The 123,715-nt window shown below is 31.1% G+C and overlaps 59 protein-coding genes across 59 annotated transcripts; 40 read left to right on the forward strand and 19 right to left on the reverse strand. All coding sequences in view use genetic code 12, as the record gives it.

The window, feature by feature from the left end:
* Positions 1 to 2,624: 2,624 nt before the first annotated feature.
* On the forward strand, positions 2,625 to 8,191 carry RJT21DRAFT_140766 (DEAD/DEAH box helicase; the record flags this gene model as incomplete). The annotated part of the gene is made up of 2 exons (XM_064883380.1): positions 2,625 to 7,513; positions 8,084 to 8,191. The coding sequence occupies 2 exons, from the start codon at positions 2,625 to 2,627 to the stop codon at positions 8,127 to 8,129; spliced, it is 4,935 nt and encodes a 1,644-aa protein (XP_064737023.1). The 3' UTR covers positions 8,130 to 8,191.
* Positions 8,192 to 9,688: 1,497 nt separating this feature from the next.
* On the forward strand, positions 9,689 to 12,186 carry RJT21DRAFT_44666 (uncharacterized protein). Its single transcript, XM_064884602.1, has 2 exons — positions 9,689 to 11,530; positions 11,558 to 12,186. The coding sequence occupies exons 1-2, from the start codon at positions 9,814 to 9,816 to the stop codon at positions 11,746 to 11,748; spliced, it is 1,908 nt and encodes a 635-aa protein (XP_064737024.1). The 5' UTR covers positions 9,689 to 9,813; the 3' UTR covers positions 11,749 to 12,186.
* A 279-nt stretch (positions 12,187 to 12,465) lies between these two features.
* Positions 12,466 to 13,311, reverse strand: RJT21DRAFT_107605 (aquaporin; the record flags this gene model as incomplete). Its single annotated transcript, XM_064879855.1, has 1 exon — positions 12,466 to 13,311. One exon carries the CDS (start codon positions 13,309 to 13,311, stop codon positions 12,466 to 12,468), a length of 846 nt encoding a protein of 281 aa, XP_064737025.1.
* A 1,900-nt stretch (positions 13,312 to 15,211) lies between these two features.
* RJT21DRAFT_44671 (uncharacterized protein) lies at positions 15,212 to 17,686 on the reverse strand. Its single transcript, XM_064884603.1, has one exon. The coding sequence runs from the start codon at positions 17,471 to 17,473 to the stop codon at positions 15,623 to 15,625; it is 1,851 nt and encodes a 616-aa protein (XP_064737026.1). The 5' UTR covers positions 17,474 to 17,686; the 3' UTR covers positions 15,212 to 15,622.
* A 30-nt stretch (positions 17,687 to 17,716) lies between these two features.
* Positions 17,717 to 19,577, forward strand: RJT21DRAFT_121465 (uncharacterized protein). The gene has a single exon (XM_064882105.1). It carries the CDS (start codon positions 17,753 to 17,755, stop codon positions 19,373 to 19,375), a length of 1,623 nt encoding a protein of 540 aa, XP_064737027.1. The 5' UTR covers positions 17,717 to 17,752; the 3' UTR covers positions 19,376 to 19,577.
* Positions 19,496 to 21,382, forward strand: ARP4 (Arp4p). Its single transcript, XM_064884608.1, has one exon. It carries the CDS (start codon positions 19,617 to 19,619, stop codon positions 21,060 to 21,062), a length of 1,446 nt encoding a protein of 481 aa, XP_064737028.1. The 5' UTR covers positions 19,496 to 19,616; the 3' UTR covers positions 21,063 to 21,382.
* Positions 21,383 to 23,877, forward strand: GLC3 (1,4-alpha-glucan branching enzyme). The gene has a single exon (XM_064884604.1). It carries the CDS (start codon positions 21,703 to 21,705, stop codon positions 23,809 to 23,811), a length of 2,109 nt encoding a protein of 702 aa, XP_064737029.1. The 5' UTR covers positions 21,383 to 21,702; the 3' UTR covers positions 23,812 to 23,877.
* RJT21DRAFT_44687 (uncharacterized protein) lies at positions 23,877 to 26,102 on the reverse strand. The gene has a single exon (XM_064884607.1). It carries the CDS (start codon positions 25,968 to 25,970, stop codon positions 23,943 to 23,945), a length of 2,028 nt encoding a protein of 675 aa, XP_064737030.1. The 5' UTR covers positions 25,971 to 26,102; the 3' UTR covers positions 23,877 to 23,942.
* Position 26,103: 1 nt separating this feature from the next.
* On the forward strand, positions 26,104 to 28,191 carry YKU80 (ATP-dependent DNA helicase). Its single transcript, XM_064884605.1, has one exon. The coding sequence runs from the start codon at positions 26,264 to 26,266 to the stop codon at positions 28,181 to 28,183; it is 1,920 nt and encodes a 639-aa protein (XP_064737031.1). The 5' UTR covers positions 26,104 to 26,263; the 3' UTR covers positions 28,184 to 28,191.
* Positions 28,192 to 29,425, reverse strand: MTG1 (putative GTPase). Its single transcript, XM_064884606.1, has one exon. The coding sequence runs from the start codon at positions 29,301 to 29,303 to the stop codon at positions 28,200 to 28,202; it is 1,104 nt and encodes a 367-aa protein (XP_064737032.1). The 5' UTR covers positions 29,304 to 29,425; the 3' UTR covers positions 28,192 to 28,199.
* Positions 29,426 to 29,480: 55 nt separating this feature from the next.
* Positions 29,481 to 30,338, forward strand: KTI12 (Kti12p; the record flags this gene model as incomplete). The annotated part of the gene is made up of 1 exon (XM_064885530.1): positions 29,481 to 30,338. One exon carries the CDS (start codon positions 29,481 to 29,483, stop codon positions 30,336 to 30,338), a length of 858 nt encoding a protein of 285 aa, XP_064737033.1.
* A 31-nt stretch (positions 30,339 to 30,369) lies between these two features.
* RJT21DRAFT_87088 (rRNA-processing protein) lies at positions 30,370 to 31,107 on the reverse strand (the record flags this gene model as incomplete). The annotated part of the gene is made up of 1 exon (XM_064885510.1): positions 30,370 to 31,107. The coding sequence occupies one exon, from the start codon at positions 31,105 to 31,107 to the stop codon at positions 30,370 to 30,372; it is 738 nt and encodes a 245-aa protein (XP_064737034.1).
* Positions 31,108 to 31,595: 488 nt separating this feature from the next.
* On the forward strand, positions 31,596 to 33,471 carry RJT21DRAFT_121469 (uncharacterized protein). Its single transcript, XM_064882106.1, has one exon. The coding sequence runs from the start codon at positions 31,701 to 31,703 to the stop codon at positions 33,417 to 33,419; it is 1,719 nt and encodes a 572-aa protein (XP_064737035.1). The 5' UTR covers positions 31,596 to 31,700; the 3' UTR covers positions 33,420 to 33,471.
* A 47-nt stretch (positions 33,472 to 33,518) lies between these two features.
* RJT21DRAFT_127459 (uncharacterized protein) lies at positions 33,519 to 34,638 on the forward strand (the record flags this gene model as incomplete). Its single annotated transcript, XM_064882893.1, has 2 exons — positions 33,519 to 34,586; positions 34,625 to 34,638. Exons 1-2 carry the CDS (start codon positions 33,560 to 33,562, stop codon positions 34,636 to 34,638), a joined length of 1,041 nt encoding a protein of 346 aa, XP_064737036.1. The 5' UTR covers positions 33,519 to 33,559.
* A 13-nt stretch (positions 34,639 to 34,651) lies between these two features.
* Positions 34,652 to 36,148, reverse strand: RJT21DRAFT_44693 (uncharacterized protein). The gene has a single exon (XM_064884609.1). It carries the CDS (start codon positions 36,087 to 36,089, stop codon positions 34,659 to 34,661), a length of 1,431 nt encoding a protein of 476 aa, XP_064737037.1. The 5' UTR covers positions 36,090 to 36,148; the 3' UTR covers positions 34,652 to 34,658.
* Positions 36,149 to 36,183: 35 nt separating this feature from the next.
* On the forward strand, positions 36,184 to 37,885 carry RJT21DRAFT_121472 (uncharacterized protein). The gene is made up of 3 exons (XM_064882107.1): positions 36,184 to 36,880; positions 36,945 to 36,982; positions 37,070 to 37,885. The coding sequence occupies exons 1-3, from the start codon at positions 36,246 to 36,248 to the stop codon at positions 37,753 to 37,755; spliced, it is 1,359 nt and encodes a 452-aa protein (XP_064737038.1). The 5' UTR covers positions 36,184 to 36,245; the 3' UTR covers positions 37,756 to 37,885.
* Positions 37,886 to 38,310: 425 nt separating this feature from the next.
* On the forward strand, positions 38,311 to 39,249 carry IME2 (protein kinase; the record flags this gene model as incomplete). The annotated part of the gene is made up of 1 exon (XM_064885492.1): positions 38,311 to 39,249. A coding segment is annotated over one exon (939 nt), but the record flags the coding sequence as incomplete, so codon positions are not given.
* Positions 39,250 to 39,931: 682 nt separating this feature from the next.
* RJT21DRAFT_44717 (uncharacterized protein) lies at positions 39,932 to 41,121 on the forward strand. Its single transcript, XM_064884610.1, has one exon. The coding sequence runs from the start codon at positions 40,091 to 40,093 to the stop codon at positions 41,054 to 41,056; it is 966 nt and encodes a 321-aa protein (XP_064737040.1). The 5' UTR covers positions 39,932 to 40,090; the 3' UTR covers positions 41,057 to 41,121.
* A 1-nt stretch (position 41,122) lies between these two features.
* Positions 41,123 to 42,612, forward strand: RJT21DRAFT_44718 (uncharacterized protein). Its single transcript, XM_064884611.1, has one exon. The coding sequence runs from the start codon at positions 41,468 to 41,470 to the stop codon at positions 42,464 to 42,466; it is 999 nt and encodes a 332-aa protein (XP_064737041.1). The 5' UTR covers positions 41,123 to 41,467; the 3' UTR covers positions 42,467 to 42,612.
* RJT21DRAFT_44719 (uncharacterized protein) lies at positions 42,613 to 44,381 on the forward strand. Its single transcript, XM_064884612.1, has one exon. The coding sequence runs from the start codon at positions 42,758 to 42,760 to the stop codon at positions 44,279 to 44,281; it is 1,524 nt and encodes a 507-aa protein (XP_064737042.1). The 5' UTR covers positions 42,613 to 42,757; the 3' UTR covers positions 44,282 to 44,381.
* Positions 44,382 to 45,115: 734 nt separating this feature from the next.
* Positions 45,116 to 45,799, forward strand: RJT21DRAFT_114972 (uncharacterized protein; the record flags this gene model as incomplete). The annotated part of the gene is made up of 1 exon (XM_064880303.1): positions 45,116 to 45,799. The coding sequence occupies one exon, from the start codon at positions 45,116 to 45,118 to the stop codon at positions 45,797 to 45,799; it is 684 nt and encodes a 227-aa protein (XP_064737043.1).
* Positions 45,800 to 45,992: 193 nt separating this feature from the next.
* Positions 45,993 to 47,357, forward strand: RJT21DRAFT_44721 (zinc-binding alcohol dehydrogenase family protein). The gene has a single exon (XM_064884613.1). It carries the CDS (start codon positions 46,186 to 46,188, stop codon positions 47,287 to 47,289), a length of 1,104 nt encoding a protein of 367 aa, XP_064737044.1. The 5' UTR covers positions 45,993 to 46,185; the 3' UTR covers positions 47,290 to 47,357.
* Positions 47,358 to 48,527: 1,170 nt separating this feature from the next.
* RJT21DRAFT_121478 (zinc-binding alcohol dehydrogenase family protein) lies at positions 48,528 to 49,902 on the forward strand. Its single transcript, XM_064882108.1, has one exon. The coding sequence runs from the start codon at positions 48,709 to 48,711 to the stop codon at positions 49,813 to 49,815; it is 1,107 nt and encodes a 368-aa protein (XP_064737045.1). The 5' UTR covers positions 48,528 to 48,708; the 3' UTR covers positions 49,816 to 49,902.
* Positions 49,903 to 50,700: 798 nt separating this feature from the next.
* On the forward strand, positions 50,701 to 53,918 carry RJT21DRAFT_121479 (uncharacterized protein). Its single transcript, XM_064882109.1, has one exon. The coding sequence runs from the start codon at positions 51,078 to 51,080 to the stop codon at positions 53,727 to 53,729; it is 2,652 nt and encodes an 883-aa protein (XP_064737046.1). The 5' UTR covers positions 50,701 to 51,077; the 3' UTR covers positions 53,730 to 53,918.
* A 78-nt stretch (positions 53,919 to 53,996) lies between these two features.
* Positions 53,997 to 55,794, forward strand: RJT21DRAFT_44730 (uncharacterized protein). The gene has a single exon (XM_064884615.1). The coding sequence runs from the start codon at positions 54,051 to 54,053 to the stop codon at positions 55,761 to 55,763; it is 1,713 nt and encodes a 570-aa protein (XP_064737047.1). The 5' UTR covers positions 53,997 to 54,050; the 3' UTR covers positions 55,764 to 55,794.
* Positions 55,795 to 57,990, reverse strand: RJT21DRAFT_44729 (uncharacterized protein). The gene has a single exon (XM_064884614.1). The coding sequence runs from the start codon at positions 57,965 to 57,967 to the stop codon at positions 55,826 to 55,828; it is 2,142 nt and encodes a 713-aa protein (XP_064737048.1). The 5' UTR covers positions 57,968 to 57,990; the 3' UTR covers positions 55,795 to 55,825.
* Positions 57,991 to 58,184: 194 nt separating this feature from the next.
* Positions 58,185 to 59,934, forward strand: RJT21DRAFT_121481 (cysteine protease). The gene has a single exon (XM_064882110.1). It carries the CDS (start codon positions 58,248 to 58,250, stop codon positions 59,766 to 59,768), a length of 1,521 nt encoding a protein of 506 aa, XP_064737049.1. The 5' UTR covers positions 58,185 to 58,247; the 3' UTR covers positions 59,769 to 59,934.
* Positions 59,935 to 60,645, forward strand: SSU72 (RNA polymerase II subunit A C-terminal domain phosphatase). The gene has a single exon (XM_064882111.1). It carries the CDS (start codon positions 59,956 to 59,958, stop codon positions 60,610 to 60,612), a length of 657 nt encoding a protein of 218 aa, XP_064737050.1. The 5' UTR covers positions 59,935 to 59,955; the 3' UTR covers positions 60,613 to 60,645.
* A 177-nt stretch (positions 60,646 to 60,822) lies between these two features.
* RJT21DRAFT_121483 (ribonuclease P/MRP protein subunit) lies at positions 60,823 to 63,659 on the forward strand. The gene has a single exon (XM_064882112.1). The coding sequence runs from the start codon at positions 60,853 to 60,855 to the stop codon at positions 63,223 to 63,225; it is 2,373 nt and encodes a 790-aa protein (XP_064737051.1). The 5' UTR covers positions 60,823 to 60,852; the 3' UTR covers positions 63,226 to 63,659.
* Positions 63,660 to 64,871, reverse strand: RJT21DRAFT_121484 (uncharacterized protein). Its single transcript, XM_064882113.1, has one exon. It carries the CDS (start codon positions 64,786 to 64,788, stop codon positions 63,718 to 63,720), a length of 1,071 nt encoding a protein of 356 aa, XP_064737052.1. The 5' UTR covers positions 64,789 to 64,871; the 3' UTR covers positions 63,660 to 63,717.
* Positions 64,872 to 64,964: 93 nt separating this feature from the next.
* Positions 64,965 to 66,855, reverse strand: DPS1-1 (aspartate--tRNA ligase). Its single transcript, XM_064884619.1, has one exon. It carries the CDS (start codon positions 66,754 to 66,756, stop codon positions 65,038 to 65,040), a length of 1,719 nt encoding a protein of 572 aa, XP_064737053.1. The 5' UTR covers positions 66,757 to 66,855; the 3' UTR covers positions 64,965 to 65,037.
* RJT21DRAFT_44757 (tRNA methyltransferase) lies at positions 66,856 to 67,862 on the reverse strand. Its single transcript, XM_064884618.1, has one exon. The coding sequence runs from the start codon at positions 67,774 to 67,776 to the stop codon at positions 66,955 to 66,957; it is 822 nt and encodes a 273-aa protein (XP_064737054.1). The 5' UTR covers positions 67,777 to 67,862; the 3' UTR covers positions 66,856 to 66,954.
* SYS3 (Sys3p) lies at positions 67,811 to 71,022 on the reverse strand. Its single transcript, XM_064883381.1, has one exon. The coding sequence runs from the start codon at positions 70,892 to 70,894 to the stop codon at positions 67,949 to 67,951; it is 2,946 nt and encodes a 981-aa protein (XP_064737055.1). The 5' UTR covers positions 70,895 to 71,022; the 3' UTR covers positions 67,811 to 67,948.
* SYN8 (syntaxin) lies at positions 71,023 to 72,122 on the forward strand. The gene has a single exon (XM_064882114.1). The coding sequence runs from the start codon at positions 71,136 to 71,138 to the stop codon at positions 71,979 to 71,981; it is 846 nt and encodes a 281-aa protein (XP_064737056.1). The 5' UTR covers positions 71,023 to 71,135; the 3' UTR covers positions 71,982 to 72,122.
* Positions 72,033 to 72,767, reverse strand: RJT21DRAFT_44744 (uncharacterized protein). The gene has a single exon (XM_064884617.1). It carries the CDS (start codon positions 72,494 to 72,496, stop codon positions 72,074 to 72,076), a length of 423 nt encoding a protein of 140 aa, XP_064737057.1. The 5' UTR covers positions 72,497 to 72,767; the 3' UTR covers positions 72,033 to 72,073.
* A 1-nt stretch (position 72,768) lies between these two features.
* Positions 72,769 to 74,450, reverse strand: RJT21DRAFT_44743 (uncharacterized protein). Its single transcript, XM_064884616.1, has one exon. The coding sequence runs from the start codon at positions 74,108 to 74,110 to the stop codon at positions 72,896 to 72,898; it is 1,215 nt and encodes a 404-aa protein (XP_064737058.1). The 5' UTR covers positions 74,111 to 74,450; the 3' UTR covers positions 72,769 to 72,895.
* A 341-nt stretch (positions 74,451 to 74,791) lies between these two features.
* On the forward strand, positions 74,792 to 76,348 carry RJT21DRAFT_3008 (glutamate--tRNA ligase; the record flags this gene model as incomplete). The annotated part of the gene is made up of 1 exon (XM_064884079.1): positions 74,792 to 76,348. One exon carries the CDS (start codon positions 74,792 to 74,794, stop codon positions 76,346 to 76,348), a length of 1,557 nt encoding a protein of 518 aa, XP_064737059.1.
* Positions 76,349 to 76,383: 35 nt separating this feature from the next.
* On the reverse strand, positions 76,384 to 79,578 carry SMC5 (DNA repair ATPase; the record flags this gene model as incomplete). The annotated part of the gene is made up of 1 exon (XM_064883033.1): positions 76,384 to 79,578. One exon carries the CDS (start codon positions 79,576 to 79,578, stop codon positions 76,384 to 76,386), a length of 3,195 nt encoding a protein of 1,064 aa, XP_064737060.1.
* An 807-nt stretch (positions 79,579 to 80,385) lies between these two features.
* MLC1 (Mlc1p) lies at positions 80,386 to 81,028 on the forward strand. The gene is made up of 2 exons (XM_064882115.1): positions 80,386 to 80,429; positions 80,527 to 81,028. Exons 1-2 carry the CDS (start codon positions 80,427 to 80,429, stop codon positions 80,953 to 80,955), a joined length of 432 nt encoding a protein of 143 aa, XP_064737061.1. The 5' UTR covers positions 80,386 to 80,426; the 3' UTR covers positions 80,956 to 81,028.
* A 246-nt stretch (positions 81,029 to 81,274) lies between these two features.
* On the forward strand, positions 81,275 to 82,082 carry RJT21DRAFT_121491 (uncharacterized protein). The gene has a single exon (XM_064882116.1). It carries the CDS (start codon positions 81,309 to 81,311, stop codon positions 81,897 to 81,899), a length of 591 nt encoding a protein of 196 aa, XP_064737062.1. The 5' UTR covers positions 81,275 to 81,308; the 3' UTR covers positions 81,900 to 82,082.
* RJT21DRAFT_44800 (ribosome dissociation factor) lies at positions 81,931 to 83,501 on the reverse strand. Its single transcript, XM_064884621.1, has one exon. The coding sequence runs from the start codon at positions 83,171 to 83,173 to the stop codon at positions 81,962 to 81,964; it is 1,212 nt and encodes a 403-aa protein (XP_064737063.1). The 5' UTR covers positions 83,174 to 83,501; the 3' UTR covers positions 81,931 to 81,961.
* ARC1 (Arc1p) lies at positions 83,255 to 84,526 on the reverse strand. Its single transcript, XM_064884620.1, has one exon. It carries the CDS (start codon positions 84,458 to 84,460, stop codon positions 83,336 to 83,338), a length of 1,125 nt encoding a protein of 374 aa, XP_064737064.1. The 5' UTR covers positions 84,461 to 84,526; the 3' UTR covers positions 83,255 to 83,335.
* Positions 84,527 to 84,685: 159 nt separating this feature from the next.
* Positions 84,686 to 86,983, forward strand: ZCF11 (Zcf11p). The gene is made up of 2 exons (XM_064879856.1): positions 84,686 to 84,838; positions 84,921 to 86,983. Exons 1-2 carry the CDS (start codon positions 84,773 to 84,775, stop codon positions 86,616 to 86,618), a joined length of 1,764 nt encoding a protein of 587 aa, XP_064737065.1. The 5' UTR covers positions 84,686 to 84,772; the 3' UTR covers positions 86,619 to 86,983.
* HGT18 (Hgt18p) lies at positions 86,830 to 88,577 on the forward strand. The gene has a single exon (XM_064882117.1). The coding sequence runs from the start codon at positions 86,980 to 86,982 to the stop codon at positions 88,468 to 88,470; it is 1,491 nt and encodes a 496-aa protein (XP_064737066.1). The 5' UTR covers positions 86,830 to 86,979; the 3' UTR covers positions 88,471 to 88,577.
* Positions 88,578 to 88,697: 120 nt separating this feature from the next.
* RPL28 (60S ribosomal protein uL15) lies at positions 88,698 to 90,035 on the forward strand. The gene is made up of 2 exons (XM_064884622.1): positions 88,698 to 88,972; positions 89,433 to 90,035. The coding sequence occupies exons 1-2, from the start codon at positions 88,924 to 88,926 to the stop codon at positions 89,831 to 89,833; spliced, it is 450 nt and encodes a 149-aa protein (XP_064737067.1). The 5' UTR covers positions 88,698 to 88,923; the 3' UTR covers positions 89,834 to 90,035.
* A 325-nt stretch (positions 90,036 to 90,360) lies between these two features.
* Positions 90,361 to 91,101, forward strand: RJT21DRAFT_114995 (5'-deoxynucleotidase; the record flags this gene model as incomplete). The annotated part of the gene is made up of 1 exon (XM_064880304.1): positions 90,361 to 91,101. One exon carries the CDS (start codon positions 90,361 to 90,363, stop codon positions 91,099 to 91,101), a length of 741 nt encoding a protein of 246 aa, XP_064737068.1.
* A 111-nt stretch (positions 91,102 to 91,212) lies between these two features.
* Positions 91,213 to 92,252, forward strand: ERV1 (flavin-linked sulfhydryl oxidase). Its single transcript, XM_064882118.1, has 2 exons — positions 91,213 to 91,608; positions 91,666 to 92,252. Exons 1-2 carry the CDS (start codon positions 91,493 to 91,495, stop codon positions 92,162 to 92,164), a joined length of 615 nt encoding a protein of 204 aa, XP_064737069.1. The 5' UTR covers positions 91,213 to 91,492; the 3' UTR covers positions 92,165 to 92,252.
* A 144-nt stretch (positions 92,253 to 92,396) lies between these two features.
* Positions 92,397 to 92,891, forward strand: RJT21DRAFT_114997 (uncharacterized protein; the record flags this gene model as incomplete). Its single annotated transcript, XM_064880305.1, has 1 exon — positions 92,397 to 92,891. The coding sequence occupies one exon, from the start codon at positions 92,397 to 92,399 to the stop codon at positions 92,889 to 92,891; it is 495 nt and encodes a 164-aa protein (XP_064737070.1).
* Positions 92,892 to 93,887: 996 nt separating this feature from the next.
* On the forward strand, positions 93,888 to 95,600 carry RJT21DRAFT_45042 (M48 family metallopeptidase). Its single transcript, XM_064884623.1, has 2 exons — positions 93,888 to 94,064; positions 94,120 to 95,600. The coding sequence occupies exons 1-2, from the start codon at positions 94,050 to 94,052 to the stop codon at positions 95,437 to 95,439; spliced, it is 1,335 nt and encodes a 444-aa protein (XP_064737071.1). The 5' UTR covers positions 93,888 to 94,049; the 3' UTR covers positions 95,440 to 95,600.
* Positions 95,601 to 95,761: 161 nt separating this feature from the next.
* On the forward strand, positions 95,762 to 97,078 carry RJT21DRAFT_114999 (peptidase family M48-domain-containing protein; the record flags this gene model as incomplete). Its single annotated transcript, XM_064880306.1, has 1 exon — positions 95,762 to 97,078. One exon carries the CDS (start codon positions 95,762 to 95,764, stop codon positions 97,076 to 97,078), a length of 1,317 nt encoding a protein of 438 aa, XP_064737072.1.
* A 468-nt stretch (positions 97,079 to 97,546) lies between these two features.
* RIB1 (GTP cyclohydrolase II) lies at positions 97,547 to 98,560 on the forward strand (the record flags this gene model as incomplete). The annotated part of the gene is made up of 1 exon (XM_064885526.1): positions 97,547 to 98,560. One exon carries the CDS (start codon positions 97,547 to 97,549, stop codon positions 98,558 to 98,560), a length of 1,014 nt encoding a protein of 337 aa, XP_064737073.1.
* A 168-nt stretch (positions 98,561 to 98,728) lies between these two features.
* On the forward strand, positions 98,729 to 102,060 carry ASG1 (Asg1p). Its single transcript, XM_064882119.1, has one exon. It carries the CDS (start codon positions 99,071 to 99,073, stop codon positions 101,984 to 101,986), a length of 2,916 nt encoding a protein of 971 aa, XP_064737074.1. The 5' UTR covers positions 98,729 to 99,070; the 3' UTR covers positions 101,987 to 102,060.
* Positions 102,061 to 102,133: 73 nt separating this feature from the next.
* RJT21DRAFT_121502 (exosome non-catalytic core subunit) lies at positions 102,134 to 103,265 on the forward strand. Its single transcript, XM_064882120.1, has one exon. The coding sequence runs from the start codon at positions 102,353 to 102,355 to the stop codon at positions 103,253 to 103,255; it is 903 nt and encodes a 300-aa protein (XP_064737075.1). The 5' UTR covers positions 102,134 to 102,352; the 3' UTR covers positions 103,256 to 103,265.
* A 65-nt stretch (positions 103,266 to 103,330) lies between these two features.
* CHO2 (phosphatidylethanolamine N-methyltransferase) lies at positions 103,331 to 105,946 on the reverse strand (the record flags this gene model as incomplete). The annotated part of the gene is made up of 1 exon (XM_064883034.1): positions 103,331 to 105,946. The coding sequence occupies one exon, from the start codon at positions 105,944 to 105,946 to the stop codon at positions 103,331 to 103,333; it is 2,616 nt and encodes an 871-aa protein (XP_064737076.1).
* Positions 105,947 to 106,724: 778 nt separating this feature from the next.
* Positions 106,725 to 109,386, reverse strand: DBP2 (DEAD-box ATP-dependent RNA helicase). Its single transcript, XM_064882121.1, has 2 exons — positions 108,064 to 109,386; positions 106,725 to 107,202 (listed from the first exon to the last, which is right to left on the reverse strand). The coding sequence occupies exons 1-2, from the start codon at positions 109,367 to 109,369 to the stop codon at positions 106,838 to 106,840; spliced, it is 1,671 nt and encodes a 556-aa protein (XP_064737077.1). The 5' UTR covers positions 109,370 to 109,386; the 3' UTR covers positions 106,725 to 106,837.
* A 564-nt stretch (positions 109,387 to 109,950) lies between these two features.
* On the reverse strand, positions 109,951 to 110,355 carry RPC19 (DNA-directed RNA polymerase core subunit; the record flags this gene model as incomplete). The annotated part of the gene is made up of 1 exon (XM_064884080.1): positions 109,951 to 110,355. One exon carries the CDS (start codon positions 110,353 to 110,355, stop codon positions 109,951 to 109,953), a length of 405 nt encoding a protein of 134 aa, XP_064737078.1.
* A 446-nt stretch (positions 110,356 to 110,801) lies between these two features.
* RJT21DRAFT_3028 (uncharacterized protein) lies at positions 110,802 to 112,820 on the forward strand (the record flags this gene model as incomplete). The annotated part of the gene is made up of 1 exon (XM_064884081.1): positions 110,802 to 112,820. The coding sequence occupies one exon, from the start codon at positions 110,802 to 110,804 to the stop codon at positions 112,818 to 112,820; it is 2,019 nt and encodes a 672-aa protein (XP_064737079.1).
* A 2,120-nt stretch (positions 112,821 to 114,940) lies between these two features.
* On the forward strand, positions 114,941 to 117,895 carry RJT21DRAFT_121508 (uncharacterized protein). The gene has a single exon (XM_064882122.1). The coding sequence runs from the start codon at positions 115,387 to 115,389 to the stop codon at positions 117,676 to 117,678; it is 2,292 nt and encodes a 763-aa protein (XP_064737080.1). The 5' UTR covers positions 114,941 to 115,386; the 3' UTR covers positions 117,679 to 117,895.
* Positions 117,896 to 117,982: 87 nt separating this feature from the next.
* Positions 117,983 to 120,743, forward strand: CEX1 (Cex1p). Its single transcript, XM_064882123.1, has one exon. The coding sequence runs from the start codon at positions 118,020 to 118,022 to the stop codon at positions 120,408 to 120,410; it is 2,391 nt and encodes a 796-aa protein (XP_064737081.1). The 5' UTR covers positions 117,983 to 118,019; the 3' UTR covers positions 120,411 to 120,743.
* Positions 120,744 to 123,715: the final 2,972 nt, after the last annotated feature.

Consider the following 123,715-nt stretch of genomic DNA (forward strand, 5'->3'; position numbering starts at 1 on the left):
CAAATAGCCCTGATACCATTACACTTCAATTTACTTTAATATCACTACGCAATTCCACTTTCACCTCAATTTATAATTTTGCGCTACTACCATATATACTTTCTTAACTGTAGCCTATTTTATTACTGCTTATACTAACATTACTTTAATTAATTCTACTGCTATCTAAATACCGTGCTTATACTTATTTCATACTTGCTATAACATTATCACTAACTTTACCCCATTTTTAGTTTGCTAAGTCTAGTACTAATACTTATAATTTCTACTATATGTAGTAAAACCTACTTCTAACCTACTTCAAGTTCAAATAATAGACCTTATTACTAGTCTTCCAATTAATTCTTGACAACTACATTATATTCTACTATTCTTCAACTTCATATCATTGATGAAATATTATTTTACTTCGACTTGTAAAATAAACGCTACCAACATATATTTTTATTTATCTACATCATATCTCAGTACTACTTATACTAACATGACTTAACTTGTTACTAATTACATCCAAATGCCCTGTATACTTTAAATATATACCTACTTTAACATTACCTTTAACTTTACCACATCTTATACACACCTTATATCTTATACTTTCCATTTCTAATATACTATCTTATCCTAGTCCAAAACACTACTACGTGTCAACTATCGTCATCATTATTACTCATATATATGTAGCATTATCTTAGAGTCTTCTATCACTATAAAATTTCTTGATATCACTTTTAAAATACACGTAAATATACTTATAAAACTTTCACTACCTATACTTAACTTAACTATAATATATCTTATTACCATTTATAAAACCATTATTTGACTTACTTCTAATGATAAATATATTACCAACCTGACCTAAGACACTTTGTTTACACTCTTCAATAACCTTTACTTAAATTGCTTTTATTTATATACAATCTTTAATATCCTTTAACTTTATATAAGTTTAAGAGTTTACTTCTAGACACATTACTCTAACTCAATAAACGCACGGATATACTAATCAACCATTATATCACCCCAAAGCCTCTAGTACACTTAATCTTATAATAATATTACTTACTTCTGTTAACTCTAAATATATTACTGCCAAATCGGCAAATACTTGTAAATTTTTCGATCACAATTTTTGCGCGCTAATTCGACCCTCCCTAATTTTTTGCTTTCTTAAAGTTCGCGCCTACCCAAACCCTCCCTATTTTTTCTCGCTAGCTAAATGCTCCCTAAATTTTTCGACACTCGCTATTTTTTTTACGACATAACTGAGACGCTACAAGCATATTCTACTAAGACTATGCTAGAACCAACTCCACCACTACTAATCCTCAATAACTCATATCCCAACCATAACTAAACACTGCCATTATAAATCAATCTCACTCTTCACTTTTTCAATACACTTACAAAAAATACCCAATGACGCCTGTTTTAAATGTGTTCTTAACTATGTAAAATTTCAATCCAAACACTCTAAATATAGTGCTAATAAGCTCTTCTTTGAACTGTACATGTGTTCTAAACTCAATATACCCTTACCAAAAGATCAGCCTCATACCATTAATAAAAGTGATACTTGTTTTAAATGTGCTCTTAACTATGTTAAATTACCTAAATCCAAACACTCTAAACTTAATGCTAATAAGCTCTTCTTCTAACATTATTTGTATTCTAACGTCAATATAACCTTGCCAAAATATCAGCCTCATACCATTAATAAAAGTGATACTTGACGACTGTTTTAAGCATTCCTTAACTATGAGAACAATACTTTCGCACATACTAGAAAACTTCTAAATACCTGTAACTTCACCCACCTTAATGTGAGTACTACCAAACTGTAGAAATATCTTAACTACATCACCTTATACCATATACTTCATTCTGAGCTCCAAGCAGTTAAGTATAAACTCTATTGCAATCAGCCAGAATATACCTTGTCAATTTCAATCAGTATTTTTTCCCGCCTAGACAAACCCTCCCTAATTTTTCCTCGCCTTCAATTTATTGAGTATTTTCTTTCAACTAGTAAAATCGGACAGTATTTTTTTGCAGCTTTTGCCTTCTCCAGTATTAACTTTTTTCTGTCCAGCCCCCTAATTTTGTCCACCTAGCGAACTACTTGGTTAACTATTTTTGAAAGTAACCATTTGAGCTGTCCTGATCTTACTTCTATTTAATTTACTATTACTACATCAATTTAGAATATTCACAAATACTAATATTTAATTTATAATTATTTAATTTATTATTAAGAGATAACAGTTCGTAAAATAATTCAGATAAGAAAACCTGATCCCTCTATTAATAGTCATAGCGAGTATTATTAATTGTCAATAATATTTTTTGCAATACTTTGATTTAATATATTTTAATAACCGTCTGCACTGTATCATCTAATTAGTAACCTGTTAAGTCTAAATAAATATAATAAGTTAATTTTTATGCACGAACTTAAATCAATGCGTAGTGTGTACCATTTACCTAAATAAGGAAAAAGTTAGAATGAAAATATTTCAAAGCTTTTTCAAAGAAAAATAAAAATTTAACATCAAACCAGATAGATATAACACTAACTAAGATCAGATACGTTTATCATAACCAAAGTTCTTAAACCAACAATGTCTACCACAGATAGTACTGAACGCGATTTTCTTAACCACGGCATTCCATATTATGGAGAAGTCTTCAGCGACGAACACTCTAGCGAAAGTGAAGATGAAGTAGTTGAGTCACTTTATGACCAAGCCACTAATCAAACTCTTGAAACCTTGAACTCTAACGGATACATCTGTACTCCAGGAATTCCTTTTGTCTTTATTCCGAAAGCCAATGAATTCAGAAGTATTCCGAACATGCAGCAGTTCAGAAGACTTATCACTGATATTCCTGGATGGGAGGGTAATGTGGCAGCGAAGTATGAGAGTTTGGAACCCTTCTTTTTAGATGAATCTAAATTGCAGAGAGACATTACTACCAACAGATTGTCTACCAATGTCTCTATTCCGGGTGTCCAACCAATTGACATGTACAATTGTAACTTTTGTGACTCTTCGTTTATTGGGTTAAAGTATTTCAATCGGCATGTCAAGAAATATCATCCTGAAGCCAATCATGAAATGCTAGTCCTGCTGCAGCAGCTGGGTTATCCTGTTAGAATCAGTAGCCGTTTATCATCAATTTTAATTGAAGCAACTACAATTGATATCTATGAGAATTTAACTCAGGAAAATATTTTACTGGACTTGAATAAGGATAAATTCTTATCATTACTTTGTGTTGAAAGGGCAATGAGACTTTACAAGGAAGTTCCAGAAGATGAAGCCGGTAAGAAAAAGCTTACCAGTTTAGTAAGAAGCTTTTTTACAAAGGATCACTTGGACAAGCTTAATGAGTTTCAGAAAAACTTGAATACTACCAAAGTGTTCTTAAAGTCACACTATAGTAGAGGGGCGGTTAATGATTATGTTAAAGCCACTGTGACCTTCCTTCAAGTAAGTTTATTCCATTTAGATATTAAGGTAACTTCGAAAGAGGACTTCGACAAGTTCTGCACTATGTTCTTAAAAGATTATCTTTTAAAAGTTAATGTTGAGAGAACAGTTCTAGACCTTTTTGTTCTTAGTTGTATGCTGCAGAATAATAGTCTTGTCTCGAACTCAGTGAGAAGGACTATGTTCTGCAGCGTATTATTCTTCTCCAAATTAATCATTATACATGAAATTACTAAAGAAGAATTTAAAGCATTCAAACAGGAATTAAAGTCTCCCAACATTGAACATAGTGCAGGTTATTTCAGTCTTAAATGGTTGTTCAATCAACATGATTTAGCTAGTCCTCAGACTCCGATGAATTGTCAACAAGTAGGTTCCAGAACAGATGCTTTTAGAATTAACGGTAAGATTGTCTCATTGCAACTATTGAATGATATGAGAAAAGGTTGCATTACTACAATTAAAGATGAGTTGGTTGATATATTTGGTCCTGATCTCTTCAATGGTGTTAAATATTCAGATATAGTTAAGGAGTATAATAAGAAACTCAGTCTCCGAAAAACATTTAAACGCTATAGCAATTCTGAATTTCAACTATTACTCAAAAAAAATAAAGTCAAAAATGTTCATTCTGCTGTTGCTTTGTTCAAGAGAATACTCAAGATTCAAGAATTACTTTACCTACTTATTATTATTGGGTGCGGAGCACCCTATAGGTCTCCAGAGATTCTCACTATGAGAATCGAGGACCACTCCAACTCACCTAGTAATGTAATTCTTGATGAAGAAAATGTAGTATTCAGAACTACCTACTCCAAAAATTTAGACCGTCACAATACTATAGTTGCTATTACTAAATACTTGAATGTGGAAACCGGACAATATCTCATATTATACTTACATTTGACAAGGCATATATTGTTGGAGCTTAGACTCAAGTTTATTGAGGGTACTAGTTATACAAAAGAACGTACTAATAGACATGTTAATTCAGATATAGACCAAGACTTAGTTCAGGAAATCGAAGAAATAGAGAATGAAGAAGAGGATCTAGATGTAGAAGATCCAATAATCAGGGCCGCTAATAATGTTGAATATATTAAAAGAGAGTATTTTACCAAGTTGTTCATATCACTTAATGGTCGAGCTAAGCCGGACCTTGGATTGAGTGCCATTCGAAACATCACAAAGGCATATGGTGTTGGGTTAAATCAAAGAGAAATGCGTCAAGGGTTACATTCATTGGTTCACTCTTTAGTTGTTGACTTTAATAAAGTTGAACAAATAATCAGTGAAATCAATAGAATGAGCAACCATTCCAATACAACGGCCTTGGTCAATTACGGTTATAATCATGAAAGCAGAAGTAATGTCAGTAACAATTTACTCCAAAGGAAAGTTTGCAATAGATGGTATGAGATGTTGACTAATCATGTAACCCCCGAAGTTAATAGTTCAAACATAATATGGCAAGATGTTAGCATTGCGGATGTAAAAGACGCTTATCTTAAGGTTTTGAATTTTCCAGCTAGAGAAATACAAGTGGTTACTACCTTGGAGGTTCTTAGAAATAACTCTATAGCTATATGTTTAAGAACTTCTGAGGGAAAGACAGCAACATATGGGGTTGCCAGCTATTTGGAAAACTATGTGTTTCCAAGTAGCAAAAGGCAAGTCTCAGTAGTTGTAGTACCCTTTATTTCCTTGAGATTTGATATATTAGAACATCTAAAACGTTACGGAGTTGTACCATTAATTTATGAGGGTACTATTAATTACACCACAGCATATGATATGCTAATAGTACAATTAGAACTATTTAGTAATGAATTGATAGAAACCATTGAAGCTTCCAACCATATGTCAGTACGTCGAATTATATTTGAAGAGGCCCACTTTATGTATCATCAATATAGAGAGAGCAAAAATGAAGAAATTGCTAAATGCAAACGATTTCAAATGCTCTTTGTGTCAGCGACATACCCTAAATCATATGAAAGGGAATTGAACAGTTTGATAAATCCCAAAAGGCTAATTAGATTAGAAAGTCCTTCCATTGTTCGTCCAAATATAATACTTAATAAAACCATTGTCAAAAGAGAAGAAGAAGTTGCTGAAATAATTAAATCAAAAGTATTACAAGTTCCTTTTAGTATTGTTATCTTACCCACTATAAGAAAGGTACAAGAGTATCATAAAGAATTCAAAGAGGCTGGTATTAATTGTGAAATGTTCCATTCCAAGTTAAATTTCGCTGATAAAGAGAGTGTTATAGAAAAGGTATACAATAGTGAATTAAGAGTTGTAATTGCTACTACTGGGTTTACTACCGGATTAGACATAACATCACTTAGATATTTAATTATTGGAGACCAATGCTATGACGCCGAAACTCTCATACAAGCCAGTGGTAGGACTGGTAGAGATGGGCAGGCATCGACAGTTGATTTGATTCTTGTAGCCAATAGAAGTAAAGATGAATTTCAAAAGAAACTCATGTCACCTACATGTTTGTCGGAGGTTCAAAATTGGTCCCAAGAATTGGAAATCAAACTGTGCACAGAACTCAAAGTACTGTTGTGCAGTGTCTGCAGAAGCAATGGTCCAACACAACCGATAGTACCAATTGAAGTAGAAACAGATAGACCAATTGAAGGAGAAACACAAGTTGATAGACCAATGGAAGTAGAAACAGATAGACCAATTGAAGTAGAAACACAAGCTGATAATACAATGGATGAGACAGACACTACTGACTGGTTTGATAATTTGCCTGTCGTCAATCAAGTTCCACCTAGTATGATTAATAGATCACTAAATAAACCAGCTAGCAATAGAATTTTATTTAACATACCTTTAGCTCAATCATCAATAAATGAAGTTGCAGGTAGTCTGTCCAATACAACCAACACATATCAGTCACCTTTGTCAACCTTTGATTCAACAAGACCAATATTGAAAAGAAGAGGAGAAACACAGTCATACCAATCTGCCTCCAAACAACAGCGGATATTAAATAACCAATCAGCAGATGAATCATTATATCTTCAAACAGATGAATCGGTCATTTCAGTACTCCAGAAATATAATGATAATATCTATGTAATGATGGATCCACAACGTTTTAAAAAAGCTAAGTTTGAGGATGAATTAAGAATTGATAATGCCTTAATTTATAATTTCCAACACTACTATTACCGTGGTCTTGGGAATCAGGTGATCTGCTATGGATGTGGACTCAATCACGAAACCCACAATATAGAATGTCCCAACTACAGATTTACTATGGGACTCCTTATTCCATATGTCTTGAGTTCCTCCAAAAAGTTACTTAATTATATTAATCAGGATAATATAGAAAGGGCTATAGAACTAAGAAATATAGTAGTTAATTATGTACATCAGGAGCTGTTTAGAGCCAAAATGAAGAGCTGTGTATTACTAAGATTCAACAAACAGTTGAACTTAACTCATCATAATATCCCTTTTCAAGAATTAAGTCAAGATTTGTATAATCTATTGTATACCCCCAAGCCAAATAATAGGCTTGGGGCTGATACAACTAAAAGGAGAAACTTCCTGACAACACTTAAAGTGATTAATGGTTGGAGGGGAGTAAGTAGTAAGGTAGGATGGCTGATGGACAACAATGTCAAAGAGGAAAAAATGAAACAATTAGAAGATAGATTAAGACAGAAACAAACTAAAGGAGCATGCAAAAGATGCCACTTGATGCATCAAGGTGAATGCATGATGGAACAGTTACTAAGTTTCATTCTTTTGACTGGCTATTACAATATAGACTTGTGTTTTATTACCTTATCTAAGATGTTTAGGAATCAAGAAATAATATGGATACTTCACAGCTACGATGATTTTCTTAAAGTTATATTAAGTGAATATCGAGGGACATATGGGTATATGTACTTCATATATATAATGATCCAACAAGTGAAAGAAGAGGAAACCAGCATAATGCATTACCATTTGGATAAGAAGACTAAAATGGTATTAAAGTAAGTATAAAATTATAGTTATATATGTATGTAAAATTCTTTCTAGTATAAATTTTAACATTACAATATATTTCTAACTAACTTAACTTCACTTCTTCCATTTAGAATCATTACTTTCTCTTAATCATTACTTATACAAGTTAAATATATTTTCTACTATACTCAATAAAAGTTATTGCTAGCTTACTGCTACTTCCAATAGTATATTTTATTACTTTCCCAATTAAAGATTACTATCCATTAGACTCTTGTTCTAATTCATATCACTAATAAACACTACTTTTAGTTAGACTTGTAAAATAAGCGCTACTTACTTCTACATTTTTAACTATATCATATACCACTGATACGTCAGCTAATACTATTGAAGTTATTTCTAATTCCAATTGGGTACCTCCAATATCCTTGAATAACACTTATATTTAAAGTATCATTAAGTTACCTTCAGTATAACCTCTAAAACTATACTTATAATATCTAATAGACATTCTATATTACTCTTTAATTACTTAATTACTATTTCCATATGATGATATTTCTAATTAATTTGTTCTACCTTCCATCCTACAGTTCCTTTACTTTAATTAAAGTCACCTTAAATACAACTATTATGTGACAACAATATCTATATTTATTAAATTCTATTAGCTTTCCGATAGTTAGAACAAGATTACTTATGTTACTACTACATTTAACAACACTCATTAATTACTACTATTTAAACCAATTCTATCTTCAGTGCTAACTTAGCTTGACTTGCTATTGTTAAATTTCTAGTAAATTCTACTACTTAATTCTAAATTGTATTAGTTCTATCTAAATAATTTCAAATTAACATCTAAACTACATTATGTTCCAAACTAACTTCTAAAGCGCATTAAGTTCCAAACTAATGTCTAAATTACATTATGTTCCAAACTAATATCTAAACTACATTATGTTCCAAACTTACTTCTAAAGCGCATTAAGTTCCAAACTAATGTCTAAATTACATTATGTTCCAAACTAATATCTAAACTACATTACGTTCCAATGTTACTACTTTAGCAATTGTACATAGTGCCACTTATCTAACTCTAATTACTATACTTTAAAATATAAATTTAATTTTCTGCTCACTAAAAAATTACAGCTAACAATTTCTACGCACGACCAAAAATTCAAATCTACATTAATCATAAATTTATTACAAACTAGAGAAGAGCATAAAATGTGAACCAAATCATTTATTAAAATAATTATACATATATAACTTATCTAATTACATTCTACATCTTTTGAAATAACTTCCAAAGAAAAAGATGATCTTTCTATATTAAATACAACCCTTAATATACAAAAATACCAAATTTACCAACAATCAACACCAGCAAACTATACCATTAAAACTTAGAGTGCTAAACAAGTGCACCGAGTGACCAAACTCAATAGCTACCTAACCTTACCAAAACCAGCTTAAAAGTCATTGAATTGCCTTGACTGGACAATATTATAGTAATTACTTTAAAACTCTTGATTATTATATTACTGATCCACAAATAGTAATAAATCACCTTAAACAAGTGCACCTAGTGACCAAAAGCAATAGCTACCGAACCTTACCAAAACCAGCTTAAAAGTCATTGAATTGCCTTATCTGGATAATATTACACTAATTACTTTATAACTCTTGACCATTAAACTACTGCTCCACAAATAGTAATAAATCACCTTCTGAAACAAGTGTACCTAGTGACCCAAGTCCATACTAAACGAATCTTATCAAAACCAGCTTAAAAGTCATTGAATTGCAATGGCTGTATAACATTATAGTAATTAATATATTAATCATAATGAGAAATACAATGATGTCTAATTAGTGAATCCGTAACAATTGAAAGTCATACTCAAATGGATCGTGGTGAAACTATAACCAAAATAACATATGTACTTTAAAAACCATTAAAATGTTGCATATCAATAATAGTGTAGTTTACTTATGTTGTTAATAAACATTTACATAGCTCACTTCATAAAAATTTCTGGTCAATCTAAATTATACTAGACTATTTTTTTAGTACGGCATATAAACGACTCAACTTGCACCCTTAACTATGGGAAAATCAAAATGCACCCAAGTTCTGTCCTGCGAGGTGAAAATTGATTTTTTACATAGTAAATCTGCTCTCCTGCACACAGGCTAATATCTATACTAGCTGAAAAATTAAATGATCCCCACTATCTAAATTGTCCTTGATGGATCTCTTCCTATAAGTTCTAAGGGGAGAATAGGATTATCCAAATCGATTATTCCTCATCAAATGTTGACGACTGAGTCTCATTTGGAACAAAAGCATTTCCAACCTATTCAAACAAGTTTGGGTAGTCTTAAGGTATCGGTAGCATATCGTAATCATTACGAATTCGATCTTATTGACAATGAAGAAGTCTTATCATCTGCCTTTCTTACTATGGACTCTGGCCATGGACCCAGAGCCAAGTTTGATATAGATCATATTGATCATATTGATCACAACACAGGAGAACAAGAACAACAAGAAGATGAAGATCGAGAACCAGAAGAACAAGAAGAACAAGAAGAAACTAAAATCAATAAACGACTCTCCATCTCCAGTGCAGTATCCATGTCTGTATCTCCATGTTCCAGTGCAAATCGAGAGATGTTACGAGAGAACTCTCCCGGTACGAAGAAACAACAACGACCATCTATTCAACCATTTAAAGTAGGCTCTATTGGAAATTCTCCACCCCCTATTGGTAGTGGAGGTTCCTCCTTAGAAAGGAAAGTATCTATTACTAGTAATAAGTCTACGTCCAATGCATCATTGGCTGCTACTTTAAGAAATCCAAGAAGTAGTACTTCCTTAAGTCATACAGCCACTATCCCTATCAGTACTGCTACTAATTCTAATGCAGCAGGAATAGGTGGCGTAACTGTAGGCTCAATTCCTCGATCCATCTCGTCATCTCATGGTTCAACTTTACCTCATGATGATACAGGATTTACGGATATAAATTCCAATTCCAATTCCAACACTCCACGATTCTCATCATCCTTTGGATCTAGAGCCAGTAGAAGGTTTTCTAATACAAGTATTAAACAAAGTACCCCTATGGCCAATAGTAATACTGGTGGTGGTGGAGGTGGTGGAACCAGTACTACTATATCTCATGATATATTAGGGACTAGTGCTGGACTGACCAATTCAACAGGAGGAGCTCCATTAAGTGGACTTTATATGGATGATGATATTAATGATTTTGTAAGAATGATTGATAGTACTACAGATCTTCGATTCTCTTCTTCGTCTTATAATGCAACTAATAGTGGAGTAGGGGTAGGAATTCTTGGAGCTATTGGTAGTGGGAGTGGACAATCAGCAAATGCAAGTGATACTTTAAGTAGATTCCAATCACTTAGAAGTCAACATCAGCAATTAGGAGAGAGTGTTCATGCTAGTTTGAATTTACATTCTGCTACTGCTAGTGGAATTGGAATTGGGATGGGTGGTGGAGTTAGTGGATCACGAGGTTCAAGTCGTAAGAGTTCACATTCTATGGCTTCTCCACCAGCATCAATTCCTTCCATTAGTTCTCGATTAAAGGAAAGATCTCCTTCAACAGGAACTCCAAGTGGAACTGGTACAGGATCTGGTGCTGGAACTGGAACAGGAACAGGAGCAGAGACTTCGTATTCTGGATCTCCTATGCTTGTTCCACCTCCAGCACCAATAGCCAATGAGATTAGAAGATCCTTATCGCCAGAGAAGAGATCTGATAGTGGTAATAGTACATTTTTGAAGTCTTCATCATCAGCTACACCGGTTGTTTCAAGAGCTACAGTTCATGCCAATACTAATTTACATCAAGAGACTGACAGTGTTAGAGGTATGGCCACAACTCCATCGGTTTACAAAAAGAGTATTCGGTATGAGAATGTGTTTGATGAAGATGATGACGATGAAGATAACAGTGAATCCGATAATACTAAGACTGAGGAAGTATCTAAACAAGAACATGAAGAGGAACATGAACATGAACAACATGAACAACATGAACAAGATCAACAAAAGGCCCATTCCACCATACAGAAACAGCATGAGGCAGATGATCATCATTTGCATCATCATTTACATCAACACCACCATCATCACCATCACAACTCTCAACCTGATGATTTCGAAGATGATGACTTGCTCTTTACAATGAGTGATATGAATTTAACTAAGAATTAATTAACCAAGTAAAGCAAGAATACACGTGACTTGCAGATACAGATAGATCAAATTATTGATTGCCATGTTATTGTTAATAATTTTATAAGTCTATTGTTCTGGTTATTGTCGAATTTTTTTCATTTTATCGATGTCTATTATGGTTTTTTAGTTTCTATATATAAGTCGGCTCGCTTTGTAGTGATTTTGATTTTGTGGTGCATGTGTCAAATTATACCTAATTGGGAAGGAGTAATACATTAGTCAGATACCCGCTAAAATGGTCTGTATCTTATTGGATAATGCAGACCAGTAGATGGTATGATTAAGGTAATGAACAGAGTTGTATTGGGAGATATTGTAAGCTCCAATATATACTATATACTAAGCTTCTAATATAGTGTGCTTATAGCGTAAGTGTTCGTATATACCTATTGGCTCATAACCACGAGAAAAATCTAGGGTTTTTTTTTTTTAAATTAAATCCTTCGATGACCACCCCCCAAATAAATACCCTCTAAGTGAGAGTCATCACAAACGAAAAATAGTGGAGATCTAATTAGTCACCGACTACGGTTAGTTAATTTTAAAATATTATTAAGGTGGACTCTTCCAAATTTGGACAGGGTCTCGAAATACATACAAAGAATATTAAGAAGTAAATCTTGATATGCAAGTAATTATATATGAACAAGCAACAATTCGATTAAAATTGTTTATGTTGTTAAGTAGAGTAGATTAGTGATCAGCATCTTGACCTGGGTTACAGGTTTCGTAGTTTAAGAGCTTGAAGATCTTCCAGATGGAGAAAGCAATGACGGAACCTAAGATTGGTCCGACCCAGTAAATCCAGTGATAGTCTGGGAACGATCTAGAAGCAACGGCTGGACCAAAAGATCTGGCTGGGTTTAAACCAGCTCCACTGTAGTAAACACAGATCAAATTTCCTAAGAAAAGGGAGATACCAATGGCAAATGGAGCCATAAAAGTAGCCTTATGCTTTTCAACAGCCATTAATAAAACAGTTAAACATAAAATGGCAGTACCAAAGGCTTCAATGAAAACACCTCTTGATCTAGAGCATCTATCACCTAAAGCATTAGCAAAGGCAATTGGACCTGGAGTCATGGCTGAGGCAGCACCAGCAGCAGCCATACCAGCAATGATTTGAGCAACCATCATAATAGCACCTCTGATTGGTGGGATAGCTTGAGCTAAAACTAAAGTTAAAGTAACAGCTGGGTTTAAGTTACCACCAGAAATTCTGAAGAACATGAAAACAGCCATCATAACACCAAATCCGAAACCAAAGGAAATCATAATTAATTGTGGAGGATTAGATCCACCTCCAGCTTTTGAAATGTTTGGGTCTTGGTTGGCAATTTGGGCAATAACGAAAGCAACCCATAAGAAAATAAACGTACCAAAGAATTCACCTAAAAAGGCAATTAAATGGTTTTTTAATGGAGAACCAGTAATGTCAGTATCTAATTTTGGATCATAGCATTCAATAATGGCAGTATCTAATTTTGGATTATAGGATTCAACAGTTTGTTGAGCCTCGTGATCGAATTCAGCAGTCATTATTTATGTATGTGATAAGCGAATGGACTATTCTTCAGTTATAAATACAAACTGATTTAATACTAAAGAATCAAGGTAAAGACAAATTTAAAATTACGAACATGTTGGATGCAACTCAAACGAGGGTTCAACTCTTATTTATATAAATTTTTGTAATATGGACAGGTACGAATTGATGTTCATCCAAATTGCAAAAAAACAAATTAATCAATTTAAGGATGTAAAATAATTCGTTAAAAATAATAGTTTAAAAAATATTCATAAAATAAAAAAGTTAAATTTAGAAACGTTGTTAGTTAGAAAACCCGCGCAAAAGTTTGTTGCATACATATGAGCCAGAAATCTCTTTTGTTACACTCCTGCCCTTATTGTCCATCATTCACTGATCATGGATGGAACTAGAAGTATGCGAGACCCACATACCAAATAATGAAGTAATACATTACGTGAACAATACACTATTCATTCAAATGGTCAAACAATGCATGGATCCCCCACAAGTAATTATACTTGCAATGGTCTAAATGGGTATAGTTGCAAAGAAACATATTGAGTACTCTTAATTGACAACTATTAGAGGTCAATTTCTTTTTATTTTTATTTTGGTTTTCCTTTGTTATACTCTATTAAATGCCGCGTTGTACTATAAAATATTGTATATTGTCTAAGAATTAAAGAGGATAGATTTTAGGGAGAAATGAGAGAGCTTTTATATCTTTCTTACTGGGATTCTGAAACAGTTATGAGACATGCGCTTTGTATTGTGTAATGTATCATACCTATAACACTTATTTTCTGCTGAATGCGTCATGCACCGCGACATCAAATTGCGCGGCTTATCTGACATGCGAATCTCGGTCCAAAAATCCCGAAAGTCCCTCCATTTTCACGTGCGACCTTCGGATGTCGTGCGATATTCAAACTTACACACGACCCCGAAGTCACGACCCCAAAATTACGTCCCCAAAATCACATGTTCTAGATTTCACGTGCTTCGAAAAATTGTCACTATTCACGACCTTTCTCTGATCGGGAATTATTAGCTATTGTAAATATGCTCAATATACCACTTTTGCTCATCCTCACTTAATCAAACTCTACATCAACATTCCTTAGACTAACTACTTACATAACCTATCTTTAATAGTGTTATATTTACAGTTCTAAGAAAATTATCAACATTCTTATTATTTCCAAAATTCGATAAATAACTACCAATATTTCCCTTCAAAAATGAAATATATCAGAAGTACCAAATAAATTATTATGTCACATCATATATAAAATTGATATAGTTAGAAAGATCCTTATGGGTATGATAAGTGGATATAGGTTTCGTTGATGTGCATATATCGTAGAAGCATATTGAATGGCATCCTATATGGAGCTCTCGAATCATTTCTTTTCCGACTGTAACTCCAGTTAAGGTTTCTTCCCAAATAACAATTTGGCACAAGTGCTCTTCTGTTCTGATTCCTTAGAGTCGGCATATCAAGACCGACGGGGGAGATAAAGGCTAACTAATCTTTATAAGCTTGTTGGACTCCGGTCCATTCATTCTGTCTGAAGATTATAACTTTTAGGCTAATCTTTACTAACCCTAGGTTGTATAGGTTTGTCGTTATGACTTCCTTAATATATTTATGATATTTCTATTTAAATGTAACTCATTGTAGTTTGTTGTAAGAGTATAGTTTAAGATTACGAGCTTTTCAAATATAAGCTGTGTTAAAATACGTTATCTTTGTATATATTAATAGTAATAAAACTCAGTTGATCCTATGTTGAAGAATTTATTTGTTTATCGAATCAGTATTCTAAACTATTTTATATAGTATACGTTGGTTTATATAAAGTCAAGAATCCTTTAAATCCCTATGTTTGCTTATTCACTTAGTTGATCTCGTTTAATTTCACTAAGGACGGTATAATTATTCATTTTATTATTAATCAAAAGCTATGTAAATATTTAATACTCCTTATTCTCTTCGATTCTTGCTTTCCTAGGATTATCCTACAATATGCCACTGCTGTATCCAATACTTCAAAGTTTGCTTCGTTTTCAATCGTCAATCTTTTCTATTCATCTACTGATCTACAAGTTTCTGGATTCAAACTTATTCGGGGAAGGAAGACGCTCATATATTGAATGATTGATAATAATTATTGATATTATTGTACATCTCGTGAATATATAAAACATTATGTAAAGCATCCCGTACTTGCCATGTGACTTATATTATATATATATTGTTTAATATCATCATTAGTTAATATAGTTTTATCTATTAAAAAAAAATCTAATCAAAATCTAGTAGACACTGAAATCAACATTCCAAACTTTTATAGATCCATCAAGACCAATACTTGCAAAGGAACCAGTTTTAGCCTCGGGATCATAGTTCAACCATTCAAGACCAGAAATTCCTATTTGATGAGCAAGAGGGAATTTCAATACTTTAGATGGTTTATTAACTGAATATAATAATAATCCAGTATCAAGACCTCCACTTATTATAAATTTAGAATCTGAAGTCCATTTAGCATCAATTACTTTACTACTATGGAAAGCCCAACGAGTTGTTACAACTGTTGAATTAATTACATCATATAAAGTATACTTCCCAGTATTATCAGCAATAGCTCCATATTTACCATCAGGAGAAATTCTTATAATTGCAGGAGGAGATCTTAAAGAAGAATAATTGGTAGTAGATTCAATAAATTTATTATCAATTAAAGTATATTCCTTCAAGGAATTATTACTTAAATTTGTTACTAATACTTTATCTTCACCAATAATACCAATATCAACAGCCGAAAATTCTAAATCTAATTCAATTTCTTTCTCTAATGATAAATTAAAGAGTTCAATTCGATTTTCAAATAATATTAATAATTTTTTACCAATTACTCTTAAAGCCTTTGGTTGTTGAGATAACAGGACACTTTTAGATTCAGAATTATTTTCCCATTGTTTAAGTTTATCATCCCAACCAATAGAATAAATCTTTTGATCTAATTGAATAAAATCGGCAACATAATTACTATGACCATTACCAAATTTAGATGGAATAATATCAAACAGATTTGATAATTGTTTCCATTTAAAAATACTTCCATCAGAACCTCCAGTTAATATAGTATTATCTACATATAATAATGAAGTTAATGCAGTTTGATGACCTAAAGCTATTAATACTGGTCTGGTACTTTCAGTTGTAAAATAATTAATATAACCATTAAATGTTAATGAAATAATATAATCTTTAGTTACAACAACTCCTACTTGCTGATTATCTATATTTGTTTCTGATTCAAATCCTAATTGATTTTCACTTTTTAAAGTTTCAATATTCCAAATCTTTAATGTATTATCAGCTGAAGCTGTAACAAATTTTAAAGAATCTTCAAACCAAGAAACTGCAAATATTCCTCCTTCATGAGCCTTTTCAATTTTATTAATATATTCACCTGTTTTACCATCATAAATAGTAATAATTCTATCTGATCCAACACTAATTAACCATTTCCCATCAGGAGAAAATTTAACACTTCTAATTGCATTTGTATGATAACCACGAATACTTTTATCAAATTTAAATGGAGGACCATTAAAAAATACTAATGCTTTATCTTCACTTACTGTTGCAGCTCTATAAGGTCTTTGAGATTTAATATCAACATCATAAATTGTACTTGAATGACCTTGAATTTCACCAATTGAATTTCCACTATCCCAAGTAAAACAATGACCAAACTTTTCTTTACCTTGACCAACAGCTATAATTCTACTATTATCATTATCCCATGCAATTGATTTAATTGGACCCGAAAGAATTTGAAATTCACTCTTAACTTTTAATTTTTCAATTTCTTTATCTTCATAATTAATTGCTTCCCAAATTTTTACATTACCTGATTCATCACCTGATGCAACATAATTCCCTGATGGAGAAAAAGTTGCACAAGTTGTTGGATGAACATGTTTAATAAATTGTAAAATTGGTTCATTGGATTTTGGATCAACTGATCTAACAATAATTGATTTACCATTAGGATAAACTATTCTATCATGAACTTTATCATAAGAAAGATGAACTGTATTGGCTCTAACTGTGGATGGTTGAGGAGGAATTAATCCAATTGATTGGATCGACATGATTTATTATATTTCTAATAAACTATCTACTGTTAACTATCGTTATAGTTATGATTATGATTATGGCTGAGTCTGTGGATGGAAATTATTAATTGATACTCACTGAAATATTTCGGGATAACTGTGGTCACGTGCAAAGGAACCACCCGCCCGAACTCCTTCACTCCCTCACTTTAACCAATCGTTTTCGCGAACATGAACAAATTTTCGATTTATATATATTAATACTAGTAACAAATTATTTATTTATTGGAATTTAAATATACAAATAATTTGGAAATGTTAAAGGGAAGGGCTTACCAGAGTTTAGCAAAGACCAATGCATTAAGAAGTCGAAATTTCAGTGGAATTTCACGAATTCTTCAAGAAATTAAAACTCCAATTGCACCAAAAGTAGAAAAGGAAAAGGGATTTTCAATTTTTAAATTATTATTTAATGTTACACTTTTTGGTACAGTAGCTTATGGTGGTACATTATATGCTGCAACAAAGAATGAAAAAGTATTGGATTTTGTTATTGATAGGCAATTACCTTATTATGAAGAAATTATTGATTTTATTGAAAAAGGTTCAGTAGAAGATATTAAATCAGGGTTTGAATCTCTTCAATCAAAATTATTTTCAATAAAAGTTCCAACAACTCAAGAAATTACTAAAAGAGGTGAAGATATATATAATGCCACTAAACAAACTATTAAACATCAATCAGGTTTTGATACCACTACTCCTGCTGCTCAACTTCAAAAACCCGTTGAAATTGAAAGTGTTAAAAAGGATATTGAACATTTACCATTAATTAATATAAGTGAAAATGTTGCATCATCAGTTGATATTAGTCTTAAAAATACTATTGATTCTTTTAATACATTAATTCAATCAATTGATGCAAGTCAATTAGGTCCTGCTAAATCTAATTTTATAAAATCTATAAATGATAATATTACTGCATTATCAACTAAATTAAATGCATTAACTAATAAATTTGAAGAAGAATTACAAAATAAACTTAAATCATCTCAAACTGAATTATTATCTTCTTATACTAAAAAGGAATTGGAATTAACTGAAAATTTATTAGATCAATTTAATCATGAAAAGGCTCAATTAGAAAAGAAATTAAATCAACGTTTAAGTCAAGAAGTTCAAGCTACTAAAGAAGCTATTTCTCAAGCAGCTGTAAATGCTGTCTCTATGGTTCGTATTGAACAAACCAAAAGTTTTGAAAAATTAATTGCTGATAGAATTAATGAAGAAAGAAATGGTAAATTAGCTAATTTAGAAAAATTATCGACTAGAATAAATGAATTAGAAAAATTTGCTGAAGGTTTTGAAAATCAATTAGTTGCTAATCATAATAGATTTATTCTTCAACAATCTTTAACAAGATTAAAATCATTATTATTTGCTTCAGAAGCTATTGATAATCCAAAATCAATTAAACCATATGTTGATAATTTAACTTCTGCATCAAAAGTTACTAATGATGAAGTAATAAATTTAGCATTAAAAGAATTAGAACCATTACTTTCAAAAGAATCTAATCAATCTATTTTAACTACTGCACAATTATTAAGTCGTTGGGAACAACTTGCCCCTGAATTAAGATCAGCTTCTTTATTACCACCAAATGCTGGATTATTAGGTCATTTAGCTTCAATTATATTTTCAAAATTATTATTACCAGTTAAAGGTAATAAACCAGATGGTAAAGATATTGAATCTGTCATTGCAAGAGTTGAAAATAGTTTAATTAAAGGTGATTTAGATATTGCTGTTGAAGAAGTAACTAATTTAAAGGGATGGTCAAGAAAATTAGCTGATGATTGGGTAATTGAAGGTAGAAAGAGACTTGAAGCTGAATTATTAATTAACCTTATTGAATCAGAAACCAAATTATTGTAAACTTATTTATCATATATCATATATCATTATAACATTATAAATATTCATCTATTATAGTTCATAGTTGAGTTGTAGTTGTAGTTGTTGTAGGACATTATACATCACGTTCTCGCAGTCACGTTCCATCCACACACTAAAAAAAATAGTGTGTAAACGGATTTGGTTTATAATTTTTTTTTCAGTTGAACGAGTCTTAGTCCAGCAATAAACACTAGTTAAATATAATAATATACAATACAATATGTCATCCACTAATAATAGTACCAATGTGTATGGAGGAGATGAAATAAATGCCGTAGTGTTAGATCCCGGATCATATAATACTAGATTAGGATACGCAGGAGATGATTTTCCTAAAGTAGTTGTATCATCATATTATGGAATTCATGAGAATGGTAATAATAAAAAGAATAATAAGAAATTATTTGGAGAATCAATTGGAGTTCCTCGATCAAATTTCGATATTAAACCAATAATGAAAGATTCAGAAATAATTGATTGGGATGCAGCAACTGAACAATATTCTTATTATTTTAATTCAATATTAAAGATTGATTTTAAAGAACAACCAATTTTAATTACTGAACCAGTATGGACTGATAATAAATATCGTCAAAAATTTGTTGAAACATTTTATGAAACATTTTCATTTCCTGCTTTATATTTAGCAAAAGCTCCAACATGTGTTTCGTTTCAACAAGGTAGACCTAATTGTTTAGTAGTTGATTTAGGTCATGATTCAGTTAGTGTAACTCCAGTTATTGATGGAATATGTTTACTTAAAAATTCAATGAAAACAAATTATGGTGGAAGATTTTTAGATGATCAAATTAAGGATTTAATTAAATCAAAAGAAAATCTTAAAGTTGAAGGAACTTATAAAATTAAAAGTAAAACTCCAGTAATTTATCCTAATGAAGCCAAATATGAATTAAGAGATTTACCAGAAAATATAACAGAATCATTTGATGAATTTCAAAAGAATAAAATATGGCATGAATTTAAAGAAAGTGTATTAGAAGTTCCTGATAGAAAATTAACTACATTAAATCCAAAACAAGCACAATCATTAAAAGAATTTTATTCTCAAGATACTTATAAAAGATTATTTGAATTTCCAACTGGTCAATCATTAGAATTAGGTAGAGAAAGATTTGAATTGGCTGAATCTATATTTGATCCTCAAATTACTAAATTTAATGATGAATCATTATCTAAGAAATATCCTCCAAATAGTGGAGAACTTTCAATTAAGAGTAAATATGATGATTATAGACCATTAAAGAGAATTCGTAAAGCAGAATCTAATCAATCTACTCCTCAACCTGGTAATGAAGAAACTTCTGAATCTAAACTGGAAGTTCGAGGTTTATCTAAATTAATTACTCATACATTATCAAGTATTGATATAGATTTACGAGCTTCAGTTGCTCATAATATTATTGTTACTGGGGGAGTTTCTTTAATACCGCAATTAACTGAACGATTATATAATGAATTATCTAATTCTAATCCTGGATTAAAGATAAGGTTACATGCAGTTGGTAATAGTAGTGAAAGAGTTAATCAAGCTTGGATTGGTGGTAGTGTTCTTGCATCATTAGGTACATTTCATCAAATGTGGGTTAGCAAAGAAGAATATGAAGAAGCTGGACCGGAAAGAATCTTGAATCAAAGATTTAGATAAGATGATATAGAATGTGTAATAATAAACCTGTAACTGTAACAATAACGATCACAATCACAAATATAATATTAATATTAATTAATTAATCTAGGAGAGTTGCAAAATGATAAGACATACCAAGTCGTGTGCCAACCACGATAATAAAGTAGAGCAACTTTAAATAATACATGAAATTATGAATTGAATGATAAATTCATTGTTAAAACCAAAATACTTAGTAAGTATAATGTAATATAAAATTGTAGGTTAGCTAGTATATTCTCAATAGAATTACGTAAATAAAATTGTTACATACGTATAATAGATACCTGTAACTTTTTATGTATCATTCAAATTAAATGGTGGGGATGGTGGTGTGCCTCAATCGCACAAAGATGATGGGCACAAAAATAAAAACCCTTTTGTCGGTGTGGGAATTTTTAGTGGGTAAGATTAGTGCGGGATGTAGCCCAGAAACAGGTGCCTGGCAAATGTGGTAGGGAAGCATTATCCAGCAATTAGTTGATTGTTGAGCATAATTTAAATTGTAGGGATATATTTTAAATATATATATAAATAAATATAAATCTCAATTGTTAATTAATTACTTACTTTTTAATAATCATTAATCATTAATTAGTTACTGATAGTTTTTTTAATAATGAGTGGAACTGATAATAGGAGTCTCATTAAGCCCGCATTAGATATCGATCCATGGTTAGAACCATTTTCTCATCATTTAATTAATCGTCAACTTCAATTTCAAAAATGGTATAAAGATTTAAATAATACTGAAGGATCATTAATTAAATTTGCTTCATCTTATAATACTTATGGTTTACATGCTAATTGGGATAATAATTCAATAATTATTACTCAATATGTTCCTGATGTATTAGAAGTTTCATTAGTGGGAGATTTTAATGATTGGAATTTTAATAGTCATAAATTAATTAAAATTAATGATTTTGGTTTATGGTCATTAACAATTCCTTCAATTAATAATGAATTTGCAATTAAACATGATTCAAGATATAAAATTGCTATTAAAATTCCATCAGGTGAAATAATTTATAGATTAGATCCTTGGCTTAGAAGAGCAACTCCAGCTAAAGAAAATACTTTATATGAAGGTAGATTTTGGAATCCTCCTAAACATGAACAATATGTTTTTAAAAATAATCGAGCAAGATTTAATAATAAAGAAGGTATTAGAATTTATGAAGCTCATGTAGGAATTTCAACTCCTGAACCAAAAGTTGGAACTTATAAGAATTTTACTGAAAATGTTTTACCAATAATTCATAAATTAGGTTATAATACTATTCAATTAATGGCTATTATGGAACATGCTTATTATGCATCTTTTGGTTATCAAGTAACTAATTTTTTTGCAATTTCTTCTCGTTATGGTACACCTGATGATTTAAAAGAATTAATTGATACTGCTCATGGTTTAGGAATTAAAGTTTTATTAGATGTTGTTCATTCTCATAGTTCAAAAAATGTTCAAGATGGTTTAAATATGTTTAATGGAACTGATCATTATTTATTTCATGGTGGAGCTAAAGGTAATCATGATTTATGGGATTCAAGATTATTTAATTATGCCAATCATGAAACTTTAAGATTTTTATTATCTAATTTAAAATTCTTTATTGATGAATATAAATTTGATGGTTTTAGATTTGATGGTGTTACATCAATGTTATATAAACATCATGGTTTAAGTTTTGGATTTAGTGGAGATTATAATGAATATTTTAATCCTGATTGGGTTGAAGATGAAGCAATAACTTATCTTATGCTTGCTCATAAATTATTAGAAGAAATAAATGAAATTGATAATAATGATGATAAATTTATTTCAATTGCTGAAGATGTTAGTGGAATGCCAACACTTTGTTTAAAAATTTCTGAAGGTGGTATAGGATTTGATTATAGACTTTCAATGGCAATTCCTGATATGTGGATTAAAATTCTTAAACATTTATCAGATGAACAATGGGATCTTGCAAATATTGTTCATACTTTAACCAATAGAAGATATAAAGAAAAATGTATTGCATATTGTGAATCTCATGATCAAGCATTAGTTGGAGATAAAACAATTGCCTTTTGGTTAATGGATAAAGAAATGTATACAAATATGTCAGTATTAACTGAAAATACTCCTGTAATTGATAGAGGTATTGCCTTACATAAATTAATTAGATTACTTACTTTTGCCCTTGGAGGTGAAGGATATTTAAATTTTGAAGGTAATGAATTTGGTCATCCTGAATGGTTAGATTTTCCAAGAATTGGTAATAATGAATCTTATCATTATGCTAGAAGACAATTTAATCTTATTGGAGATGATTTATTAAGATATAAATTTTTATTTGAATTTGATAGAGCAATGTTATCATTAGATTCAAAATATGGAGTATTAGATACTCCACAAGCTTATGTTTCATTAAAACATGAAAGTGATAAAGTTCTTATTTTTGAAAGAAATGGTTTATTATTTGCGTTTAATTTTCATCATTCGAATTCATATCCTGATTATAAAGTTGGAATTGAAACTTCAGGTACTTATGTATTAGTTTTATCATCTGATGATAAAGAATTTGGTGGACATCAAAGAGTTGAAGAAACTAATGATAAAGGTATACCATATGAATATTTTACCAACAATGAACGTTGGAATGATAGATCTAATTCTATCCAAATTTATCTCCCATCTAGAACAGCTGTAGTATTACAACTTAAAGACAAAGTCTTCTAGTTCAAATTTTTAAAAAAAATATTTAACTGATTAATTTAATATTAATAATACACATAAAACTATAAAAGCACAAATATAAAATATAAAATATAATTAAAATATAATTCAAATATAAAATATAAAACCTTTGATTATTGACTAGGAAAGATTTTATCATGTAATCGTAAATTACAAGTAAATATCATTCTTTCAATTAATTCTTCTAAACCTTTAAATGCTTCTGAATCATCAAATACATAACGAGCTACTTGTCTAATTGTATGAACATTAACTGGCCAAATTAATAAATTTGCATCATAAGTTTTCATAATTCCAATTATATCTTTAGCTAATTTATAACAATAATTAGATGAATATTTTGATAATTCTTGTATAACCATTGAATTATTTGTATCAGTTTTCAGAACTAATGCTTCATATAAGGCAATTTTTGATAATTTAAGATTTAATCCAATAATTGCTGCAACTTCATCTTTAAAATAAACAATAGGATATATTCTTTCACTTGAAACTGGTCGATAAATTACTGGTTTTAAACCTAATGGAATTGAATTTTCATAATCATCAATTAATGTCTTTAATTTTAACCAATCATGGAATGCTTTATTACTTTCATAATCTTCCTTTGAAATAACATTTACTTGATTATTAAATTCATTAACTTCACTAAAATTTAAAAGTGATTTTTGTAAAAACCACAGTGAACATTCTTTACTTATTAATAATGAAGAAATATCTGATTCTTTATTTTTAATTTGATAGCCTCTATCAAAATTTTCAAAATATAATGGATCTAATGATCTCCAAAAATTTTCAACAGAAAACATACTTGGTAAATGATATTTTAAAGATAAAATTAAATCACTAATAAACATGGCCCAAAAACATGTTTGATGAAAGGGTGATTCTTTAAGTAAACTTTGATTTTGTTGAATATTATGTTTTTGTAAAATAGATGATAAAATACTTGAAGCTCCTTTAACATAAGTACTATCAATTGCCACAAAGAATAATTCATAAATACATAATAAAATTGTACTTAATAAACATCTTGATATAATACCTGTATCACTACTTTCTATACCTGGCATACTTAAATAATGTCTAACAGATTTAATACATTGATGATAATATTTAATTGGAGTTGATGGATCAACTTTATCGGGAGAACTTCTTTGTAACATTAATGAACTTAAACAAAATATTGCATCAATTATCATATTAGTTTCATCATAAAGTGCTAAATATGGTATAACTTTTTTAAATACTTCTTGTGGTAAAAATACATCAATACAAGTTGATACCCTATTAACAAACATATCAAATAATTGACATTCTAATTCTGTTTTCATAGATAATTGAAATGCTGCTGAAGAATTATCTCCAGGAATTTCAATTTTAAGAATTTCTCGAAAATGATTACATAAATCTTCAATTGAAAGTTCTCCTAAAACACTTGGTTGTTTAGGAGATGATGCTTCATTTTTACTTATTTTATTTATTCTTGGTCTTGAATTCTTTTTAGTTTGTGTAGGAGTTTCTGATTTAATTTCTTTCTTTGATTCGATTGGAATTTGATGATTATAAAAGAATTCTGATGGTCGTTCATTTGGTCTTGGAAATGTTCCTTGATTCATTCCAAATCCAAAATTAAAATATGAATTAGAAGCTTGATTATTAAAGAATTGAACATGAGGTTGATTATTTTGAACAAATTGATGAGATTCAATAGGTAATGGAATATTAGGAGGATTCATCATCGTTGTAGTTTCTTGGAAAATAGGTGATATACCCCGTTGTAAAGGAAATTGACTCATTTGAGTTTGACCTTGAAATACTAATGGATCATCTTTATTGAATCTGTCTTGATTCATTGGAATATTTCCAACAGGTACTTGATATTGAGGTATTTGTTGAGGGGCCATAAGTTGAGGTTGATTAGTATAATAAACTTGAGGTAATGAATTGGTATATTGGATATGTTGGGGTAGCTGTTGTTGCTGCTGTTGTTGTTGCTGTTGGGGTAGTTGCTGTTGTTGCTGAATCTGCTGTTGTTGTTGCTGTTGTTGTTGCTGTTGTTGTTGCATGGCTTCGTCAGACACAGGAGTCATCTGACCTTGGACTTGCATAGAATATAGATGATTATAAGGTACAGCCATAGCTACTAACAATAGATAAATTACAAATAATTACACACTAATGATCGTCGTCTAATTGATAAAAAATAGTCTCGTATATAATTATTTAACTATTGTTTTTTGTATAATTCTTACCCCGAGATAAACGACCTTAGGAAATTTTTCATTGTTGATATTCCGAGACGTAATTATAATTACGAGTGGTCTATTTTGGAAAACGCGCTTAATGTTGCGCTTCTAAATTGGTCTAAGTTGAGTCACCATCAATTACCGAATATCAATCATCTATATTTATTTATTTATGTACTAATAATATGGCATCTAAAGAATATACAATCTTTTTAGTAGATTTATCCCCCTCTATGGGATTAAAATATGCCACTAGAAATATTACTGATTTAGAATTTGGATTAATTTACGTATATGATTATCTTGCTAATTTATTATTAAAGAATAGAAAATCAGATAGAATTGCTTTAGCACTTCATAATCCTGGAGATCATTTAAATTTCGAAATCTTATATGATGATGAACAATTTACTTATGAAAAATTCAAACAATTTGCTTCAAAATTGAAAATTACAAGAGATATTCCTGATAATAATGATTTAGTAAAATCTGTTGAATTAGCTTTAGATCAATTTAAACTGAAAATACATTTAAAATTTAAACGTCAATTACATATCATAAGTAATGTTGCATCTACATCATTAAATAATTTAGATGAAATTTCAGAATATTCCCAAATGTGTAGTCAATATAATATTGGAGTTTCAATGAATATTATTGATTTGAATTCACAATTAGACAAGTCAGTTACTAAAATAAAAAATGAAACTGTTTGGCAACAATTATCACATACGTGGCTGAATTTCAAACTAAAGGATACTGAACAGGTTAATAAATCATTACTGGAATTGAAAGTAGTAGGACCTCGTCTGTATTTTCTGGGTCAAATACGGTTTGGAACAGATGTAGAAGCAGATTCAGAATTATCTACAAATTCAGCAATTACCATAGATGTTCAAGCATATCCTGCTGTCAAACCCGAAAATATTATTAAAGGTCATGATTATATTCTTGATCCTGCTAATCATACAGTTCATAAAGTTAAACGAGTAACGAAATATTATATCAAAAAGTATAAAGGTAATGATAATGAAGAAGAAGAAGAAGGAGATGATGATTTAAATGAAGATGATGAAGATGATGCTGATATATTTGAAAAAATACAAGTGGAGGGAGAACATGAACCCGGTTTTAAGTTTTCTCAACGAGATATTATTGTTATAAATAGAGATTTACAAGAAATGTCGAAATTAACGGCTGAACCAGGGATTGATATTTTAGGATTTATTAAGAGTAAAAACTTACCAATAGCTTATTTAACCGGTGCTTCATCATATATTGTTCCATTAGGTGACTCACCGTCTCTGAATTATATTGCATTTAATTCATTAGCAAAATCTTTATTAGATATGGAATCATTAGCTATTGTTAGATTGGTTGTTTCAAGTGGTAAAGAAATAACTTTAAATGCTTTAGTACCCAAATTAGTTGAAATGGGAGATTCTAAGTATTCTTATATATTTATTGTAACTCGTCTTGCCTTTAAAGAAGATGAGAAAATGGGTAGATTTCCAACATTAATAACTGAATCATCACAACAAGAAACTACAAATGATTCAAGAAATTTCCCTTCCAATGAAATTATCCATGATATGGATTCCTTTATTAATTCTAAATCCTTAGATCATGAAGATGAAAAACTATTTACAGATTATATTAGCAATAGAAAAGTGACAGAAAATGTTCATACTAATATTAATAATATTAATATTGATTCAATGTTATTATCAGAATCACCTTCTGCCAAAAAATATTTACATTATTTAAAACGTATCATCTCATCATCAACTAGAAGTGAGTCTTTATTTGACTATTTGAACAATGATAAATTATTTTCAGAATTATCTTCTGATGCCAATCTTTTTAGATTATCCAATATCTTTAATGAATCTCAAACACCTGGTAATTATCTTGATAAAATAACTCATCCAGATAATCAAGTAACTTTGAAATTATTTAAGAAACTTGATACTTCATACTTATTGCAAACTCAAAAACAAAAACGAAGAAAAGTTGCTGCTTCAGCTTTTGAAAGGTTCTTTGATAAAGATACTAAACAAGAAAATTTCGATAGTTTCTTTGATGTTGGAGATATTTTAAATTAAATAAATTACCATATTATTATTTGAATAATCTATTTCTTAAATCATATTCTCTATCTTTAGCTGTTCTTTTCCTATGTTTATCATCAGAATCACTATTACTATTCATGATTTTTTCATGAACTTTCATTTCTTTAGTTCTATTCATTTCTGTCTTAAAGATTTGTTGTAAATCCTTTTCATTATATTCAAGTATAGCTGCTAAATCAAAGAGTCCTCTATATTTTCTATGTTTACCTTGTTTCCAAAGACTTACCCAATGTAATGCCATACCATCTTCATCATAAGTTCCATCAGTTCGTATAACTCCTCTTGTTTTAGCAATATTAAATAATAATTCATCTATTGAATTAGTTGGATGATCTAAATATTCAGAATATTTAGATCCGGTAGGATCTTGTAAATTAAGTAAATAAAGAAGATAATCAGCTTGAATTACTGGATCGATAAATGAATCATGAACACATCCTACTAAACTTAATGCTAACATAGTTTCTGAATCTTTAATGGTAGGAAGAAATACTCCAGGAGTATCATAAACTAATATATTTGGATCTTCTGATAATTTAATAACTTCACTTGTACTTGTTGTAACCCCTGGTTGACCTCCAGTTTTAGCTACTTTTCTAGTTTTACTTGAAATACTTCCTTCTTGTTGAGATGAATAACCAACATATCGTAAATTATTAACTAGAGATGATTTACCTACATTAGGCATTCCTACTATCATAAGTCTTAACCCTAAAGGAGGAGGGAAATCCATTGAATTATATTTCTCCGTAACTAAATTAATTACCTTTTTAGCATCACTCCTTTTATTACAATCAATAAATAAAACCTTTTCATTTAATGATTCATGCCATTTCTTAATAATATCAGTTTTTAATACTGATAAATCATTCTTACTATAAATAACGATTTTTTCTTTATTACCTAATATTTTCCTAAATAAAACATTTATAGTTGATATTGGAGCTCGAGAATCTCGAACTTCTAGTACTAAATCGATTTGAGGTGCTAAATGTCCAAATCTAGTAAGAGCCTTTTGATGATGACCCTTAAAGTTAGCCAAAGGGATATTGTAATTCGGAAATATCCTTCGAGGTACAAATTTCAAACTCATTAAGGTATGTTACTTAGTGCTTATTGCTTATTGCTTAGTGTTTAGTGCTTAGGCAGAGTAGTGGAAAGTCTGAGCTGAGATATCTGAAAAATATAGAAAGAAAATAGAAAATAAACGGAAAATAAAAAAAAAAATTATTCATCTGATTTAGATTGCAAAACGGTAATTTTACTTCAAATGCCACTTATAACGTTTTCGGGATTCCCGTCATCCGGTAAGTCAACATGGGCTAAGAAATTACAAGTGGCTTTAGAAGAAAGAATTTTAAAAGCTCAACAATCCGATGAGGTGGGGAAGAATTATAAAGTAATTTATCATTCCGATGAGACATTAGGTATATCTCATGATGCTTATAAGGATTCAAATCTTGAAAAGCAAGCTAGAGGGAATCAACTTTCAGCTGTTAAAAGAGATCTTTCTCGAACTAATTTTGTTATACTTGATTCTTTAGCTTATATAAAGGGGTTTAGATATCAATTATTTTGTGAAGCGAAAGGTGTAGTTACACCTCATTGTGTTATACATGTATTATGTTCTCGTGAAAAATGTCTTGAATGGAATAATACTTGGGATGAAGAATTAATAAATCAATTATGTATGAGATATGAAGAACCTAATGGTGATAGTCGATGGGATTCTCCTTTATTTACAATAGTTTCTGATGATGAAAATGAAAAATTACCTATAGATGAAATATGGGATGCTCTTGTTTTAAAAAGACCTCCACCTCCAAATGCTGCTACATTAGTTAAACCAACTTCAGGAAATAATTTCCTTCAAGAATTAGATAAACAAACTCAACAAGTACTATCAAAGATTTTACAACATCAACAACTTTCTTCAATTGGAGGAAGAGCCATTATTGATAAAGATCAAAATTTATATGTAGATATGCCAGCGGTGGCAGTTACTACCGGTCAATTACAAAGAATGAGAAGAACATACATAAGTTTAAATAGAATGAGATCGGTTGATATTTCAAGAATAACTCCGTTATTCGTCGAGTATATTAATAGAAGTCTTGAAAATGACTAAATGCATTTGAAATATAAATATATATAAATATCTATCTTTTCCTTTGATTTTTCCATTTAAATTCTACTTTCCCATTAGAGCCAACAACTTTCTTTTTATTACCTTTCTTCATTAATTCTTTAGTTTGTTCCATTCTTGATTCTATTTGTTTTAATTCGGCTTCTCTCTTTAATCTTTGTTGTAAAAGTTTAAATTGCTTAAGTTTCTTGACATCATTTTTCTCTTTTAAAAGTATATCTTGACTCTGTACTAATTTTTTATTGGTTTGTAATTGATCTAATTTTAATCTATTCTCTCGTCTATTTAATAAAGATGAATCAGTCTTGAAATATTCTGCTGCATCAAAATTATTTAAATCTTGTTTAGAATCCACAAATACTGTATGTTTCCCATCAGCTTTAAAATCTAGTGTTTCCTTTTGTTTCTTTATTTTCAGTAATTCATTTAAACGTATGGTTCGAATATAATTTACATCTTGAGTCTTTAATAATTTCACTTCATTTACTGATAACACTTCATTATCTCTTTCAGAAATTATTATACCATTGTTATCAGTACTCTTCTTTGTCATAGCATGATAATATTCATCAGGATTATAAGTTGCTGCTTTAGCTTTTAATGCTTTAAGAGCTGCTTGTTTCTTATGATAATCATTGGCTCTTAATCTATAATCCTTCTTCTTTTCCAATAACCCATACTTGGCTCTCTTTTCAGTTTGAGAACGTTCTCTATGCTGTTTCTTCTGTATATTATGAGTTAATTTCGTCATGCTAGTAGTTGTTTATTGTATAGTTATTCTATTAAATTCATATATTGAAATATTCATCTCTATACTAAGATGAGCTTTACATAAAAAAAATTTGAAGTTCCTGTATATAGTCCAGCACTCTTAATGAATGCAAAATATAAACTTATCAATAATAGAAGTCAATATAAAAGTGTATAGATGGTATACAAATGAAAGGTATGTAAAGATGTTGACGAGAGATGATTGAACTATTACTAAGTTTAATTTTAATTATGAAAATATTCTATTTTATTCATATTTAGCCCCAAATCTGACTAAGTATATATAAATTGAATAAATATTTACAAGATATCTATAGACTTTTAAGAATTAAATCAAACCCATTCATATTTATTTCAAAGACACTTTACTACATACTACGCTACTTACTTATATCAATTCTCTTCAAATAGTTTTAATTGTTAGATAGATTTGATGATTAAGATTATGTTTATTTAAAGTCACGTGATCTCATATGTTTATGTTTGTGTAATTAAATTCTAATTAATTCGAGATGAAAAGACTTTATAGCTGAACTGCAATATTATACTAGTAGTCATAATTCCTAGCATATCATGCTTTCAAGGATTTATAGGAGACAACTTCCAACACTCTTGCACTGCAGAAGGAACTTCCTGTCTGTAGCAAGAATTTTCCAACAACAAGAAGAAACTGAATCAGTACCATGGTTTTTACGTGAAAAAGTTTCATCACCACTTCTGGAGAAAGAAGATATTAAGTTACCTGTAGTTCCAGAAGATGCACCACCATTTATAAATGATATAATTAAACTTATAGGAGAAGAGTATGGACTTGAAGATCTTGAATTATTTGATTTAAGATTTTTACCTGAAGATCATCAATATAGTTCAAAAAATCAACCTCATTCATTCATTCTTATAGGAACTGGGAAATCAGAAAAGCATTTATTTAAAGCTGCCTCTGAATTAAGATTATTTATAAAGCAAACATATAACATTTTACCTCGACTTGAAGGTGTTGTTTCTTCAGGAATAAGTCCTGTTGCTAGAAGAAGATTACTTCGAAGAGGTAGTAAAGGTCCTCCATCTACTGATAATATTTATGGTGTAGCACCTAATAGTTGGGTAGTTTGTGATCCTAAGAAAGGTGAAATAATAATACATATGTTGACAAAAGAGAGAAGAAATGAATTAGAACTTGAAACTCTTTGGTGTGAAGAGAAGGATATGCATAAATATGAAAGAAAAGTTGAATCTGATGATATAGGTGATGATATTTTCATTGGTATAAATCGTCTGAATACATTTTCAAATCAAAGACGTGAATTTTCTACCACAACTAGACTATTGAATTTAAGAAAAACAGTTGATAATTTTAAAAATAGTGATAAATCAAAAGTTTCTGTGGAAGATTTTAAAACTGAATTCGATAATAAATTTCAAACCAATAAAGATCATCAAATGAGAATTGAATTTTATAAACAACTACACATTTTAAATCCAAATTATATTCCTTTAAGTAAAGTAACAGAAGCCATCTATGATAAACATCTGAACTTAAATTTTCAAATTGATCGAGAAAAGGAAATCACTCAAGATATAATATATTTTATGAATTTATTAATGGATTCTCCTGAAGCAAAGGAATTGCTGACTGATTTGATCTTTAATGAATTATCTCAATTCATTGCTAATATTACCCGATTTTCATCTAATTATAATGTTTTATCTCAAAAGGGATTCTTAGTTTTATTATGGCGATTATCTATAAAGCAAGAAAAAGACTTTATAGGACCAAAAATTATAGATGATATATTAGTTGGAAATAAGAAAATTTCCGAATTATCATTTAATTTAAAAGTTGAACAACCTGGTAATAGAGCAAGAGATGTAATGTTTTTAATAAATAAATTTTATAAGGGAGTTATACCTCATCTGTTTAAAGAATTAATATTATTTACTTATGGTAATACATCTAAATGGGATAAATTTTGGGAAGAATGGGATTCATCATTTGGATTTTTAAATACTAATCAAGATACAAATTCAATTAATAAATGGATTCGATTAGTAACTTATTTAGCCATTAGAAATGATAAAACTTCTATGATAGATTTTCTATATAAATATTGGAATAATTCTTCATCTCCCGTTGAATCCTTTATAGAAAGTTATATAACACAAGGATCTAAATTTTCTTCAGAACAAGAAAAATTAGTATTCCAATCCGCTTTACGTCATATCTTAACTCAAGTAGATAGTGAGGCTCAAAACTTTTCTCATGTTCATAGCTTTGTAAATAATTTAAATTAGGCGTGTACGCGTATAATGTATATATATTTTTTTTAATTTTTAATTTTTAATTTTTAATTTTTAATTTTTAATTTTTAATTTTCATTAGTTAGTCAGTTAGTTAGTGAGTAAGTAACTTAACTAGCAACGCATTGCATCCAATGAACAAGTTAGAGGAGGTTCGAAAGAAGATAAAACAATGGGAATATGATTTCAAAGCTAAGAATGATAGACTACCGGGAAAGGAAGATATAAAGCAAGAGAAGAGGATATATAAATTGTATAGTTCTTATCGTACATTAAAGTCACAACCAGTTAAAATTAAATCAGGTGAATCTTCAGTATCAGTATCGACTATAAATAATGAATCTTATAAGAGTCCAATAAAGAATATTACCAATGGGGAATTAGGACCTACTCCACAGGCAAATGGGAAAGTAATGTCTATTTTTGATGTGAAAATGACTCCTCCTGAATCATCACCATTAAAGGATAAACAATCACAATCATTTAGTACATTTAAAACACCTACTAAAAGGAATAAGAATCAGAATAATGATCCATTCAGAGAATCAAATTCAGTATCTCGTCTGTTAACAGCTCAACTTAAAGAAGTTTCAGAATCCAATTTTCCTGTAACACCTATAAAGTTTAATAATAATGCTAGTAATGCATTAATGACACCTCAATATTTAACCACCAGTAAACAAGATGATAAACAACCATTATCAACCCCAATAAAACAAACTACCATATCATTTCAAGTATCCCCCACTCCCATCAAACCATTACGATTTGTTACGAAATTAACTGAAATAGCTAATGAAATTAATGTATATGATAGAGATAAAGACAAAGAAAATGAAAATGAAGATGAAGATGTATTTCTGGATCATTCTGATTTCAGTGATATAGAAAATAGAAAATATAAAAAGAAAAATCCAAAGAGAACTACAAGAAGATGGAAAATGAAACCTCGAGAAGAAATGGAAGTGTCTACTACTAAAATTAAAGATATTCATAAGAAGATTGATCAAATTAAAGAACAAGAGAAACTGTCTTTAACACACTATCTTGAGGATGAAAGTCATTCCGAATCAGATTATGAGTCTGATGCCGATGAAGAAGATATAACTCCATTAAAACGTGAACAACAGGGTTCAACTAAGGGTAAAATCAAACCAACTAGTAATAATTATAAAAGACTTAAGATACAAAAGTCCAAGTGGAAACGATTTAAGAGATAAGTAATATATATTACTATGGTAATGCTATAACTAATTCTTCACTATTTGTAGGATTTTGAAATTGAACTCTTGATTTAGGTAATTCGGTAGAACCCGTAGATACCAGATTAACTCCTACATATACTGGTTTATCCCATTTTTCTTTATCCTTTTCATAATCCCAATATGTCCAATTCGATTTTTCTGCTTGTTGTTTATGTTTTTTAATTCCTTCATGTAATTCTATTAATTCATTTGAATCATTTTCCTTTGGAGTACGATACTTTTCAACCATGGTAACTTTCCCATCTTTAATAACCATTTCTACAGATTTATCACCTCTACCAGTTCTTTCATTTTTCTTTGCTTCTTGATTTTTTAATTCCTTTTGCCATACTTTTAATTGTAATGCTCGTTCCATTGGTGATAACCACATTGTTCCGGAAGCTGTTGGCATATCGAAATCGGCTGCATTATCAATAATCTTAGTTCTTTCAGCTCCAGTAGCTTGAAAGTCAAGTAATGTTTCTAATCTTTCAGTAGCCTTTTGAAGATCAGGATCTATTGAATCAATTGATTCTATTCTATTTAATTCTGCCTCTATCTTTTCTTCTTCCTTTGCCTGTTTCAGCTTTTTAAATTCATCTTCAGCCATTTTAAAGGCTCTTTCTTGAGCTTTCCAAAGATTTTCACCTTTATTTACAGAAACCACAATTTTCTTTGGTTTACTATGAGGTTTAGTTTTAGGATCATCCTTTGTTTCTCCACCATTCCGTTTAAGTAATACATCTCTTTCCAGTTCAAGTGCATTAAGTATACTTTTAGTTTCATCGGAATTTAATAGTGGAGTTCCACAGAATGAACAAGGCTGAAGTCCTTCTTTACTACATATAATCTTCCCACAATTTAAACAATTAGGAGCTAATTCAAATAAAGGATGTCTAGTAGCTAAACAATTACATACTCGTATACCTCCAGTTGATGATATAGTACTCTCTTGTGTAGATTCTATTTCATTTATAGCAGCTTCAATATCCTTAAGATTATTTAGATTTCTAAGTTTCTTATTTTTAGCTGTTTTGGAAGGTGTTGGTACTGGTACAGATACTGGCAGACGTTTATCTAGAAGTTGTGAAGTAGTTACTGAAGATTTATTATGTTTGATATTAGATACTTTAGATTGATCTTGCTTATGAGATGACTTCTCCACTTCTGATGGTTTCCATACAGGTTTAGGAGTGGTTTCAGATTCTTGTTTCAAAGCTATAAACTTTTCAATAAATGATAATGCTTCAGAATTGACTCCAAGGATATCTAGTAAATGGTCCAGAATTAATTTGTCATTACCTAAATTTAATGAATAATTGATAATTTCTCGACATGATTCCGTATCAATCGGTATTAATGATTGAATTGATGATATTCCGAATTCTATAAGTTTAGTATCTTTTTGTCCCAGCGACATTTGGATAGATATAGTTAGTATAGTTTAATTATATGGAGAGTGTAATTTCTAATTTCTCAGTCATATCCTTCCTTAAGAAAAAAACAAAATATAGAGAGCATCTCTCTATGTATGATGACTAACAATTTACAGGACATTTATTGTTTGTGAGATTAAATGTCGTCAAATGAAGATGGAGATGCGTTCAAGAAGAAGTATGCTGAGATTGCTGCTTTGAAAAAGGCACTTGAAGAAAAGAAACAGGCTGAAAAGCAAGCTAGAGGAAGTAGAACAAGATATATCAATAATTATGTACCAGTCCGATCAGCGCCAATTCAAAAGAAATGGCAAAATAAACAGGCTAAATCAATGAGAAGTTCATTTTCAAATGTTACTGCAGTTTTTACTAAAGATGATAAAAATACTGTATCCAATGATGTTTCTCAGGGATATGTAAGTAAAACATCAAAAGGTAGTATGTCCCTTGTAAATACTGCTGTATATCAAAGACAACAACAACAATATCATAAAATTCTACAAGAGAAGGAAGAATTAAAGAAGTTAAAGGAGTCACAGAGGAGTCAACAACTTCTACAGAAAAATGTTTCTAGAAATAAAGTACGAGCTGATAATTGTGATAGGATTAAAATAGAGGGTGTACCATATGCCGTAACTAAAATGGGGAATAGGTTATTACCTCTTGGAATACCGAATTCTGAATTTATGTTAAAGAAACAAATAGTTTGGGCTAATAAAGTATATTCAATTAAGAATGGAGCGAGTTTAAAATGTGTTAGTGGGAAAACTAGAAAGTAAGTACTAATTTTATTAAACATAACATGCCATTTTAATCAATACTAACAGACAATCATTTAGATCACCTACAGAGTTATGTAGATACTTTTCAAGAACAGGTGAGTACTCCTTTTTAAATGATATTTATATAGTGTATTTTACTAACATAAGATGAAATTGTTTATGAATCTTTCAAATCTATTTAGGAATTTGTCAGAAAGGTTCAAAATGTAAATATAGTCATGACAGATCTAAAATCAGAATATGTAATCAATTCATGGTAGAAAATTGTTGGAATAAGAATTGCTTATTATCTCATAATAGTACAGAATTTAATACTCCATTATGTAAGTATTTTTTAGAAAACAAATGTTTCAATCCTAATTGTAAATTTCAACATATAAAACCACCAAGATATGATGAACCTCATACTGAAATATGGATATGTCGACCATTTGCAATTGGAGGTTGGTGTGTTCGAGGTAATAAATGCCCATTTTTACATTTGTTTAATTGTCCTGATTTTGAAGAGCAAGGATTTTGTTTAAGAAACAAATCTTGTGATTTAGCTCATCCAGTAACGAAAAGAATTCAGAGATTAATGTCAAATTCAGAGAGTTTTGATAATGACAATTCAGTAGAAGTTGGACCCGATGATACAGAAGAAAATGAAGAAGAAGAAATTATTAGTAGTTACACAGTTGATCCTGAACTTTTATTATCATATTCAAGTTTAAACGGTAAGTACGATATATATATTGATAAACAAGGAGCTCCAACAGCAACTCCAAATCAGCAATTTATGATCATATTAAGTGATTCTGAATCTGATTCGTCTGAGGACGAAGACCTGGGAGATATAGAAGAAAATTCGGATTTTGTACATATATAGGTTGTAATATACATTCCTATAATGATATCTTATTGTTTAACCTTTTGTAAATCGCGCTAAAAAATGTTGCAAATTTGACAACCGTTTTTACGACCAAATTACAAATAGTCAATAGCATTCAATAACAGGCATTTAGAGAGGATATATAAGTTTAATAATTTGATCTTTCCGGTCTTGTAATTGTATTCTAGTATAATACTATTGACTACACACCGTGTGTAGGGACATAACTTATATTTTTCAAGCTGAATTATCATTACGGTCATATAGAGAGAGTTATATATTGATACACCTGTAGTCAAGAGTTCAATGGGTAAATTAGATGTTAAAGCTCCTAAGCGTTTACCTCAAGAAAAGATTCCAAGTGCAATATATGATTTTGCATTCCCTCCTGGTTGTGCACGAGAAAGGTTCATACCGCTGGATACGACGACTTGTGCAAAACTAATTACTTTGGCAAATCTTCATGAAAGATATCAATATGTGCATGAAATTGGACAAGGGGCGTTTGGGAATGTGTTTTTAGCTATGTCAAAGTTTAATAGAGAAGAGCTTATGAGGAGAAGTATTGATAAAGTTGGTACACTTTTAGATCCCCTAGATGACGCTCAGTTTAATAATACTGGTCTTGTTGCCATTAAAACTTTCAGATATAGAATGAAGAAGTTAAAGTATTTTAAAAACATTAAAGAAGTGGATTTCATTCTTAACATGCCTTCACATCCTTGTCTTCTTCAAATTTATGAAATGATAATTGATGACTATAATTTTGAATTGCATGTTTGTATGGAAAGTATGACCCAAAATTTAAACATATTGATGAGAAATAGAAATTATAAATTCACAAGAAGCACGGTTAAGTGTATATTATCACAATTATTGAGTGCTATTAATCATATACATATTCATGGATATTATCATAGAGATATTAAACCAGATAATATTCTCATTATCCCAACTTGTTATTATTATGGCTCAAATGAAGGTATTCCTCCACATAGACAAAATGATGTATTAGTTGTTAAACTTGGAGATTATGGATTAGCTAGAAGCATATACGATACCAAAATATCTACTGGATATGTTTCTACAAGATGGTATAGAGCTCCAGAGATTTTATTGTATCAGGGTTTTTATTCGCAACCAGTTGATATTTGGGCTTTCGGAGTAATTGCATTAGAATTAGTGAATCATGCACCTTTAATTGCTGGTGGTTCACATTATGATCAAGTTCTCAAGACTATTCAAATCCTTGGATCTCCATTGCCAGAATATTTTCATCCACATTTTCATCGGCCATTAGGAGGATTTTGGAGAGAGGCTGCAAATCTTGCCGAAAAATGCCAATTCCAATTTCCTTTATGTTATGGATCAACGTATACTGAAATAATTAAAGAAAGATACTACGATGAAATAATTCCTGTTGCAAGTGTATGTTTGTTATGGGATCCCTATGCAAGAGCTTCTTCAGAGGCTCTCTGTGGAATGACCTACTTTGAGAACACATTTATCTCAGCTTACGAAAGTGAGAGAAAGAATTCTTTGAGTGATACTCAAAGTAATGGAAGAAATAAACAATTAAATGATAGTAATCCAACTTCACAGAATGCATCTAATGAAGCCTTCTCCAATTTTGAACACAATGATTCTCAGGCAAAAGAAGAAGAAGAAATACTTGATGCTTTCGCTATTCAATCTTTATCTACTCCATCTGCATTTCAAAATATTACTGGAGTTACTACACCAGTTCAAACTCAAAGCTATGACAAGTTTCTTGCCGAAATGCAAGCAGAGGATCAAACCAGAAGAAATATGAATATGAATATTAATATTAATATTAATAATAATGTTGTGATAGCTGATGAAGAATGCGACAAAACTGTACAAGGTTATACATATTATCCAGAACAAAATTACTGCCAAGATTTCTTAGAAGATTCAGCCTTTCCATCATCTGAAATATTTCCCGAGGATCAACATCTAGTTCAAGGAGATGTGGGAATTATTATTCAATGATCAATAATGTATATTTGAATAAAAAATATACACGAAGTATAGTATCGGAATACCATTGTTGTGTCTTATCATCTCCCCACCTTCACATTTCGTCATGTTAGATTAAATTCCCGATGATCTCTACCCCACAACCCACAAAACTGCGGGCCCGCTAAAGCGTCACGAAAAAGGAAACTTCACGTTACTTTTTTTTAGAACTGCATGTGTAGCACTAAATATTTAGCACTATAATTTACATCTTTAACTAATTCAAAATCAACTCTTTAAAATTTATTCTTCTTTAGAAATATTTATGTCTTAATAAGACATATCAATAACAATGTGTATACTAGTAGCGACTACCAAACATCCAGATTATCCCCTTATTCTTCTATCAAATCGAGATGAATATTTCAAAAGGCCCACCAGACCAGCACATTTTAGACCCTTAGATAGTAGTCTGAAGATATTATCGCCAGCAGATTTAGGAAGACTGGAAAATGGTACTTGGATAGGTATAACAACCACTGGGAAAATAGCTGTATTATTGAATTATAGAGAAGACGATAATAAGAATAGTTTTAGTGAGATTTCTCGTGGAATACTCCCATTAGAATACCTATGTGGCAAATCAAGTGATGATGACTGGTTTCATCATATTAAGTTACCAAATGAAGGAAAGATAGATTTATCAAGGATTGGAGGTTTCTCGTTAGTGTTTGGAAAATTAAACATCGATCCTGGTACCACTAAAATTGATCATTTGAATATTATTAGTAATAGGGGTGATCATGGGAAAATATTAGGCACTAATCAAGTACACGGCGAACCCTGTAACGATTTACATGATGATATATATTCTAAGAAAACATTTGGAATTTCAAATTCTTTATATTATAATCCCTGGAGGAAAGTGAAATTAGGAGAAGATATGGTGGATGAACTAATGGAGAGAACTACAACTGAAAGTTTATCAAAACATGAGCTTATTGAAGAATGCTTTAAAATACTTAGTACTGATACATACAATCGGGAAATTTATCAATGTAATGACTTTGACATTAAATTCAAAGAATTAAGAAATTCCATTTTCATTCCTCCTTTAGATACAGGTAAACCAGAGCAGGACTCAAGTAAAACAGTAGGTAGATATTATGGTACCCGTACCCAGACAGTTATAATATTAGATAAACATGGCACAATAGATTATTTTGAACGAAACCTTCACAATTCTGATGATATTGAGACAGATAGGAGCTTCAATCAACATTTCAGTTTTAAGGTCCCTCAACCAAGTAGATATTAGAGAATCTATAAAATATTAAAAGTTATCTTAATCGTTTGTTTTTAGATATATAGTTAATTAATTAATTAATTTCATAAATATTGAGTAAGGCTGGTGTTAACATTGTAGAGGGAAATATCCTATCAATTAAATATTAAGTTAACCGGAGCGGAGTAACCGGGTTAAGTTATATATGGATTTTAAATTAGCTTCTCGATTTCCTGTTTAACTACAAACATGTTATGAATACATATGTAAAGTGTTAAGAAAAAGAATCTTAAAATGTCTAAACCAAAGAAAACATTCTAAAGAAAACGTTCTATATTAATTAAATAATCTTAAATTGTAATTTCATTGTACTCACTAAATTCTCAGCTAAAAAAGACTTTAACGTTGTGTGAAATTTAGAAAGCCTTCATCGAACGTTACCTCATGATGATACAAAAAGTATATACAATACCAGCAGATACAGACATTTACCATAAGCTTCCGCTAGTAGAAGAAAATGTTGGATCATTATTGGTACTACTTCCAGGTAATCCCGGATTAACTAATTTCTACAAATGTTATTTGAATCTAATTCAAGAAGCATTTCCACACTTCGAAATATTATGTCCTAGTAATGCTGGATGTGATCCAGCTTCAATTCAATCATTACAATTATACGGATTAGAAGATCAAATTACTCACAAATATGAAATTATTCGGGATTTGATTCAAAGCTCCAACAAGCAAAATTATGATTTATATTTCCTTTCGCATTCAGTTGGATCATATTTTAATCAAAGAGTAATAAAATATTTACATGAAGATCAACTGCTTTCAGGAAAGTATAGAATAAAATTTGTAGGGTTATTGTTCCCAACAATTAGAAACATTGGTCAATCACAGAATGGAATAATATTTTCTACTTTGTTTAACTATACTCCCTTTGTGAGTTTTGCCATACATGCAAGTCGGGTTCTTTTCAAATTATTTCCGGAACTGTACTTGCGCAAATTTATAAAGACTTATGTAATTCAAAAGCCAGTATTGGATGACTCAGTATCATTCCGAAATTTTGAAAACTCCGTAACAGGAGCTTTAAACATTATTAAAAATCCGGACATAGTCAAACAAGTTTTGAGCCTTGCTAAGGAAGAAATGCGAGATATTACCGAAGAGAATGAGATCAATGATTGGTTTTTTGGCAGGAAATTTGACCCAGAAGCCAAGATTTGGGTTTATTTTGGTGACTCTGATCGTTGGGTCAATCATCAAACTAGAGATTTTTTAGTAAAACGGTATTATGAGAAAAGTAATAAAGAAGTAATATTTGAGATAGCCCATGCCAAGGAGGGTATTACACATAGCTTTTGTGTTGATAAAAGTGTTGAGTTCTCACGAATCACCATCGATATATTAAAAAGTTTCTTCAACGATACGGCGTAATTTGTCAATTAAGTTTTTATGTAGAACTAATTAATTTATGGCTCAAAAAAATGACTACGAGTCATAAGGTAGTGCGCCGTAATAGTTTAAAGGATGATTTTGAATCATTTTGACTCAACGCTGATTCAACATTTTTTTTTTTGCTACTCTTAATTATCATCATCGTATTATTTTAAGTTCTAGTTGGGTTAATTTTAACGGTATAAATAAGGGACAATATTCCTCTTGAGATTTATTTAATTATTTCTCTTAAGATAGGAATCAATTCGAATTTCAATTAGAGAAGAAGTTATGGCTAACGAATTAGAACTGCAAATGTCGCATAAGTTAACTGGTGAGGCTCATACTGACTCACTTCATGATGAGGAACTGTTATTAAGTCCCTTAGAGGAATTAGATAACAAGAAATTGGATAAGATTTATAGAAAGTTGGATTTCAGAATCATTCCTGCTTTATGGTGCTTATACTTCTTGGAATCTTTTGGTTCTAGTGCCTATGGATTAACTTTAACTATGAATGCTGATCAGGGACATTCTTTAGGTCAAAAATTGAAACTTAGTGCCCATGATATTTCTACTGCTTCTGCTTTATACTATGTTGGATATATTCTTTTTGATGTTCCAATGAATTTAGTTATGACTAAAGTCAGTCCTCAATCTTGGTTGGCTAGAATTATTATTACAATTGGATTAGTTTATACTTTATACCATGTCCTTGAAAACAGCCAAGGTCTTATTGCTATCAGATTTATTTCAGGAATGGTTGGTGCTGGTACTTGGCCTGGTATGAGTTACTATGTTTCACTTTGGTATCCAAACGATAGACTGACCAGAAGAATTGGTTATTACTTTACTGCTGCTCAAATTTCAGCTGCTGTTGCTGGTTTAGTCAGTGCTGGATTTCAAAAAATGGATGGAATGAGAGGTTATGCTGGCTGGCAATGGATGTATTTAGTCTATGGTCTTGTCACATTAGCCTGTGGAATACTGTTATTATGGTGGTTACCTGATAGACCATTTAAGACCACGACAGAATCTGATAATAAGTTACATATTTTATACAGAAAATTTTTTACTCCAACTCATCCTCTTAATGAAGAAGAAAAGAAATTACATAGAATGGATTTAGAAGGAAGATATAAGAAACTTTCTTGGGGCTGGAGAGACCTCATTGAAATTATTACTGACTTGAGAATTTGGCCACTCATCATTATGTATTTTGGTGTTGTAGGAACTGGATTTGGTTTAGCTGTTTTCGGTTCAACACTTATTGCTGTTAACAATCCATCCTTAACTTCTATTCAAGTTTCATTACTTTATGCACCAATTTGGTTATTTGATTTAGCTGGTATTTTAATCATGACTCCATTTGCTGATAGACGTAAACTGTTAAGACCATATATTTTTTCATTTGCTACAGCTATCATTATGTGTGGTATGTTTGTTACTACTTACGCTAAAGGTAAATGGAGTAGATATGGAGGTTTATTAATTGCTGGATTCGGATTAGGTCCAACAGTTCCAATTTGTATGTCATGGGCTGCAGAAATTTTCCAACCAACATACGGTGATGTTGGTACTGCCGTTAGTGCTGCATTAGTAAGTGGATTAGGTAATTTAGGATCAGTTGTTTCTACTTATGCCTTATATTCTGGCTGGCCAGCTGATAAAGCAAGATTATACCAATATTCCAATATGATGTTGGTTGTCATGTTAGGAGTTAGTATCATTGCTGCTGGTGTATGTGAATTAATCAAAGATAGAGTCAGACAACCAAAGGAGTCAGCATTACCAAGCTCAGAAGAATCTAATTGATGTGATATACTCAAAACTCCTAATTTTAGGATCTATTTTAGAAGTTCCTTTAATACTTAATTTGAATAAGACTATGTAAATTATATACAGCTTATAATATTTATTTAATATCAATACTTAATTATAATAATGTAGTTGCCGTTTTACATTGTACTTTATTAATTGATCACACCATAAGTGGCTTTAGTCATCTTCCAATTTCTTTTCCGTAAATATTACCTTTAGCTGTTTATGGATTCAGAATTTCTCAAAAGTCATCACTATTAACAAAACAGTTTTTGTTTTTAGGTAATTTCAAAGGGTTCAGATAATCCATTACAGAGCTGACATTTTCCGAAATTGCCCCAACGATTAGATTTGTTAACTGGATAAATATCGATTAATCGTGCTTCGTTGGAGTTGTCTTTGATTTGGTATCGAACTATGAATGAGTTAAAGTATCCTTAACACAGTTGTTCAACATTAAATTCTAGTTTGAGTAATGAGGCTATCGTCAATTCTGAGATTTTAAAACTTTTAAAGATCAAAATTGTTTCTGTATAGTTTTACGCAGAACCCAAGTGGTAAAACATTGGCTTATTGCTGCAAAAAAAGACCGTTAAGAGAATATGCGCATATAATTAACTATCTAGGCCAAGAGCAATTTATATGCAGTACTTTAAAAATAAAGGTATTATTGAATAGGGATTCATCAGAATTTAATAACACCACGTACCCATTCTTAACCATATTGAGCATTCGGAGCCGCACTTTTAAAGTACAGCTAATAGAATGTTCTCTGTGGATGTAAACTTCTGATCAATTGATAAAAACATGAATAATAAATGAGATAGTATGACACGAAAGAATACCACTACCTCCAAGGTAACGAAACGGAGAGCCAAAAGAGTTATTCCAGGAACATCCAAATTAATGATTAATTCAATTGACTGGCCTGGTTCCTCGATAATACTGCTTGATGTAAAGGCATCAAATCCCCAAACAATAAATCAAGATTACCAAATTAATATGAATTCGTTCAAAGAAGATAAAGCAATTAGTACAACTCATTCAATGGTTTTTACATTAGATAATAAGAATCATCTCAATAATCGCCGTCAAGATGTTCCAGGCACTTCAACTATAAAGATGGCAGATAGGAAAACTGCATATATAAATGAGGACACACAACATATCAAATATCCCGAAATGATAGGGAAACGACTATTTCAAATGAATAAAGACCCTAGTTCACAGACTCAGGATAAGTCCCGAAAATCGCTGAATAATAAACCCCATGATCATACGGCACTACATCGAACAGTACCAATTAATAATTTCACATCAACAGTGGGTTCAAATCAAGATGAAAGTGCATCTGACATGAATGTTCGGCCGTTTACTAATCATATGGCAGGTACAGCTTCCAAATATAAACTACGTGATCTGTCAAAAACAGCCGCACCTCCAACACCTGGCACATATACTGTGTTTCATATCAATCAAAATTATATCCACGGTAATACCGATGGTTCATAGGGTTTTGTCAGCAGTTCTGATGAGATTATAATTAATAATAGAAATTTGTTGTATATTTATGTATTTACGTATTTGTGTAGATAGGTTAACTAATGCTATATCGGATATATCGATAGTCGCAACTGGTTGACAAATTATTAATCGAAAAATGCGACATAAAAATGTGTCTTAAAAAAATGACAAAAAGAGCAACATAGTGTTCCTCCAAATTTGATTACAAAGCTGTCAACCGGGTATTGTCCACGAACTCCGAAAGTAAAAGTCACAATATATTTGAAAATTATTTATAAAGTAACTGAACCCATTGAAGTTGTAATCAATTGAATTATCTCTTAAGTATTGAGAATCAATACGAATCAAACTAAATCAAGAAAATCCTAACTAAAATGTCTACTAACAAAATTGCTGTTTCTACTGCGGAAATTGGAAGTTTTACTACTGTATCCAATGGTCCATTCCCAGTCTATAATGATGACCAAATCTTAATTAAGGGTATTGCATATGCTGCTAATCCAACCGATTGGAAACATATTGCAAACAAATGGGGTGCACCTGGTTCAATTGCTGGTTCTGATGCTTCTGGTATTGTCTATGAAGTTGGTAAAGATGTCAAAGGATTTGAAGTTGGAGATTTTGTTTCAACAACTTTACATGGTAATTACAGAAAAGATAGAGGGGGATTTGCTGAATATGTTATTGCTGATCCAGCTACCACTGTCAAATACGATAAATCTAAGTTTTTAACTGAGCCTTTACCTGTTGGAAAAACTCCATCTAGTTTAATTAATACTTTTGAAGGTGCTGCTGCTATTACTTTAAGTTTAGCTACTGTTGGATTATCATACAGTCATTCTTTAAAGATCACTCCTGACCTTAAGGGTAACTCTGAAAAATATATCTTAATTTGGGGAGGAGCCACAGCAACTGCAATTCTTGGTATTCAAGTTGCTAAATTAATTTATGGATTGAAAGTTATCACTACTGCTTCTAAGAAGCATCATGAATTTTTGAAATCATTAGGAGCTGATATCACTTTAGATTATCGTGACTCTGATGTTCTTGAACAAATTAAGAAAGCTGCTGGTGGAAAGATTTATTATGCTTTTGACACTGTTTCTTCCAAGACCACTTACCAACAAGTCTATGATGCTACCGAAGGATCACCAGTCAAGAGTTTTGACAATTTATTGTTCTTAGGTAAGGACGACCTTAAGCTTAGATATGATGACAGTGCCAATGCCAGATTTGGTGCTACCTTGGTTTATTTAGCTAATGGTGAAAGCCAAAGATTAGAAACCGTTATTGAAGCTACTCCAGAATTGTTAGCTGATTATAATAAATTTTGGTTTGAATTATTACCACCACATGTTGGCCAATTAAAGAACCCAGAACTTATAGTTTTAAAGCCAGGATTTGAGTCTGCTAACGAAGCACTCGCTTTATTAAAAGAAGATAAAGTTAGTGGAGGGAAAGTTGTTTTTAGAGGATAAAAGGTTTACTCCTTACTGTGTGATAAAACTTAACAAGACCAAAAACCCCCTTTTTTTCCCAATTTATTATTTTAAAATATTTCTATATAATACAATTATCGTAAATTCATATTTATTTGTTACTTTACTTTGGGGTTATTTATTTACTAGCCCACTTTGTTGTTTTTTCATTTGTTGTGAATATAAAAGGTAATTGTAACCGTTCAGCGTAGTAAAACATACTGAAAAAAAATATCTGATTAAGATTTGGTTGTGGTCACAAACGCAACTGCGACATTTCCGTAGTATTTTTCTTTTCCTATTCATAATTCCGCACCCTTTATACTGGAAATATGCCAAACCACTAAAAAAAACTTATTGTTACCACATTAATTGGATAACGAGACGGTAAAATAAATGATTGCGTTATGAGGGTGGGCTTTTGTATTAATCTAATACGATATATTATGGTATGATTTGAGGAGTAATACATACATACCCCAAAAAAGTGGGTTGTCACTGATGGATTAATGTGTCAGAGTTAGATCCCTGATATGTAAAACCTCAGGAATAAACAAAACGATTGTCCATCTCAACGGATGTACGACACGCAACAAAAAACAGCATATTATTATATTTGTTCATGTATATTTTGCGTAAAAGTAAGTGGAATTGATGGAACCTGAAATCCTTCTGGTGTGTAATTCGTCAATTGATCTCATTGTATGTACGTCTATGCCACTATCAGTATAAGTCAAAAAGGTTCATAGATTTTGCAATCATGGTTAATGTTAATGTGCAGGGGTGCAATGTATAGCAAAACCGGCTGATTTTCATTCACAAACAAAGCATTATTATTGGAACCGCAAAAAATGAAGTTCTGGGGGGCTAATAATTTAACTGAATATGGGGGTGAGGTATACAATCAAGAGGAGTAATAAAATCAAATTAAACAAAAGAAAAAAATGTCCAAAAGATGATTATTAATTATTTTTTAACCGTTAGTTGCGAGAGGACTATACATGCAGGACAAACCCAACTGCCGAAAATTCAAATTTCTCATACATGCATGGTTGCATTCAATTTTCAATACATATTTCGTTTCCTCCAAGGCAAATATTTCATATAGGCGGAGGATTCGTATTATTGAAGCCGAAAGCTATGCCATGTTAGTGAGATGTTGCGTTTGTGCATTTATTTTTTATTAATAATTTTATATTCATTATGCATATACTTATATTTTTTATTATGATGTTTGTTGGCCGATATATATATATATATGTCAAATTCTCTTGTTCTAGAATGTATTTAAATTTACCTACTTCTATCAAAATATTAACAATTTTATTTATTTTTTCGATTTCAATAATTTGAAAAATCGATTGGATTGTTGTCTTTTTTGATTTATAAGTTTAAATCCAATAGTAATTTTATAACATAATGTCTCGTAAAGCAGCTGTCATCTCTGGATCTTTAGAAGAGGGTAAATTGGCTGAAGTCGTTACTATTCCCTTACCAGCTATTAAACCTACTGAAATCTTGGTCAAGTCTGTTGCTTTCGCAGTCAATCCTACAGATTGGAAACATATTGTTTATGGGTTAGGAGCCAAAGGATCTATTGTTGGATCTGATGTTTCTGGTATTGTTGAGGAAGTTGGATCTGAAGTTAAAGATTTTGCCAAAGGTGATATTGTATCTGCATTTATACATGGTAATATTAGTGATAGAACTGGTAATTACACTGAATACGCAATCTTAGATCCTGCAACCGTTGTTAAATATGATTCCAGTAAATTCGATGTTAAGAAAGTTTTGAGTGTTGGTAAGCACGAATCTTCTTATTTGAATACTTTTGAAAGTGCTGCATCTGTTACTTTAGGATTAGTGACTGTTGCCATTTCATTTTCTCATTCATTAAAATTGGATCTTAATAAGGAAAACAATAAAGACAAATATTTATTAATTTGGGGTGGTGCAACTGCTACTGGGGTTTTAGCTATTCAATTAGCTAAATTGATCTTTGGTATTAAAGTTATTACTACATCATCTCCAAAGAATTTCGACTTCTTGAAATCATTAGGAGCTGATTTGACTTTTGATTATAATGATTCTGAAGTCGTTAGTAAGATTAAAGCTGCTGGTTCAGGTAAGATTGAATATGGTTTAGATACTATTGCATTCCCTGAAACTTTCCAATCTGTTTATGATGCTACCGAAGGTGCTGAATTTGTTAAGTTAGATACTTTATTGGGATTGGATGGAAACTCTATTACTACCAAAGCTGGTAGAAAAGTTAGCTATGGTACTACTTTAGCTTATACTGCATTAGGTAAAGATGTTACTTTAGGAACTAAGACCACTAAGGCTACTCCAGAATTATTAAAGGATTATAAGGAATTCTGGACCAATGTATTACCTAAATATATTGGAGAATTGAAATCATCTAATTTGAAAGTATTAGAAGCTGGATTAGAAAGTAGCAATGAAGCCTTAGAATTATTAAGACAAAATAAGGTTAGTGGTGAGAAGGTAGTATTTAGATATTAGGTTTAATAAACTTAATAAGTTTAATAAATTTAAGTAGTCTAATAAGTTTAATTAGTTTAATAGATTTTATTAAGTTTACTATGTACATTAATATATTAAAGTTAAATATTATTAAATATATTAATATTTACAGTTGAATTAATTGGTGCAAAAATTAATTAAGCTCACGTTTTATATAACTTATGTGGTAATTAACAAAAATACGTCAAATTTGGACTTTAACACAAACTACAAACGATGGAAAAGGGTTCAAATCGAAACATTACTCCACAAATGTCAAAGAGTTCTCCTCATTTAGATTTCATCTCTTATCGCTATTAAGCGGTAAATGATCACTACTAATAATATGTATATAACCACAAACAGCCATAGTTAATGGAGCTGATCATTCATTTTGGTTTGTGTAATATTCGCTCGGCTACCTGCAGGACGCCTACCCATTAAGGATTAGAGACGGTCAATGAAATTGGAGTGAATGATTGCAACTGCAACTTTTCAGTAAATGGAGTTAGTAACCCAGGTGGGTATAAGAAGTTAAGTTTATTGCATGCTTATTAGTTACAGAGTTATTTCATTTATGATATTAAACAGTATAGCCTGGTCAAGAACCTGGCTGTGCGGATACTTACTTTTGTGGTTTCTCAGTTTGACACCGTGCGTATAAATAATGTAATGGTACTTCCTAACAGTAATACAAATTATGCTAATGGAGAGATACCCTAACCAGGAAAATATACCGCGCGACGTTACCGGCTACTGGTCCACTAAAAATATCATCATTCAGTCAGTAACTCATCACCAACCTTAATGGTGATAGTCGAAATTCTAATCATTCATTTCTGCTTTTCTTTTTATTTTTCTTTTTTTTTATTTTTTTTTTTTATTTTTCTCCTGTTTATTTTTCACTGAATGATTCTTTGTAATACCGAATCTCTTATAGAGCAGCTAACCAACTTTCAACTTCAGTAGGACACAATTCCTGTGAACCACATACTTAAAACACCTTAGACTTGTCATAACTATCACTCCTCCATAGCCACTCTGTGTCGTATCAAATTCCACGCACTATCACTAACTGCGGCGACCGTTCAGCAATTAAATATAATTAAATTACTAAAAACACTCGAGTACCTTCACCAGTATAACCACCTCCATCATCCACTAGACACCCACCACCATATTATTTCCCATTTCGTATGACTTTCCAATTGTAAGCAATCACAGTCTCCATACAGTCCCAGTCACAGTCCCCATTCCTAACCATGCAGTCGTTAGACTTATCATTTAGATACGATAATGAATCGGATCTATCCTTAATACAACTATGGAAAATCACCAATCCTCAATCCACATGTTCATCTCAGAACAATCATCAAAATTGCATATACTCAAAATATTCCTCTATAGAAAGAATCAATAATAGATCTTGGCGTATTGTCAGTAAAAAGCTTTTGGTTAATAAACCTACTCCTATTACTACATCAGTAACATCCACTACTAATCAACCTACTCCAAATATTAATACAAATAATATTCAACCAGATACTCATCAATATATCCCATTACTGCCTCTTCATACAATAACTGACTTCTCAAAGGATTCCTTATCCGACTTGTTACCTAAACAAAGTCAGTTTATATCATCTCAAAAATATGTATCTTCTGATAATGATAGAAATCTTTTAAATAACCATATAAATAATTCCGCTAGACCATCGTCATTATTCTCATCCCAAAATTCAAAATTAAGTCTTGCATCCCATACTAGAAAATCAACTAATAATTCAACCTTAGAATCTTATACAACTACATCTATATCTGCAAAGCAACCACATTCTGAAAATGACCAATCCAATGTCCTTCAAGTTCCAGTTCAAGTTCATCCTCCTTCATCTAGTTCAGTAAGTCCTTTATTTAAAGATAAACATAACCCTGAACATAGTCATGAAGAGGAACTATATCAAACACGAAGAGAGTCACATTCTCTGACTTCATCTAAATCTCAACATCAACATCAACCTCAACCTCAATCTCATGCGTCTTCTCATAATTCTTCCAAAAATATGTTCTATATTGCCAATTCTCCTTCTCCTCCTCAGAAGAATCAACAAGATGCTGAGCACATCATTAGTTTAAACCAACAACTAAACCCTCAACCACAAAGATCATCTAATCTGTTCCACCCTCAACCTGTAAAAAGGCAAAGCTCATTATTTAGTTCTACCAATCAAATACAAACCAAGTCAATTAATGAGTTGGATTCTCATGATGAAAGTGGATATTCTTCAACTGATATAGATGAAGATGAAGATGAAGATGATATTTATGAAGAAGAGGAAGAAGAGGAAGACGATGATAATGAAAATGAACAACATAATGCAAAAGAGATAAATGAAAAAACACAATTACAATCTAAACCTGAATTCGGTAAACATGATGAAAATAATCATCCAGAATTACCTAAATCAAGTTCCAAAATATTCTTTGATGCTCGTAGAGCAAATTTATTACATGGATTAAAAAGTAATAATCAAAAATCAGAAAAGATCATTATTAATACTAAATCAAAAAGTGCTGGCACTACCGATAATGAGAATGATAGGGAATGGTTATCTGTATCTTCTGAAGATGATCATACTAATAAATCACTTGATGGTCAAAATCATCATGCTTTAGCACCTTTACAATTTAATAAAATTGTTCCTACCATATCTCATGGTTCAAATATTTCTTCAACATCAACTGATATTTTACCTATCGTTGAAGAAAATGTTAATTTAAGTTCTACTAGTCGATTTACTCCTCAAGGTTCTATAAAGAAACCAAGATCATTATTATCGGGTTTATTCTTGAATGAATTAGCAAATGTTTCTCATGATGCTTATAATCTGTATAATAATGATGGAGAGAATTCAAAACCTGTCTTGAAGAGATCCTCAACCACTGGTATAATAACAACGACTCAGCAACAACAACATAATCCACCTCAAAAACTAAAATCAGTTATTGGTTTTACTACAAAGCGTCCAACATTAATACTTAATAAAAGATATACTTCAATGACTGATATACGTCATAGATCATCTAGTCTTCTTCCTGATCAACAAGTTTCTGAGAATCTAGAAATTAATCAAAATCAAATTGATAGAAACGGTGCAGGCACTGGTTCTGATGCTCATAGCGCTACAAGTCATGAAGAGCATCTCTGGTTCAACAGTAAAAATAAGCAGAAATCAATAGTTGGTGTATCATATAGTACAGTCACTCTGGCCATGTCTGCAGCTATACCTTCGAATTATACTTCAGATAGTAATGATAATAAACCTCATACATCGATAGAATCGAAACCAGATCATGAAACATTATCATCAAGTCTTCATAGAATATCAAGATCGGTTTCAAATAATTCCATAAGGAATATCTTACTTCCCAAGCAAACTTTGAACTTATCAAGATTATATACAAATTCAAAATCAAAATTTGGAAGATCAGAAACAAGTTTTGAATCTGATAAATCTAATTTTAATCAGCTTGAAGGAAGTACATCAAAGCCATATCATCTTAAACCATTGACTCCAAAGTATCCCCAAGTACAGGTTTCACCATCAACTCCAATTTCAACTTCACCAGAACTTTCAAATAAAGTTCTTAAAGATCCAGAAGATGGAATCACTTCGCTGCCTAATGTAAAAGCTGAACCAATTGAAATGTCACCCAGTACTAAACGAAAAGAAATGTTATCATCAGAACTAAGTGAATCACTTAAAGAATCTATCATCATTGATTACAAATTAGGAAAAATCCCTCTACCTACTAGAGTCATAGATAGTGATAAAATTATGAGAGCTAATGGTATGGCCACTGTAGGAGGTGATGATAGTGATTTTGATGATTATCATGCAAAGGGGTGGTAAAATATATATATATGTTGTTTTCTAATGCTAATCCTAGTATTCTCTTAAAAGTAATGGTTTGGTTTATAAATTCCTATAGTGTACAAATATATATCTTCTTCTATGCTTTTATATTGTATTTGTAGTAATTGTATTTGTAGTTGTAATTTCAGTTGCAGTTGCAGTTGCTGCAGTTTTCGGTTTAGTTGCAAATCGTAACCAGGAAAAAAAAACTTTAACATTTTGAGCAGCGCAAATATCGGCGATATCTCATTACGTTAAAAATTATGTCAATCTGCAATTAATTAATTTACTGAATTCATCTATTGGAAGCGCAAGATAATGAAGACCGATTACTATGAACTTCTAGAAGTTGAAGTATCGGCAACTGATTCCGAACTTAAGAAAGCATATAGGAAGAAAGCTCTTCAACTACATCCTGATAAGAATCCTGATAATGTTGAAGAAGCCACTCATAAATTTGCATTAATTCGAGCTGCTTATGAAGTATTAAGTGATTCTAATGAAAGAGCTTGGTATGATGCTCATAAATCATCTATTCTTCGTGAAGATGATGATTATGGTTATGATAATGATGATGAAGTGGAAATGACTATCCCCAGTATATCTATTGATGAAATTATGAGATATTTTAATTCATCACTTTATGAAAAAATTGATGATTCACAAGCCGGATTTTATAATACAGTATCTAGATTATTTGAAAGATTAGCATCAGAAGAAATTATTCATGGTAAATCACAAAATCAAGCAGAATATTCCAAATATAAAGATGATGATTTAACTAATATTAATGCTATAGATCCTTCATTACTTTTATTTCCAAGATTTGGGAATTCTAAATCAGATTATGTGGAGACTATACGGCCATTTTATAATTCATGGCTGAATTTTTCAAGTGTAAAGACTTTTAATTGGAAAGATGAATATAGATATTCAATGGCTCCTGATAGACGAACTAGACGTATGATGGAAAGAGAGAATAAAAAATCTAGAGATACTGCCAGAAAGGAGTATAATGAAACCATTCGAAGTTTTGTACAATTTGTAAAGAAGAGAGATCCTCGTGTTAAAATTGGAATTAATGAATTTGAAAAACAAAAGAAGAAACAGAGACAACAAGAATTAGAACAGCAGATTAAACAACAAAAATTGAAATCCATGATAGATGATAAAAAGAAAACTAATTTCACAGCTCAAGATTGGCAACAACTATCGGTAGAAGAATTACAAGAGCTTGAACAAATGTTGGAAGATGAATATAACTTATCATCTGATTATGACTCTGATAGTGAATTTGATGAATTTGAAAACCCAGAAGATGAAGTCATTGACACTTACGAATGTATTATCTGTGATAAGTACTTCAAGAATGAGAAACAATTCCAAGTTCATGAGAATTCCAACAAGCATAAAAAGAAGTTAAAGCAACTCAAATGGGAAATGAAGAAAGAAGGTATAGATTTAGGGATCGATAAGGACGATATTGATTTGGATGATTTTGAGACTGCTAGTAGTGAGTTCTCTGATGGAGATGACCAAGTCATTGAGCCAGAAGATGCAGTGAATAGAGATATTGATGATGATGATGATGAATTAGACAATTCCTCCCCAGAAGCTCCTGTCCCAGCAGCAGTTCCACAAACGTCTAAGCTTGACTTTGAAGTGGACGATACAATAGATAGTGATGAAGAGGTACCTGAAAAGGAAGTTGCCGAAGTAATACAAGCAACCGATAGTATTAAGTTAACAGAAATTGATGAAGACACTGATGATGACTGGTCCACCACCAGTAAGAAAAAGAAAGATAAGAAGAAAAAGAAGAAGAGTAAATCTACTGAAGTATCCAATAGTAATAGTAGAGAATCTACACCAGTTCCAATTCCAGTGCCAATTCCTTCCTCAGGTACTGACATATGTACGGTATGCCATTTAGAGTTCAATTCTAGAAATAAACTATTCCAGCATATTAATACAACCGGCCATGCATTGGCTCCTAAGGCTAATAAGAAAAAGAAATCGAAGAAGAAGTGATTGATGTATAGTCTATAGAATCCCTTATATTATGTAATACTATTATGTAATACTATTTAAGCTTATTTAGATACAACAATACCCACTTTGGACTTTTTGATTTTAGCCATAACTGGTTCACTAATACCTTTATTACCCATAGCTCCAAGCCCTTCACCTTGAATCCATCCCATTCTCTCAAGTAATTGTCTACCTATATTACTTCTATCAATTTCTGGAGCTTGAGCTCCCACAATATCTCCTTCTTTAAGAACGGCATGTTGTGGTTTACCTCTTCTAGTCTTTGCTTGATCAGAAGCTTCAAACTCTTCTTTAGGTCTTTTCTTGTCGGTTCTATGGAAAATCGGTCTTTGATTTAACATATGATTTATTTCATTATATCTTGGTAAGTAGTGGAATGTACCTCTATACTTAGATACTTTTATGAATTGATTTAAACCTCTATTACCACATTTTTTGGATTTTAAATTATAACCTTTAGCCATTTTAGTTATAGTTTTATTCCCATGAGGATCTAATGGTGGGAAACTCATATCTTGTCTATCAGAATCATGAAGGAATAATTCGAATTCTCTTTTCATATCTCTGATATGGATAGAGAATTCATAAATAGCTAATAAATCATGTTTATCTATACCATCTTGTAAGGCAGCATCTCTCTTATTTTGCTTTCTATTCTTTCTACCTTGACGATGAATTTCATACTGATCCATTAGAGATTCTCTTAATTCATTATCCAAATCAAATTGGTCCAAGTTAGGACCTCTTCTTTTGGGTTTGTATTGAGGATCATACGAATCTAATGACAAGAAATCTTGAGACTTACTGGCTTTGGCATATGATACCAATGATTCAAGATCATCATCGTCTTCTTCCTCTGAGTCATGTTCAACTATAAGTTCTTCATCCTCAGATGAATCTGAAATATAAACATCATCATAATCCTCTTCTTTGGCTTCATTCTGACTATCCATGAAGGAAGCAGTTATGAATTTTAAGAAACTAGGAATCCGGTGCTCTTTTACACCATTGGCTAAGGCATAGTCGATGATTTCATCTTCATCAATCCATACACCTTCATCTTCAGAACCAGTGAGTTCTAAACATCTTGTGAAGTATTGGTTCTTAATTCCGTACCGTAAATTACTCACGGATATCTTTGATACATCAAACTCGTAATCTTCAGGAAGAAATCCGTACTCTGGATCTTTCAGCTCTTCTTCAATCTCTTCTTCGATTTCTTCATCTGTTGGCTCCTTATCATTTGGATCTTCTTCGTAATATTCGAATTCACTCAGATCGTTTTCATTTTCATCTTCATCTTCATCTTCATCTTCATCATCATCATCACTACCAGCTTGAATGCCTCGTATTACATTGGCAATGTAATCACGATAGAGAGCTGCCTTATCTTCAGACTCGATCTCATGTTTGCTTGTGAGTGGAAGCTCTATCGTACTATTTCCAGAATCATCTCTAAATGTTGTCATCAGTACTTTTCCTACTGTCAACGTAGGATCATACTCTGTTTGGTCAACTGTAACCTCTTTGATAAGAGTAGTAGTATCGGGTTTAATTACTCTTTCACTCAACTTTTTATCTCCTTTCTCATCTATACAAAAGCCAGACTTTAGTCTAAGACTGGTTACTGCATTATCTGTGATTGATAAATTTTTTACAAGATCTTCCTGTTGGACTTCGGAGAATCCTTCTGACTCATCTTCTTCATCTTCAACTACAACAGGTTCTGCTTCTGGAGATTCGGCTTCTAATACTTCTACATCTTCAACTTCAACATCAATATCATTTGCATTCTCATTCTCAATGTCTTTGACTACCTTTTCTTTAATCTGCTCTACCTTTTTAAGTAAATCTCGACTTGGATCGTATACCTCTTTGGCCTTAACAAATTCAATGGGTTTATTACGAAGTGCTCGTCCTAACGTTTCTCCTTGATGGTTTGCTGTATATTTTACTTCATCTATTAATCGTCCTGGTCGTTTAGAAAGCTTTTGCATAGTAGTAGACGGTATATATACATTGGCTTCAGTATCCATAAGTTCAGGTACATCGATGCCATGGTACCCTGTACTATGATTATTAGATGTACCTTTACTTTTCCGTTTTCTACTACTTTGACTGGGTCTAGACTTGGCCTTACTCTTTGGGAATCGACCTCCACCACCTTTATACTTCTTTACCATAATAATTTCACGTGTTATATAAGGATATATTGAAATTTATACTGTACTTTAAGGTTTATTATGAGATAATGTCGTTAATACAAATCCGGTTGGATTGCGCTTTTGTTGTATGCAGGCCAAAGATTAACTAAGGCCCATGCCCCCGCGAATACATAATATATCTCATAGTTAAGGTAAAGGTGTCAAAGGTGGTAATGTAATTTTATTTACGTGTAGTATCATATATTTAATGGTACATTATTAGTATTAGTATTGGTATATAATAAGTTGGACTCGGAGTATGTCGCAGATTAATGATTCTAGTGATAGTGATAATACTACGGCGCCTACTTCAAGTATGAGTCCCAGTCCTTCTCCGTATACATTTTCGCAGATGTGGCAACTGATAAGCAAAGTCATTGATAAGGAGAGTGAAGACAATAAGGAAGTTATAAGTGATCCAATAGTTATCTTAGGAAATTCATATGATGAAGTAGAGAAATCAGAATCAGCCATAAAATCAAGAATATGTTTAACTTATCGATTTGGATTTGAACCTATACCTCGATCACTTGAGGGACCAAATCCTCTCTATTTTGTATTTAATCCTAGTTTACTACCAAATATTCATAATATCCCTCGAATAGTAGATAAAAGCAATTTCGTTACCGATGTGGGGTGGGGATGTATGATAAGAACTTCTCAAAGTTTATTAGCTAACAGTTATATCAAGGCAAGAGAGAGTAAACAACAATCCTCTTTAGAGAATGAAACTGATATTGATCTTGATACTGATAAATTTGATAAACAGGTTATTGACTTATTCAAAGATACTCCCAATAGTCCATTTTCATTACATAATTTCATTCAAGTAGCCTCTGATCTGCCATTAAAAGTTAAACCAGGTGAATGGTTTGGACCAGATGCTGCATCTGTATCAATCAAACGATTATGTGAGAAATTGAATAGAACTGATCTAGATGAATCATTCCCTAAAATAAAAGTATTAATAAGTGAAAGTACAGATATTCATGATTCAGAAGTAACAGATATATTTAATAATACAGATACTCTGGCCTTGTTAATTCTTTTCCCTGTTAGATTAGGGATAGATAAAGTTAATTCATATTATCATAGTAGTTTAAAACATTTACTTTCATTACCTCAATCGGTTGGTATTGCAGGAGGTAAACCATCATCATCATTTTATTTTCTTGGATATCAAGGTTCTCAATTAATTTATGTTGATCCTCATCGTCCTCAGTCTACTAATGAGCAGACAGATTATGATTCTTATCATACTTTAAAATATAATAAATTGGATATAAATAAACTAGATCCTCTGATGATGATTGGGATTTTGGTTAAAGATCTACAAGATTACAATTCATTTAAGCAGTCATGTCATAATGATTCCAATAAGATTATTCATTTTCCTAAAGAAAAAGTTGTGAATTTCCAGAGTCAAAGTAATGTAGCTTCAGAATTTATTAATATAGGATCATGTGATTTACCGCCCAATGATGAATTCATAAATATTAGTCAAGAACTGCAAAATTCTGGTAATGTAGATGGATTCATAGATCTCGGTAATGAATTCTCAGTAGCTGAAGAAGAGGCTGAAGATGTTGAAGATGCTGAACAAGATGGTTGCGAAAATGAAAATGAAATTGAAAATGAAATTGAAAATGAAATTGAAATTATTAAGGAAGAGTCGCCTGTCCAGATTGAGCCAATGAATCAAATAACTGACAACGACGACTCACGGGTGCTTACTGAAACTGAGTCTACTGATAAGATTGAAGAATATGAATCTATATAGGCATAGAATATACGGGTATATTGCATAGTTAATAAATTATGGTAGTTAGAGTAGGAAGAGGAGAAGGACGAGGACGAAGACAAAGACGTGTGCGCACCCAAAAAAAAGTAGTATACTGAAAAGTCTAGTAGACTTTGACTTTTCTGGTCACTAATTAACTACTAACTACTGAACCAATAGAGTTAATATGGTTTTAACAGATAGTTTAAAGATATGTACAGTATGTGCATCCAATAATAATAGATCTATGGAAGCTCATAAGCAACTACGAGATGCAGGATATAATGTCAAATCATTTGGTACTGGTTCAGCAGTTAGATTACCAGGTCCATCTATAGATAAACCTAATGTTTATGAATTTGGAACACCATATGAAGATATTTATCAAGATTTAATAAGTCAAAGTTGTAGAAAAATGTATGAAGCAAATGGATTAATTCACATGTTGGATAGAAATAGAAAAGTTAAACAAGCACCAGAAAAGTGGCAAAACAATGCTTATGCTGGAAATTTTGATTTAGTAATAACTTGTGAAGAAAGATGCTTTGATAGCGTGGTGGATGATTTAATGTTTAGAATGTATAGTAGAGATGATTCAAATGAAGTAAGGCAAGTTGTTCATATAATTAATGTTGATATTAAAGATGATAATGAAAATGCACTTCTAGGAGGTAAAGGTATTTTAAAATTAGTTAATATGATTCATGACTTTAGACAAAAGAAGAAAGATCAATATGAAGATGAATCTGATGTAATTCTAGAAGATCAAATGATGGGTATATTGACAGAATGGCAGAAAGACCATACTCATTTACCCACCTTATATAGCATATCGTACTACTAGTTTAATGTAATTAATAAAAGTACTCACTCATAGAAATAGCCGTAGAGTTAATTGTAGTTTAGTTAATTGTAGTCATTTGTAGTTGTGATTGTCTGTGGTAGTAGTTATTTATGGTAATAGTGTTGTTTATTTGTGGTAGTAGTCTTCGAAATATGTCCCAATATGGACTGAAAAAAATTTAGGAAGAGTATCAAAACACTACTGTTAGAACAACTTACTACTTGTTAACACGGATCCACTATGCCACCAAAGGCTCCACCCAATGCCAAAAAGGCCAGATTGTACAATAGTCGGAATATCCGAACCCATTTGTCGGATTCCAGTTTTGTAGATAAAGAAAAGCTTAATGTTCCAGACTTTTTAGGATCTCGAGAGTTTGAAATCAAGTCATTTGAATTATCACAATTGAATTCGAAATATGCCTCATCTAATCGAGTTTTCCAGAGTTTACCAAGATCATTAAGACGTCGTGCCGCATCTCATAATGTCAAACGTATACCAAAAAGATTAAGAGCTAAAGCTCTTCGAGAAATGAAAAATTCTATTACTGGAACTCCTCCTAAGAAGAAACATTCACGAGGTAGAGCATTGTATAAACTTAATATGTCTAAGAAATTATTAAAATTAGGGAATAATCTTAAACTATTAGGTACTTTGCCTGATCGTGAACTTCTTGGAAAGAAACTTAATATAAGAACTAAAATAAAATCTTTGAATAAACAAATTAGAGAACTTAAATCATCTACTAATAGTCCATTGGCTATTAACAATAAAGTAGGAGCATATGATAATACAGGATATGGTGGATATGCCTCTAGACCCATGGGAAATATTAAATATCATAAGAGACAACGTCAATTTGTATGGCTTCCTACTCATATTTGGCATGCCAAACGATTTCATATGATTAAGCAATATGGTTACCAAATACCTCTTTCACCTACTCAAAAATGTTTCCGATTAATGAGTAGACAAAGCAAAAATGATTCCATTGCTTTTGATACTTCATATTATTCCAGTTTAATCATTAATATCGAAGATGATGATGTTTTTAAGGAATTATTAATATTTATCACCAAATTTCATGTGGCTATTCCCGATAAAATATTAAAAGGTGAAAGAGCTTACAATGATTGGCTTTATATTGAAGGACAACAAATAGGAAAAGGATTTATATTTGCTCATATTGCTTCTCATACTATTATAATTAGAACTTTCCCATCAATTTATAAGGATATATTTAATCATTGTGAAAACTTTTTAATGTGTTCGAGTGGTCTAAACTCCATCTATGATTGTCAATACTCATTGGGAAGTATTGATTTGGTTGGACCATTATCACTTCTCTCTCTCAGTAAGATATTGCACATATATGATGAAGATAAATCTTCCAATATCAAGAAATTATGGTCAGTTTTAACATCAGTCAAAGATACTAAAGCTATTCCTATTGGGTTTAATTTTTCTTTTGATATAATGGATCCAAGATTTTGGAATAAATCAAGTAGAACCAAACATAATAATGATAGTGATTTAGATGCTTATTATGATGCAATTGCATCTATGAACTCAACTACATTCTTAGATCCAACTTCTGTTAAAAATCTTTCAACTCGTGAAGGTAGAACTAAGTCATATGAAAACCAAATGTCAATTAAAGATATTGGAAAGGAATTTGGTAAGATTTCCACTAGAAGTAGAAGTTTAAGTCCTGAAATACTAAAACATTCCCGAATTCCTATTCTATTATCAAAAACAGGAGATCAATCATGGACATTAATAGTACCTTGGTTTTGGGTATTACCTATATGGCAAAAACTAGTCAAGATCAAGCATGTTATACCAGGAGGTATAAAACAAATGAGACAAGTGAATTATGAAAATGGTAAACCCAATTTCCCCAATGATTACCCTTGGTTGAGAGATGGTTGGGAAAATAATCTCTCTTTGGATTCACTTAACCGTGAGAAGTATTATAAACTTCCGAAACATCTTTTGAACTCTAGTCGTCCTGATTTTACTGATTTAGAATTAATAAGTCCATTCCATTGTGATTGGAATTTCCTTAGAACTATCACATTATTACAAAAGTTCTCTGGAATGAGTATTGAAGAGCTTGAAAAGGATAATACTTATGCTGACTATGGAGAGGATCTTTTTATTAGACAAATCAATTCTGGTCATGATTTATTACAATTATCAAAGGATGTACGAGAATTACATTATTATAGATTACCTACAGATATATCAATAAGTTTGTTTGATGAAGAACTTGAATTTCATCAGAAATTTATTACAGGAAACTATACTATTAATCAAGCCCGGTATGTTAATATTGTCAGTCTTCCAGTGATTCAAATTTCTGTTAAATTAGTAGGGAAGGGTAGATTAAGAGATGGTGCAAGAATATATCTTCAAGAAACTGATCCTTATAACTATGCAGCCATTGTAGGATTCATAACTAGTGGAGGTTATAATATTCAATTAGGGATTGCATCAGGTATTGGTTTAGTTAAAGCTGATATCTCAATCAAAGGATCTACAACGTTATATATTAGAAATATTGGTCAAACATCATACTATGCTGCTGAAGCTATTATAATCAAGACATAGATTATGTATTTAGTAATTCTATAGATTATAGTAATTAACAAACTTTTGCAGCTAAATCAATGGCGGGTAATGGAGTGCGGGTTCGTGATTTACCCGGCGCTAATCGAAAAGGTATAAAAAAATCTTGATCCCAGCCAGAAATTTTTAAATTTCTTTAACTTCTTTTAATCTTCATACTTACCTAGAGATGTTGTAGGAGATCAAGAAGTCCTATGATCGTGATATATTAGAGGCATTGCACAGGGCCATGATATGTTGCGCCAACTTTTCTAATGTCTACTATTTTCCCTTTGGGATTTTAGTGATTGAGGAGTGTGGATCTTTCAATTTTTGATTTCTTAACTATCAATAGTGAATATGAAGATTTCAATTCATTATATAAATATTTTTTTAAGTTTGATTCCAAGTCTGGCGATTTGGCTAATTTAAAAATGATTTATTAAATTCTAGTAGTATATTAATAATTTACAAGATAAATATATTATTTCCTATCTATATATTCTTAGTTATACCTTTACCTATTGATAAAGTTTCTTCAGTATTTAAACCATCAACAGGTACAAATCTTGAATGTTCCCACATTCTCATTAAAGATTTTTTAAATAGATTAATATTATAATCTATAATAGTTAATGTCTTATCTTGACTAGCACTTGATTGAATAGATTTATTATCATTTGAATCTTCATTCTTAATTAATGCAACTAATGCTAAACCTCTAATCATTTGTTTTAAATATAGTATAGAACCCAGTGATAAATGACTAACTGATCTTAATTCTCGAGGTTTATTCTCTCCATTTCCATCATTTTCTACATATAAATCATCAAGATCTATAGTTATATCAATAAATTCTGCACATACTTCATAAGTTTGTATATCCACCGGGGATGAATCAGTTGCTACATAAATTTTAGAATTAACATCAAATAAAAATACTTTATCAATTGATGAATGTTGAACTAAATTATCCAACATATTTTCTAATGATGGTAATTCTGGAATTAATTTTTGAACAATTCTTGAAAATGCTTCATAAATAGAATGATCAAAAATTGATGTAAGATAAAATGATACTTGTACACCTTCTAATCCAAGATCTAGTAATTCATCACCAGTTCTTTGCATTATATCTCTTTGAGCATCCATTCTATAATCTTCAGATAATCCATCAATTTTATGAATTAATACTTCAATATTAATCTTTGGATTTACTTTATAAGCAAATTCAATAATCATAGATAAATTAGTTAATGCATTTAAATATTCATCTTGAGAATCAATAACATATACAAGTGCACCTATACTGGAAAATAATCTTTCAGAATCATAATTTGGTTCGAAATAATTTAACTGACCTGGTAATTCCATTACTGATAAATCTATTAATGAAGAGAATTGTTCAGTAGTTGGTTTTGAAGTACTTTCTAAATATAAGGTATCTAATGGTTGCATATTATGAAACACTACCTTACATATAGAAGATTTACCTCCTCTTCTTAATCCCATCAACAATATTGTCGCATTGGTATCTTTGGGATTAGGTAATAATGTCGCTTCCATTGCTAGCTATAATTAAATAATTAAATAATTAGTACTAAGTAATTATATTTGTTATGGTTAACTTTTATATGGCTCTATTTATTTTTTGTTGCTCGCACTGATGAGATAACGGAATTCGTGTAAAGACGAAAAGCGTAAAATAACAACTAGCAAATAGAAAACTATGTGAAGTACAATTATTATATAATAGGCTATATGTTTATTAAGTATATTTATTATTTATTATTTATTTACATCATATTGAGATCTCTATGGTCTTAAACGTCTTGGATCTCTTGGGAATAACGAAGCTCTACGGATATTCTTCAAGTCTAAGAAAAACATAACAACTCTTTCTAATCCAATACCTCCACCAGCATGAGGTGGACATCCATAAGTAAAAGCATCAACATATTCTTGTAAACCTGGAACATGCCAGTCAACTTCATGAGCAGCTAATCTTTCTCTTAATAATTCTGGATCATGAACACGTTGAGCTCCTGATAAAATTTCTTCACCTCTCATAAAGAAATCATAAGAATTAGAATATCTTGGATCTTCAGGATCTGGCATGGTATAGAATGGTCTAACAGCCAATGGGAATTTATCTAAGATATAGAAATCAGTATCATATTTATCTCTAACCAATTTACCTAATAATTTTTCATTTTCAGTAGATAAATCTTCAAAATCATCAACTTCCTTTCCAGCAGCTCTTAACATAGCAATACCTTCTTTAAAGTGAAGTCTAACCATTTTACCATCATGAGGAATTTTAAATTCTTCAACTGGGAATTGTTTTCTAACAGTAGCAATTTCTTTACCATATCTGTTTTTCAATTCAGTAAAGATAAAAACGAATAATTCCATTAAGACATCAAGAACTTCATCATAATGTTCTTCAAATGCCATTTCTAAATCTAAACCAGTGAATTCAGTCATATGACGATGAGTATTTGAATTTTCAGCTCTGAAAACAGGAGCAATTTCGAAAACTTTTTCGAAATCAGCAGCAATTAATTGTTCTTTATAAAATTGAGGGGATTGAGCTAAGAAAGCAGAACCTTTAAAATAATTAATTTCAAAGACATTAGCACCACCTTCAGATGCAGCACCAATAATTTTTGGAGTATGAACTTCAGTGAATCCTTTCTTGGTTAAGAATTCTCTAAATAATAAACAAACTCCAGATTGAATCTTGAAGATAGCTTGATTTGTTGGAGTTCTTAAATCAATAACTCTAGCATCTAATCTAGTATCTAAATTAACAATTGGAAGTTTAAGAGCTTCAGCTTCAGCATCAGATCTAGAAGCATCTTCAATTAATAATGGTAATTGTTCTGGAGTTTCATGAACAGTATGAATTTTATCAACATGAATTTCAACATCTTGAATGGTAGATGATTTAATTAATTCATCAACTTTACGAACAGTACCATAAACTACGACAATAGATTCTAAATTAATAGATGAGGCCCATTTAACCATTTGTTTAGAAATAGCCTTTTCATCAGTATCTTTATTGGCTCTTAATAAAGCTTGAATTAAATTGGATTGTTGTCTTAAAGTTAAAAACAACATAGTAGCACCTTGTTGTCTGGTATTATGAACTCTAGCTCTAAAGATAACTTTTTCTCCATCATTAGCTGCGGATAAGTCCTTAATTTCAACTCTCTTTTCATTATTCTTAAAGGCAGAATTAATTAATGGATACTTACCATATTTTTCCTTGGCTGGATCTTCACCAGCAGCAGCTTCCTTTTCAGCCTTTTCTTGTTCCAATTGTCTTTGTCTTTCAGCTTTCTTTTCAGCCTTTTCCTTTTCCTTTTGTAATTTCTTCAAGGCCTTCTTGGATAATGGTTGGCCATCTTCTCCGAGAATTACTGGTTCATTTGAACTTTCAGTAGAACCAGAAGCCTCTACAGCAGCAGCTACTGGAGCCACTTTACTTTCGTCAATGGTCAATTTTTCAACACCTTCAGCAGACATGATTTCTGATGATTTGTACTATCTGGGGATCACCTGTTACAACTATGACTATTCTTTTTTTTATAGTCCACCAAAAATTTTCAGCGCATTATGTAATCGCACTGGATGCAATTTTATTATGACTACGTAGTGTGACTACATACTCATACTATAATTAATAGTGACTATATACATACTGACTATTACGATGACTATATATTATACATTGTCTATTTGTGTATCTGCTTTCTCTTGCTCTTGTACTTTCTCCTTTTCAGCTTTCTGTAAGGCTGCCTTCCTCTCTAATCCCTCTCTAATCTTTCGCTCTCTTCTTTGTTCCTTAGTTTCCTCAGCGGGCTTCGATGGCCGCGAGCTAAAGAGACTAGTCTCTATTGATGCATGTAATTGGTCCATTTTCTTAAAGTTTTCTCTGAATCGGTCGTGAGAGAGTCTGGTGAGTACATCTAAGTACTGTTTGGTAACTAAAAGGACTGACTCATCTCGCACATTTAAATATCCAATTGGTACATCCAACTTTATGGATATTCTAATAGCAACGATATTATTACTTCCTATACCTGATTCTCGGAATCCACAATTCATAGCTGTAGTATATAATAACTTAGCAGTATCTTGATCTCGACACTTGACATGAAGTATAAGTGGTTCGAATTTATATAGGATATATCTCGTATTAATATCAGTTGGGATTTGTTCTTCACTAGTATGGAATTCTATATTGTGATGCCAATCATCAAGGTCATCGGGATCATGCGTAACAAAGAGCCATCTTCCTTGGTTCCCCTTTGCCCCTATCTTGGTATCACCTTGTTGTACTTCTTTAACACCCTCTAAAAAGACAGATACTCTACCCGAACATGATGATGTAGTGACCATATGGTCGTTGGAATTAATGAGATGGATTATTGGTAAACATTTGACATCTACTGTACCCTTAGGAGATGCATCTGGTGAATCTTCACTATTCAATGCCAAATCTTTAAGAATGGCCTGTTTCTTCTGATCAAACGAATCTTGCATCGTTCTACTTCTACACTGCTGTTGAGGTGTAACTGTTTCTAATACTTTTATTTAGTTATATATGGAATTTTTCAGGTAAACTTTTCACAGCGATAAGATGCGAAAAATGATGCAAATTCTCTACACACATACAAAAAGTTATCTCTATACATATTTACCAGTTTTAATAATCTCACTTCAATGCAAGTAAAAATTTTCGTTCATCATCATCTGAGAAATTGAATATAGTTTTCACTACCGGTAATAACATATCCCTTTGTTCTTTATGCTCAAAGAAGCCTAGTAATACATTCTTTAAGTATGCTGTATTTGTCTCCTTCTGTTCTCCGCTATCATCTAATGATTGACGTGGAGTTCTTACTGGTAAAGAATCAGTAGAATGACCATTACTGGAAGCAGGAGAACCCTGAGATGACTTCATTTGTCTATATTGTTGAGTGATGATCTTATAGTTTTTCGATAATCTCTCGAATTTTAAGTTGGATTCTTCATTCAATTTCTTAAGTACTCCATTGACATTCTCATACTCTCTCACTTTTTTAGCTGAAAGTTGTAATGACTGTCTCAATGTTTGTATGGTTTGTTGAGTATCTTCAAAAGAATTATCGGGATCAACAACTGCTTGTGAAGATTCCTGTGAGAAACTATTCTCTAGCTCGTTGTTTTTCTCTTTAGATTCATTCAAGTTCTTCTCTAAATCTTGAATTTTCAGCAAGTAACTATCGGTAATTGATTTGAGTTCATCAATTTCTCGTTGCTTTCTTTTTAATTGGCTTTGAATATTGGTCTGTTCATCCAATAATTCTTCTTGAATCCTTTTAATTTCAGATTTATGCTCCGACTCTTTAAGACGTACTTGTTCTTCAGCATCAACAAGTAATCTTCTGATTGTTGAAGCTTCTCTTGTTCTTTCTTGCAAAAGGTTTCTGGCTTCACTTAAATCATCTTCCAAACTCTCAATTCTTATGGATGATTCTTTAGTTTTCATTGACAATTCATCATATTGCTGCTTGAAAGAAAGGTAATCAGAATTGCTGCTTGCTGCTTCCTTAACTATAGAATCATGTTTAGATCTTAATCTTTCCAACTCAGTAACAGCTTTATGCTTTTCAGTCTGTAACTTCTGTAATTCTGCAGATAAAGCTCTTGTCTTTTCAATAGATAATTCTTGTTTGGTGAGTAACTGATTCTTCTCAGCAACTAAGATTTTACTGCTGTGTTGTAAATCAGCATTGGTTGCCTTTAACTTAGTAGCCGTTTGATTTAATTGATCTCTTTGGGAAGTGACATCATTTACTTTTTGCTTTAAATCCTCAATTTGTTTATCCTTATGAATTAAGGTAGTTCTAAGAGTATTGATTTCCAATTTGAGTGATGTGTCACTGCTTTTATATTTAGATAATTCAGTGATCCTGGTGTTTAACCCTTCCTTTTCTGATCTCAATACGGTGATACTCTTCTCTAACAGAGTTATAGTGTCTTCTGCCTTACGTAAATTCTGTCTGACAATATCAATTGATTCATTGAGATTGCTCTCTGACTTCTTTAAGCTTTCAATCTCGGCTACATATTCCTTAGATTTAGACTCATGTTCTTGCAAGGCTTTGTCTAGCTTATCACTAATATCATTCAATTGCTTCTCAAGACTGTCCTTATCTTTGCTGAGATTATCAATCAATAATGACTTTTCTTTTAAGGCTTGATTGTCGTCTATCAATGTTGGAGTACTTTGTTTTAATGACTTTACTTCATCTCGACTTTGAACTAAATCATCTCCTATGTTTTTTAACAGATCTCTCAATTCTTCAACTTCCTCAATTTGTAATCTTAAGTCTTGCTTGATTTTCCTATTTTCTTCAATTAATGTCTTGTTTTCACTTTCAAGTGTTTCTAATGAACTTTTAAGTTTCTCTATTTCCGCATCTTCAACTGTCTCATTCTCTGGTTCATTTTCTGGTTCAGGTTCCTGAGTTCCGTTCTTCTTCTTCTTGGACTTTTTCTTTTTTCCCTTGCTACCATTATTAGCTGGACTATGTACAACTTCTCTTTTTGTCTCTACTGATTTGATTGATGATATCTCTTTTTCTTTTTCGTTGACTGAGTCTTTCAACACCTCAATTTCCTTTTGCAAGGCTTGTACATCTACTGCAGATTTAGCAGCTTCAAGTTCTACATTTAATTTTTCCACTAAAGAATTATGATCCTCTGCTTGTGATTTGAATTGTTCTATTTGTTTCACATTCTCATCTAATTTGGTCTCCAAATCAGTAATTTTATGCTTAAATTCCTCATTTTCCTTTACAGTCGAATTTAATTGATCCTTTAACTTTTCAATCTCTTCATTATCAGCCTCAGTGTCTTGAACTTCTTTCTCTTTAAGTTTTAAAGTTAATTCAGCTTGTGCAGCATTAACTCGTTCTAAATCAGTATTTGATTTATCAAGCTTTTCCGATAGACTGATATTGGATTTTGTCAATTCAGTATTTTCCTTTGCATACCTTCTCATTTCAGCATTCAACATATTATTCTTTTCATTTAATCCATTAAGATACTCTACCAATGCCCCTGCATCGGAAATACTAGACACAGGTGTATGTTCTTTAAGAACTCGTTCGAATAGGATTATCAATTCTCCTTTACGTTTCTCAGTCTTATAGGCTTGTAACAAGATGGGATACTTTTCCTCATATTTGACAAATTTCTTTAATTTGGACACTACTGTCGGAGGTAATTCTACTTTCAAAGGTTCCACTGCTTTTGGAGGTTCCAATACTTTCTGAGGTGTTTGTGGTTCTGGTGATTTCTCTGGTTCTGCTGATGTTTCTGATCTTACAGACTCTGGCTTGTCTGATTTCTCCACTTCCTTATTATGAACTGGATCTGTGCCTACAGACTTTTTGGCCACTGGGGTGGGTGATTTACTTTCAATAACTGGTTCATCTTCTGGTTGAGTTAACTCAGAAGCATCTGGAGTTTGTGTGGCCAACACTTTTGATTCATTCTTTAATTCAGTAATGGGATTCGGACGTCGTTCCGGTCCTGTTCCGGCCTCGTTCAAATTCATATCATTGAAACTCTTCGCCATGTCCTCCGAGAAGGTCTTAAGCTTTGAGAACATTTTGACGTGTTCAACCCAATTGGACTGTAATGGAGAATTATATTGTGAATCGGTTCGAATCCTGAGAAATATTCAGAAATCATTAATTACCTTTGTTGGTAATTGCATGCACGTGACCCGCCGCCGCATATCCGCATATGGCATGGCCTCGTTATCGTAAACTTAGTACAAGCAGAGCAGGATTAATGATCAAGTTCCACAGTTTAATATTAATAATCAGTAGAGTAAGAAGTAATTACAAATGCCTCCGACTGTAAAGGACGTGAAGATATCTCTTGGTAAAGTTCAAATATACCTAGAAGAATTATCGTCATCTATTGAAGAAAGAGAACGATTAATTAGTGTACTTAAACTTACTCCAAGTAGTAATGATAATTATGATTTAATTAGTTTATTACAAAAATTATCTAAATATTTACGATATTTACAAGATGATTTGGAAGTATTGGTTAGACGAGATAGAAGTATTATAGATGAACATATTGGACAATTTCGAGTATTGGCATTAAAGTATAATGAACTTGTTGAGCAAGTATCTAAAGAGGCAACTATAGATGTAGAAGAATATAAATTTAATTTAAATTTAACTTTGGGAGCTAATAGTATACCTAAGAGTGTTAAGGATACTACAGGATCTAAATCAGTTAGATTTAAAGATGATATTGATGAAGATAATGATATATTAAGAAATGAATTAATGGGAACAAGAGCCTTTAAACCATATTCAGATAATGATAATAATAGTACTGATATTGATAGTGAGGCTGAATCATTTGATGCCCAAAGTAATCAACAGATGTTTGCCCAACATCAACAGACACTTAATGAGCAAGATTCTGATCTTGATCTTTTACATCAATCCATAAGGCGACAACATTCAATGGGTATGACGATAAATGAAGAGCTTGATGATCAATTAATTATATTGAATGATTTAGAACTGGGAATTGATCGTGCACAACTGAGACTCAGTAGTGCTACGAGAAGATTAAATGAATTCCGTAAGACATGTAAGGAGAATGGTAGTCTTGTTACCATTATAGTATTGACAGTTATATTAGTATTACTATTGGTGGTTCTAAATTAGAATATAATACATATATAAATATATACACTATATATATATAGATAAATAATTCTATTTTTTAATTTATTTAATATATTTAATTAATTACTTGACTAGAAATTGAAATCGTCATTTTCATCTTCCTCTTCAGAGAAGAACCATATAAATACGGTAATATCTATATAAACAATTAAACCTCCAATAATACTCATTACAGTTGATCCAAGTTCAATTAAATGAGTATGATAAAATGTTAATGGTAAAGCTATTCCACTTATAATTAAGAATCCAGTTAATGATTTACAAAATTCTTGAACTGGAGAAGGACTATTCATATCACTACTATTAAATCTTAAGAAATCATCTCGAGAATTATCAATTGAATTAGATACTATATTAGGTAATGGAGCTATTAAAAAGATTAATATTACCCATAATGTTTTGTAATTATTGTATAATGCACATGATAATAGAATCAATAAGAATCCACTAGCCAAAAATGCTGATAAGAAGATTATCTTATTTAAAGGATTCATCTATGAATATTTAGGGTAGGGTAGGGTAAGGTAAGGATAGTGCTTGAGATGGGAATGAGTTGGCCACTGACTTTGAATTGTTTGTGTGGTAAATCTAGAACGTACTGCGTATATGTGAGTATACCACTATTGATAACACTGACACTAACACTAACACTAAATTTGTGGGGAGCGTAGGCAATGGTGTATGAACCATAGGCAATTGGGATTTAGACTGTTGGCGCATGTTTGTGTTTAGGTGACGGTGCGGCTTCCTTGGCTCCCTCCGCGCGCTACCACGCGACACAATTCAAATAAAACAATTCATTACATACAACTAACAAAATATATACACGCCTATTTAACCTAAGAACCAAACCATATCCACCACAGTATATGATATATGAATATAAAAAAAGACTACTTCTTTCCCGAGTTCCAGAACCAACCGCCACTCAGTTCGTTTGTTGCGGGGGTTGTTGTTGGAGCTGGAGCTGGAGCTGCGGAACTTAACGCCTTCTTAACTCCACCAGACTCAATGGTCTCATTGATATTGACCCAATCGTCAGCCTCGACAGGCTTGGATTTCTTGATTCTTCTAGTCAATGATGTACCATCTGTAAAGTACTCCTTTCTAATCTCATTGAATTCTACTTCATTTGTATTAGGATTAGTATGAAAATGAGAGCTTACAACAGTAGAGGTAACTTTTTTCTCAGTACTTGGTTCATTAACAAACTCTTTCACTGGCTGTTTAACTGGCTCTTTCGCATTATTGTTGTCTTGGACAAGCAATTTGTCTTTAGCATCCTCCAACTTCTTTTTCCAGTGACCTCTTCTTCTAATTCTGTCCTTTTTAACATTGTCATACATAATACTCTTCCAATTCAAGTAATCTTCAAACTTGTGGAAAAATACCCCCTTTTCTCCAAGATCAATGACCCCATCTTTACTATTTACCCCCTTTTCTTGAATAGCATTATTTAAATCTTCCTTAGTAAGAATTCTATCAGATAACTTTTCTTGCTTGTAATTTAATAATTCAACCGGAATTTCACTATTGGGAAATAAACATCTCCAGTATCCCTTAGCATCCCAAACAGATTCACCACCTTTATTAACACATTGATTATAATATCTAATGGAAGGAGCCTTATAAGAATAATAACCAAATGGAGATTTACCACTTCTAAAGTTCCCATGAAAAAAATCACGAAATCCTCCACCAATAAATGGATTTACTGAAACATTATCACCAGCACCAACTGCTTTGGAATAAGAATTTCTAACTTCATATTGACTTGGATATTCAAATTCTTTATCTTGACTTTCTTCAAATGGTGAATCACCATCTTTGGCTAAGAAATCCTTAAAACTCTTTCTAAAATCTTCTGTAGTTGTATCAGTATCACGATCAAGATCAAATAACCAATTGAATGAATAGTCTTTGGCAATGTCATTGAATTGACTCAATGACTCATTGGTTATATTGAAAATTGATTTGGTAACACTACTAAAATTCCGTTTGAAATCCTCAATGTTTGCAACTAATTTATCCATATCTGGATCATTAGTTTGATTAGTTGCATCATCTGAATTACTAGACTTTCTGTTTCTGTCCCCTGGAAAACACATTATATAAACGTTAATTAATTACTAGGAAATATTTTTATTAATTACTATACAATTATTGAAACTATTACTATGACTATCACAAGTGAAACTTTTAATGGTCTTATATATTATATATTATATATTATAGACTATTTGCCTCCCTATCCGTATCTTCTTCTGCCCCCTGTTTTGATTTTTTTTCCTCCCTAAATTAGTAGCAACAGCCGCATGCAGGGAGTAGCACTAGTACGGAATTAATTTACTGAGCTGCTACAGCTGTTTGCCACTGGTAATGGCAAATTTCAATTTAAGCTTCACTACATGGGCCCACATATCGTTCCAGATAAGTTTCAGTAATTTCCAGTAATTTCCAGTAATATGCCACTAAGCGTACATCACTAGAATGTACTGAATCTATTTCCACTATCGGTACCGAACATATTTAGCATATATCATTGGATCAGTACTGAAAGATACCATTGAATTATTTTGTACTCACTAACCCAGCAGTATCCAGTACCATTCAATAACCAATTGATTATCGTTGTCTCTCTCTCTCTTCCTCATGCTACTATGTATTGCCTGTCCTGTTGCAACATTTTTGGGTCTGGGTGCAGGAAAATGGCTTCACAGATACCTCCAGGAATTTTTCACTCTTAACTACTGTAGTATGCCAATACAAAAGTAGCTTATACAACACTTATGCAAATAAGACTATACTCAAAACTTAGTGGACTAACGGGTCTGCCACGACTCAGTAGTTTAATAAGTCCAAAACTGGGACTGCTAAAAGTTACTAAGACATCAATTCACCCCACACAACCAGCTCGAACGAGATTTGCACCATCTCCTACTGGATACTTACATTTAGGATCTTTAAGAACAGCATTATATAATTATTTATTGGCTAAGAATACAGGAGGTCAATTCTTATTACGTCTAGAAGATACTGATCAGACTAGACTTGTACCAGATGCAGAACAAAATATATATGATACACTTGAATGGTGTGGAATAATTCCTGATGAAAGTCCTATACGGGGAGGACCTTATGAACCATATAGTCAATCTTCTAGAAAGGAAATATATGCACAATATGCTCAAGAATTAGTCAATAAGGGCCATGCTTATTATTGTGATTGTTCAAAGGATAGGTTGCTTGAATTAAGAGAATCTGCTGCACAATTAAAACCTCCTACTACTGTAAGTTATGATAGAAAATGTTTACATCATCCTACTGAACCTAAACCTAAACCTTCAATAGGGTCAGTTATTCGATTTAAGTCACCTGACCTATATGAACCATTTACGGATTTAGTTCATGGAAAGTTGGATATTCAACCTCAATATAATGTTAATGATAGACGATATGATGATTTTGTTATTATGAAATCAGATGGATTACCTACTTATCATTTTGCTAATGTTGTAGATGATCATCTTATGAAAATCACTCATGTAATTCGTGGAGAAGAGTGGTTACCTTCAACTCCCAAACATATTGCTATGTATCGAGCCTTTGGTTGGCAAGAACCTAAATTTGTTCATATACCATTATTAACATCTTTAGAAGATAAAAAACTATCTAAACGTTTAGGAGATATAGGGATTCTTACTATGAAAGATAAGGGAATATTACCAGAAGCAGTAATAAATTTTGTAGCTTTATTTGGTTGGTCTGCTGTAAGAGATACACCAGGAATTAGTTCTACTGAAGTTATGCAATTATCAGAAATAATCAATAAATTCTCCTTAGATAACTTAACTAGAGGCAATGCTAAAGTTAATGATTCAAAATTATATTTCTTCAATAGACATCATATGAATAATCTTGTAAAGGATGATAGTAGATTAGATGAATTAGTTTGTGAATTTTATCCTAAATTCCAACAACATACAACCAGTTCAATTGATAAAGCTCAAGTTAAAGACATTGTAAGAGAAGTAGGTCCAAGTGTAGATTGTTTAGATGAAATCTTTACTAAACATTCATACTTGTATGAATCAATTGATTATACTAGTATTGATACTAAAAAGTTACCAAGTCAAGCTCGTGATATTCTTGAATGTTTTCAAACTTATGAGAGTATTGATGAAGTACTCAAGAGACTCCCTGATGTTTCAAAGAAACATGTATTTCAATCATTACGATATGCCCTTGCTGGTGGTACATCAGGTTTAACTATTCCAATCCTTTTACATATTATTGGTAAGAAAGAATATCAAGCTAGAATAAAGGAATCATTAAAGTATATATAGATTAATATGTATATAGGTTCTAGGTTCTAGTTAATCTAATAGATTTTAGTGAAATCCATAAATCCTGTCAGTAATGTCAGTTCTTCTGGTGCCTCTATTAATGGACCAGTATAAATACAATGAACTACCATATCAGGATGATAATATAATCCGGTTAATAATTTAGGAGTTACTAAAAAGTATTGAGAATTTTGATTTTGACAAGCCGTATGAACAAAATATCGATGAGCCATCTTTTCATTCTTTGGATCCATTCCTTGATTAATTTCATCAACTACTCGGAATGGTGCATCAGTTAATCCTTGTAATGACATTATAAAAAAGATAGTAGATACTGCTCTTTCACCTCCTGATTGAGATTGATGATCTAAAATCTTAAGATCAGATTCTTCTCGAAATTTAACAAGAATTTGAAGTTTCCAATCTTTAAATCTTTCACTTTTTGCTAATTCAACTTGTCCATCACTAGCAACTTTTGTAAATCTTTTATTAAATGAAAGAGAGATTTGATTGACTAATGCTTGTAATTCACTTTCCCATGAATCTTGAATAGTTTTAATTCTTTCATCTAATCTTTCCTTAGCAGTTTTCAATCGAGGTAATTCTCTACCAGCTGTTTCAATCTCTTTAAGTTTTCTTCTTAAAGTTTCAATTGAACTTTGATCAGCCGTGGCCATTACGGATTTTTCATCTTCTAATATAGAAATCTTTTCTCGAATAATTCTTTCTGTTAATTCCTCATTATCTTTATACATTTGGGCTAATTCTGCTAAATCTGCTCGTTCTTCTTGAGTATAAGATCGACTTTGTTCTTCAATTTTCTTGGCTGCATCTCCCTTTTTAATTTTACTATACTCTTCTTTAAGTATATGATATTCTTCTTGTAATCTTTCCTTTTCACTCTCTAAATCTTGTAGCATAGATTGAGCCTTTGTATGCTTATTTTTAGCTTCAATTACTGCAAATTTCTTCATATTAGTTTCTATAGTTAAATTAGTCAATTCTTGAATATAATTAGATATTTTAATCATTTGTTGTGAACTTTCTAAATATTTTGCATTCACTTCTTGTAAAGCTTTATCGATTTTTTCACTATAATCTCGTTTAGAAATTCTTATAGTTTTAGCAATATCTTCCTTTTTATTAGATAATTTGGTTTCTAATGCAGTCTTTTTCTTCTTTAATGCTTTAATAGAATCGGATTTATTTACAAGTTTTTCCATTTCATGTTGAATAGCTCGACGTTCTTCTTTAGCAGTAGTTATACTATTTTGAAAATTACTAAGCTTTATACGTTCTTGTTTAATTTGATTATTCACTTCTTGAAGTTGATTATTATATCGAATTCTTGTTTCTTCACTTAAACCTTTAGAATTAAAATATCTTGCATCATCAATTTGTTCAGTCGTATAAAAGATTTGTTTCAGTCCATACCTTGATCTATTAATATTATACATTATATTTCCTGCAATAAATTTCATAAATGGTATATAACCACTACCATTTTTAATTAATTTATCAATTTGTGATGTTGTAAATGGTTGTTTACTAACTGGTATATTATAAATTTTTGATGTATCATATAACATACTTAAAACTTCCTTGGGACCTTCAACAAAATCTGATAGATAACCATCAAATCCAAAGGCTTTAATTTGTTCAACATTAATGGCTGGTTGAGGAATATTCTTAACATCAGTTAATCTAATGGGGAAATTAATTTTAATTTCTTCGGCGAATTTTCGAATTAAATTAAAATCTTCATTATTGGTTGTTGTTATTGAAAATAATGAATTATTATCAACAACTTTTTCTAATACTTTGGCAAAATCAACATCAGTTACTGTACAACTAACTATAGGACATTCAAAATAATGATTTTTTAATTCGGATGTCATTCTTAATCGTACATGACTATTATAAGCAACATCTCTTTGAGTATTTTTAGTTTCTGAATGTTCTAATAATGCTAATTTATCACTACCTTTTAAACGATTTTGAATTTCAACCTTTTTCCGTTCAAGTTGATCAATATTTCTAGCAATTGGTTTTGATTCAGATTCAAGTTGTTCAATAGTTGATACAATATTATTTTTATCTTCATTTTTATTTTGAAGAGTTTTTCGAATTTCTTGAAATAAATTATCATCAATATCTTCAATATCATTTAAAGCTTCTTCAAGTAATAATTTATCCTTTCTTAATTTATCTAATTGAATTTTACTTTCAGATGATCGTTTTCTCCAAGTTATAATACTTCCCTTTAAAGAATCTATATTATCTTTAATTTTATTTAAATCTGATTTTGCATTATCTATTCTTGATTTAACTTCAATTTCTTCATCTTGAAATTGTTTTGATACTTTAACACATTGTTCAACATGTTCCCAAAATTGTTGAACTTGATTTATAGCTGGTTCAATACTAGCGGAGAATTTATTTAATGCATCTTTTGCTGCTCGAGTATCTCTTTGTAATTGTTCCTTTTGTTTCTTTAAATCTAATAATTGAGCATAAGGGATTAATTTATTATGTAAATCAATTTGTTTTAATTTCTTTTCATATTCTTCAAATCGTTTAGCTTCTTCTTCTAATTTACTCTTTTCTTCTAATAATTGATTTAATCTTATTTCAATATCTTCAATATTCGACAGAATAGTTTGAGATTCATTATCCATTCGAATTAAATCTTGATGAGATTCTAATAAATGCCCATCACCTAAAGTTCTTTCAGTTTCAAGTAAAAGTTTTTCAGGACTTAACCCAGCAAATTCAGCTACTCGTTCTTGGGGTAAGAAATGACATAAATTATCTAATTGAATATTAAATTTTTTACGAATTTCTTTAATTTTACTTTCATTGGCTGGTCGATTATTTATACTCCATCGAGATTCTTTATCAGTAAATTCTCTCTTTATAATAATTGATGGTTCATTATCATAATTTTTAATCCAAATTTCTATTATACTTCTTGTTTGTCCTGTCTTTATCATACTTTTCATATTCTTTCGTTTTATTAAATCAATTTTCCCTCCTAATCCTAAACATATGGCTGCTACAAGAGTACTTTTCCCAGTACCATTTGGTCCTATAATCATATTAAGTGATGGAGATAAATTAAATTCTCCTTCTGAATAAGTTGTAAAATTACTTACTTTAACCTTTTCAATATACCCCGGACGAAATTGATTTTTATTTACTTCGACTCTTCGACGTTTATTGCCATTCATAACTGAATCTTCACGAATGAATGTATCTATAATATCAGCACTCATAATGTTAGTCTTTATAGTTTTATTGTAGTGTTAGTAAAAGTTAGTATTAGTTGGGGGTGAGATATTTGATTTGAAACGCGTATATGTGGGCATTACCAGATGCGTAACTATCAAGAGTACTAAGTATAAGAAAGGATGTGGAACAAGTAAATAGTATAGAGAAGAGAATAGAAAAGAGAATAGAGTATACAAGATCCATAAGTTTAGTAATAGATAAATATATAGTTTTTAATCAGTAGTTAGTAGTAGTGTAGTTAGTAGTAGTGTAGTTAGTAGTAGTTAGTAGTTAGTGTAGTTAGTAGTAGTGGTGGTGGAGAGTACCTCATGTATGTTGAAGCAGCTTAGTGTACGTTCTAACCTGTAGTTAAACTTTTTCATAGTCTAATTGTAAGCTAGTGCGTTCATTGTGGTATCTAATACACCTACAACACCCATGTTTTAACAATATTGCTCAAGTGTCAAGTGTTTAAGTACTAACATCTACGGTCCAGTCAGATCTATGTTTTGTATACAACAGCCAACAGTCCCTACACATGTTTATAGTATAATACCATATGATATATCGTATAATATCATATAATATCACATACCATACCATATCATATCATATAGTACATGGTACATTGCCTGTATCAAAGTACTATACAGTTATCCATTTATAGGTAGAGTGGTGTATATGAGACGAGGTAGTGCGCGTCGTCCAAATCACTGTTTGTTTACAAAAACAACAAAAATTTGTCCTGAAACAACCGAATCAACAATACTACTTCAGTACTAAGTAACTTAAAGAATAGCTCAAGATTATGGTATGTATTTCATTGAGTAAATAATCAGTGTATTACTTACTGGACATTATATATTTAAGATGGTTGGAACAATTACTAACTAAACCCCATTGTATAGTCACAAAATACTAAAACTTACAAGGACGCATTTGCCTTATTTGACAAGAAAGGTACAGGTAAGATTCCTGTTGAACATTTAGGTGATTTATTAAGAGCAGTAGGTCAAAATCCTACATTAGCAGAAATTTCTGAATTACAAAGTACTATTCCATCTAATGATTTTGATTTTGATACTTATCAAAAAATCATTAATAGACCAGATGGTTTTAAACCATTGGGTTTACCAGAAGATTATATAAAGGGATTTCAAGTATTTGATAAAGAACAAACCGGTTATATTGGAGTTGGAGAATTAAGATACATTTTAACATCTATTGGAGAAAAATTATCTGATTCTGAAGTTGATGAACTTTTGAAAGGTGTCAATGTTACTTCTGAAGGTAATGTTGATTATGTTGAATTTGTTAAATCTATATTAGATCAATAAGTAATACTGTGTATTTGTAATTCATACTTTCTTTCTTGTGATACTTATGGAATATATATTGGGTTTTATCTGACCAGTGTACTATGTAGTGACTTTCTCTGTACAATTATGAATAATACTGAACAATACTGAATACTGAATAATACTGATTTTATGGGTTTAACTGATTGGGTACTATATAATGCAGTATGTCTTTATGTACTGTATTTCGTACTACAGCTTTATCTATTGGTATATGGCTTTAGTATATAATCTCATACTTTATGGGTGCGAACACTAACAAATCTCCGCGATACTAATAAATTTTCAGAGGCTTACAGTAGTACCAGACTATTTGATATGGACTATCAACAATGTCAAAAATAGATGCAGTGGAGATTGGACCACCGGATATAAGACGAAATGAACGATTTCATTTATTTCCATATGAAAGACTTGAATCATTTGCAATAACTGCTGGTTTAATAGGAGGATTTACCGGATTTTATGAAGGAACTAAATTAGCTAGTATAAGATATTTAACTGAGAATGGTCATAGATTACCAAGAACAGTAGGTGGATGGTATTTCTATCATAAGAAAAAGAATTATGTTATGATTGTAAATGGAGTTCAAACAGGTTTAAGACATGGATTTAAATATACATTTATGGTAGGAGGATTCTTTGGATTAGAATATTTAATAGATAAGTATATTCGTCATGATACAATTGATTTATTTAATACTATGACTGCAAGTACGATATTTGCTGGTATATATGGTATTTATAATAATTTAAGTGCGGTTCAAGTTAAGAAGTATATGTTTAAAGGTTCTGCAATGGGTCTAAGTTTAGGAATAACTCAAGATTTATTAATCTTTACCAGAGGGGGGAATGTATGGTATCTCGATAAACTCGGCATTAAAAATCCAAAACATAATGATAAATCTATTGTCAGTTTGTAAATATCATCTATTTAAGTTTATGTACATAGAATAAAGGAATAAAGAAACTAATCTAATCTAATCTATTCGTCATTGTCTTCATTTTCATTTTCATCTTCATCTTCATCTTCAGACTCATCTAAATCAGGAACAGGATACTTCAATAATGCCGCTATACCAGTCAATTGATTAAGTTGAACTCCTGATTCATGTAAGCTTGAAAAGATAAATACTTGAGCTCCATTCTTTTTGGCAGTTTCTGTTAATTCAATATACATTCGTCTAGTTTCAACATCATCATTATTAAATAATTGATCAGTTACCATTAAGTATCGTACAGCATCCATATAGATTGCCTTTTTAACTTCTTCTAATCCATACCATGCTCTTCCATCATCATCATTTAAAGCCTTATGAAAATCTGAAAGTGCATTAGATTCTTCAGAAAATTTAGTATCACTAAGTCTTTTCTTAGTTTGAGGATCTTGAAGTGCTTCTTCTAAACCTTGTAAATAACCAGTAGATGAATGAGCAATAACAAATTTAGATTTATTCTTTAAAATACTATTATAAACTTTATTTTCACCTGAATTTTGACTAGTTTGACAATCTAACATTATTTTATCAAATAATGATTTAGCTAAAAATCCTGGTGAAGCTAATAGTATAACTTTTAATTTATCAAAATCAAAATGTCTTATCATAGTTTCCAGTACCATACTTAAAAATGTATTCATTGCTTTATCAAGATCTCTAGTTCCATATTGAGGATTTTTACGTGGAATTGATTTTTCAACTTTTGATTTAAGTACTGTCATTGTTTCAGTAATAAAACATATATGTGCAACACCTTCTTGTAATACAACTGCACCAATATCTGCTTTCTTTTCAACTGAACATAAATCATCAAGTATTGACATATCATATTCATCCCAATTTTCTTTAAGAATTGTAAGATCTTTATTTAATTCTATATCAGCAGTATGATAACTATTTAATGGAACATATTCATTTGGTTCAACAGTTTTACCACTTAATCTCATAGTATTATCAGATGCAATATAATCAATATCTTCAATTAAAAGTTTTAATTTTACTAAGATTTTCTCCATCTTACTCTTCCCCTTTTGTATTTGAGCTTGATTACCCTTTTTAACATTTCTATGACTCAATACATGAACTGTATCTCCTACTCGAAGTAAATTATATAAATACCAAAGATCTTCTGAATCTTGAGGTACAAGTGTTAATGCCACATTCTTATCTTTAAGTTTAACTTTATTCTTCACTATCATTGTTACTAATCAACTAACTGTACTAATTAAGTAGCTAACAATTAATCATTGACTATTACAGTGAGCAGTAAGCATAATTACATGCTCATTACAGGCTGGAAAAAAATGGTGCGCACTACGTAAGTTTTCATTATCTATGGAACAATAACAATTTGTGTCTAACTATTTAACTTCAGCTCCAACAATGGTAGTGTTCTTACAAAGTTCACCTCTTGTATTAACTAATCTAACTGGAGCCTTACCTTCAGAAGTGTATGTAACTTCGAAATTTTCATTTGTAGAAAATCCTGGTTGAACAGTTTCCCATACTTTCTTCTTTGGATTTAATTGTTTCTCTGGTACACCATCATAAGTTTCAAAGAAAATCTTTTCACCAGGTTTAGAATTGGCTGGAGGATTAATGAATTCAACTTTATTATCTTTAGAAGCACAGAATACCATAGCTGATGATTTAATACCTCTCATAGTAACTGGTTTTAAATTAGCAACAACAACTACCCATCTTTGTTGCATAGCTTCAAGAGGGAAATAATTAACTAAACCTGAACATACGGTTCTTGGACCTTCTTCATCTCCCATATCTATAGTAGAAACGTATAAGGAATCGGCATTTGGATGTTTTTCAGCCTTTTGAATGAATCCAACTCTAAAATCAATTAATGCTGGACTTGGAGCAGCTTCTGGAGCTTTGGCAGCATTAGCATCAGCCTTAGCCTTAGCTTTAGCAGCCTTCTTGGCTTTGGCAGCTTCAGCCTTAAGTTTCTTTTCTTCTTCAGTTAATTCTTTTCTTTCACCGGTTGGAGCTGGAGAAGCAGACTTTTCAGCTTTAGCAGCTTTAGCATCGGCTGGAGCAGCAGCAGCAGCGGCAGCAGCGGCAGGCTTCTTCTTTTCCTTAACTTCTCTTGGAAGTGGAGTGTCATAGTCAATCTTTAACTTTTCAGCTTCAGGAACATCAACATATTTGGTTTGAAATAAATCAACCCATCTGATGATGTGTCTATACTTGGCTAAATCATCACCACTGGTCCATTTGAATGATAATGGGAAGACTTTTTCAAATACAACAAAGTCGGCCTTAGAAGGAATAGTACCAACAATAAAAGTCTTTGATCTTAAATTATCATTTAATGCAGTTAAAGATTCAACTTCATTTAATCTACCAGATAAGGTTTGAAATTGAGATGATAATGCCTTTTGCTCATCAGTCAATGGACCAAATTTGGATTCATCAACAGCTGAAATATCCTTTAAGGATAATTTTTCAAAAGTAGTAAGGAAATCAGCCATTATCTATTCTATTCTATTATATACAATATGATATATGATATACCTAAATATTTTATATAGTGTCGATATCTTACTATAGTAAGAGTAAGAGTAAAAAAAATTTCAATACTATGTAATTTGGAGAATATCACGTGACCCGCATTTTTCTCAATTTCTCACCTAATTAGGATAATTGTTTGGTCGTATTGCGCATACAAATTTGTGGGTTCAAGTATCGGAGTAACAGTAAAACTATATTGGAATTCCTAACAGTTAATGATCAGTTATATGACTATTGATTATTATTAGAAGGGTGACATTTGTGCAGTACCAATGAGTGAGAGAGAGTCAGAATTCAAGAGTGCTTCATCCGAAGATATTCCCTCGGATTCTAAACCGGTATGTATAGATATAAGTAATTATATATATATATTTTTTAAGGTGGAGATCCGTTCCGTTACTAACTAAATTAAAAATATAGAAACGTAAGAAAACTTCAAGAGCATGTAATCATTGTCATAAGGCACATATGACATGTGACACCAGTCGGCCATGTAAGAGATGCATTCAAAGAGGACTTGAGAAATCTTGTGAAGATGCACCCCGAAAGAGAAAGAAGTATTTGGCTGATGTTCCTAATAATGCTTTAAAACCTAATCATTTAAAGCATACAACAACTATAGATAATTCTAATATAATTGGATTAAATAATGATCCAGGAAGATTCCAAGCAACAACTTTTCAACATAGCGCAACTATGCCATCTAATTATGGTATGGGAACAGGATCAGATTTCTTATATTCTTCAAGTAGTTATGATCAGGAATTACCTCAACCACAATTATCTCAAGTTCAAGTACAAGTTCAACAAGTAAATCAAGTTCCTCAACAAATAATACCGCAACCGAGTAATGGACAAGTTAAGTCCGAACATATCCAATCAAATATGCCCCTTCCGGTACCACCTCAATCATCAAATGCATATCCTCAAAATAATCAAAATTCATTACAAAATGTCCCACCAAAATCTAGAAGAACTAATTTCCTTTCTTCAGCTGCTGATCTAGAATATTCTACCTTATCTAGTATACTTCAAGATAATTTCATGCATGTAGCTCATTCAGCTACCTCAAATGAAGGAACTCCAAATTCAATAACTTTATCTCCTGCTTTATCTCCACATACTTTAAGTACAAGTGCATCAAATAATGTTAATCGTAAAAGTGCTAATTCTCCTAATGATATTCATTATTTACCAAAATCTGCTAGCCTTCAACCCATATCACCATATATTTCTGGACCTTCACAAACTCCATCTCCCAATGATAAAACTCAATCAAGAATTTCCGTAAATGCCAGTAAAATTTATGATCATCCTCGATATCCTAAATGTGATGAATCTATTAATCAATATTTTCTTGGACCTACAGATGGAGATCATATTCTGCTTTATCCTGATGTAATTACTGCTATAAATGTTATGAAACTGAGTGATCCAGCTGTTTATTTTGAGAGAAATTCTAAACTGGCATTATCATTTACTATTGGGATAGTTCCTGAAGATTCCCATTATTCAAAGGAAGAATATGAAAGTTTCTTTAAAGAACCAGAAGAAATTTATGCTAAAGTTAAAAAACCATTTTCATATACTCCAGGTTATCATTCATTAATTGCTTATTTAAGAAAAAGATTTCCTAAACCAATGTTAGTTAAAATGGCAGAAAGTATGGCTACATATAGACCATCATTTATTGCATGTACAAATTCTTTAAAAGAAGGAGATCTTATATTTATGGAACAATGTTTTCAAAGAACTTTATTAACTTATGATAATTTTATTAGAGTTAGTGGAACTCCTACAATTGTTTGGAGAAGAACAGGAGAGATTGCATATGTTGGAAATGAATTTTGTGTATTAACTGGTTGGCCAAAAGAAGAATTAGTTGGTAAACAACGAAAATTTATTGTTGAATTACTTGATGATAAATCAGTTGTAGAATATTTTCAATTATTTCTGAGAATTGCCTTTGGAGATTTCTTAGGTGCAACTATGACTGAATGTACTTTATTAACTCCTAAATCCGATGTAAAAATTAGAACTGGATGTATGTGGACTTTAAAGAGAGATGTATTTGGTATACCTATGATGATAATAGGAAATTTCTTACCCATAATATAGACTACTTATTAATTATATTTGTACTATTAATAAACGTTACGACCCATTTATATGTATACTGTATATATATTTTTTATGTCCCCTTTAAAGTAAATATTCCGCAGCCAATTTGTACAGTCCTTTTGTGGGGGATGGAACGGGGCACCCACAGCAAGCTAATTTGGGATTTGATAGTGCGAGATTACGTTTTCCTAATTTGTGTTAAAGTATACGGTGTTTGATTTGATTTGAATTTATTGAGTTTATTTAATTTTACTTAATTTTATTTTATTTAATTTAATTTAATTTAATTTATTTATTTGATTGATTTGATTGTATTGGGTTATTGTATAGAATTTATCTGGATTAAGCGTGATTCCTAATGGCTTCACCAAGTTCAAAGTCCGGTCTTACGGCTAACTTAATTACTACAGTTGCAATTATATGTTTAGGATCATTACAATTTGGTTATCATATGGCAGAATTAAATTCTCCCGAATTAGTTCTTTCATGTCGTAGATCAGTTCCTGGTAAAGTTGCTTATAAACATTCTTGGTTTGGTCAACATGGATTTGTTCAATGTATTCCTTTAGGTCCTGAACAAATTGGTTTAGTTACTTCAATATTTAGTATTGGTGGATTAGTTGGTTCACTTTATATAGGTTCTATTGCTGATTCAATTGGTAGAAAGAAAGCAAGTTTATTACATTGTGTATTCTTTTTCTTTGGTTCTACTATCAATGGTCTTAGTAATGATTATTTTGCTTTATTATTTGGAAGATTTGTTTGTGGTTTAGGAGCTGGTGCAGCTATTGTTATAACATCCTTATTAATTAATGAAATATCTCCTGCAAATTCTAAAGGTTTATTAGGTTCAATGAATCAATTCAGTATTAATATCGGGATATTATTTACTCAATTGTTATCTTTATCTTGGAGTACCAATAATTCATGGAGATTATTATTATTTATGGGAACTATACTTTCAGTGATAACATTTATTTTAGTATTAATTTATGTTGAAGAATCTCCAGTTTGGTTATCAAATAATGGTCATCATACTCAGGCGTTTACTGTTCTTCATAGATTGAGAGGTGGAAGTTATAGTGATTCTACTAATGAAGTTAATAGTTGGAAGACCTCAAATTCAAGTGCTGAAAGTGGAGGTTTAATGGCTGGTGATAGTGATTCAGGAGGAGCATTAGAAGAAGGTGAACCTATTCCAAAATCAGAATCTTCAGCAGTTACATTAAAAGAATATTTAGTAAATCCCGAATATAATAATTCTAAGATTGTTGCCACAGGTATTTTAATCTTTCAACAATTTGATGGTATTAATTCAATAATTTTTTATGGAGTATCAGTATTAATATCTATTTTCCCTAATCATTCTATTATTATTAATTGTTTAATATCAGTGGTCAATGTTGTTGTTACATTTGTTTCAGCAACTATCGTTGATAGATTGGGTAGAAAACCATTATTATTGATATCGGTTCTGTTTTTAGGAATTCTGTCCACTCTAATGGGTATTGGAATAATATATTCCAATTCTTTAATATCAATAATTGGTACATTTACCTATATTACATTCTTTGCTATCGGATTGGGTCCTATACCATTCTTATTAGTTGGAGAAGTTACTCAACCTCAAGCTAAAGGTCTGGCACAAAGTTGGGGTACAACTATGAATTGGTTGGCTACATTTATAGTAGGATTTATATTCCCAATATTAAAGAATTCTTGGATTGGTGGTGGGGTTTATTTCATATTTACATTTATGTGTATCCTCAGTTACTTGTTTGTTAAAAAGTATATACCAGAAACCAAGGGACTTCATTCATATGAAGAAGTCTGGCTCGGCCATAATTAAGTAAATTAATTAATGTGAATTATATACGTATTATGTATATATATATATATATAGTATCACTATTTAGGTTGCTGATAAATCTATGTTTTGCTAATGATGATTCACAGTCATATTACCGCATTAGGAAATGTAAGTGCTAAACAAAATAGTTGAATAAAACTGGACTTTTAAAAATTTAATTTATGGTTCTCTCACGTGCCTCCAGTCTAGTCTAGGGTTCACAGCCCTAACAAACATATCTCCATAGTTAACTTTTTTTATTATGGTGTCAGTCCTGCACACACACCCGCACTAACAATTTTTCCCGTAGTTAAAACTTTTTGTATGTACCAGAGTGAGTGAGGATGGAAAACGAAGAGGAAAAAATTTATCAATTTTCAATTTAAGCAAAGACAGTTTTACATAGATTTCTTTCTTTCAACTTCACTGTTAACCAGGTTTATAACATCAACAATGCCAACCAGATTAACTAAGACCAGAAAACACAGAGGTAATGTCTCAGGTATGTAATCAAATGAATCCGGAGTGAATCCATCAACCTATCTAATATTATATTATCACATTCATAGAGGAGATTGAACCATATAAAATAAGTGTCAAGAATATGTAAAACATTATCATAAAAAAAGTTTAATAATTCACATTATAATATCAAAGTCATTAGTATAATACATTTATCTCATAATCATTTTCTGATTCAAGGGTAACTCAGCGTAGTACTATCTATAAAGAAACCATCAATAAATGAAAATTTTAATGTATCATTCAACCACACTAGAAATTTACTACTACCAAAACTAAGAAACTACTATATGAATTTAAAATAAGAATATCATCCACTGACTATCACAGGAGTTTTGTAGAATGAAGAATAAATTATATCAATAACTCAGTAATGTGACAATAATAATAGATAAAATTATCTATAACTTAAACGAAATACTAACAAAAATTAATTATAGCCGGTAAAGGTAGAGTCGGTAAGCACAGAAAGCATCCCGGTGGTAGAGGTAAGGCTGGTGGTCAACATCATCACAGAACCAATTTAGATAAATACCATCCAGGTTACTTCGGTAAGGTTGGTATGAGATACTTCCACAAGCAACAAAACCAATTCTGGAGACCAGAAATTAACTTAGACAAATTATGGACTTTAGTTGAAGAAGAAAAGAGAGATGAATACTTAAAATCAGCCTCTGCTTCTGCTGCTCCAGTCATTGACACCTTAGCTCACGGTTACGGTAAGGTCTTAGGTAAAGGTAGATTACCAGAAGTCCCAGTCATTGTCAAGGCCAGATTCGTTTCTAAATTAGCTGAAGAAAAGATCAGAGCTGTTGGTGGTGTTGTTGAATTAGTTGCTTAATTTAAATTTGTACAATCATCCCTTCCATATCTATATTATACTTAAAATATTATCTCCTTTTTTGTCATATATATTATTTTAAATAACTTTAGGAGATAATACAGTGTATAGTAGAAATAACCCAAAAAATATAATAATCATTATAACGTTTTAATAGTATAACTTTGAATGTAGTAGTTAATAATAGTAGGTACCATATAATTATTTAATGAGAAAAATTTGCTTATGTACTGCGGTATGGATGTCTGCGATCCCGTGTTTTGTTTTTCCCCAAATTAATATACTCATCTACCAACGGATCGATTTCTCTAATATGCAATTTGCAGTTATCGGTATAACTGTTTACTCTATCATAATAAGTCACTTAGTTCTTTACTAATTACTATAGAGATTAATACACATATATGATCAATACCATTGCCAGAAATAGCATTGGAAGAAGAGGGTTTGTGGAGTCAGTAATTTTGAAGTCGTCATCGCCGATATTGCCATTGTACTCAGTATTGAATAGAGTTCCAAGATTAAATATGTCAACAGCAGCTACAGTTCCAACTTCTCCAGAAAGTCCTCGTAGTAGATCTAATTCTAGGACAAGAGCTACTGCTAAGAAAAGGTGGTCAGCAGAAAGTGCTGTACCGTCCAATATTAAAAAGTTATTAATTCCAGATCATCCTAATGCAAGGATCAACTATATATTAGCATTTATTCAAATTGTAAGACTTTTAAAGACTCAAAAGAGAACTGGTTGGCTCGATAGAGGTATTCCACCTAGAAAAGTGGAAAGTATTAGTGATCATATGTATAGAATGTCGATTATTGCAATGTTAATTCCTAATTCAAATATTGATCTCAATAAATGTGTTAAAGTGGCAATTGTGCATGATATTGCCGAATCCTTGGTTGGTGATATTACTCCATTTGGTGGTGTTACTAAAGAAGAAAAACATAGAAGAGAATTAGAATCCATTAATTATTTAGCATCATTAATTAAACCTTATAATCCTGAATATGCTGAAGAAATTCTTGAATTATGGTTAGATTATGAAGAAATAAGAACAACAGAAGCAAGATATGTTAAAGATATTGATAAGTATGAAATGATTCAACAAGCTTGGGAATATGAACAAGAATTTGGTCTTCAATATGATCTTGGTGAGTTTTATGATAGTAGATCAGCCATTGTTACTCCCGAAATTGGCGAATTATGTGATGAAGTCATTGCTCAACGTAAAATCTTGATTCAAAATTTGCAATCTGCACAAGTTTAATTTCTTGCATAGTTATAGCTATAATTTTTAATATTCTATTGTAAAGTTTATACATATATATTCTAAAGAAATCTTTAATTAATATACACAAACATTTTTCCCTCAAATTTCGACCAATTTCGTCAAAAACTTAGATTATTCGACATATTTAAATTCTTACTTAATAATTATTGTAACTATTTCTTATTTAGCATTATACAAGATTCAATTAAGCAAGCTACTATTACACTTTTTCTAGAACATCGAAAACAATATGAACAATAATAGTTAATATGAATTAACATAAATTTTGCAGTAAGTCAATGGTGTGCATATAACCTGCCATCTATAAATTTGAAATATTGCCATTGCATTTATATAGACATACTACAACATCCATTCACCAATTAAAATGCCAAGTGCAACTGCTCCTATTGCAGCAGAAGTTGAATCCACTTCACATTCAGACCAGAAGCCCCAAATTGGAGTAACTGGTCGTAAAATTGTTTATGATAAAGATGGTAAACCGTAAGTAGTGTATTACTCAGCTAGTCAAATTAACAAATATACTAACATTACATGTAGTTGTCGAACTTGTAATACTTTACAAGACTTCCAATTTGTTACAGCTGGAATGAAACCAAAGTTAACATCTCCGCCCCCTTCTACTTCTAACAAAACAGTTTCAGAATCAGCCATTGCATCTCCAGTAGATACATCTAACAAGATAGCTGGAGGTTATGCTAAAGATTATCCACCAGATGTTCTGGAATTGGGAAGATCCTCATGGACATTATTACATTCCATTGCTGCTACTTATCCTGAGAATCCAAGCACCAAGGAACAACAAGATTTAAAACAATTTGTTAAATTATTTGGAAATTTCTATCCGTGCTGGTTTTGTCGAGACGACTTTGTCAAATATATAGATAAGAATGAACCTAAAGTTGAAACTCAAGATAATTTTGGTAAATGGTTATGTGAAGCTCATAATGAGGTAAATGTTAAATTAGGTAAGCCTAAATTTAATTGTAATTTATGGAAACAGAGATGGAAAAATGGTTGGGATAACGATGATAATTGATTATCAATAAAAATTACTGTATATAGAGATAATACGATAATCCTTTAGACTGTAAATAGAATAAGAACTCATAAAAGTAAACTAAAACATTGAATATAAAAGTTGAATGTATATAAAATTTTTGTGTGGAGAAGCTAGCACTGGAATTTTTCAATGTTGCTATGAATTTCATCTTGACTTGAACAATTTCTCATTTGAATTATCATAGATTTATTACTTCTATAAGTATATAATGATCAGACCAATCATATCCAGAAATACTCCCATAAATCATTTGACATTCAAAAGATCATTCTTCTTGAACTTCAAATGGTTTACTTCACAAAGATTGATATATCCACCTAAGCCACAAGAATTCACAACGGATAATAGAATCATTGAAAACTATGTGACTAACGATGAAGAATTATCTAACATTATCTTAATAAATCAACCAATCGTACTTAACTTTACTTATGCTACAGAAGAATGTAACAAAGTTACTCAATCATTGTTTGATATATTGAGTAATAGAGAAAAGTATCCTCTCAAAGACAAACAAATTTATTTGGTTAATATATTAGCAGATGAAGCAGGAGGACGCGAACTACTTTTGAAATACGTTGTGGGTGATAAAATACCAGCTTTGTTATTATTGAAGAAGCAAATACCTATCGATAGGTATGTACCTGAATTGAAAACTTTCAGCGAACAAGACTTGATTGAATGGATAAAGACCATTGATTAGCCTATAGTCTACTTTACAGAGTCTGAGAGGATAAACTTCTTGCTGAGAAGTGTGAAGAAAGTAGCTGTAATCTTACAACAAGTTATCGACAAGTCTAATAGGATTACGACTATTTCCAATTTACGGGACTGTCAATGTACTTTTAAAGTTTAATTGTCCACGAAGATGACCCCTGGAATTACAACTACAACATATTTATCTGATTTATTTTTATAGACGAAGTGATTTACTCTTTCACGAAAATATAGTTTTTCCAAACAGCTTTGAATATTCCAACCAGTGGGTATAATTGTAGGTAGCATCAGACGGTATGACTGTTTTATTAGTGCGTAAATAAGCAAAGATAACTCGGTGTAGTAATAATAGTACAATGAGCCGCAACCATGGCTTTTACCGATGTGATGTAGTATTTCTAAAGAGATATGGTGGCTCAGACTTGAATACAACTAACGACATTCACAGTGCATTTATTATTGCTCATACTTACAACTTATCATCAAGATTATGTGATAAGGCCACGTAATCAATATACTATGAATTTCACATCTGCATGGCAACACTTTAGAAGATATAGAAAAACCCCTTACCCCTAATAAAAATTCTGGTCATTGATTCATAACATATCTGTAGGTTGGTATATTCATTTCCTATCCGATGTATGAATAAAAACATGAATGGTGTACTTCCTGAAATTCCTGCGAATGTACTGGTTCCAAAATAGGAAATTTATAATTAGAATATATGAATACACGTTTAATATAAAGATAAGTTTATCACTTTCTAACTCCTTACTTGATAAACGCAAATATAGTATAATCGGCAAACATATCTAAACGGGGTACATAAATTAAGCGCAAAAAAAAGGCGCAAATCAAATCCATTCAAGGCACGGCTCTATATAGTTTTGATTATCGGCTCTATGCTAAGAAACATGGCTAAAGTTGAACTGCAGTCTGTTGCCCAAAACCTATTGTAAATTAATCAGTAACCTTAATCTCAGAATCACCAGCTCAGTATACAGTTCACTGGACCGAGGGATTGTGTGCTATGAATACTATGTGCTAAAGATTATAATTGAAATTTAATATAAATATGGAGACCTGTGGCTGGAATTGAAAAGAATTTTTCAGAGTATCATCAAGAAATCAATTGCAAAACATGTCTTTCGTGCAAGTAAGTATAAAATAAATGATGCAATGCGATAAATGGTAAATATTAACAATTGTAGACTTTATCCTTTTTAGATAATGATTCCATCCCTTGGAAATCTATCATCATTGGTATTTCAATTGGTAAATTCGTTTTCGAGAATTATTTGAAATATCGTCAATACCAAGTCTTGAGTAATCCATCTCCTCCCAAAGCTTTGAAATCTGAAATAACTTTAGATGTTTTCCAAAAAAGTCAGGACTATACTAAGACTAATTTCAGATTTCAATTTGTCAATAGTTTGAGAAGATTAATATCTAATGTTATTAGTATTAAATATAATATATTACATCAATACTGGTCTATCAGTAGTGATGTTTTATTAAATCTTTCATCAGTTTTACCAATAAGCATCAGTAACTCACTTATAGCTCAGGGTCTTGTTTTCTTTGGTATTAAAAAGGTGGTGGATCTATTAATTTCGCTCCCCTTTGATTACTACCAGACCTTTGTTATAGAAGAGAAATTTGGCTTCAACAAATTTACTTTGAAATCTTGGTCAAGGGATAAGTTTCTTCTGTTTATTATAAGTAGTATATTTCTGTCAATTTTTACTTTATCTTTAGGAGCTATTATAGATCATTTTGGAGATAATTATGTTGTTTATGGTATTGCATTTTATGCTATTTTTATTTTATTCATTTTCACTATATCTCCAAGTCTCCTTTCACCATTGTTTTACAAGTTCACTCCATTAGAGCAAGGTAAGTTGAGAGATGAAATTGAAGAATTGGCTGCAAAACATGGTTTCCCATCAAGAGATTTATACGTCATTGATGGCTCATCAAAGAGCTCTCATTCGAACGCTTTCTTGACCGGTCTACCATGGAATAAGAGAATCGTTCTCTTTGACACTTTGATTAACGACCATTCTAATGAAGAAGTTGTTGCTATAGTTGCACATGAATTTGGGCACTACAAATATGGCCATACTAACAAGTTAACCATTTTTAGTATCGCTGACGCAGCATTGTGGGTCTACTCATCCTCTGGATTGATCGGAAATGAGTCCTTACTTAAAGAATTTGGATTTGATGGTAATACTCCAGGGTTTATTGGCTATATATTATTTGAGAAGGTCTTTGACTTTTTTTCAGTGATTGAACAACTTGCTAGTAACTTGCTTGTTAGAAGTTTTGAATATACGGCTGATAAACATGCCAAAGATATTGGGTATTCTTCTAGTCTCAGATCCGGGTTAATCAAATTATTAGGTTTGAATTTAATGGCCACCGATCTGGATTGGTTGTATTCAACATATTTTCAAAATCATCCTGACTTGGTTGAGAGATTAACTGCTATAGATTATGTTGAAGATAAGTCACTTAAAAAAGATTAGTTCTTCATTGTTTGTATAAAGTTTATATTATTTCTAGAATCTAATTGCTTTAATAAATAGTTATTACATTTCTAACTGAATAAATATCTGGTACTTGTTATATATAATTAACAATTATGATCTTTATGTAATTTTTTGTTTACTGTTGCGTGCTGCAAAAAATCTAAAAAACTATAAAAACCCAAGGGATTTGACTGTCATAGAAAGAATTTACTATTTGAAGATAATACATCTGAGTGCAATTCTGATCATGGGTCCTTTATCCTCAGTGAGTATAATCCAACTGATTTATGGGAATGATTTATATTAACAGTTCCAGTTGATGTCTTACTTAGATAATGATTCAATTCCTTGGAAACTCATTACCTCTAGTATTTTAATATGCAAATTTGTATTTGATAATTATTCAGAAATTCATAGATATAAACTCTTGAATAATCCAACGCCACCTAAAATTTTGAAATCAGAGCCTATTGTGAATCTCTACGAATGTCATAGACTCGAGGCTAGGTTAGATTTGATAACCAACTTTGTTAAAAATTTGAATAAATGTATCTTAAGCTGTCTCAGTATCTCGATAAATGTTTTATATTACCTCTGGGTTATTAGTGGATTTATATTATCGAAATTTTCATGGGCCTTACCAACAGTCAGTACCAACTCTCTTGTTGTTCGATGTTTAGTATTTTATTGTATTCAACGTTTGGGGAGCGATCTTGAATCATTTCGCTTGGACTGTATTTATACATTTTTATCAGAGTTAGGTATGAACAAGTACAAATGGAAATCTTGGCTTAGAGACAAAATTTTACTGCTTGTCATTAGTGATCTGTTGCTGGCTATCTTGACATTATCTTTAGGAGTTATTATAGATTACTGTGGAGATAATTATGTTATTTATGGTACTTCATTTGTTACTGTATATATAATATTCATTTACAGTATTACTCCAAGTTTAATTGATCCATTGTTTTTCAAATTCAACCATTTGGAACAAGGCAATTTAAGAAATGAAATCATAAAGTTGGCAGCTAAACATGGTTTCTCATCAAGAGACATATATGTTATTGATAGCTCAAAAAAAACTTCACGCCAAAACGCCTACATTACTGGATTACCATGGAATAGGAAAATTGTCCTCTTTGATAGTTTAATTAAAACTAGCTCAAATAAAGAAGTTCTTGCTAATATGGCACAACTATTTGGTCATTATAAACATGGTCATATTAATAAGTTGGTTCTTCTTGCAATTGCTGATTCAGTATTATATATCTGCTTATCGACGGGTTTTGTTAAAAATAAGTCATTACTAAAAGCATTTGGATTTGATAGTGATGCTCCAGGTTTAGTCGGTTACATTTTATTTCATAACCTCTTTTCGTTCTACAGAATACTTAGTCGTCATATTACTAAACAACTAGTTACAAGATTTGAAAATTTTGCAAAGAAACATGCCGAAGATCTCGGATATTACTGTTTCTTTAGAACTGCACTGATCAAATCATTAGGGTTAGATTTATATTCCAAAGAGCTGGACTGGTTACATGCAACTTATTTTAAGAATCATATTAGCTTGATGGAGCAATTAGTTGGTATCGAAATTTTACTAGATTTATTAAAAAGGAATGAGCTAAATTAGAACTTATTTCTATTAACTAGCAAATTTAGTCAAATCATTCTGTAATTAATTAACAAATATTTTGCAGCTATATATAAGTTAATTAAATGACCGTAAACTGTAAAGCCTCTTCCTTGTAACTCCATCGAGATTACTAACTATGGCGGCTTAATTAGTTTTTCTCCTGCTCGGAATTACAAACCGAATTTCTATTAGTAATTTATTTGTATTATTTGTATGGGGCTACTCGGTTTAGTAATTAAGTGAGGAAAAAAAGTGAGTCGAAGATTTTCATTACCGAATAGTATATATACCGATAATTGTAACATATTCCGAAGGGCTTTAACAACAGTATAGTCATTATTTGAGTCATTACTTGTATATACTATAGCTCAAATATAATAATCATAATAACTAAATAATAATCAATAAATTCATAATACTAATAAATTTAAGAAATATATAAATCATATAATGTCTAATCCAGAAATGACTAATGATAATTCCACTACTCAACCGATTCAATGTCCAATACCTTCTACTACTAATAAATTACCTGATTTTAATAATATACCTATAATATCACCATCTGCCACACCATCTATACTTAATAATGCCAATACTGCTTTACCTCAATTATCTCAAGAATTAAGAAATCAATTACCTTTACCTGATAATTTACCCATTGTAAATTGTTTAGCAAGAGCAAGAATTCCTACTACTCAAGGTCCAGAAATCTTTTTACATTTATATCTGAATAATATTGATAATAAAGAACATTTAGCTATTGTATTTGGTGAAGATGTTAGATCAAAGACTTTATATAAAAGAAGAGATGGAGAATCTCAACAAGATCGTATGACTCGAGGTGCATATATTGGAAAATTATATCCTGGTAGATTACAAGCTGATCGTGATGATAAGGCAGGATTAGAATTAAGATTTAATGATAATGGAGATTTAATTAGAGAACCATCTACTACATATAGTGGAGAACCAATACTTGTACGTATTCATAGTGAATGTTATACAGGAGAAACTGCATGGTCAGCAAGATGTGATTGTGGAGAACAATTTGATGAAGCTGGTAGATTAATGGGATTAAATGGTCATGGATGTATGGTATATTTAAGACAAGAAGGTAGAGGTATTGGACTTGGAGAAAAATTAAAAGCTTATAATTTACAAGATTTAGGAGCTGATACAGTTCAAGCTAATTTATTATTAAGACATCCAGCTGATGCTCGAGATTTTTCATTAGCCACAGCTATTTTATATGATTTAGGATTAGAAGATATTAAATTATTAACTAATAATCCTGATAAAATTATTGCTGTTGAAGGTAAAAATAGACTTGTAAAAGTTACTGAAAGAGTTCCAATGATACCATTAGCATGGAAGAATCAAGATGAAGGAATTAAATCAAAAGAAATTGAAGGATATTTAAGTACTAAGATTGAAAGAATGGGACATTTATTAGAGAAACCCATTAAAATTAACTAAATCATATACTCTATCTATCTATATACATATATATATATATATACTTATATGTAATTTTTATATTGTTTATAAAATTTAGTAGTAATAGTAATAGTTATATTTATAGTTAAAGTAATAATATTAATGTCTGTATACGATCCCGATTAGGAAGATAATACGGAGTTCTCATTTTTTTTTTATCTCAAATAAGCTTCTGACAAATTAGTTGGGACATAGAAAAAATCAGACAGAACGGGAACGGCCAAGACAATACCCAAAAACTGGAGAAGTAGTTAAATTTTCAGTTATTACAGTTTGAATAAGTTATAGTTGGAATTGTCTGAACATTCTTGTCTGAACAATCTAGTGTTTAAGTTGTGCTCATACTTTTTATAGAACAAACTGGTTGATATCATTGAAGAGTTATCACCAGTTGTAATCTGCTCATTTTCCACCATTCATTAAATTTCTATCGTATTCAATTAATAATCCCCCTCCCTCCACCCCAATAGGTATAACCAACTAATTATCATGGTTAAAAGAGAAATTAATGACGAGAGCACAATTCCGTCCAACTCCGATGTCTCGATAACTCCAACAACTTTATCAGATACGACCTTATTTTCATCAGCCAATATTCATAATTATCCTCCAGTTTCATCAATAGATTCGACTTCAATGTCAAAGGATGGTTCAAGTAGTATATCTTCAATATCTCAATTTCCTCCAACTCCAAATGTTAATAGTTCAACATTAGCCGAAAATAAAAGGAGAAGAGTTACCAGAGCTTGTGATAATTGTCGACAAAAGAAAGTTAAATGTGATGGTAAACAACCTTGTATTCATTGTACTGTTTATTCATTTAAATGTACTTATGATCAACCAAATATAAGAAATAAAAAGAATAGTGGTATACCAATTCCTGCTCAACCATCAGCAACAGTATTAGCAGCTGCAGCAGCTGCAGCAGCAGCTTCAAATTCAACTTTATCAAGTGATATGTTTCCTAATAGAAATTTAATTGCTTGTCAAAATATTATAAATACTCTTTTACCAAAATTAAAATTAAATGTTTTTGATTTAAATTTTAATTTTGATGTTGAAAGATTTCAAAGAGCTCATCAATATGTAGATTCTAAACATGGAACTCAATCATTAAATGAAATTTCTGAATTATATTTAGAACCAACTTCAATGCTGTCACCAATTGCAATTAATTCTCATGATCGACAATCATCAGTTCTGTCAAATGATGATTTATCACTTGGAAAAGAAATTAAATTATATTTACCAAGTAAAGAAATTGCCTTACAATTAATTTATACAACTTGGAATAAAGCTTGTGTATTATTCAGGTTTTATCATCGTCCTCTGTTATTAGAAGAAGTTGATTTATTATATTCTCTTGATCCTTATAATTATGGTGATAGACAACAAAAATTCTTACCATTTTTATATTCAATTTTAGCTTGTGGATCATTATTCTCTAAAACAAATGATAATAGTTCACCAAGTCATAATGAAAATTTAGAAGATGAAGGATTTAAATATTTCTTAGAGGCAAGAAAATTAATTGATATAAGTAATGTAGGAGATATTAATTCAATTCAAACAATTGTTATGATGATTATGTATTTACAATGTTCAGCAAGATTATCAACTTGTTATTCATATATTGGTATAGCACTTAGAAGTGCATTAAAGGAAGGTTTACATCGTAATTTACTGATATTTCAAAATTCAAGACGTAAATTAGATCCAATTGAAGTTGATACAAGAAAGAGATTATTTTATACAATTTATAAAATGGATATTTATATTAATTCTTTATTAGGATTACCAAGATCACTTAATGAAGATGAATTTGATCAAGAATTACCAACAGAATTAGATGATGAAAATATTACAAGAAATGAATATCTTCTGGATAAACAAGAAGGACGTTTAAGTTCTTCAGGATGCGCAAATCAACATACAAAATTAATGTTAATTTTATCTCATATAGTTAAGAAATTATATCCAATTAAAGTTAAACAAAATAATACTCCATTATTAACTACTGATAGTATTCATGTTAAAGTTACTGAACTTGAACTTGAATTAAAAACTTGGTTAGATAATTTACCAGCAGAATTAAAACCTACTGATCCAAATGATTATAATGTAGGTAATAATATTCCCGAAAGATATTTATTGGCTAATTATTATTTACATCTTGCCTTTTTAAATTGTCAAATTATGCTTTATCGTCCATTTATACATTTTATTAGTGATGGAGGAGGAGTTCAAACTAATAGTCAAAATTCTGATCCAAGATCATTAATTAGAGGTAGAAATTGTATTAAAGTTGCTCGTTTAGTAGTTAAATTAGCCGATAAAATGATTGCAAAAAATCTTTTGGTTGGAACTTATTGGTTTTCAATGTATACTATATTTTTTTCAATTGCATGTTTAATTTATTATTTCCATTTTGCTAATTATCATAATAATAATCCTAATAATCCAAATTTTCAAAGTGGAGCTAATTATGTTGGAGTACTATTTGATGATGATTTAAATATTGATATGATTAAAAAAGATATTGAAGTAGGTAGAAGATTATTAGATCATTTAAAGAATAGTTCTAGTGCATCTACTAGAATTTATAATATTTTAAATACATTATTTGAACAATTAAATAGAAGAACAGCTAATTCTTCAAGATTTAGAACTAATATATTAAGTCAATCACCATCAAGTGCAACTCCAGGAAAATCAGAATCAACTCCTGGTAATGCAGCTATTAAAAGTACCTTTGTTAATTTTGATAAAATTAATAAATTTGATACAAATAATAAACCACCAACGGCGCAAGACTTTGGAGCTTATGCTCGAGATAAAAATCAATCATTAGGACAATTATTTACTGATGCAAGTTTAGCAACTTTTGAAGCAAGTTCACTTGCTAATAAGACTTCACAAGGTAGGAAAGGATCAGGTAGTGGGATTTCATTTCTTAAGACTGAAACTCCTGAACAAACAGCTGAACTTATTGGGAATACATCATCTGAAAGTCAATCATTACCATTAATTGATGATGAACAACAACAAACTGGTCAAAATGCTACATCTAATAATCGAGATGATTTTAAAAGTAATTATATGCCAGGACCATTTGATAAATTAGATGCACAAATATTTGGAAGAATTCTTCCACCTTATATGTTAGAAAAGAATGCCGAAAGATCATCATCCACTTCAGGAGGAGGAGGAGGGGTTACAACAACTCAAGTATCTGATTCAAATGTTTCAACTAATCCACCTCAAATTCCTGGACCTTTAGGTGAACCAGCAGGTCAATTATCTAATTTGAATCTTGATTCATTTGATTTCTCTAGTTTAGGTGATCCTAATAATTTAGATTTTTTAGACCCTTACAGCTCAGTTTACAGTGATTTCAAAGGTTAAATTCCTTTGTATATTTATTAATGTAATTTTACAATGTCTAACTAGCTACGAATCATGTCTCTATATGTACTGTGAATATAAGTAATTTATTAATAATATATAATTTACAACTGTAAATACTTATTACTATACTGTAAGTATGTATTGGTATACTGTAAGTATGTATTAGTATAATGTAAAAGACATTACTATGTACTATAATTCTTTTCTATTACGTACTTTTCTACTTTTCTACTTTTCTGCTTTTCTACTTTTTCTGTTCTGTACCTTTTTTTTGGTGAGCATACTTAACATCCAACCTCATCACACTCAAATTATCACCACACTATATACATACATCCATATATATACATAACACCAGCCATAATGGATAGAAGAAGATTACTTGGACCTTTGAATACAGTGATACCGAATATAGGTATATCATCAGAAATCAATGGATCGAAATCTACTCCTCAAACTGGCATATCATCATCATCATCATCTAATAAGAATGATATTGAAAATTTCTTCTTAAAGACAGGAATTATTGAAAATGCTAATGGATCAGCATATTTAGAAGTTGGAAATAATGTTATTGAAGTTCTGGTGTTTGGTCCTAGACCAATTAGAGGATCTTTCATTGATCGAGCATCATTTTCAGTTGAATGTAAATTTTTACCTTATATATCTCAACCAGGTGATGAATTATTTAATACCAATAATCAATTTAATAATTCAAATTCAAATACAAATGCTAATGGTAGAACTGGGTTAACAACTATTGAACATAAGATATCTTCTTATGTTGAAACTGCTTTATTACCTTCAATAATTCTTGAAAAATATCCTAAATCAACTTTTGATGTATTTGTAACTATAGTAGCTACTGAAACTCCAACTTATAATTCAAATGAAAAATTAATGAGATTAACTAATTGGATAGTTAATTGTGCTTCAGTAGCTTTAGTAGATGCTAATGTAGAAGTTAAAGATATAGTTACTAGTGGAATTGTTAAATCCAATAAATCTGGTGATATAATTATTGATCCTCGAGGTCAAATAGAAGATGAACAAAATGAACAAGATGAACAAGATGATCAAAATGAAGAAAATGTATTGGGAGTTGCCAGTTTTATGAATTTAAATAATGATCAACTTGTAGGTATATGGGTAGAAGGTGGAGATATTGATCAAGATTTAGTTACTAAAGTAATAAATGGATGTAATGATATGTCTAAGAAAATAAGAGCTAACATAAACTCCTTCTTAATAGATAGTTTACAGTAAATATATAGCAAATATAGCCAGGAATAATGTATTTTTAAATTCTATACTAATATATAACTTATATAAATGATATATTTAATAAGTAGAATCTTTGGTAGATAATTCTTCCAAGACTCTTCTAATATCAAAAAGTTTCTTACTTAATTTTCTAATAGTTAAACCATCAGTTTCATCATAATCCAAAAAGATTTTAGAATTAATCTTTACATCAGTAGATTTGGAGATTAAACTACTTAATAAATGATAAACTTCAAAAATACTATCAGTTTTATTAGCAGCACTAGAAATAATTTCATCAATAGAATCAAGTTGAATAACTTTATCAAAAATAACTGATTTTAAATTAGATGCAAATTTTTCTAATTCAATACCAGCTACAGGTACTGAAACTTTTGGAATTCTAATTTCAAATGGTTCTGAGATATATGCAACATCATGGGTATCATTTAAGTGATATCTGAATTCATAAAGTCCTTCTTCCCAAAATAATTTATCACCTCCAAAAGTATATGAACCACTATTGGAAGTACACCAAGTCCAACGACCAGATGAAGAAATTAATGTTTTATTACGAGAATAAGCAGTTTGAACAATCTTATAAACTCCAATCCAATCTCTAGTTGAAAAACTATTCTTTGGAGCATTCCATTTAATATCAATTGGACTACCAACAGTAGTATACTTTGGTAAATATCTTTTATTTCCAGATTTGGAATCAGATTTTAATCCATTAATTTCTAATTTATAATCGGAATTTTCAAATGAAAGATTCTGAGATAATTCAATTAACTTTTGATTTGAAAGTTTAGTAGAAGAAGTTTTTAATTCTTTAATAAAATTATCTAATGATTCAGTAATACTCATGGAAGAACTCTTTCTTCTGATTTTTTTAGATTCTTCTCCATTATCATTACTAAATCTTCTTTGAATAGCTTCTGGTAATAAATGTTTCTTAAATGTCTTAGTAACTCCTGAATCTTGTAAGACTTCATTTTCTCCATAAATTTTAATCATATGAGCTCTTTCAATAAAATTAATTCTAAAAAAATTATTAAGAATCCATAATCCACAACATACTAAATTTTCAATTGAAGGAATCATAATGAAAACTCCCATAACTCCACAAACTCCAAAGATTTGTTCAGGATTATTTAAATAACGATAAACTCCTGCTTTAGTTAAATGTATCAGACTACTTTGAGATTTTGGAATAAAGAAATCTCCATAGAACCAACCAAAATAACCAATCAGATCTATAATTGAAGAATTTATCCAAACTTGAGTAAAAATAAGTATAATTCCTACGAAAATTCGAAGATATAACCAATCACTTAATAATAAATCATTATTTCCACCTTGTAAATAATAATATAAATTAACTCCAAATAATGATGAATAAGTAAGATTAATTAATGTATTATAAATAACTGACCAATTACTTAAAGACTTTTCTAATGGAATACCATTAGCTAAGAACCATTTAGTAAATACTTTTGAATGACTTTGTAAAGTTAATAAAACATTAATTGAAATAGATTCAAATAATTTTATTGCCACTGCTAATAAAAATACTACATCTAATTTAAATGAACCAAATTTCCAAACTAAATTATTTGATGCACTTGCAAAAGCAGGAATAATTAATCCATAAGTAATAACCAATACAATATTTACAAAATCTGAACCTCTAAGCCAATTAAAATTATATAAACCAACTAAAGGTTTTAAATAATCAAAATTTTTTAAATCTTTTAATTTTAATAATTTAATTAAACTAATTTCACTTTTAGATGGTCCATAAATTTTATCAATATGAGGATTTTCAATATAATGTAAAAATACCATTTGTAAGAAATGTCCAAAGATTGCAATAATTAATACTGTATAAGATTTTGCAATTAATGCGAAACCATAATAACCAATATAACCAACAGAATACATTGGATGAGGGAACATTTCAAATACTCCATCAAATATTAATTCTTCATTATTAATTTGACGGAAAAAGAAATCACCCCAATACCAAGCATAATCCTTAATAGTATTATGAGCATTAACTTTTACCCATAAATTAAATAAAATTAATCCAGCACCAATAATTAATCTTGAATAAATTAATAAATTATCTTGATTATGAATAAATTGATTATTATTATTTATAGCACAAGTATAAAATACTAAGATAAAAGTTACAAAATCCAGCATTAAAATTAAATCAACAACTTTTCTAAAGATTAACCAAGTATTAAATTCTATTGGATATGAATAAAGATCATATTTTGAACCTCTTTGAGATTTGATTTCTGCTTGAATAAATTTTGAAAGGAATGAAGTTGAATTAGGATCAAATAATTTTAAATTTTTTGACCATTCAACTAATCTATTATGATTAGATTGATTATATAATAAATAACCAATACCAAAATTATAAGATAATCTCCAAAAGATATAAAAATAAATAAAAATATTAATTCTTATAGAATTATCTTTAATAAAATAAAATACTGATAAATTTGCAAATAAACAAACTAATATGATTAATTCTAAATTTGATTTTTTAACTGTTGGATCAAATAAAGTCTTAACCATATCCTGGGTTTCAGGGACAATAAAGGTTGAACCACTAAAAGTTATTCCCTTTGGTCCCAGTTTTTCAGAGATATCCTGTTGAAGGGTACTCTCAGTAGTCATTTTAGAAGTACTTAAGTTTTTCTTTGACTTTCTAGCAGTAGTAGTAGTTGAAGACGACAAACTGGCAATAGATGAAGTAGTTGAAGATGATGATGACATATTCGAGTTTGAGTCTCTCGTGATATTTTGTATGGGGAAAATCACGTGTTTTGTTACTTAGTAGTATAATAAAAAATTATATTATGCTTATTTTAGACAATAAGATATAGCGAAAGTATACAATTGTGATAATCTGTGAATAGTTGATTGATTGCGCTGTCTTGCAATATTTCTACTAGTTAATAGCTGTAGTTGTAAATAAAATAAAAAAAGATTTATCTAGTACAACTAATAGTAGGAATAGAGTGAATTAACTATGGTAATAGATTCACTCGTTTTGTGCACTGATGAAGATAGCAATTATTGTGGGGAAAGATAGGATTACCTCGTGAATTGATCTACACCAATTTAGTACAAGTTATTTGTTACTTACTACTTTAATAAGAACTAAGCTAACTTATCGAATCAGAAAAAGAACTAAATTCGATATACTTTGAATCTGAAAAATTACTATAAATTGTTGGCTCGTGTGAGTTTATCGTATTTCCGTTCTAGGACGAGAAAAAATCACATGCACTTTGGGTGTTTGGTCCGATTATGCCTGGGTCGTGGCGGTGCAATTTGGCGGCACGAGTTTCTGCAACAACTGTTACTGTTACTGGATAGCTGCAAACTCTGAATTAATTAACTATCTACTAACTTATTAACCATTACTAACTCTACTCTACACTGCTTCTGCTTCTCACAATTATTGCATAAATTAATTATTAGCTATTCTAAACTATTTTACACTATACTATACTAAGTGGCACAAATCAACCGATAATAAATAATTTCTCTATATTCTAATCCTTAAAAACGACGGTTGGAAAGTGGAGCAGTGTTGGATCCAGATTGGTATCTACCACCACCATATCCACCACGACCTCCACGACCACCACGGCCTCCACGACCTCCACGTCCTCCACGTCCTTGACCGTATCTGATATGAGATCCATATCCACCTCTGTCAAATCTTTGTAATTCTGGTGGAATAGTTTGTTTAGCTTCTCTCATGATTTTACATAAATCAGTACCTAATTTGAAATTCTTATCGGTAAAGAATGATACAGCAGTACCAGTGGCACCACCTCTACCAGTTCTACCAATTCTATGAACATAATCTTCAATATTACCTGGCATATCGTAGTTGATAACATATGTTATACCTTTAACATCTATAATAAATTTTAAGTTAGTATAAAGTCTTTTTTAAAATAAAACAAATCTTTACTTGATTTTAATCCAATCAATTTAATTACTTATGATCTTGCCAAGGAGTCTATCAAATGATACGATTACAGAAAGTTAAGAGATTAATACGAATCACAGTCTACAAATCACAAAGAATATTAAACAATTAAAGTTAATTGATGTTTAATATTAGTGAAAAACTCCTTATCGGAGATGAAACATAGAAGGAAATATCGGTTCATCTATTGAAAAGCTGATACAAAGAAAGACATATATACAATATCATCCAATCTCATATAAAATAATCCATGCCTTATAAATCTCTTCATCACGAAGAATATAATGGCACTATTTTAAAATCAAATAGCCTCTAAATTATTCCTTAAAGTAAGCTTATCTCAAGAAGATATTAAAGGAATCACCCTATAAATCAATCTTCTATAACTTAACATTTACAAACAAGGAATAATTGAAGCTAGAAATGAGATCTAAACATTGTACGAACACACTTTCAAACAAGCTTTCCATTAAAATGAAGATAACTTTTAAAAAAACCTTCTTCAAAGTCTTTTGAGGCTTTTATCGATGCTTCATATTGTTAATATAGAAATGTCCAGCACTTCTTATTAACTTATCAGCAACGGCCCTTCTATTCAAGGGCAAGACTTTTGTTTCATATTTTTACTATTAGACTGTGCTGTAAAAAAAACCATATCCCAAAAATAATCCCAATTATCTTAATAAAAAGATAAAAATAATATCGTAAAACTCCCCAGAAAACCCAAACAATAACTAAATAAAAAATAAAATCGTTAGTAATGAAAATTAAAATGTAAAATACATACCAATACCTCTAGCAGCAACATCAGTTGCAATCATAATAGGAGATTTACCATTCTTGAATTCGTTTAAAACCCAATCTCTTTCACTTTGTTGTTTATCACCATGAATGGCTAATGCAGGCCATCCATCACTTCTTAAGTAAGAAGTGATTTCATCACAACTTCTCTTAGTAGAAGAGAATACTAAAACTTTAGCGGCTTGATCAGCAGTAGCTGATTCTAAATGTTTAACTAATCTGTCACGTTTTTCATATTCAGTGATAACTTCAACTAATTGAGTAATGGTGTGAGATGCAGCCAATTCTAAAGAACCAATAGTAACTTGAATTGGATCAACTAAATAATCATTAGCTAAAGCTTGAACTTCCTTTGGCCAAGTAGCAGACCACATTAAAGTTTGACGATCAGGTCTAATTTGATCAACAATCTTTCTAATTTGAGGTTCAAAACCCATATCTAACATTCTATCGGCTTCATCCAAAACTAAGTAAGTAACTCTCTTCAAGTTAGTCTTACCCATTTCTAACATATCAATTAATCTACCTGGAGTGGCAATACAAATTTCAACACCTCTGGCTAAAGCTCTAATTTGTTCACCCTTTGGAGCACCACCATAAACACAAGTATTTCTAATTCTTGATGATTTACCAAATTTAGAACATTCTTGTTCAATTTGAACAGCTAATTCTCTGGTAGGAGCTAAAACTAAAACAATTGGACCATCACCTTGACTTAATAAAGGTTGAGCATTAATATGGACAATACCTGGTAAACAATAAGATAAAGTTTTACCTGAACCAGTGGCAGCAATACCAACCATATCTCTACCACTTAAAGCCATTGGCCAACCTTGACATTGAATAGCAGTTGGAGATGGGAAACCTTGAGCAGTTAATTCAGTTAAAACATAATCTGGGAAACCAGCTTCTTCAAAAGTGGTAATTGGGTGAGGAATATCTTCACCAATAATACTCATTTCATTCTTTCTTCTGAAAGCAGCAATATCAGCATCAGAACGATTCTTAACATCTGGATGTTCTTCATAAAAGTTCTTTTCAAAGACTGGTAAAGTTTCTAAATCCCAATTTGGAGCAACCAATTCATTTCTTTGTTGTTGGAAACCTCCACGACCACCGAATCCACCACGACCACCACCAAATCCACGACTACCACCATTACCACCATTTCTATCAAATCTACCACCGTTACCTCCGTAACCTCTTTCACCATAACTTCTGTCAGCTCCACGGTTATTGTTGACATATCCACCACGGTCGTAACCTCCACGATTATCACTATTATAAGACATCTTTAGTATATTCTTATTAATTGCTAAAGAAGAAGAAGAAGAAGAAGAAGTGTTACAGATAAGGAATTTAGGGGATGAATTTGAAAATTTTTTTATACGATGCGTAATAAAAAAAAAGAAAACTTGTTTAGACTTCCTAATTGGGTAAATGCGTGCAGATTCGTGCTACTAGGGTTGAAATTTTTTACTACTAGATTAGTTATATTTTGAAGTTGTAGTACTAGTACTAGTTGTAGTTGTAGTTGAATTAGTTTAGTTTTGTTTGCTTATCTTACAAATACACTAAAGCGTTATCTTGTTCATATAGATCTATTATATAGAACTTTAGTTGGGCTTATACACTCCGACTTATACTACATTTCATACGTAAATACTCGTAGCTAGCTACATTATACAAAATACATTTATAATGATACTTTTATTTAATATAAAGTTCGATGATGGTCCGACGTTATTATGATACAAGGCAATTTGTAAGCCGTCGACATGCATTACCTTAATGCCTTTGCATCCCATTTTATTATAAATTAATTTAAATCGTTATAATAATTATTTAGGAAGCATATACTATATTTTGATATCTAGATGTTGTTTGTAGTTTCGACTGTCTTATAACCCCCAGCTTCAATCTTTTCACTAAATTTATCTTCAATAACTGTGCATAATTCTGTTAAATTGTCTAAACCTTGATGTAATGCTTCTACAGCAGTAATACTACCATAAGTTTGAATTCTAATATTTAACTTATTTTCAGAAGGATGAGGAATAGAATATCCACAGAATTCAACTTCAGGATTCTTCATAATAATATAACGTAAGGCATTTCCTAAAGTATGATCTTCATCGATGATTTGAAATGAGGCAGCTGATCCATCATCCGATGAGCCGGGCAATAGCTTGATTTTATCTAAGTCATATTCTTGTTCTTCTTCTTCGACTTGTTCAATCTTTTCGTCCACCATTGACACGTCTTCCAACTCAGCCATTTTGTCTAATTTATATGCTACTATCTATCAAGTAAGACAGTCTTCATTAGTCTATACCATCTATAAAATTTTCGAATACTTTTTTTAAGATGGAGGGTGTGCGCATACCGAAAATACCCTACTTAGTAAGATTGACTACTATGGTACTATACTATACTATACTATTATAGTTATTGAGATTAAGTAAATTGGGACTCAATACAATTTGATCGTTACAACATATGAGTCATCTTCCTCTATAAGTTGCCTCTATTCAACTAAGTTATTACCTTATTTGTTGTATGAACTAGTTCCGAATGGGGCATATTGCAACCATCTACCAAGACTGAAAAAAATAATTCGCGTTGTTTACAATTCGATAACAAAATCCACAAATAGACGTAATTAGAGCTGTTGAATAATTTAACTATACTACTTATCATATGAATGGTCAAGCACAGGGAGGTATGTCGAATAACGTGACCAACTCATACATATACGTTTCCAGTGATGGAGAAAATAGTACTCGAGATGGATATTCTGAGACTATAAATGGTACTACTATACCAGAAGATACAGTAAGAATACTTAGTCTTGCTAAAAATTTGGATCGAGAGAAGGAACAGGACAGTTCTAGAGGAATTGGAAGAGGCTTGGATGACTTAAGTTTGAATAGTGAAGTCATGAACTCTGTGAATTTGGACACTCCAGTGAAATCAAGAGAACCTTTAAAACCTGTGCATAGTTCCCAGATTAATGGACAACATTCAATATATAAGAATACAAATCCTATCATTCAACAATTAAAGAAAAATGATAATGACGTATCACTAATGTTTTCATCCCATTCCACTCCATTAATATCAAGAATTCATCATCCTGGTTTAGCAACCGATACAAGAAGAGGTCCAGATAATATTAAACTTTCAGATATCAATGAACATGATAATTCGGAGCCCATTGCCAAGATCCAAGAGTCTATGGATGCAGTACAGAATCAGTTCAATAACCTTAAGAAGAGAAGTACTGAACAACAAAGATCATTAGTATATCCCACCACCACAGAAGATGAAGACGAGGGAGACGATGAATATGATAAGGATGAAGGAGATGATGATGATTTAAGTCTTAGTATTCCCAACCCTCATCGTCATCAAGTTTATCCTTATGATCAATTAGGACTGAGTTATAAATCAAATAAAAACTTTCCTACGGTTGATAGTAATGGCAGTTTCCAAAATCAGTCTAGGCCACATTCAGAACATCAAAAGCATCAACCAAGATTTACAGGATACCCAATATCTACAACCATTGATGAAGAAACCCCAAGAACTACACCTCCACGATCCCAAGAGGAAATTAATTCGAAGTTATTTAACCTTAGTTTGAATGAACCTGAAGATATTAAACGTTATGATGAAGCCTTCAGAACTATCACAACATTAAAGGAATCTCTTGAATATCAAAAAAATATGACAGACATGTTAGCTAAAGAGGTTGCAAAACTAAAAAAGAATTTGGCGCCTGAGCTTATAGAGGATATTGAAGTACCGTATCCTATAGAGTTGAATCTTGATGAATCGTCCCGATTATTTGAAAAACAGATAGTTGATCAAAATAATGATATTTCGAACAAAGTTGAAAATGAAACAAAGTTGGAAAATGGGAAATTGCGAGTTGAGAATAAGAATTTGAATAAAGAAGTTGAATTATTAAAGACTCAATGTCAAGAATTATCTAATGAAGTCAAATATCTTAGAAGTAAGAGTGAATCTAAGGAATCAGGTCAAATGAAAAGAGTTCCAACGGTCAGTAATGATTATCAATCAGCATCAGGCATTGCTACATCTGTTACTGAAGAAGATGAAGATACTGATATTTGCATACCAATCAAGAATCCTAAAATGGAAACTTTTAATAAGACCGAGCCAAAGGAATCCGAAAAAGTCCAACAACCATCACCACCACCACCACCACAACAACAACAACAACCAAAGTTAGGACCCACTAGTGATAATGCTTCTGGAAGCAATGTCAAACAAATGGTTAACGAAGTTGAACTTCTCAATCTCAAATCTCTAGTGGAGGAATTACAGAAAGAAATTGGAGATAAGCTGATGCTAATTACTGGTAAAGAAGGAACTGATTCATTTTATCAAAGATACAATCTTGACAAGGTTGATAAATTAACCAAAGTGAAAATGTCCAATATTATCAAGGAAACAATGATGATTTTATGTATCGGAGAAGATTTTGAATCTAATATTAGAGGTATCGGTCAATTTATGACAATTAGTCGTCAATTTCTTGACAATTTACATAAGATCTTATACGAGAACAATGACATTGTACCATCTGATTATTTAAAGAGAGGGGGGAAGCCTGAAAAGAATTTAGAACATTTAAATGAATGTTTGAGAGAAATGCTTCAGACCGTTTCCGGGGTGATAAAGGAAAATGATATTAATCAGAACAATTTTAAATAGTGTTTAATATGGATTTTTATAGTTATAGAAAAGCGTAAATTTACTAATCATGTAGCATTACAAGAACTGAAAGATTATCGATCTTTAGATGCAGAATATTATGTAATCTACGTAAATTTCGTAAAGAGAAATAATGGTCCAGAACTGATAAGATATCATGTTTCGTCATAACTTACGAGGGCAAGGCCGGAATCGAGTTCAGTGTCGGAAGGTAGCGGCAATACCCAGTATCCGTAGAAAACAATAAATGCCTAAGGCACTATGATAGAATAGTAAAGAAAAATAGTCAGCATAAATCTAGGAGTCAATTACGAGTTTTGATGCCAAGAGTGAAAATTCTTACAGGATTATTATATACTTGTAGTTATTTCTCTTGTCATATTGTAGATTACATTTAGTGTTGTCTACCTACATAACAGCTATCAACTTCAAAACACTTCTATTAGTAGTGGAAGTTTCTAGAACACGTCATCGCTATAGTTTGGTATTGAAATTTTGTTCCGAAAAGCGCAAATGTAAGATCTGTTCGGACTTCCTAATCAATGACCGGATTTCTGCACGGTGCACGCACTAAAAAAAACCAGTGATTGTTCGAAGGATGGATTTCCTTGAGTGGGATGATTTCCATGACTTCAGATTTATTATGAGCAATGCCCAGCTATTTTAATTACGTACATATAACACATAGCCTGTTAATATTAATAGTTGTAAGTTATTACTGTAGGGTTTGATTTTGAATACGAAATAGGTGACAGGTTATGGTATTTGTTTTATGTATTTTTTATGTGGCGAGTATTACATATAGATTATAATTAGTATGTAGTAGTAATTTTGTATTAACTAGTGAGGATTCTATTTGTTGATGAATTCTGTCACGTATTTATTTTATCACTACATGGTTCGTTAATCATTAATAGAGTATTACTCATTGCATAAACAATGCATCTTTACCAGGAACATTCCTTAGATTGTCATGATGTAAAGCCGTAAGTATTGTGGTTTTGTAATTGAAGCGAGGTTTTCCATCGTTATAGTCTTTACATTAAATACAATATATACTCATGAATTTCTTTTCTGTTGAACGGCTTTAGATCTTTTATCTCTTTTCTTTTCTTGCTTTCTTCTTTCTCTTTTTAGATTTCCTTTTAAGATTGTCTTATAAATAACTATACTATTAAATAAGTATCTACAATCTTATTATAATTATAACTATCTTAACTGTTGTGTGATCCTGTATTTTGTCTTTTCAGTACATTGAGAAAAATTGAATGACATAATCACCTCCCTACGACGTTATCCTCAATACTAAAATTCATAAAGAGTTTGTGGCATATTATACTAAATAGACAATTTCCCGTCTGTTAACTATACTATCTACAATATATACATCGCTTCCATTCTTCATTGTGTCCTACTTTGCTTTTACGCACTGATAGTTTCACTCATTTAAATTTCCGTTGGCTCGTATCTCTCCACCTGCTCCGAGATTTCGTTCCATTTCATATCATCACCGTAGTCGTCCCCCAACTCATCGATTACCTCATCAATACTATATACTCGCACTATTAACTGAGGTCCTGTACATCATTTATACAGATCTTTAATTCGCCCAATTCCACGTTTGCTTTGCTTTAAACTTTGTTTTGCTTTGCTTAGCTGGTTAAAGGCTTGTTTTCCTCATCTCATTAATTTATAAATACACATTCATCAATTATCTATTAAGGTAATGATGGGAAAATCAGCAATATCTCAAACTTCAAGATTACCCAAGAATAGTAATAAATCCACCACAAATAATAGTGATAATAATTCCAATAATTCAAATATTTCTGCCACGAGATTATCGGACGATCAATCTAATTCAAGAAATACTTACTTATTTAATCCAGGCAGACAGGACTCCATTAGTTCTCTTTTAAATACTTATCCTTCGAGTTATACAACCAATAAGGACCCCAACTCCAATCAATCATCTTCTGCATCTTCTGCATCATCCTCGACTAATAATCAAAATAATAAAATAATGGAGAACAGTTATCCTAGCTACTACTTAAATAATAGAGATTCTTTACCTCCTTCATCATTCAATCAACAGAATCAAAATCAACAATCTCAAACACAAGCTCAACAATCTCAACAACAAGTACCTGGTTCAACTCTTTTAAGACCAAGAGGTGATAGTATATTCTTGCCACCTCCTATAAATTCACAATTAAGACTGACAAATTCAAGTGATAATTATGATAATACTTCATCTAACAATATACCAAATACAACAACTTCAAATACCAATTCAGGAAATTCATTCTCTTCAAGATCAAATAGTATATTCTCATCCTTAATTCAAATACCTAATTCTGCTGGCAATTCCATAAGTGAACAATCATCCAATTTTATTAAAAACAATTCAAATTCTGCTGGCGGAACTTCCAATCCAAATACTTCTAATCCAAGATCTAGACAATTATCAATATTTCCCTCTTTATCTCAACAAGGTGGAATTCAAGAACAATTTTCTATTGAAGATTTAGAGAATTTAATTAATAAAGAAAGTCTAGGAAATTTAATGGCTTGGCAACAACAACAGCAACAAGATACAAAGTCAAGTATTTCAGGTGGTACATCATCTGGACAACGATCTAAGTTTGGGTCGATTGATTTATCCCTTTGGAATGAAAATGCAAATGCAAACTCAAACAATAGCATTAGTGGTTTAGTAGGTGTCCCTGGTGGTTCTATAAGTGGATTTAATGGAAGTCTTGGTGATATAATTGCTGGAATGATTTCAAATGGTAGTATTGATTTAAGTAATATTAATGAACAAAGAAGAGATTCTATATTGAAATTCGTTAATGATCTGCAAACTTATAGAAATCTGAGAATACCTAGTTCAGAATTGGATAAGAGACATACTACATTTAATCATCACCAACAACCACCTTCAGTAATTGCTGATGCCAATACAAAATTAAGAGAAGATATATTTTCAAAGAATCAATCTGGTTCAGTCGCTACAATTAATCTGAATGCTAAGCAAGGTAATGCTGATCCTAAATACAAATCTTCAAAGGCTTCATCTTCGAAGTTAAATGTACCTGAAAAGGATCATTTATCTCCTACTTCGTCAATGTCATCAAGAGCTTCTGGTAAGTATAATGATGAACCACAGTCCCCAAAGACAAGTCCTTCAAGCTATAACTCGCGTGTTCAACAACAGCAACAAGGTCAGCAACAGCAACAACAGCAACAACAACAATTCAACTACCAACGTCCACCTCCACCACCGTCTATGTATAGCCAACAACAGATCTTGCCTCAGCCTTCACAAAGAATGTTTGATAATTATCAAATCCCGGGTCAAAATCAGTATTATAATCCAAACTATTCGTCTCCAGGACAATTTCAATCATTACCACCTAATGCAACAATAAGGAATCAACCACCCCCAGCTCCTACCCAACCTCTGGCTAACTATTTCTCATCTCCACAACAATTATCTTATCATCAACAATACTTACCACCCTCTAGTTATCAGAATAACCAGTATCAACAACAACCATCTCAAAATCAAATAACCCAGGAGCAACCATTAGACCCAATGTTGGCTAAAAGTGGAAATCGTGTTAATAAACAATCCAAGTCTAAACCTCGTAAACAATCACAGAGTAGAAAGTCACGTCTGGTTAAGAGTGAACCATCAATTGATCCACAACAAAATCTTATACCTACACCTACAAATGTTGATAAAGGTGGATTAGTTACTGCTCAACAATATGTCAAATCTGAAGATGGACGTCCATTGGTTGGAGCTACTAAGATTGATCAATTAATGCTTGTAATTCAAGCTCGTGAGAAGGGAATTACCAATACTATTCAACAAGCTCCTGATGGTAGTATCTTAGGATCACCTAATTTTTCATCAGAAAAGGGTAAAGATGCTAGTGTATTACCAAGACCAGTTAGTTTGGTAGGTGGAGTTGATAAACCTACTAAACGTGGTAGTATTGATAGTGATGAAGGTCATGAAGAATATGATGATGAAGATGGTGATGGAGAAGGTAAGAATAGAAAGAGAAGACATAAGACTCAACAATGTCCTCATTGCTTTAAAACATTTACCCAATCGACCCATCTTGAAGTTCATATTAGATCTCATATTGGACTCAAACCATTTGAATGTAATTATTGTCACAAGAAATTTACTCAAGGAGGTAATTTAAGAACTCATCTTAGATTACATACGGGTGAAAAACCATTCCCATGCGATATTTGTCATAGATCATTCAATAGAAAGGGTAATTTAGCAGCTCATAAATTGACTCATGATAAATTAAAACCATTTGAATGTAAATTAGATAATTGTGATAAATCATTTACTCAATTAGGGAACTTGAAGTCACACCAAAATCGATTCCATTTAAATACTTTAAATTCTTTAACTCAAAAATTGGCTCAATTGAGTGGACCAGCTCTTAATCAATTACCTAGTGAAGAAAAGGAATTGTTATTTTACTTTCGTGATCTTTATAAGAATTCTAATAAGGGAATTAGAGGTAGAGGTAAACAACAACCTACAAATGGTAATGAAATTCCCGGATCACCAGAATCTAATCAACAAATTCCAACCTATACTGGAGGATCTACTAGTCCTTCTAATATGAATCAATTCAGATTACAACCTCAATCACCTCAACATCTGCAACAACAACTTCAACAAACTCTCCCTCGTCAACATCCTAGTACTTCAGGAGTTGCAGGTGCCGCTAATGTTAATAATACAGGTAATGCTCAACAATTTCAATCCATTGATTTCATGAATAATCAATTGGCTAATACCATTAATGGATATAGGAATTAGTTACTCACCATCTACTATCACTCTATTGCAATCTCTATCTATCACTGTTTGTAATTATATCATGTTATACTATTTTGTTCTATCTGTCACTTTTATTATGTTTTTTCTCATGTTCTCACTACCCTTATTTTTTTCTATTGTATTCTACAGGTATTATTCCGGTTTCATATTGTTAGGTTTCTATATAGTTCGCAATAAAAATTTGTTACGCATTTTCGCGTTTTGAAAACACATTGTCAAATGTCGTGATACTTTTGATAAAGGCTTGGTTATTTATTTTTAATTCTTAATTCTTAAGCATTTCCAATAATTTATCACTCATTACTCATTACCAGAAGTATATGAATTTTTTAACTAAGACATTTAATTCCTTAACTGGGAATTCAATTCCCTATACACTTAAGGATAAAATTGTTGATCCTGTTGATGGGAAATCTGTCATTGATCATAATTCTATTTGGACAGTTTATAATGCTACTAATCCTAAATCAGATAATAGTTCAGTAACCGTATTTGAATTTAATCTCACTGATCCAAAAAATATTCAATCGGGCTTTGATTCATTAGCTCGTAATGCGTTTAAGAAATTAAAGTTAATTAGATTCCCAGGTATAATCTCCACCGTGGAGTTTATTGAAAATGATACTTATTTATATATTATTACTGAACCTGTTATACCATTATTAACATATTTAAATCAAGTTTCTCATGATATTTCAGTTGATGCTAAGTTATATGGCTTATACCATGTAGCTCAAAGTATATCATTTATTAATCAAACTTGTACTAGTTTACATGGGAATGTAAATTTATTGAATTCAGTATACGTCAATCAACAAGGAGATTGGAAGTTATTTGGATTTGAAGTATTAACAAATTTACAATCTGATCCAGATCAACCAATATACAGATTTTCTCAAAGATTACCAGGATTCAATTACTTTTTACCAACTGATGTTTCTGATGGAAATATTGAAGCTATAAGATCCTTCCCTATAAAGTTTGATTCTTACAAGTTTGGTGTGTTTATTTTTCAAATATTAACAACTAAAGATTTTACTTCATTTGATCCAACCTATAATAAAGGGTTGAATGAATCCTTAGTACCTGCAAAATTAAGAACTTCTTTTAAGAAATTAATAAATCCAAAATTGGGATTGAGAATCACAGTAGAGAAGTTTTTGGAAGTTGAAGAAACTAATTTTGAACTGAATAAATTAATTACATTTAATAAACAATTAGAAGATTTGAAATTTCAAAATGATCAACAGAAATTTGAATTCTTCAAATATGAATTGGGAACATTATTCAATGATGATTCAAATAATTACTATTTTCCTTCTGGTTTACTTGAATATAAATTATTACCTGAATTGATAAGCCAGTACAATAATATTGCAAAGAACAAATTTGCTGCTAGTGTGACAGATCCAGCTGTCCTTCAACAAAGACAAGAATCTCATTCTATTTTGTTGAATTTCATTCTTAAATTTGGAATCAAATTAACATTAGATCAATTCAATAAGTTAATAAAACCTATCATTTTTGAATCATTCACTCTGGGTGATAGATCAGTAAGATTAACTTTATTGAATCATTTACCTGGGTTTGAAAAATTCTTGACTGATTCAGAAGTACAACTGAAAATATTCTTAAACCTTATTAATGGGTTTCAAGATACAAATTTTATGATCAGAGAAACTACTTTGAAGTCTATCACTATTATTATTGATAAAGTTTCTGTCAAACAAGTAAATCAAGATTTATTGAAAGTCTTAGCCAAATCTCAAATGGATCCAAAACCTTCCATCAGAGTTAATACTTTAATTTTGATTATTAAAATATCCCCAAAGATATATTCAAATTCCAAAAACAGCGTTATAATAACAGCTTTATCTAAATCTTTGAGAGACACCTTTACTCCTTGTAAAATGACTGCATTATCGGGATTTGAAAGCTTGATTGGTGAATTCTCTTTAGATGAAATTTGTTCAAAGATATTGGGTCAATTGGCCATTTCATTAATGGATAAGAAGTCTACAAAAGTTCGTAATGAAGCAAGAAGAATTTTTAAACTATATTTAGATTCAGTAGAGAGCCATTCTAATTCTTTACCTGAAGTTGAAGATGATGAAAATCAAGAAGAAGCTGAATTCTTTAGAAAGTTTTCCGCTTCTAACCCTATTACATCATCGACTTCGGGCACATCTGATAATAATAATAGTGCACCAAGTGATAATAATGGGCTGAGTGCTTTATCATCTTTCGGATGGGGAGTGGTCAATAAAATTGTTTCTGGAGGTGCTGTAGAAGGTCAATTAAACAATGATTTTAATGTTTCAACACCAGACTTGACTAGAATATCAACTCCTACTGCGACCCATACAAAGGTGGCTGCAACAACCACCAACGCAACAGAAAGTTCTTGGGATGATTTCAACAATGATATTGATGTTGATGATGGTTGGAATATGGATGATGAAGTAACTGAAGATCCTGTGCCTCCAGTTCAAAATGTTAATGAAAGTTTTAAAGCCTTAAAATTATCGGAAGCCAACAAACCAAATAGAAAGGCTCCAATTAAAAGTCTGACTTTAAGATCAGGCAACACTACAACTAGAAAGACATCAAGCCTAAAGTTAGGTTCACATGCAAAGAAGACTGTAACACCTTTGAAACTTAATCTTAAAGTAGAGGAGGATGAAAACGATGGCTGGGGAGATAATTGGTGATTTTGAAATATTTCAACTGATACAGTAGTCATGTTTGCCGTTGGTGTGTGTTCTTCGTCAAATTCTATACATGTTAATAATAACTATTTTATATAGGAAATAGATTAATTAATTCTACATTTTTTGCTGGCTGAATGACTTGCTAGTCATATTAGCTCGACATTAATTATGACGATATGCAATAATATCACCTTACTTTCGTATGAACCCAAAAGATTAGTAAGTGAATGCTAAGATGTATTCGGTTATAACATTTCAACATAAGTGTTGTTTTATCCAATAGTAACTGTCTGCAAGAGTAGTAATAGAAATTATGTATATATATTAATGAACGGTTGTTTGTATGTTCTGTACAGATAACATATGCGTTTGAAACCCACTATTCTGGCTATGAAAATAGCACCGTTATATCTTTCTGCTACACTGATAATCCCTAATGTGAGTGGAAAATCATTGATTATTGCACTTCATACTTCATACACTATGGTTGATTGCGATGACTATTCGGAAGCTAGAGTTATATAGAATGATAGTGATCAGCTATTAAGTACAAATAATATTCACTCAAATATCTAACTTGGTTTTTGTACGGATGATATAGGTATTAAAGAGAGTTTGTCTTGAACTCAGGATGCTAATAAAAGTACTGAATTGATTTGAATTGGTGAAAAGATTTAGTAGATGAATACAGATAGAATAAAATACTCTATAAATAGAAGATTAAAAAGCAAAATTCCAAAACTTAATAAATTATATGGAAATAAATGAAATTAAAAAATAGTTTAATAAAATCATTATTTTCAGGTTATTGCAACTTTTTGTTGAATTATCATAATATTATTAGCCGTTATTGGTATACCAAAAAGGTCATATTTAGGCGAAGAATTATTTTTTCACTGCGCAAAAAGCTGCAAAAAAGATGCTTACAATCACACAAAATTAGTTTGTATCATTGTCCCAAACTTTCAAAAGATTTGGATACCAACTAAAACATAAATAATGCAATTTATTACTTATTTGGTATTCCTAATATATTAGAGTTTGATCATAATACTTACTGAAAAGATTTCAGAACATTTGATTATATAAATATCCACAAAAAGTGTTGTTCTGATTTGATAAAATAAGCTATGTTCAAAAGAACGATTGAGAACTGCTAGTATGTAATATTCTTGATAACTCCTTTATGAAAGTAAAATTTCAAGTCACATGCTGTCATTTACAAATTGAATTCCTGTTAAAGTAATCTTGCCTAACAAATTAGAAGATCCGAGCTTAGGAGGTGTCTTTGTGATTGACATTGACTATAAGATCCGCGAATATTAGAGAAGAGGCTGAACAGTATCCTGTAGATTATTCTGTAGGTCTTATAGAAAGTAAGACTAATATTATAACAGAGGCTTCTCATGAAAATGTAACTGTGACCCTTTACCTAAAACAATAAGAAACAAACTAGAAAAGAAAAGAAAACTCTAATCGATAAAAACAAAGGCAGGAATGAATGTTCTTTAGATGAAAGTAAGCATTAAATATGTGTACAGATACGAATAGATGGCTAACTATTTCTTCAAAATATTAGAGAAAATGCAAAATGTAACAGTTTTGATGACTCGACATTGATACACAACTGAAATATTTGATTTAACCTTACATGTACATGAATTCATGAATTCTTGCCTATCAATGATATCATTGCAATTGCAGATTAACAATAAATTGAGACGATACTTCCTTAATAAAATAAAACAAATTACAATATACAAAGTCTTTTCACTAAGCTTCTTTGCAATACCATATATTTTGAATCTCTCTATGTGTATCATGAAATAACCACGTGATATCTATATGCTAGTTTAGCCCATATCAAAGAAGATGATAAATTTTAATTTGCTTATTCAATATTCTCTTAAATTCAAAAATATTGTTTGTATGATTGTCTGGAAATACCTTACCTAGCATATAATATATTAATCACTTATGAAATTGATCTTTCTAATTCGAGCTGGCTTATTTACTCTTCTTAACTGTGTCCGAAAATGTAAAGAAATGGGGAAAATGTAGGAGCGCAATTAGAAGAGAAGAACAAATTTTATAATTCTCTCTTTCCGCTTTCGGATATAAAAAATATTGAGACAAACGATAAGCCAGATCTGCGAAGAGCCATTCACTCTGAAGGCTATTCAACAGCGATAAAATTGAATCAGATTTTCCAATTGTTGTTTTGAAAATGGAACTTTGAGCCAGTTGTTTCGATAATTACTTACCATTTGTTCCGATCTACAAGACTTATAAATAGCTCCTTCGAGTGAATGACGTGTTTTTTACAAAACTTATTCCCTATCTTATCTGTCTACATTACTTCCATACTCATAAGTAGGTTTTACCTTATGAGGAGTTAAATTAATTGCAACTTTGCACTTGATATACAAATTATTATACACATAAAAGTCAAAGTATAACAAGGCTAATTGCATTGGGTTATTCCAATCTCTCCTGAGGCCATGGTGATTTTATAACTTAATTTTAAACTTCTCTCCGCTTGCAAATCAGTTAATCATGCTAAAGGCACTTCCTAGATATTACAATATCCTTGGATCTACATTAAAGCTATGTTGAAATAAAATACTTTTGATGACTTGATAAACTCCCGGCCAAAACTTCAGCCATAAGCTCTTGCATATTACTCTTATTTAGTTTGTATACGAAACAGGAAATATCATTAATGATAACCGAGGAAGTCATTCAAACGTGCCATGTAGCTTAAGGGCCATAGGTGCGTCTCTGTTTTCGGTTAGAAAGTTCAGAGCAAACTTTGTTGTCACTCACCAATACTTTTTTCCTAAACTGTTTATTATTACATCGAGATAAAAGACATATGGTAATAATCCAAGTCTTTAATTATACATCAATTAGTCTAGACATGCTTTTTTGAAATAAATATTTCAGTTTGGAACTGTGGATGACTAATCTTATTATTGACCACTTTTTCAAAGTATTCAGCGAATCAAATTAATGCAATATCTTTACAGTATTGACCATGTATGAGCCGTACTTGTTTTCAATGTATTGTGAAGACTTTATCATTTTAAAATTTTGATTTGATACCGCATTAAAAGTTAAACTTAAACAATGTTATCGATAGCCCCATTTTCTCTGCCTTTCCTTTACTTCGTATAGATTTCTTATTGAGAATCAAATTTTCCCTTAGGATGTTAATTCAGACCACGAGGAGTAATCTCAGGGAAGCGTCCAACAGTTAGAAATCAGAGTTAACTAGAATACCATTGCGAGAATGTTGCCTAAAT

The sequence above is a fragment of the Scheffersomyces amazonensis genome, assembly GCF_036850825.1.
Source record: "Scheffersomyces amazonensis strain UFMG-HMD-26.3 chromosome Unknown RJT21scaffold_5, whole genome shotgun sequence".
NCBI lineage: Eukaryota > Fungi > Ascomycota > Pichiomycetes > Serinales > Debaryomycetaceae > Scheffersomyces > Scheffersomyces amazonensis.